Consider the following 120,975-nt stretch of genomic DNA (forward strand, 5'->3'; position numbering starts at 1 on the left):
CTCTGATGTCCTTTAATAACAATTTTTTTTTGTTCGGTTCAATTTTGAATAACCTTATATATTATCTATCATTGACACTTTTCTTTTAAGCGTACAACGCCCCTTACATTTTTAGAGTCCACAACAACTTTTGAGTTCTTTCCGCTCTAATTCTGAATATGTCGTTGACATATAATAAATCACATGCCTGGTCCGTCTGCATCATGCACTCCGTGATACTTCACGTGCTCAAACCATTTGCTTATGTTAGCCAACATGGCCCCGTTAAACTTTATTATCCCTCTGCAGGTGCAAGTACTTCTTGATTCTTTTTACTTTAAAATATTTAAGACGTTAATAAATTCTATTTAATATAACATACTAAGCTAAATATTAATCTATTTAAAGATTAGTTTCCAGTCGCTGTGGACCTTATGTTAATCTTGTGAATTTAAGATAATATGCGGTAGAGGAATAGATTGTCTTTTAGTTAATTAACTTTATAAACTGTATAAGTATTATAAAGAATTTTTACGAATGATTAAGAAAAAAAGTACAAAAGGCGAAATGATTGGTGTAAAAACTACTGTTTTTATATTTATATTTTTTTAAAGAACAAAACACAAATAATTCCGCTATATTTTACAATAAGAGCCAAGTGAGAGAGGTTAGATACTTAGTAATATTGTGCGTACCAACCCTTAATTCCATTATATGCTACATAAGTTTTGAAATATATTTATAAGTCAGTTGGATTAGTTATTCAAAAGAATCGTGCACACTAGTTAAATGTTTTTTGCAGCGGTTAAGTGAATCTGTTGGTTTGTTGCCTAAAACTTTATGAAATAGTTGAAAAAATTTAACCATAAATAATGGAAAATTTATTGTTTCATTGCGGAAAAGCCCAATAAAGTAAGTACCTCGTATTAGTTGTAACTGTTATCTGCCATTTATAGTAAACCAGAAATATTTAAATATATGTGTGTGATGGAAATTACTTTATAAATGCCCTTTATTTTGCTGCTAAGGAAAGACGTGGTCGCTTCATTTTATAAAGTAATTAATACGTAAAATGCTGATCACTAGGTTTTACATTTCCTTTAAGGTGGCGATGGAAAATGCAATTTTTGATAAATGTCCATGTTATGTTTCACGCGGAATTTGTTTGTATATCATATAATTATATTAATCTATTAGTTATAATAACTAAATTACGCTGATGACGTTCTCGATGAAGTGATAAAAAATTTTATAATTTTTTTTAAATCATAAACGTTAAAAGTAAAACTAACAAAATTTAGAATTACGCAATAAAGTTTTTTAACAATCTAAAAGGTTTTTTCGGTTTAATATTGTAAAAAAACGATTTTCATTTAAACATTATTAACTAAAATAACTATGTAGTCTTATTATCGCCGTTATGACTTCGTTTTAAAGCTTATAGGATAAAGTTAAACTTTTTATAAGAGAAGTTTAGTCGTTTTAAGGACAGTTGTAGCGAACTGTAAGAGGATCACCGCCATTCTGAAGTTAATAGCCAGAGTTACCTTCTGCTGGTTGCTTCTTTAGAAAGTAAAAGGCTTTTTGTAACTTTATTACAAAGTTCACACCTCTATTTTTATAGGTATAGTCTCGCTTTAAATAAATAAATCTCAAGGCACGTTTTTAAACTCCGAAACGTAAAAACATCAAAGTTACCTTGGTTTCAAAAAGATTTTTGAGAAGTTTTATCCATTCCCAAATCTTTTTTGCATTACAAAGCATATCTAACGCAATCCTTTGCTTCTAAATAAAGCTGGTAACAAGGTTGCAGAAAGAAAAAGGAAAAAAATGATACGCAAGTTACTAGAAATTTTAGGCTGCATAAATATTTATTGTGGAAGGAAAGTATGTTTGCGGTGGAATTTATGGTAGAAGACCAATATTCTTATAACTAAGCGTAGAGCATATAAAAGAGTTACTGTCGAGAAATTCATAAAATTTAAATTCATGAAAGCTTTCTCTAACAATAATTATATATTACTCAAAGGTATTGTCATAAAGTTTGTTGTACACAATGGATATAACTTTTATAAACGATACTTCCTAACGTTACAATTAAGTAAATTAAGAATAATTTTTTTTAATTAGAGTTGAGTATTGGCAAAGTTTTGGATTATTTCCTTCACTTTTGAGTAAAGGATTAAGAAAAATAACCTATGTATATCCATAACCTCATTGAGTGTATATTAAATGTAACTATCAAACTTACCTTAGTGAATTCCAAACGTTACTTTTCTGACTAAAGCAAACTTGTACTTACACAAGTTTATAAAATAATTATAATATTTGAGAAATATAAAAGTTAAAATATAAGCTTTTAAGATGAGACGAAGTTTAATAGTAACAAGTTAGTTTTAATAAGGCCACACCTCACCGCCTATATTGCTCATCACAACTTGAGAGCAGCTGTAGACTTTAACGCAATAGTAACTTAATAAAGTTGATTTTTACTTTTATATAAATATATTTATTTATATAAATTTTAGAGTTTCTCAAATGATAAATGTTGTAACAGAAACTTATCAAAGTTTTGGAAAAAGTTACTATACCAAACATTCTTTGGGGCCTAGTGATTGTTATAATGAGGTTGTAGAGTAATGGAACTTGAGATCAATACTTATAATATTATAAATAAAAAAGAATTTTTATTTGACGCAAGCGAGCGAGTTTTCTGGCGGAGATTTGGAAGAGGAAATATACATTAACGGGAAGACAATCATTTGGAGCTCAAATACTATTATTAAAAGTTACACTTTGGAATTTCCTATTAAACAAGTTTATTTTTTTTAAAAAAAAGTTCATAGAACTACAATTTTACCTTTCTTTATTCAGGCTGTGTGGTGTTTTTTTAATTCTCAGGATCGACCTTGCCAAGGAAGACAGAGCGAAGATGGTTATATTGAAGAAAATTCACAAAATATTGTTTTCAGAATGCTTTGTGTTGTGCAGCCGGTATTAAAATTGTTTATCATTCAAATTAATTTTCCTTTTTTATTAACATTTGTAACATATTAAAACTTTATAGAAATTTCTTCAGTTTTTTTCCACAGGCGGCGGTGAATACACCGTTCATCTTGATTTTGATGTTGAAATTGTTGCTAGCTTACCTTCTTCGGGAATTTTAATTATTCCTCATATACCCAAAGGAAGCTCTGAAGAATATAATATTGCTCAACTTGCTTACATTCCCATTCCGTAATTTTTTGATTTTAGTAGTAAACTTTTATAATTACTTAAAGTTTACTAGCGATTTTATAATTCAAAATTTTAGTTTTATGAAAGTAAGGAATTTTATTTTTTTAATTTATTTTAATTTTATAATATATTTAGAATAATTTTTTTACATCAGTATTAAATTATTCTTGCACAAGTATTAGGTAAGTATGAAAATCTAATTATATATTTACTTCTATATAGTTAAAAATAATCTAAATTTAATATTTAGACTAAAATTTTTTAATTAATAATTTTTTTTTTCAAATTTAATAACTTTATTTATTAAAGAATATTTTTTTTACTAATATTTTTTTACTTTATTGTGCCTATTTTTTACAATTATTTTTTTTATCATAATTTTTAATTTATTAATCACAATATCTACTTTCAAAGATTGTATTGTTTATTGCATCCGCAAAGCGTTCTTCAACAAATTTATGTCTCTCCTGAAGACATTTCTTTTCTTGCTTTGAAAAGTTTTCACAAAAACTTTTCTAAACTACACGAAAGTCATAACAATAATAAAAATTTTTCTATCGTCATCGATGACTTTTGCGTGGCTCTTTCAAATTCTCAGTCAGGTTTTTTATAATTTTGATTTTTTTTTAGAGATTAATTTTTAGCAAAACGTATTTTTTCTTTTTAAATTATTTTTTTAGTAGTTTTACCTTTTTTTGAATTTAGTAATTTTAAAAATTATATTAATTTTATATATAAATTGTTAAAATTGTTTCTTGGTAAATTGTAATTTTTTTTTGAAATACTTAAAAAACTGCTTATAACTTAAAAATAAATAACTTTTTTATTTAAATTTTTTATAATTTTCATTATGACTTCAGTATAATTGGTACTTTCTTTATTTTCTTTGAATTAGAAAAAAAATTTAAAATTATTATTATTTATATATTTTTTTACTTTACTGTTATATAAAAGCAATTATAAAAATTTTTTTTGTATAAGATTTTTAAAATAAATAAAATCCTGAATTAAAAAATGTCTACTTTTTAAAATTATTTTAATATTTTCTAAATCTTCAAATTTTATTTATTTTTTACATAAACTTTATAAGTTATTTTAAATTAATAATAATTTTAAATTTAATTATCTTTTTTATTAGTATTACTTCTACTATTAAAATAAATTTTTATTTATATAATTTTTTACTTTTTTTTTTACTTTTTTTAACAGTTTTAATTAATAATTAATAATTTAAAAAGTTTTTTAATACATCCAGTATTTATTACCTCATTAAGAATTAAACAATTTTTCAAATTTGTTCTGCTTAAACTATTCTAATAAAATATATTTATTATTTTTTTATTTTTTTTAAAAAAAGGAAATTTACTGCTTTCTTAAAGCTTTTGAAGTTTATAAAAAATCTAATTTTTTTATGATAATTTTTTTAAATTCTTTTTTTTAAGTTATTATTGCTTTTATCTTTCTAATGAAATTTAATTAAATCTAATATTTTTATAATTTCTATATAATAAAAGCTTTTATTAAAACTAATCGCATAATTTTATAATTTTTAAAATTTTTCAATTCGCAAAAAAAAATTTGCTTTATTAATTTATATTAAACTATCTTTATTATTTTTTTTCTTTTTAAAGTTTTTTAGTAAATATACTTTGGATTTTTTAAACGTTATTAGAAAGTTTCCTTTTTTCAATTTTTTTTTAATATGTAATTTATTTTTAAAAAGTTTATGTTATAAATTTATCTAAGCGTTCACAAATTAAAAAAAAATTATTTTTTTTACATCAAATTTTTTTTGATTTATATAAAAACTTTTGAAAAGATTTGTTGTTGTTTATAAATTTTCTAATTATTTTAAAGTTTTTATAATTAAACTCTTTTTACTTTATTATTTATTTTTTTTAATTAATAGCCTTAAAAATAATTTTTTTTTATCATTACAATAAATTTAATATTTGTTTTTTATATGTATGATTAATAACTTTTTTTATTGTTTAATTGTTTTTTATAGTAATTTTTTTTTAAAATTTATAAATTTCATAGTAAAAAACGAAATAATTAAATTTTAATATTGTAAATTTATTTTCTAGTTAATATTTTACTTAAAAGTTATTATTTTTTTTTAAAATTATATTAGAAAGAATATTAATTTTAAACTTGATTCTGAAATTTAATACGTAAAATAAATAAATATTTAATAAACTTTTTTTTTTTATCTAATTCCATTTTAAATTAAATTAGCTCTTTACCAAAATAAATTATTTTCTGACAATACAAATAAATTATTAAAATATTATTGTTAATTATAAACTAAAATTATAATATTTCTTTTAGATTTTATTGTTATTTATAGTGAAACTAAAAAAGTTTATTCGGTTTGGCAATTGCTCTTCACTAGACGTGATCCTCCCGATATTCCTGAAAATTTATGTCTAAAAAACCGTAATTTTAATTGTTTTTAAATTTATATATAAATTTTAGTGTTTTTTATAATATATATTTTTTTAATTTTTAAAGTTTGTTTATATTTTAATTTTTTTGGTCAACTTTCTTATTTTATTATTTTTTTAATTTTTTAATAATTTTTTTTATATTAATTATTACTGATTTGTATATTTTATATTAATTATTTCCTTTGTGTAAAAAAAAATTTGCAGTTACTTTTTTTAATTTTTTTCTTCTTTTTTAGTTTTTATTTTTTTTATAAAAACTTATTTTTATGATTAATTATTATTATTTATATATTTTCGTTATTTATATTATTCACTTCATCATTTTTTATTCAATTATTATTTTTTTCTTTTCTTATTACTAATAATTACTTTAATAAAACTGTTCTCGTATTTTTAAATTTTTTATTTAAAAACTTATTACATCTATAATATTTTTAGTATTAATAAATTATAGATAACCTATTTGTAATTTTACTCAGGTTTTTTTTTAATTTGTTTCACTATAAACTTTTCTTCTATTTATTTTAAATTATATATTTTTTATTTATTTAGTCGTTAGTAACTTTTTTTTAATCTTATAATTTTTTTGTTTGGATTTTTATTTTATAATATTCAATAATTCATTAAATTTTATTTACTTTTAAACTTGTTTTCCTTTTTTTAAAAGTATTTATTTTTTGCTATTTATTATTTAATTTTTTTTAATTTAATTTTTTTTGTTACAAACTAAACCCATTTATAATAATTTATAATTTCTAGAATTTTTCTTCAGATTTAGTTCATAAAGTCGCTTAAAATTTTTGGCTTTTGTATTTTTTATATTATTTTTTTTTTACAAAAGTAATTTACTAATAAAAATTGTTTTATAAAAATATAATTTTTTTAAATTATAAATTATTTTTCTTTGGATTTATAAAATTTTATAACTTTTTTTTATATTTTTTATTAATAGATTTAACTTCAATATTTTTATTTTATTTATTATAAAATGTTAAGTATTATTTTCTTTACTCAATTTGTTAAAAACTTTATTTTTTTTTAAATGTTTAATAAAATTTATACTTTCGATTATGTTTATGAATCTTTATTATAATAATTATTACTATATTTTCTTTTGATGATAAATTTTTTTTATTTTCATATTTTTAATTTTCTAAATTTTAATTATTCTTTCTTCCAAAGTAAATATTTTTTATTATTATTTATTATTATTATTTTTCTTTATAATAATTTAATAAAATTCATTGTTTAACATAAATTTATTAAATTATTTTTTTATATTTATGTTAAAAATTTATTACTGAAACAATAACAAAAAAAAGTTTTTTTATATTTATTTTTATTGTTATTTTAGTTTTTTTTTATTATAAAATATTACAACTAGTTTTATGATATTTTATTTATTTTTTGTATTAAATTATTTATTAAAATTTTATTATTATTGATTTTATTATTTTATTATTTTGGTATAAACTATATTGATTATGGATTTCTTTATTAAAAACATTATTTTTACTATTATTACCTTATTATAACTTTTTTTTACTTTGTATTTTTTTTTATTAATTTATTATTCATGAAATATTATATTTATTATTATTTACTTTATTATATTTTAATTTTTATTAACATTTTATTTTATATAACTTTTTTATTCTTTTTTTTTATATTGATTTATAATTTTTATTATTATATTCTAATATATTTTTTGAAATTATAAAAAATTTTTAACTATATAAATTTTTATATATTTCTTTACTAATTTTTTACTATTATACATATAAATTTGTTTTATAATAATTTTTACTTTTGATAATTTCATTTTTTTTCTCTTGATTTTATAATTCAACTAAAATATAATAATAATCTAAAATAATAATAATAATATAATAATAATTATTATTTTGGTAAAAGTATGCAAAATATTACTCATAAGGGATTTTAGTAATAAATTATAATTATAGTAATTAAATAAATAAAAACTTATATAAATATATAATAAAAATATACAGAAATAAAAATTTTACATATAAAGTTATCACAAGAAAGTAAAATTATAAAAATAATAAAATTATAATTAATTTAGAATAAGCCGGAAATAATAAAAATATTAGAATTCAAAAATGTGTTATATTTGAAAAGAATTCTCAACTTTTAAAATTTATAAATTTTATAAATTAGATATTTAAAGTTATTGTTTTTTTATTTACTTTTCTAAAAAAAGTGATATTAGTTATTTTGTCATTTTTTAATGATTTAGTAAAAGTCTTAATATTTTTTATATATAAAAGATTTAGTAATAATAATAATTAAAATAATAATATTATTAAAAGAGGAGTTTGAAGAGTTCGTTTCCTCCATTCTTGAAGCGAATGAATTTTTTCAAAGTAGCGAAATTGCGCATTTGAAAAATATTTGGGCTTTTGACCCTTGCCGCTACCAAAATCCAATTACTGATCCACTATTTACTACTAAACTAAAATATCTGTTGCCATCTTGTGAAAATTTGGAGAAATTTGCGTTAAACGGGCCAGTAGATGATGTTTGCCATAGAGAACAACCAATAGGGAAAGAGCCTCTGGCATTTATATGCAAACACAGCACGGAAGCGCGCGTTTTGTATTTGTTGGGAACAACCAACGCTATTTTATATGGCGCTTTTTTTAAGGTGGATAGAAGCGCGGAAGGGAAAGAAATTCCTTATTTTTTATTCGACGATAACCACGTGTTTTCTATTGAGCACGTGGAAGCGGCTGTTTCCCTTTCATGGGAGCAACACACGGGCTATTTATTTTATAAAAGTTCTCGTTATACTTCTGACGTTGTCCTTGTGCTTCACTCATCAGGTGTTATTTATTATTATGAGTACTATATCATTATTATTATTGGTTTTTATTAATTATAAAAAAGAAAACTCACTGGTGTTGTACGACTGCTTTGGAAATTTCATTACAAACTACAAACTTTATAATAAGCAGCACAAAAAGTTGAGCATTGCAACTTTGACGAACGCTGTCGAGTCGAAAGTTTCCTTTATAACAGAAGAGTATTCATTACTTTCATTGGATATAATTTTAAAAATTGATTGGTAAATTAATCACTTTTTTCCCCCTGTTCTTCTACTAAAGCGGGACGCTATACCGATTGGAACTGATATGCCACTTTAGCAATTGCTTTATACACGAGTGCCTCCAAGCGCTCTCAGCGGCTCTCCCTTTGGACACTTTGGCGTTATTCACAGGGCAGGCCCTTCAACAAATTCACCAAGCGGACCTTTTTAGTAAGTATTTTTAGTGAATGTTAGTGGCAAATCCTTTAAATTTTCTATTAAAAGGTAGTCAATCGCCATCGCAGAATGAATGGGATGTTTTTGAGCAATGTTTGCTGGAGTTTTGCGGCTGCTTTTCTAATTTTACTCAGCCCGTGAACGACTCCGATCCTCCAGATGATTGGTCCTTTCTTCTTAGTTCCGCCTATCATTTAACGGTTGCTTTTTAGTGGATATTTTATTTTTTAAAAAATTTAGTGATTATAAAGTAGAGCCCTCTATTTCCGCACGCCGGCCGCTGGGAAAAAGAACCAAAGAAAAATTTTGACAAGTTTTTTAACGAAAACGCGCCCTTCAGTGACTATCTTGATGCTATCTTGGACAACCTTCATTATTTTTATGAAGCTATGAAACTCCATGTGGCCTATCGCCTATGGCAAGAATCAATGGCGGCTTTTTTACTAAAACTGGTGCGCAGATTTTTATGGATATTTATTATTTTTTACTTTTTTATAATTATTAAGTACATCATTTGGTAACCAAGAACTTACTGAAAATTTTTTATATAAAGTATCTAGAAATAAACTTGAAATATGTAAATAAAAAATTTCTATAATTTTAGTGGTCAAAAAAAAACTTGTTACTGAATAACACTGTAAAACGTATTTTTCGGCACTTTTTTCTTTAGAAATGAGCCATATCTAAAACTTTTTTACTAGTCGTTGTATCTTTCCTCAATTAACCACGTGGAATATTATTTACGCGAATTTCCAAGCTTATCGGAACTTCTTCCCTTAAAAGGTTTTTTGTCGAACTGTTTTCCGCCAAAAAACTTTATAATTTTCCTTGCCCTTTTTTTGAACCAATACTCTGCAGTTTGCAAATCTCAACTTGTTTACAAAAACGTGCCGTCTATTCATGAGTGGATTCAGGGCTGCATGTTGAACAAAAAAAAAGTTGCATTTTCCTAAAATTGCTTTATTAATAAACTAACCACATTGTCAGGAACCGGTCTTCTACGCGACCATCGAGCATCTTTACACCACTACGCTAATAAAGACTTCCTCTTTGGTTCTACGCGTGGGCGTCCACTGTTTTCTCTTTGATTGGCTGCGGAAGATTTGTGTTTTTTACACGAAATTTAGTGAATTAGACGCTATCGGTCCAGATAGTTTTTTTTTTTTAATGAAACAAATTGACGCCTTGAATTTTTCGATCGGCGAATTGGAATCCATTCCTTTCGGAGTTGCTTTTTTATTTCACGCCGTTATTTATGCCTGCAGAGAGACGTATTTTCTTATGATTGGCTTTTGAGTACACTATTTATAATACATTTATAATAGTAAAAGTATAGAGTGGACTAAAACCGCGTGTGAGATGCTAAAGCGGGATGACTTGGTTAGCCTGTCACGTGTCTAATGCATGCTTATAATGCATTTTGTTTTAATAAATTACTAGTATTACCTTCTATACAACATATTTTTTTCATTATTTTTTGTTTTTATATATTCACTATTTTTTTCCGAACTATCACTAATCAAGTCACATTTTTATGTATTGTCTTCTAAGGTTGCTTATCACGAGAGCAAAGTAGCCCCTAAACCTTGTTGGGCCATCGAGGTCAACTCTCTACAATATTTATAACGAATATTTATTAATATTTCGTCCCTTTTTGATTATAAATAATTTATGATTATAATGAAAATTGTATATTTTTGATAATCGCGTGCGTCTACATAATATATATCATTAATTTTTATCACCCATATTGCACCTGCTAACACGTGCCAACTTATAAATTGGTTCTGGTTATAAAAGTCATTTTATCCGTGCAATTAAACATTTTATAGGACTTTTGTGGTACTCACTTGTCCTGTCATGCTGAACAAAAGTCGCAAGAAACTCTCAACGATGAATGTAATGATTTTTGACTTCAAAGCCATTCTTTATATATAAAAATACAAAAAAGGCACATCATTGGAAGGCGCAGTGTTTGACGAGCGCTTTCCTTTAGACACTCGCACGTCCAAAGTTAGAGAATTGCTTCTTTCTCATAAAATACTAAAGCCACGTGGAGAATCATATTTTTGGTTTTTCATTATTATTATTATCATAATAATAATTCACTGTTATAATAGCGATCCCCAACAAGAAGAAGAACAGAAATTAAAACTGAAGTCTCTTTTGAGCTGCTCTCTTTCTGCATTGATCGGGCGTGGAATGTTCCTATTAAGTTCTAAACGCCCATCTTTTATTGGTTCTTATACTTATTTAATTTTATTATTGATTCGTTCTATTATTTTATATTAAAAACAAGAAACGTTTCATTTCCCTACACTCAACTTTTCCGTCGTTTTTCCTAACCAATCAAACGTCGTTACTTTCGATTTTAAAAGGTACTTTATGTCCCGTTTATGGTTAATTTTGGTCAGCCTGTACCTATTTCGGCTATATAACAATAATTATAATAATAACCTTCTAACAACATGCTCTCATTGGTCCGAAAGTTCAGGAACTGATGAGGATCTCGCTTGGCTTGAGTTCCACAATGGCGTGGCGGCGGGCTTACAACTCTCCCCGACTATCGAACTCGTTGATTCCTCATGGGTCGCTTATAATAAACATATCACTTCTCTGAATTCTTTAAACACACACTCTGGGTTCCTATTGGCTGTTGGTCTACAAGGTCACATGGTATTGGCTTTTTTACGAACTAATAAGACAATAAGAAATTTTTATTATTTATTTTGTTGAGAAGGCTTAGTCACAAGTTATCAATGTTTAGTGGTCAAACTTTGTAAACTTTCTAGCTTCCGCGGGTTAATTTTAAGTGGTATAAAACATAATAAAAACCTTCACTATTTTTACTGAACTTTTATAGTTAACCACTAGCATTTGTATTAGTATCAGTTCCTTTTCTTATTACCATTACTATTAATATTACCACTATAAAAGCGTGCCTGCCTCATTTTTTCATATATTAAAATTTTTCCCCAAACAGAAGCACTTGGCTCTGTGGATGGTCTACAGCTACCTGTCCAAGCGCCATGAGGCAACCACGCTGGCTTTGCTGTTAGGCATGGCGGTTGCTCATCGAGGGTCCCAGGACGATTATGTTTATCGGCTTCTAAGGTTCTCTTTTATTCACCTATATAACCACGTGAAATTGACCAATCAATATTTATTTAGCATTCACATCCTGGCCCTTCTCCCACCCGATTCGACGAGTTTAAACATAACTGAAACTGTGCAGACGGCGGCCATTATGGGCCTGGGACTGCTTTTCCAAAACACGTGTCATCTGCGTATAATTAAACTTCTGCTCAATGAAATCAAGATAAATATCTCACGCGGTTCGTTCCGCCAACCAGAAAGCTATGCGCTTGCCGCCGGCTTTGCTCTTGGCTTTGTGGCTTTAGGTCATTTCGCGCGATTTTATAAGTTCAACCCTTTGTGTGATTAGTTGGTTGCACAATCATAGGGAAAGGCGATGACGAATGTATTTCGAGTTTGAGAGTAGCAGATGAACTTTGCGGCCTCTTAAATGGCCTCATTATTATTATTATTATGAAAATTGTTATTTTTATTTTTATTTTTATTATTATTATTATTACTGAAAATATAAAAATCTTATACAACCTTCTGATAAAAATTTGTCTTAAATTTATGAAGAGGTAAATAATAAAAGGTCCTTCACGGCTATTACCGAGAAAAACTTGCGTAGTTGGTAAACCACATGGTTGGAGAGCACGTGGTAGGACCATACGGCTTCGGGCTATTTTTAGCTTATTATAGAGTCAAATTGCACCTCCACACTGCTTTAATTCTACCCGTATATCACCGGGCATATTTTCGATAGACCTTGATTTTTGGTTGTCTAAGAGTTTTGTTTATGTTCTGTTATGTAAATAATATTTTTTATAATTATTACTACATAATAGTAATAATAAAAACATAAGAAACACTATAGAAGTTTACAATAATAATGAAATGAAGTCATGCTTTTTTCTAAAATAAAAGGAAAATTTTAATGCTTTAATATTTTTTTATAGATTTTACCAAAAAAAATATTATTTTTAACGAAAAAAGGACGTTTCCCGGTTTTCGGTTTTTGGAATGTTCCGGTTCTTTTTTTACTTATTATCACTATTGTCTGTCACTACGTTTTTTTAATAAAGATAATAAAATCAAGCAAGTCACTGCAGTTAATGCAGAAGTTACTACTCCAGCAGGTTTTAATATTATTATAATTACTATTATTATTATTATTACGTTAATACTACAGTAACGATGGCGCTTGCGTTGATCTATTTAAAAACAAATAATAAAAGTGTAGCGTCAAGGTTTTTTTCTACTTTCAATCTTTTCTTTTTACTTTAATAAAGTTTTTTATTAACAGACTCAGCCTCCCCACCACGTGGTTTGAATTGCAATACATTCGGGACTTTTTTTTGCTTTTAATGGTAGTTTCAAAAAGTCTAATAATGTGGTCGTCCATACAACCTACAACCTCGTGGGTCTTTGACCAGGTTGCTGTTTTACAAAGACTTTATAGGTTTGCTTATGGCATTTGTGTATCTAGGTCCCTCATTTGTTGCGGGCATCTGGCAAGGAAAATAATGAGACGATGCTTCAAAGCATACATAGAAATAAAAGCAAAGTTAGCTACTCAAAAACTCCGTTTTATAAAGTTATAAAACTACTATATAATAGTCACAAATTCATATATATGCCGGTGCCTGCCTGGCGATTGGCTTAAAGTTCGCTGGAACTGCCTTGAAGGAAGCTGTCGCGTGCTTAGAAGTATACTCGTGTTATTATACTGAGTGCTATACTTCGTATCAATGTATATTAAATTAAGCACTTTCTGGAATTAATCCATAAATGCTGCCAAACTAGCGAGCAGGTAACACGTGGGCTTCCTATTTTATTTTTGGAGAGTACGTTTTATATCAATAAATAAATAGAAAATACCTCAAAACGTGGAATATACATGCGCTGTTATTGTTTTGCAGAGCCTCGCAATTGTGATGGCCGGTACGTATTTTTATTCACCATAAGATTAGTAGGTTTGACTTCGCACGCTTCCTGGTACGTCGATTTTTTATAATGACATATAAATATTCCAGGCACTGGAGATGTTGGATTGCTTAAACTTTGCAGGAAGATGCGAAGGGTCAAAGGACTGACGTACGGGATTTACGCAGCCGTCCACATGGCTTTGGGCTCCTTGTTTTTAGGGGGAGGCAAGCCAAATAATGAATTTTCTCGGACGATAGAAAACTTTTCATATGTATATATTTTAAGGTCTTTTTAGTTTTGGTACTACCAACGAGTCCGTTGCTGCTTTGCTTTGTGCTTTCTATCCTTCCTTTCCTGCTTCATTTTCCGTATCAAAATATTACTTACCAGGTTTAACTTTTCTATCTTAAGTATTTGTTATTATAAAAGTATTATAGAAGTAAAAACTTTTTATTAATGTAAATATTATATTTATATTTGCTATATAACCAGCACTTCGTCACATGTATGTTATTGCTGCCAAAAGACGCGCGCTGATCACTTTTGACCTTGACGGTTCACTTTGTTCATTGCCCGTTCTGAGTAAGATTTTTATTATTATTTTTATTGTGACCACCAATGCTAATTTTCATTTTCCACAAATCAAAGTTTTTTCCAGTAAATCTGAAGAAGTTATGAAGTTAACTACGCCATGTTTACTTCCTTCGTTTGATTCCATTTCGGTTTTCTTTTTTTTTTACTCATCACTATTTCTATATCTTATTTTACGTTATATTAATAGCGAGTAGAGACAAGTTCTTCATTACATTATAATCTTTCGTTAGACAAAAAAGCTGTAGAAAAGGTCGTTGCTCTAGGTATATTCTATTTCTTTTATACGTATATACATAGTTATGTATTTTTTTTTAAATATATATACTTTCAGAGGCCCTTTACCTTAAAAAAAAAAACATCATTGAAAATTTTTCAAAAAGAATTTTTGGTAGATAATTAACTGATTTATATTCTTTATTTAGTTTTTATTTTTTTTTATTTAAGCTCCGGAGTTAATTTCTTCTGTACTTAAGAAAAGCAAAGGTTTATTATTATTATAATTTATTCATATATAATATTATTAACGATATTAATTATAGAAGTGAACTTTTCCAACTCGTTTGAAAATTTATTTTATAGCGAAAATCAAATTCTTCAGGATCTTTTTTTCAAAACACTCCAGCGAAACACAATATATAATGAACGTTCTGAATTTCTTGCTATTTTTCTGAACCTGGAAAAGTGCATCAACTTAATGCCGTCCTCTTTTGATCCGGAACTTTCGCTTCAGATTAAACTAATTACTCGCGTGCTCTCCTTAACGAGGGCAAGTAGTGCTGAACCCCCTCAAACTTATTATTCGTCTTATTTTAGTTATGAAGCTCAATTTTTAAAAACTTTTCTTCTAAAAATGGAAGATTTCCTCTCAAAAAATTGTTTATGCGCATTGACTTCCTTTCTTGGAAAACTGGAGCCCTTTTTGTCGGCAGAGGAACACCTGGACTTTGGTCTTTTAAAAGAGAGAAGCACGTGGTTGTGTGGTTATTTACGGTATCATGGCTTTCCCATAGTGACAGAACTTTTTGAAATTCTGGTTATTTTAAAGGTTCTATGATAATTTAGCAACTTTTTATATATTTTATTAATATTTTTCTCCAGAACAATCCAACAACTCGAGCGTTGAGCTTGATTATTCAAAGATTCCCAACTCTTGATAAAAAAAATTTACTTACTATTATATCTTGCGTTGGTCCACGTTTAAATTTATAATAATTACTGCGAATATTCCAAAAAAGAATTATATTTAATAAAAACTTTAGAAGTTTATAAATTATTAAAACTAGTCACTTTTTTCATGTAGAAGGAAAGTTTTATAAAAATATAATCGTTTTTATATGAAACTGATTTGCTCAAGTTTTAATATTGCTTGTAGCAAAAAAAAATTTAGCCAGCACCAACTACTAAAATGGACGATAAATAAAAGCTCATTTCTCAAAAAGACACAATCTTTTAAAAGTGTAATAAAGTTTATGAAGTAAATTCAGAAATATGGAAAAGTGTGGAATTTTATACTAACAAAAGGATGCCACCAAAAAAAAAATAGAAATAACGGCTCACAGCGTCTTGTATACATACAAATACTTGTCTATCTGTTTAAATATTGAATCACTGTCCAAAGTTAAGATGGTAATTATATCTATAACTGAATACCATATACAAAGTATTATTAGCATGGAAATATCAGATTAATTTCTTCTTTTGAGCAGAAAAACATATCAAAAAAAAAAAGTATCTGGTGAGTTTAAAGCTGTTAACACCAAAGTTTCCTATAAATGAAACTCAAAAATCTGGAGTTGACTTTTCAGTTGTATTCAGTTACTGTTAGAACGGCTCTTTTAATAGGAAAATGAAAGATAAAACGTATTATACATTAGAATGCATAGGAAAGCAGTATAGAAGCCCCGGACACCCAAATGAGACACTTATAGTCATAATATAAGAGCCACCAGCACGTTAAACGATTTTTATTTAATTTCGCAGTACTTGCCTGGTTTTGACTTATTATAATTGCAACTCCATACTCTTTACAATAGTAAAAACTTTTTTGTTAGGGCACGCTCGTACGCCTGTATTTTTTAAAAAATTTTACTAATATAAGTGGTAAGCCCATATCTTATACAGAAAAAGTAATTAATAGTTACCTTTTTATGATGTAGTAGTGAAATTGAATGATAAGCTGTTTCATGAAAGTTTATGATAACCTCAACATAAAAATTTCAATCACCCTAACTTGTATTCAGCACTGCTGACTTAAAAATCTTCTCCACTTCTTTTGAAGAAACCATGACTATAAGATTTTGGTGGTTTTATAGTTTAAATAAAATACGTTATGAAACATTAATCTCGGTCAGCTTTTTTATGAAAATTATAAAATGAAATAAGTATATTTACTCCTTTAAAAGGGGTGACAGAGCCTTTATGAGGTCACAGTTCTATGGTTTCACTACATATAAATTAGAAAATAATTATTTACCAATAAATATTTGTTAAACAAAAATTATTAGCCATACAGATGAAATAGTTAATAAAATATATTCCTCATTCCTTATTAGAGCAAAAGTACATCACATAAATTCTAATATTTCTTACGTCACTTACTTAGTATGTGGTCTTCATTTGACGCAATATTTGTCTGCTCTGTACGTGATAAAACAGTGAAAGTAAAGCGTATAACCATTAAATAAAACACGTTAATAAAAATAAGTGTTCTTTATGTAGAAAAGAGCCGGATTAATATACCATTTTTTTTAAGCGATGGGCTTAAATAACGAATTTAAACTTATTAAAAACAGTGCTCCATTAAAATAACAGCATATTAAAACAGATACTTATATACTAGTCTTCCTAGCCAAGTTGACCAACCCTAAATCTTCTTTTATTCCATTAGGAACAAAAATGTTTACTACTGTTCTTAAAAAAACCGAACTGTGCAATTAAAAAATTTCTAAAATCAATTTTTTTTTGCTATTTTTACCAAATTAAAAACAAGAAATTATAACTTTTTTAATTTGGTCTCTATCAACGTTAGATTGAAGACCGATATCAGAAAAGTTATTCAAATCTTTTTCCTGCCCATAAGTGGAAAAATATTTCAGGTAAGAAAAGTTTGTTTAGTGAGTGATACAAACAAATAATTTTATTTAATCCAACCTTCAGTGTGTATATCAGTGCTTTACTTTTAATAAATGAAATTTTTCCTGCACTTAATATTTCTAGTATTAGAGTTTTAAAACTATAATTAAGTTGAAAGGATAACTATAAACAGAACTTTGATAATCGTAAAAGTAAAAGGGCTTTTATAAAAGCTCTGTTGGGACCGTATATATTGACAAAATTTTTTTATTTTACGTTTGGCTCTATATTTTTTTAAAAACTGTAATTTTTTAAAATAGAAAAACTGAACTTTTTAAAAAAAATGATGGGGATATTACTGCTGGCAGAAATCTGCTTCTTTGCTATGTCAACAGTGGCACAAAAGACTAATTGTAAGCTGGTTAAGTTCCCACCTCGGCTAAGTTGGGTCAATCACGCTTGGGGTGTTTACGATAGTGCCAAAGGTATTAGAGCTTAACCTCCTTTTTTTACGTGTATACACTACAATATTAAAAAAAAATAGGTTTGCTATCACTGGAGCCTGTAAATGGGCATAAAGTCATCTTCGTCGATTTGTTTAAAAGTAATGCTAAGAGTAACAAAGATTTTATTAATACAGGCCATATTGTTGTTTGCTACATATCTGGCGGAACAGTTGAAGCATGGAGGTATAAGTGTCGTCTATGGATCCCTTTGAACCCTAAAATCAAATTTTTTTGGTACAGGCCTGACGTTAAAGAAAATCTAGAAACTTGGAAAGCTGTTTCAGCTAATAAGTTGCTAGAATTTAAACACGAGACATGGCTTGATATTACTAAGCTAGAGCTTATAAAACCTCTTATGATGAACGTAATATATAGATTTAAATTTTTCTTGCTAATAAACCGGTTATAGTTATGAATTCAAATTGCTTGCAACTTGAAAATAATTTTTTTTTACTAGCGTCTTCAATTAGCTGTTCAAAAAAACTGCCAAGCAGTTGAAATTGATAATGTTGATTGCTATCAAAATCAGTGTGTAAACGGGACTACCAAGCCAGCGTTAACTACTCACCAAATAGAGTATGACTTGTGGTTGGTTAAACAAGCTCATCTTCTGGGACTGGCAATCGGTGGGCTACCGTATTTCTAACTTTTTTTTACTAAAAGATGCTAATAAAAAAGGTCAACGCATGCTTAAGGTCTTAAAAATGCGATCTCTCTAGTCCCGTTGTTGGCTAAATATTTTGATTTTGGAGTCAATGAAGGTAAAATCGATAATAAAAAAGGTAAAAGAAAATAAAATGTTTTAAAGTATCATATATAAAGAATGTTTAGAATATAATGAGTGCAATGCTTACAGAGAATTTATACGGCAGAAAAAAAGGTGTTGTACCTTTTGTTAAACCGGTTTGCTATTATTATTAATAACTTATATTTATTAGCATTTTTGGTGCCGAATATTTTAAGTTAAAAAAAATGACATCTTTTAATGATTATATGAAACAGCGATGTATAAGAGCTTCTTACTACAGAATGATGACAAAAATAAATATAAACAATAATTGGATGGATTGTTCTATGCTTAGCCCAAGGAAGCGGCAGAACCCTCCTACGGTAAGGGCACCACGCATCGTAATAATAGAGTTAATAAAAATACAAATTTTAAATAAGGTATCTTGCTGAGGTATCCAAAAGCGATACTCTTTTTGATATAACAATAAAGCGTATTTAAAGAGCTAAACTTCGTATAATTAATCCTTAAAAAAAGGTGAAACTTTAGTATAACAAACAATATTTTGCTGTGGAAGAATTTTATTTAAGATAGAAGAGTACTTTAAATTGTAATATGTGTTGTTTTTAGCGATTCACAAACCTTTAACTATACTGCATGCTTATAAAAGTTTGGTTTTAGTTATTAACAAATCATATAAATGATAACAATAAAGTTTAAAGTTTACAATGTTAAGTTCAAGCAAAGATGTATTTTAAATAGTTGTTTAAAGGTCATTAACACTAATTGAAGGGCATATATAATAGGGCTCCGCTTGATATTTGAAATATATGTAGCCATTACTATATAAATATGTATTGCTCTTTAATATAAACTACTACTTAGAAATTGTTTTTAACAGACTTACAAATGCAAAAAATCCTGTAAAAGTGACTCCGATTGTTCTCAACTGTTAACAAAAAAGTGCTACAACGGTAAAATAACAAAAGAAAATATTAGTACTTATTTTTTTAATACTAAACAAATTAATTATAGGATTCTGCGAATACGGAACTCCAGCATGCGATTGCACCAAACCGCCCAACTTAGTATGCTACGATCTTTTTGGGGATTGCACAGGAATCAACGGGACTTGTGTGTATAATAAAAAAATGCATCTTCAAATATGCAGGAGCAAACCCACAGTAGATAAATGTAAAGTTTTGGGTTAGTTTTGATATTTTCTCGTTTACTTTAATAATTATGTTTTTTTCCTATCTACTTATTAAAATATATTAGGGGTTTGTAAGGCTCCACCAATCGTGAGTACTCCTAAAAAAAAAGATGACCCATGTTTTGGGCTAAAAAATAGCACGTGCGTACAGAATAAAGTAGCGAATAGTAAAAGAAGAACTCCCTTGGACCCTAATAAAACTTTAACTATAGTCAGTGATCCTTCAAGCTCTTCTAATATTAATTGGAATGAAGTCGGTAAGGCTCAACATGAAGTGGTTGTGGATATAAATCGCCCCAAAAACATTTTAAAAGGAAGTATAACAAACGGAGCTACTTCAAATAATTTAGAAGATAATAGTTTAACAACAGAGGAATCGTTTAATGGAATAATAGATCCGGACTTTGAATTTTCCAGCAAAAGCAATGAGTTGTCTTTAAATAGAAATAACCAAAGTTTAGACGATTATGAAACATCTTTGTACTTAGGAATCGATATAAAAAGTAAAGTAGACCTTAGTAAAGACCCGAAGGCCAATTTGACTGGTAGTCAAAACCATGATCTAGAAGTGGCAAATTCAACCCAGAGCTCAGAGGTTACTTCTGAGGCGAATTTAGGTCATAAGAATGATCCAAAGACTGGTGCTACTGGCACTCAGGGTCAATATAAAGACCCGGAAGTAACAAAAGTAACTACAGAGACTGATCCTAAACTAACTATTCAGGCTAACGTTGAGACCAATTTAGAGAACGACCATAAAAATGATCCAGAAGTTGGTGCTACTGGCACTCAGAGCCAATATAACGACCCGGAAGTAACAAAAATAACTACAGAGACTGATCCTAAACTAACTATTCAGGCCAACGTTGAGACCAATTTAGAGAACGACCATAAAAATGATCCAGAAGTTGGTGCTACTGGCACTCAGAGCCAATATAACGACCCGGAAGTAACAAAAATAACTACAGAGACTGATTCTAAACTAACTATTCAGGCCAACGTTGAGACCAATTTAGAGAACGACCATAAAAATGATCCAGAAGTTGGTGCTACTGGCACTCAGAGCCAATATAATGACCCGGAAGTAACAAAAGTAACTACAGAGACTGATCCTAAACTAACTATTCAGGCCAACGTAGAGGCTAATTTGGAGATTAACCATAAAAATGATCCAGAAGTTGGTGCTACTGGCACTCAGAGCCAATATAATGACCCGGAAGTAACAAAAGTAACTACAGAGACTGATCCTAAACTAACTATTCAGGCTAACGTTGAGACCAATTTAGAGAACGACCATAAAAATGATCCAGAAGTTGGTGCTACTGGCATTCAGAGTCAATATAATGACCCGGAAGTAACAAAAGTAACTACAGAGACTGATCCTAAACTAACTATTCAGGCCAACGTAGAGGCTAATTTGGAGATTAACCATAAAAATGATCCAGAAGTTGGTGCTACTGGCACTCAGAGCCAATATAATGACCCGGAAGTAACAAAAATAACTACAGAGACTGATCCTAAACTAACTATTCAGGCCAACGTTGAGACCAATTTAGAGAACGACCATAAAAATGATCCAGAAGTTGGTGCTACTGGCATTCAGAGTCAATATAATGACCCGGAAGTAACAAAAGTAACTACAGAGACTGATCCTAAACTAACTATTCAGGCTAACGTTGAGACCAATTTAGAGAACGACCATAAAAATGATCCAGAAGTTGGTGCTACTGGCATTCAGAGTCAATATAATGACCCGGAAGTAACAAAAGTAACTACAGAGACTGATCCTAAACTAACTATTCAGGCCAATGTTGAGACCAAAGGAAGTATAACAAACGGAGCTACTTCAAATAATTTAGAAGATAATAGTTTAACAACAGAAGAATCGTTTAATGGAATAATAGATCCGGACTTTGAATTTTCCAGCAAAAGCAATGAGTTGTCTTTAAATAGAAATAACCAAAGTTTAGATGATTATTATGAAACGTCTTTGTATTTAGGAATCGATATAAAAAGTAAAGTAGACCTTAGTAAAGACCCGAAGGCCAATTTGACTGGTAGTCAAAACCATGATCTAGAAGTGGCAAATTCAACCCAGAGCTCAGAGGTTACTTCTGAGGCGAATTTAGGTCATAAGAATGATCCAAAGACTGGTGCTACTGGCACTCAGGGTCAATATAAAGACCCGGAAGTAACAAAAGTAACTACAGAGACTGATCCTAAACTAACTATTCAGGCTAACGTTGAGACCAATTTAGAGAACGACCATAAAAATGATCCAGAAGTTGGTGCTACTGGCACTCAGAGCCAATATAACGACCCGGAAGTAACAAAAATAACTACAGAGACTGATTCTAAACTAACTATTCAGGCCAACGTTGAGACCAATTTAGAGAACGACCATAAAAATGATCCAGAAGTTGGTGCTACTGGCACTCAGAGCCAATATAACGACCCGGAAGTAACAAAAATAACTACAGAGACTGATTCTAAACTAACTATTCAGGCTAACGTTGAGACCAATTTAGAGAACGACCATAAAAATGATCCAGAAGTTGGTGCTACTGGCATTCAGAGTCAATATAATGACCCGGAAGTAACAAAAGTAACTACAGAGACTGATTCTAAACTAACTATTCAGGCCAACGTTGAGACCAATTTAGAGAACGACCATAAAAATGATCCAGAAGTTGGTGCTACTGGCACTCAGAGCCAATATAATGACCCGGAAGTAACAAAAGTAACTACAGAGACTGATCCTAAACTAACTATTCAGGCCAACGTAGAGGCTAATTTGGAGATTAACCATAAAAATGATCCAGAAGTTGGTGCTACTGGCACTCAGAGCCAATATAATGACCCGGAAGTAACAAAAATAACTACAGAGACTGATCCTAAACTAACTATTCAGGCCAACGTTGAGACCAATTTAGAGAACGACCATAAAAATGATCCAGAAGTTGGTGCTACTGGCATTCAGAGTCAATATAATGACCCGGAAGTAACAAAAGTAACTACAGAGACTGATCCTAAACTAACTATTCAGGCTAACGTAGAGGCTAATTTAGAGAACGACCATAAAAATGATCCAGAAGTTGGTGCTACTGGCACTCAGAGCCAATATAATGACCCGGAAGTAACAAAAGTAACTACAGAGACTGATCCTAAACTAACTATTCAGGCCAACGTAGAGGCTAATTTGGAGATTAACCATAAAAATGATCCAGAAGTTGGTGCTACTGGCATTCAGAGTCAATATAATGACCCGGAAGTAACAAAAGTAACTACAGAGACTGATCCTAAACTAACTATTCAGGCCAACGTAGAGGCTAATTTGGAGATTAACCATAAAAATGATCCAGAAGTTGGTGCTACTGGCATTCAGAGTCAATATAATGACCCGGAAGTAACAAAAGTAACTACAGAGACTGATCCTAAACTAACTATTCAGGCCAATGTTGAGACCAAAGGAAGTATAACAAACGGAGCTACTTCAAATAATTTAGAAGATAATAGTTTAACAACAGAAGAATCGTTTAATGGAATAATAGATCCGGACTTTGAATTTTCCAGCAAAAGCAATGAGTTGTCTTTAAATAGAAATAACCAAAGTTTAGATGATTATTATGAAACGTCTTTGTATTTAGGAATCGATATAAAAAGTAAAGTAGACCTTAGTAAAGACCCGAAGGCCAATTTGACTGGTAGTCAAAACCATGATCTAGAAGTGGCAAATTCAACCCAGAGCTCAGAGGTTACTTCTGAGGCGAATTTAGGTCATAAGAATGATCCAAAGACTGGTGCTACTGGCACTCAGGGTCAATATAAAGACCCGGAAGTAACAAAAGTAACTACAGAGACTGATCCTAAACTAACTATTCAGGCTAACGTTGAGACCAATTTAGAGAACGACCATAAAAATGATCCAGAAGTTGGTGCTACTGGCACTCAGAGCCAATATAACGACCCGGAAGTAACAAAAATAACTACAGAGACTGATTCTAAACTAACTATTCAGGCCAACGTTGAGACCAATTTAGAGAACGACCATAAAAATGATCCAGAAGTTGGTGCTACTGGCACTCAGAGCCAATATAACGACCCGGAAGTAACAAAAATAACTACAGAGACTGATTCTAAACTAACTATTCAGGCTAACGTTGAGACCAATTTAGAGAACGACCATAAAAATGATCCAGAAGTTGGTGCTACTGGCATTCAGAGTCAATATAATGACCCGGAAGTAACAAAAGTAACTACAGAGACTGATTCTAAACTAACTATTCAGGCCAACGTTGAGACCAATTTAGAGAACGACCATAAAAATGATCCAGAAGTTGGTGCTACTGGCACTCAGAGCCAATATAATGACCCGGAAGTAACAAAAGTAACTACAGAGACTGATCCTAAACTAACTATTCAGGCCAACGTAGAGGCTAATTTGGAGATTAACCATAAAAATGATCCAGAAGTTGGTGCTACTGGCACTCAGAGCCAATATAATGACCCGGAAGTAACAAAAGTAACTACAGAGACTGATCCTAAACTAACTATTCAGGCCAACGTTGAGACCAATTTAGAGAACGACCATAAAAATGATCCAGAAGTTGGTGCTACTGGCACTCAGAGCCAATATAATGACCCGGAAGTAACAAAAGTAACTACAGAGACTGATCCTAAACTAACTATTCAGGCCAACGTAGAGGCTAATTTGGAGATTAACCATAAAAATGATCCAGAAGTTGGTGCTACTGGCACTCAGAGCCAATATAATGACCCGGAAGTAACAAAAGTAACTACAGAGACTGATCCTAAACTAACTATTCAGGCTAACGTTGAGACCAATTTAGAGAACGACCATAAAAATGATCCAGAAGTTGGTGCTACTGGCATTCAGAGTCAATATAATGACCCGGAAGTAACAAAAGTAACTACAGAGACTGATCCTAAACTAACTATTCAGGCCAACGTAGAGGCTAATTTGGAGATTAACCATAAAAATGATCCAGAAGTTGGTGCTACTGGCACTCAGAGCCAATATAATGACCCGGAAGTAACAAAAATAACTACAGAGACTGATCCTAAACTAACTATTCAGGCCAACGTTGAGACCAATTTAGAGAACGACCATAAAAATGATCCAGAAGTTGGTGCTACTGGCATTCAGAGTCAATATAATGACCCGGAAGTAACAAAAGTAACTACAGAGACTGATCCTAAACTAACTATTCAGGCCAACGTAGAGGCTAATTTGGAGATTAACCATAAAAATGATCCAGAAGTTGGTGCTACTGGCATTCAGAGTCAATATAATGACCCGGAAGTAACAAAAGTAACTACAGAGACTGATCCTAAACTAACTATTCAGGCCAACGTAGAGGCTAATTTGGAGATTAACCATAAAAATGATCCAGAAGTTGGTGCTACTGGCATTCAGAGTCAATATAATGACCCGGAAGTAACAAAAGTAACTACAGAGACTGATTCTAAACTAACTATTCAGGCCAACGTAGAGGCTAATTTAGAGAACGACCATAAAAATGATCCAGAAGTTGGTGCTACTGGCATTCAGAGTCAATATAATGACCCGGAAGTAACAAAAGTAACTACAGAGACTGATCCTAAACTAACTATTCAGGCTAACGTTGAGACCAATTTAGAGAACGACCATAAAAATGATCCAGAAGTTGGTGCTACTGGCATTCAGAGTCAATATAATGACCCGGAAGTAACAAAAGTAACTACAGAGACTGATCCTAAACTAACTATTCAGGCCAACGTAGAGGCTAATTTGGAGATTAACCATAAAAATGATCCAGAAGTTGGTGCTACTGGCACTCAGAGCCAATATAATGACCCGGAAGTAACAAAAATAACTACAGAGACTGATCCTAAACTAACTATTCAGGCCAACGTTGAGACCAATTTAGAGAACGACCATAAAAATGATCCAGAAGTTGGTGCTACTGGCATTCAGAGTCAATATAATGACCCGGAAGTAACAAAAGTAACTACAGAGACTGATCCTAAACTAACTATTCAGGCTAACGTTGAGACCAATTTAGAGAACGACCATAAAAATGATCCAGAAGTTGGTGCTACTGGCATTCAGAGTCAATATAATGACCCGGAAGTAACAAAAGTAACTACAGAGACTGATCCTAAACTAACTATTCAGGCCAACGTAGAGGCTAATTTGGAGATTAACCATAAAAATGATCCAGAAGTTGGTGCTACTGGCACTCAGAGCCAATATAATGACCCGGAAGTAACAAAAGTAACTACAGAGACTGATTCTAAACTAACTATTCAGGCCAACGTTGAGACCAATTTAGAGAACGACCATAAAAATGATCCAGAAGTTGGTGCTACTGGCACTCAGAGCCAATATAATGACCCGGAAGTAACAAAAGTAACTACAGAGACTGATCCTAAACTAACTATTCAGGCCAACGTAGAGGCTAATTTGGAGATTAACCATAAAAATGATCCAGAAGTTGGTGCTACTGGCACTCAGAGCCAATATAATGACCCGGAAGTAACAAAAGTAACTACAGAGACTGATCCTAAACTAACTATTCAGGCTAACGTTGAGACCAATTTAGAGAACGACCATAAAAATGATCCAGAAGTTGGTGCTACTGGCATTCAGAGTCAATATAATGACCCGGAAGTAACAAAAGTAACTACAGAGACTGATCCTAAACTAACTATTCAGGCCAACGTAGAGGCTAATTTGGAGATTAACCATAAAAATGATCCAGAAGTTGGTGCTACTGGCACTCAGAGCCAATATAATGACCCGGAAGTAACAAAAATAACTACAGAGACTGATCCTAAACTAACTATTCAGGCCAACGTTGAGACCAATTTAGAGAACGACCATAAAAATGATCCAGAAGTTGGTGCTACTGGCATTCAGAGTCAATATAATGACCCGGAAGTAACAAAAGTAACTACAGAGACTGATCCTAAACTAACTATTCAGGCTAACGTTGAGACCAATTTAGAGAACGACCATAAAAATGATCCAGAAGTTGGTGCTACTGGCATTCAGAGTCAATATAATGACCCGGAAGTAACAAAAGTAACTACAGAGACTGATCCTAAACTAACTATTCAGGCCAATGTTGAGACCAAAGGAAGTATAACAAACGGAGCTACTTCAAATAATTTAGAAGATAATAGTTTAACAACAGAAGAATCGTTTAATGGAATAATAGATCCGGACTTTGAATTTTCCAGCAAAAGCAATGAGTTGTCTTTAAATAGAAATAACCAAAGTTTAGATGATTATTATGAAACGTCTTTGTATTTAGGAATCGATATAAAAAGTAAAGTAGACCTTAGTAAAGACCCGAAGGCCAATTTGACTGGTAGTCAAAACCATGATCTAGAAGTGGCAAATTCAACCCAGAGCTCAGAGGTTACTTCTGAGGCGAATTTAGGTCATAAGAATGATCCAAAGACTGGTGCTACTGGCACTCAGGGTCAATATAAAGACCCGGAAGTAACAAAAGTAACTACAGAGACTGATCCTAAACTAACTATTCAGGCTAACGTTGAGACCAATTTAGAGAACGACCATAAAAATGATCCAGAAGTTGGTGCTACTGGCACTCAGAGCCAATATAACGACCCGGAAGTAACAAAAATAACTACAGAGACTGATTCTAAACTAACTATTCAGGCCAACGTTGAGACCAATTTAGAGAACGACCATAAAAATGATCCAGAAGTTGGTGCTACTGGCACTCAGAGCCAATATAACGACCCGGAAGTAACAAAAATAACTACAGAGACTGATTCTAAACTAACTATTCAGGCTAACGTTGAGACCAATTTAGAGAACGACCATAAAAATGATCCAGAAGTTGGTGCTACTGGCATTCAGAGTCAATATAATGACCCGGAAGTAACAAAAGTAACTACAGAGACTGATTCTAAACTAACTATTCAGGCCAACGTTGAGACCAATTTAGAGAACGACCATAAAAATGATCCAGAAGTTGGTGCTACTGGCACTCAGAGCCAATATAATGACCCGGAAGTAACAAAAGTAACTACAGAGACTGATCCTAAACTAACTATTCAGGCCAACGTAGAGGCTAATTTGGAGATTAACCATAAAAATGATCCAGAAGTTGGTGCTACTGGCACTCAGAGCCAATATAATGACCCGGAAGTAACAAAAATAACTACAGAGACTGATCCTAAACTAACTATTCAGGCCAACGTTGAGACCAATTTAGAGAACGACCATAAAAATGATCCAGAAGTTGGTGCTACTGGCATTCAGAGTCAATATAATGACCCGGAAGTAACAAAAGTAACTACAGAGACTGATCCTAAACTAACTATTCAGGCCAACGTAGAGGCTAATTTGGAGATTAACCATAAAAATGATCCAGAAGTTGGTGCTACTGGCACTCAGAGCCAATATAATGACCCGGAAGTAACAAAAGTAACTACAGAGACTGATCCTAAACTAACTATTCAGGCTAACGTAGAGGCTAATTTAGAGAACGACCATAAAAATGATCCAGAAGTTGGTGCTACTGGCACTCAGAGCCAATATAATGACCCGGAAGTAACAAAAGTAACTACAGAGACTGATCCTAAACTAACTATTCAGGCCAACGTAGAGGCTAATTTGGAGATTAACCATAAAAATGATCCAGAAGTTGGTGCTACTGGCATTCAGAGTCAATATAATGACCCGGAAGTAACAAAAGTAACTACAGAGACTGATCCTAAACTAACTATTCAGGCCAACGTAGAGGCTAATTTGGAGATTAACCATAAAAATGATCCAGAAGTTGGTGCTACTGGCATTCAGAGTCAATATAATGACCCGGAAGTAACAAAAGTAACTACAGAGACTGATCCTAAACTAACTATTCAGGCCAATGTTGAGACCAAAGGAAGTATAACAAACGGAGCTACTTCAAATAATTTAGAAGATAATAGTTTAACAACAGAAGAATCGTTTAATGGAATAATAGATCCGGACTTTGAATTTTCCAGCAAAAGCAATGAGTTGTCTTTAAATAGAAATAACCAAAGTTTAGATGATTATTATGAAACGTCTTTGTATTTAGGAATCGATATAAAAAGTAAAGTAGACCTTAGTAAAGACCCGAAGGCCAATTTGACTGGTAGTCAAAACCATGATCTAGAAGTGGCAAATTCAACCCAGAGCTCAGAGGTTACTTCTGAGGCGAATTTAGGTCATAAGAATGATCCAAAGACTGGTGCTACTGGCACTCAGGGTCAATATAAAGACCCGGAAGTAACAAAAGTAACTACAGAGACTGATCCTAAACTAACTATTCAGGCCAATGTTGAGACCAAAGGAAGTATAACAAACGGAGCTACTTCAAATAATTTAGAAGATAATAGTTTAACAACAGAAGAATCGTTTAATGGAATAATAGATCCGGACTTTGAATTTTCCAGCAAAAGCAATGAGTTGTCTTTAAATAGAAATAACCAAAGTTTAGATGATTATTATGAAACGTCTTTGTATTTAGGAATCGATATAAAAAGTAAAGTAGACCTTAGTAAAGACCCGAAGGCCAATTTGACTGGTAGTCAAAACCATGATCTAGAAGTGGCAAATTCAACCCAGAGCTCAGAGGTTACTTCTGAGGCGAATTTAGGTCATAAGAATGATCCAAAGACTGGTGCTACTGGCACTCAGGGTCAATATAAAGACCCGGAAGTAACAAAAGTAACTACAGAGACTGATCCTAAACTAACTATTCAGGCTAACGTTGAGACCAATTTAGAGAACGACCATAAAAATGATCCAGAAGTTGGTGCTACTGGCACTCAGAGCCAATATAACGACCCGGAAGTAACAAAAATAACTACAGAGACTGATTCTAAACTAACTATTCAGGCCAACGTTGAGACCAATTTAGAGAACGACCATAAAAATGATCCAGAAGTTGGTGCTACTGGCACTCAGAGCCAATATAATGACCCGGAAGTAACAAAAGTAACTACAGAGACTGATCCTAAACTAACTATTCAGGCTAACGTTGAGACCAATTTAGAGAACGACCATAAAAATGATCCAGAAGTTGGTGCTACTGGCACTCAGAGCCAATATAACGACCCGGAAGTAACAAAAATAACTACAGAGACTGATTCTAAACTAACTATTCAGGCCAACGTTGAGACCAATTTAGAGAACGACCATAAAAATGATCCAGAAGTTGGTGCTACTGGCACTCAGAGCCAATATAATGACCCGGAAGTAACAAAAGTAACTACAGAGACTGATCCTAAACTAACTATTCAGGCCAACGTAGAGGCTAATTTGGAGATTAACCATAAAAATGATCCAGAAGTTGGTGCTACTGGCACTCAGAGCCAATATAATGACCCGGAAGTAACAAAAGTAACTACAGAGACTGATCCTAAACTAACTATTCAGGCTAACGTTGAGACCAATTTAGAGAACGACCATAAAAATGATCCAGAAGTTGGTGCTACTGGCATTCAGAGTCAATATAATGACCCGGAAGTAACAAAAGTAACTACAGAGACTGATCCTAAACTAACTATTCAGGCCAACGTAGAGGCTAATTTGGAGATTAACCATAAAAATGATCCAGAAGTTGGTGCTACTGGCACTCAGAGCCAATATAATGACCCGGAAGTAACAAAAATAACTACAGAGACTGATCCTAAACTAACTATTCAGGCCAACGTTGAGACCAATTTAGAGAACGACCATAAAAATGATCCAGAAGTTGGTGCTACTGGCATTCAGAGTCAATATAATGACCCGGAAGTAACAAAAGTAACTACAGAGACTGATCCTAAACTAACTATTCAGGCTAACGTTGAGACCAATTTAGAGAACGACCATAAAAATGATCCAGAAGTTGGTGCTACTGGCATTCAGAGTCAATATAATGACCCGGAAGTAACAAAAGTAACTACAGAGACTGATCCTAAACTAACTATTCAGGCCAATGTTGAGACCAAAGGAAGTATAACAAACGGAGCTACTTCAAATAATTTAGAAGATAATAGTTTAACAACAGAAGAATCGTTTAATGGAATAATAGATCCGGACTTTGAATTTTCCAGCAAAAGCAATGAGTTGTCTTTAAATAGAAATAACCAAAGTTTAGATGATTATTATGAAACGTCTTTGTATTTAGGAATCGATATAAAAAGTAAAGTAGACCTTAGTAAAGACCCGAAGGCCAATTTGACTGGTAGTCAAAACCATGATCTAGAAGTGGCAAATTCAACCCAGAGCTCAGAGGTTACTTCTGAGGCGAATTTAGGTCATAAGAATGATCCAAAGACTGGTGCTACTGGCACTCAGGGTCAATATAAAGACCCGGAAGTAACAAAAGTAACTACAGAGACTGATCCTAAACTAACTATTCAGGCTAACGTTGAGACCAATTTAGAGAACGACCATAAAAATGATCCAGAAGTTGGTGCTACTGGCACTCAGAGCCAATATAACGACCCGGAAGTAACAAAAATAACTACAGAGACTGATTCTAAACTAACTATTCAGGCCAACGTTGAGACCAATTTAGAGAACGACCATAAAAATGATCCAGAAGTTGGTGCTACTGGCACTCAGAGCCAATATAACGACCCGGAAGTAACAAAAATAACTACAGAGACTGATTCTAAACTAACTATTCAGGCTAACGTTGAGACCAATTTAGAGAACGACCATAAAAATGATCCAGAAGTTGGTGCTACTGGCATTCAGAGTCAATATAATGACCCGGAAGTAACAAAAGTAACTACAGAGACTGATTCTAAACTAACTATTCAGGCCAACGTTGAGACCAATTTAGAGAACGACCATAAAAATGATCCAGAAGTTGGTGCTACTGGCACTCAGAGCCAATATAATGACCCGGAAGTAACAAAAGTAACTACAGAGACTGATCCTAAACTAACTATTCAGGCCAACGTAGAGGCTAATTTGGAGATTAACCATAAAAATGATCCAGAAGTTGGTGCTACTGGCACTCAGAGCCAATATAATGACCCGGAAGTAACAAAAATAACTACAGAGACTGATCCTAAACTAACTATTCAGGCCAACGTTGAGACCAATTTAGAGAACGACCATAAAAATGATCCAGAAGTTGGTGCTACTGGCATTCAGAGTCAATATAATGACCCGGAAGTAACAAAAGTAACTACAGAGACTGATCCTAAACTAACTATTCAGGCTAACGTAGAGGCTAATTTAGAGAACGACCATAAAAATGATCCAGAAGTTGGTGCTACTGGCACTCAGAGCCAATATAATGACCCGGAAGTAACAAAAGTAACTACAGAGACTGATCCTAAACTAACTATTCAGGCCAACGTAGAGGCTAATTTGGAGATTAACCATAAAAATGATCCAGAAGTTGGTGCTACTGGCATTCAGAGTCAATATAATGACCCGGAAGTAACAAAAGTAACTACAGAGACTGATCCTAAACTAACTATTCAGGCCAACGTAGAGGCTAATTTGGAGATTAACCATAAAAATGATCCAGAAGTTGGTGCTACTGGCATTCAGAGTCAATATAATGACCCGGAAGTAACAAAAGTAACTACAGAGACTGATCCTAAACTAACTATTCAGGCCAATGTTGAGACCAAAGGAAGTATAACAAACGGAGCTACTTCAAATAATTTAGAAGATAATAGTTTAACAACAGAAGAATCGTTTAATGGAATAATAGATCCGGACTTTGAATTTTCCAGCAAAAGCAATGAGTTGTCTTTAAATAGAAATAACCAAAGTTTAGATGATTATTATGAAACGTCTTTGTATTTAGGAATCGATATAAAAAGTAAAGTAGACCTTAGTAAAGACCCGAAGGCCAATTTGACTGGTAGTCAAAACCATGATCTAGAAGTGGCAAATTCAACCCAGAGCTCAGAGGTTACTTCTGAGGCGAATTTAGGTCATAAGAATGATCCAAAGACTGGTGCTACTGGCACTCAGGGTCAATATAAAGACCCGGAAGTAACAAAAGTAACTACAGAGACTGATCCTAAACTAACTATTCAGGCTAACGTTGAGACCAATTTAGAGAACGACCATAAAAATGATCCAGAAGTTGGTGCTACTGGCACTCAGAGCCAATATAACGACCCGGAAGTAACAAAAATAACTACAGAGACTGATTCTAAACTAACTATTCAGGCCAACGTTGAGACCAATTTAGAGAACGACCATAAAAATGATCCAGAAGTTGGTGCTACTGGCACTCAGAGCCAATATAACGACCCGGAAGTAACAAAAATAACTACAGAGACTGATTCTAAACTAACTATTCAGGCTAACGTTGAGACCAATTTAGAGAACGACCATAAAAATGATCCAGAAGTTGGTGCTACTGGCATTCAGAGTCAATATAATGACCCGGAAGTAACAAAAGTAACTACAGAGACTGATTCTAAACTAACTATTCAGGCCAACGTTGAGACCAATTTAGAGAACGACCATAAAAATGATCCAGAAGTTGGTGCTACTGGCACTCAGAGCCAATATAATGACCCGGAAGTAACAAAAGTAACTACAGAGACTGATCCTAAACTAACTATTCAGGCCAACGTAGAGGCTAATTTGGAGATTAACCATAAAAATGATCCAGAAGTTGGTGCTACTGGCACTCAGAGCCAATATAATGACCCGGAAGTAACAAAAGTAACTACAGAGACTGATCCTAAACTAACTATTCAGGCCAACGTTGAGACCAATTTAGAGAACGACCATAAAAATGATCCAGAAGTTGGTGCTACTGGCACTCAGAGCCAATATAATGACCCGGAAGTAACAAAAGTAACTACAGAGACTGATCCTAAACTAACTATTCAGGCCAACGTAGAGGCTAATTTGGAGATTAACCATAAAAATGATCCAGAAGTTGGTGCTACTGGCACTCAGAGCCAATATAATGACCCGGAAGTAACAAAAGTAACTACAGAGACTGATCCTAAACTAACTATTCAGGCTAACGTTGAGACCAATTTAGAGAACGACCATAAAAATGATCCAGAAGTTGGTGCTACTGGCATTCAGAGTCAATATAATGACCCGGAAGTAACAAAAGTAACTACAGAGACTGATCCTAAACTAACTATTCAGGCCAACGTAGAGGCTAATTTGGAGATTAACCATAAAAATGATCCAGAAGTTGGTGCTACTGGCACTCAGAGCCAATATAATGACCCGGAAGTAACAAAAATAACTACAGAGACTGATCCTAAACTAACTATTCAGGCCAACGTTGAGACCAATTTAGAGAACGACCATAAAAATGATCCAGAAGTTGGTGCTACTGGCATTCAGAGTCAATATAATGACCCGGAAGTAACAAAAGTAACTACAGAGACTGATCCTAAACTAACTATTCAGGCCAACGTAGAGGCTAATTTGGAGATTAACCATAAAAATGATCCAGAAGTTGGTGCTACTGGCATTCAGAGTCAATATAATGACCCGGAAGTAACAAAAGTAACTACAGAGACTGATCCTAAACTAACTATTCAGGCCAACGTAGAGGCTAATTTGGAGATTAACCATAAAAATGATCCAGAAGTTGGTGCTACTGGCATTCAGAGTCAATATAATGACCCGGAAGTAACAAAAGTAACTACAGAGACTGATTCTAAACTAACTATTCAGGCCAACGTAGAGGCTAATTTAGAGAACGACCATAAAAATGATCCAGAAGTTGGTGCTACTGGCATTCAGAGTCAATATAATGACCCGGAAGTAACAAAAGTAACTACAGAGACTGATCCTAAACTAACTATTCAGGCCAATGTTGAGACCAAAGGAAGTATAACAAACGGAGCTACTTCAAATAATTTAGAAGATAATAGTTTAACAACAGAAGAATCGTTTAATGGAATAATAGATCCGGACTTTGAATTTTCCAGCAAAAGCAATGAGTTGTCTTTAAATAGAAATAACCAAAGTTTAGATGATTATTATGAAACGTCTTTGTATTTAGGAATCGATATAAAAAGTAAAGTAGACCTTAGTAAAGACCCGAAGGCCAATTTGACTGGTAGTCAAAACCATGATCTAGAAGTGGCAAATTCAACCCAGAGCTCAGAGGTTACTTCTGAGGCGAATTTAGGTCATAAGAATGATCCAAAGACTGGTGCTACTGGCACTCAGGGTCAATATAAAGACCCGGAAGTAACAAAAGTAACTACAGAGACTGATCCTAAACTAACTATTCAGGCTAACGTTGAGACCAATTTAGAGAACGACCATAAAAATGATCCAGAAGTTGGTGCTACTGGCACTCAGAGCCAATATAACGACCCGGAAGTAACAAAAATAACTACAGAGACTGATTCTAAACTAACTATTCAGGCCAACGTTGAGACCAATTTAGAGAACGACCATAAAAATGATCCAGAAGTTGGTGCTACTGGCACTCAGAGCCAATATAATGACCCGGAAGTAACAAAAGTAACTACAGAGACTGATCCTAAACTAACTATTCAGGCCAACGTAGAGGCTAATTTGGAGATTAACCATAAAAATGATCCAGAAGTTGGTGCTACTGGCATTCAGAGTCAATATAATGACCCGGAAGTAACAAAAGTAACTACAGAGACTGATCCTAAACTAACTATTCAGGCCAACGTAGAGGCTAATTTGGAGATTAACCATAAAAATGATCCAGAAGTTGGTGCTACTGGCATTCAGAGTCAATATAATGACCCGGAAGTAACAAAAGTAACTACAGAGACTGATCCTAAACTAACTATTCAGGCCAATGTTGAGACCAAAGGAAGTATAACAAACGGAGCTACTTCAAATAATTTAGAAGATAATAGTTTAACAACAGAAGAATCGTTTAATGGAATAATAGATCCGGACTTTGAATTTTCCAGCAAAAGCAATGAGTTGTCTTTAAATAGAAATAACCAAAGTTTAGATGATTATTATGAAACGTCTTTGTATTTAGGAATCGATATAAAAAGTAAAGTAGACCTTAGTAAAGACCCGAAGGCCAATTTGACTGGTAGTCAAAACCATGATCTAGAAGTGGCAAATTCAACCCAGAGCTCAGAGGTTACTTCTGAGGCGAATTTAGGTCATAAGAATGATCCAAAGACTGGTGCTACTGGCACTCAGGGTCAATATAAAGACCCGGAAGTAACAAAAGTAACTACAGAGACTGATCCTAAACTAACTATTCAGGCTAACGTTGAGACCAATTTAGAGAACGACCATAAAAATGATCCAGAAGTTGGTGCTACTGGCACTCAGAGCCAATATAACGACCCGGAAGTAACAAAAATAACTACAGAGACTGATTCTAAACTAACTATTCAGGCCAACGTTGAGACCAATTTAGAGAACGACCATAAAAATGATCCAGAAGTTGGTGCTACTGGCACTCAGAGCCAATATAACGACCCGGAAGTAACAAAAATAACTACAGAGACTGATTCTAAACTAACTATTCAGGCTAACGTTGAGACCAATTTAGAGAACGACCATAAAAATGATCCAGAAGTTGGTGCTACTGGCATTCAGAGTCAATATAATGACCCGGAAGTAACAAAAGTAACTACAGAGACTGATTCTAAACTAACTATTCAGGCCAACGTTGAGACCAATTTAGAGAACGACCATAAAAATGATCCAGAAGTTGGTGCTACTGGCACTCAGAGCCAATATAATGACCCGGAAGTAACAAAAGTAACTACAGAGACTGATCCTAAACTAACTATTCAGGCCAACGTAGAGGCTAATTTGGAGATTAACCATAAAAATGATCCAGAAGTTGGTGCTACTGGCACTCAGAGCCAATATAATGACCCGGAAGTAACAAAAGTAACTACAGAGACTGATCCTAAACTAACTATTCAGGCCAACGTTGAGACCAATTTAGAGAACGACCATAAAAATGATCCAGAAGTTGGTGCTACTGGCATTCAGAGTCAATATAATGACCCGGAAGTAACAAAAGTAACTACAGAGACTGATTCTAAACTAACTATTCAGGCCAACGTAGAGGCTAATTTAGAGAACGACCATAAAAATGATCCAGAAGTTGGTGCTACTGGCACTCAGAGCCAATATAATGACCCGGAAGTAACAAAAGTAACTACAGAGACTGATCCTAAACTAACTATTCAGGCCAACGTAGAGGCTAATTTGGAGATTAACCATAAAAATGATCCAGAAGTTGGTGCTACTGGCATTCAGAGTCAATATAATGACCCGGAAGTAACAAAAGTAACTACAGAGACTGATCCTAAACTAACTATTCAGGCCAATGTTGAGACCAAAGGAAGTATAACAAACGGAGCTACTTCAAATAATTTAGAAGATAATAGTTTAACAACAGAAGAATCGTTTAATGGAATAATAGATCCGGACTTTGAATTTTCCAGCAAAAGCAATGAGTTGTCTTTAAATAGAAATAACCAAAGTTTAGATGATTATTATGAAACGTCTTTGTATTTAGGAATCGATATAAAAAGTAAAGTAGACCTTAGTAAAGACCCGAAGGCCAATTTGACTGGTAGTCAATACCATGATCTAGAAGTGGCAAATTCAACCCAGAGCTCAGAGGTTACTTCTGAGGCGAATTTAGGTCATAAAAATGATCCAGAAGTTGGTGCTACTGGCACTCAGAGTCAATATAATGGCCCGGAAGTAACAAAAGTAACTACAGAGACTGATCCTAAACTAACTATTCAGGCCAACGTAGAGGCTAATTTGGAGATTAACCATAAAAATGATCCAGAAGTTGGTGCTACTGGCACTCAGAGCCAATATAATGACCCGGAAGTAACAAAAGTAACTACAGAGACTGATTCTAAACTAACTATTCAGGCCAACGTTGAGACCAATTTAGAGAACGACCATAAAAATGATCCAGAAGTTGGTGCTACTGGCATTCAGAGTCAATATAATGACCCGGAAGTAACAAAAGTAACTACAGAGACTGATCCTAAACTAACTATTCAGGCTAACGTTGAGACCAATTTAGAGAACGACCATAAAAATGATCCAGAAGTTGGTGCTACTGGCACTCAGGGTCAATATAAAGACCCGGAAGTAACAAAAGTAACTACAGAGACTGATCCTAAACTAACTATTCAGGCTAACGTTGAGACCAATTTAGAGAACGACCATAAAAATGATCCAGAAGTTGGTGCTACTGGCACTCAGAGCCAATATAACGACCCGGAAGTAACAAAAGTAACTACAGAGACTGATCCTAAACTAACTATTCAGGCCAACGTTGAGACCAATTTAGAGAACGACCATAAAAATGATCCAGAAGTTGGTGCTACTGGCATTCAGAGTCAATATAATGACCCGGAAGTAACAAAAGTAACTACAGAGACTGATTCTAAACTAACTATTCAGGCCAACGTAGAGGCTAATTTAGAGAACGACCATAAAAATGATCCAGAAGTTGGTGCTACTGGCACTCAGGGTCAATATAATGACCCGGAAGTAACAAAAGTAACTACAGAGACTGATCCTAAACTAACTATTCAGGCTAACGTTGAGACCAATTTAGAGAACGACCATAAAAATGATCCAGAAGTTGGTGCTACTGGCATTCAGAGTCAATATAATGACCCGGAAGTAACAAAAGTAACTACAGAGACTGATCCTAAACTAACTATTCAGGCTAACGTTGAGACCAATTTAGAGAACGACCATAAAAATGATCCAGAAGTTGGTGCTACTGGCATTCAGAGTAAATATAATGACCCGGAAGTAACAAAAGTAACTACAGAGACTGATCCTAAACTAACTATTCAGGCCAACGTTGAGACCAATTTTGAGAATCACGAAGTATCGAACCACAAAGATGATCCCGAAGCTACTGTGACAAGAACCACCGTCACCGAAGTGGTTCCAAAAGCTGATGTCGAGGTAAAGACGCAAGCCAGCTTTGAGACTAATTTGACGGCGACTTCTAAGCAGCTTGTGGAAGGGACCTCCGATTTTAGTTTAGGCCTCAAGAGTGATGCGGAAGTAGCAACTATGACCGGAGTTACAAATAATACAAGTGAGGGTAAAGGAACGGCGAGTGGGTTCATCTTAAATGGAATAAATATACAGCCCAGCACTAAAGCCGAGTTAGAAACCAGCTCTAACGCGGGTACAGTTAATAAAAGTTCCGAAAAAGTTATTACTAGTCCAGTGCTAGAAAACTTTTCTAACGTATCCAGGCTTGACTCTAAGCAGGATTCAGAGATTAGCATTGAAGTTATTTTGGACCACAAGAAGGACCCGGAAGCAAAGGGTTTAGATAATAATGATTTGAACCATAACCTGAGTGAAAGTGCACTTTTTGACAGTCCAGATATTCTAGTCATCCCAATCAATTTATTTATCGAAGACACTTCCCAAATAACGGAGCTGAATTCTAATCAAAGTTTAGAATTTAATCTGAAAGTTCACTTTGAGGGTGCAATGACCAACGTAACGGTCACGCAAAGCCCTGCAGGCATTCTTCCTCTACAATCAAATATAAATAACAACGTCACTGGAGCTAATGTTAATACAAATTTGTATGTTAATACTGAACTGAGTATTGATAGGGATGAACTTAAAAATTTATTAAAAGAGGCTTCGCATAAAAACAAGTCAAGTAATATAATAATTCCTATGAACTTGCTGCTCAAAAATATTGAGTCAGTTCCGAGTTCTGACGATTTAAGTTTAACTATCGATATAAAAGTTACGCTTAATAAGATTGACTCTGAAGGCTTGCAGAAGGAGACTACCGTAACCGAAAGTTCAGAAGATGTCGTTTACTTAAATATAAGTAACAAGAACTTAAACTTAGCGAATGTACCGAGTTGGGCCGCTAATAGCAGTCTTTTTAGGGATCGAATTGGTCTAGCGCTGTCTTCAGGCATAATCAATCAGAACCAGTACATGAATAAGACCAAAAACTATCCAAAAGCGAAAGTAATTTTCCCCGTTTACGTCAGAAGAAGTCATAAAATGTATTCACTGAAAAATGAGTCGAAAGCCAATGAGAAACCCGAAAATTTCCCTAAAATCGGCACAAAGTATAAAGCTAGCCAAATCAATGGGTCAGCCGAAGAAGCACCGCAGACAGCACAGGTTGAAGAGGAGCGCAGTAAGAAAACTTCGATGTGGGAAGAGTCGGAAGCTTGGAGAATACTAAAAAGGCGCAAGAGTCAGGTGAAATTAAAAGCAGCAAAATCTAAGAAAGCAAAAAATACTAAAGACGTTCATAATAAGGCAATAATAAAGATTCGGGCGCAAATAACTAAAAGAGAGTCAGCATTCCAGAAACCACGTTGGAATAAGCAGATATACACGCCTTCCAGCCCAGAAAATCAAGTTCGAAATACTGAAAACGCCAGTAAGACCAATGAAAAAAAATTTAAAGTACCGTTGGCCAGTGAGAAACAGGCCAAAAAACTTTTAACTAGAAGGTAGTGAGGGGAAAGAAGGAGTTGTTGATTTTATAAGAAATCTTAATAGAACGTCTTAACAGCTTGTTTTCTTTTGTTAAAAAATTATTTAAATATATAAGCACGGCCAGTTTATTAACTTTTATTATTATTATTATCATTACAATTATCATTATTATTTTCGTTATTATCATTATTACTATTGTTATTATTGATATTACTATTATTTTTATAGTTATTATTAGTATTATTATCATCATTATTATTAGATTCTTTGTCTTTCAAAGAAAAACTGTTCAGTTTCAACAAGCTTTCCATCGTCACGTTAAAGCTTGATCTTCTAAATATTGGCAGAACCGACTATAAAGATAATTATTTAGTCAAGTACAAACCGTAAATTTAAATAAGTATAAAAAACCTTTTCAAAAAATTGTGTGGCGGAAATATAACGATTTTTGGTTCTAGTATAGAATAAAGAGAATACAGCAAAGCTTTAAGAATAATAATAAAGAAAAGTTAAAAGTGGCCAATTCCATGCCATAAAAGTTACACCAAAAATTGTATAAGAAGAATATTTTTTTCATATAAATTTATATATAAAAGTTTGCCGCTTTTTACTTAACTTTTTATATTTAAAAAGTTCAATTTTCAGATTAACAATTTTGTTCAAATACTCCGTAACTTCCTCATTTGTTAATATTTCAGCTAAAACAATAAAAAAAGTATTAAAAGTTTCTTTTTTAAAGTGCGTAACATAAAAGTTTTAAAATAATAACAATATAAATAAACCTAAAGAAACTCCTTTAAACTCTTGAAGTCTACATTCAAACTCTTTTAATACTTCTAATAAAAGTTTCTCGTTTTTATAAAAAGCATTTTTCCTCTTATTAGTAAAATATATAAAAATCAAAATTATATATATATGAAATTAAAAATTTTCATAATGAGAAATTTAAGTAATAATTGATTATGGTAAAATAATAGAAAGAAAAGTGACAAAAAATTATTATAAATATTTAAATAATAGAACAATAGTTACAGAAAGTAAAAAATAGCATTATTTTTAATGTTAATAACAAAATATAGAAAAAACTATAAACAAGAAAAAGATATAAAATTAAAAAAAATAATATTTTTCGTACGCAATAATATAATAAACATCAGAAATTAATAGTAATAATACTAACCTAAGAAATTGAAAAATAATGTACGTAATAACTATGATGACAAATATTAATAATAAATAAGCAGTTTTTATAGAGAGCAAAAATTAATAATGACAAAATATAGTAAAAAACTATAATAAATAAAATATAATGCTAAAAAATAATTAATAGTAACAATAATAATAAGTAAGCAACTTTTATTGTGAGTCTAGTAACCCCAATAAGCTCTGCTAGTAAAGAAACGGCGGAGGAAACATATTGTTGGCCGAATTTTTCAGCCAACTGCAGAGAATTAAAAGTAAAAGGCACAAGACTCGAAGGAAAAACGTTTTTTTTGGCTTCAGGAAGAGCTAAAATAAAAAAAATAATAAAAAATTATTTTTAAGAGCATTTATAATAAAAAGAATAAGTTAACGACAATCAACTTATAATAATATATAATTACTGGAATACAAATATATTTTTAAAATTATATAGAAAAGAACACCACTATTATATATATTATTGATACTTATTAAAGAAACAATTTGTTATATAAGAATATATTTATATTAAAAAAGGTTAAAAAGTGGTATACATTAGTAATGAAAATAATAAAAACATACATAAGCACTTTTCCATTACTAATAATAAAGCATTTCTCAGCTCGAAAGGAAAGTTCTATAATAAAAATAAATATTTTTTTTCTTATAAAGCTATTTTATTAATATCATCGATAAATAAATTCTTTAAACAATAATAGCGAGTTAATAGAAATCATATTTGATGTAAATTAATATTTTCTTCTAAAAGTATTTAAATTATCATTTAGTTTTCATGTTAACAAAAATAATATTAAGAACTTAAATAAAAAATATACGTCGAGTTTGGCTAAACGCTCCGCTGTAGGCGCTGCTGCTTTTATATAATGTTTATAATAAGAACGAAAAAATAAAAAAAAAAAAAATTTTTATTATTATAAAAATATTACCTTCTTTATATTGTGCTTCATTTACATTAGCGTTATTATCATTGTCATCTTTATTATTATTACTATTATTATTGTTATTGTTGTTTTTTTCATTATTGTCGGTTGTATTAGTAGTAGTTTCGTTAATATATTTATTATCAATAAAACTACTACAAATTTTATTATTTTTCTTTTGAATATTATTCATTTTGCTATAATTATTATCATTATTATTACTATTATTATTATCAAGGATTTCAGTTTTATTTACGCGAATTAAAAGGTTGGAAACTGATATTTTTTCTTTTTCTGAATTTTCTAACGGAAATTTTTTAATAATTTTTAGTATTTTTTTCTGTTTATTGGTTGCTTGACCCCCAGAGAATGCAGAAATCCCACTATTTAGGTCCAAATTCCCAACTCGTAGCAAATCAACCAATGGAATGGCATCAATTTCATCCGTTTTTATTTTTCTTTTGATTCGTTGCTTTTTAGCCTTTAAAGATTCGCGCAATGTGCTTTCATGGTCCTGATTAGCAACTGTAAATTGTTTATTAGTTTGGTGATTTTATGAACTGCATAAAATAATAATAAATTTAAATATTATTAATAATTATACTTTTCTTCTTCTTCTTTATAATAGTTGTAAACTTTAAAGGAAGTGGCTTTTTACTTATTTTACTTGAATGTTTTCTTTTTGTACTAACTTTTTGAAAGTCTTCATCATCGCTACTCCGTTCTCTATTCATATTTCCCTCGGCACAAAATAAATTATCATCTATAAAAAAATAAGTAAAGTTATTTTTAAGTAAAAATTTTTTTATATATATATAAAAATATTAATAAGTATTAATAAATAAATTTTTTTGAGTAGTTTTAAAAAAAATTTATAGCTTCAAAAATTAAATTTTAAAAAGAGAAAAAAAAATTATTTCATTATTACAGCTGTAAAGCAAAAATAATAATTGTAAACGATAATAAATATTTAAAAATTTTGTATAAAAAGTTATAATTATAAAAAGTAAAAGTTTTGAACTTTTATATTGTTTACACGAGGGCTCAAACCTTTAGGACTAAATGTCCTATGTATTAAAAATGGCGGGAGCACGACGTTCGATCTTTATTTTATAGTGTTGATTTACTGGGTCTTGAGCCCCGAAACTATATATATTGTAAACTATACTTTATATAAAAGAGTATAAAGTATATTTTAGTCTTTAAGAAAAATATTATGAAATGAAGTCCCCGGAAAGCACTACCCCCAAAGCGAAAACAACACGAAAATTAAAAAAAATAACGTCGTCGCACGCCATTATATATATATATATAACATTCAGCCCTGAGGGCTGTGCCCTCCGTATTCAATTATGAAAAAAAAAAAAATTTGATACGTAATATAATAAGCATAATTGATAAAGTTAATAAATACTTTTAAAGAACTTTAAATGAGCAAGAAATAAAAATGTTAACAAAAAATATTAAAACATTATAAATACTATTAAAAATAAAAGAAAATAGTACAGGGATTATCTTCAGCTTTAAATAATATAAAAGTGAATAAAAAATATTAAAATTATAATAAGATGATAGAGTTTTATATATACACTCTTATAATAAAAACCTTCTGTTTCTCCGTATAATTTTACAAAAAAACCGCGATGCCTCACGCTTTTAGTATACTTTTCTTCAAACTATATATATTTACAAAAGTATAAAAAGTTGACTATAATATTATAAAAAAGTTTATAAATATATAACTATAAAACTAATTTATATAATATAAAAGTTGAAACAAAGTAAAAAGATATATAAATAAAAAAAGTGAAGGTCATTTATTTTATTAATACATTAAATAAATAACAATTGTTAATACTATAGAGCTTCAAGTACGCCTATAAGGGTCAGTACAAATGACGCAAGGTGGACCCACGTACATTAAAGACGAGCGAAATATTTCATTAAAGTGATTAAAGTTTCATAATAAAACATGAGATTGTCATGTACCAATCAAAACCGGTTTAAAAATGAGAAAAACACATTGACTAACATTCATGAATTACAAATGCCTATCAAAATAGTCATCTTTAATATTAATATTATTATTACAAGTATTCTTATTATATTAAAATAATAAGTCATATAGAAATAATAAGTTTAATTATTAGTATACTTTACTATATATAGTTATAAAAAAATATACTCCTCAAAATAAAATCCGAGTAACTCTAAATAAACTAATCAATATAATTAAGAAATGACAAAGTTAAGCGCAAACGAGGGAGAAAAAATTAATTCACAAAATTTTTTTACAAAAAGTAAAAATTAAGGGAAATCCTCATTCGCAGAAATTTTGTTTTATAATTTTTTATAAACCAATGAAAAGTAAAAAAGTTGTTCGCGTGATCTATGTAGGAGCGAATATTAGTGAGAATAAATTAACAGCGTGACACAAACTTAAATATTGAAAGTAAAGAGCGAAGCATGCAACTTTTAAATTGTGAAAAATTTTAGGTTACATTTTTTTTAAAAATTTTAATAGAATCAATAGCATTTAAAATTATAATTAATATAAAAAAGTAAAAATTAAATTTTAAAGACTATTATTTCTGTAGATGTTATAAAAACGTACTTCTAATTTTTATTTATAAAAATCATGGCAATAAAAGTTGTATATTTAATAAATAAAAGTTTTTTATAGTTATTAAGCTGTAGAAGTTACGAAAAAGTATAAAGTATATCATAAAAAAAAAGATTTTTATAAAATTATTAAATTTGTAGAAATTACATAAACATACTTCTAATAATTATTAAAAGAAGGCAAAAGCAAATTATAAAAAAAAAAATTATAAAATAAATAAATTATAAAAGTTATGAAAACAAATTCTACTTTTTATTTATTAAAGTCAGTAGCATTAAAAGTTTTAATAATAAAGAAGAAAATTATTTTTATAAAAACAATTAAACTGTAGAAGCTATAAAAATGTACTTCTAGACTATCATCAATCCACTCATCCTCGTAGTCGTAGTCATCTTTTAAATTCGTATTTTTGTCTTTATTCTTTTATTTTACGCAAAATTATAACTTTTATTTAAATATTATTTAGAATTATTCAACTAACTTGAAAATTTTTAAAAACTTCACAAAGCATTTCAGTTTCCCCACTTTCCAGATTTTCCTCGAGATGATCAATTAAGGAAAAGTTAGAAGCTTCTTTAAGAGGAATCTCGAGTCTTATGGTTTCACGTAATTCAAAATCTAGAACTTCGCTCTGTTTATAATTAAATTATAGCTTAAAATATATTTATAATATATAATTACTAAAGAAAATTAAAAAAAAATTGTACAAAATTTACTTAAAAGGAAGCATAAGTACACAGAATATACTAACTGCTAAAAAAAATTTAAAAGAGTTAGAAAAATAAATCTAGTGGACTCCTAAGTGGTAGCAGCAAAAAAACTTAAAAAATTTCGGAAGACCTCGCAAAATTAGTTAAAAAACTATAATCACCAAGATTAAAGAATTTATTTGTAGAGTACATTAAATTATTGGACTTGTAAAAATAAAATTGTACAGTTACCAACAACTTTTTGTCATGTCCATCTTCCTTGCTAGACTTTAAAATTCTTTTTTTTGTGCTTTTTTCGGTAACAAAGTCAACTTGTTTTTTAATATTAAGTTCAGGAACTTCATCTTTTGCCTGTAATAATCTATACATTTAGAAACTCAAAGTAATTAAGAAAAGTTTGGCTTTCATAGGTAACCAAGTTTTTAGGACAGGAAAGTTGGTGTTCAGTAATTTTTTGATTAGTGTTACTGTGTTCATGTATGGCCTCTCTTTTTTTACTAGCGTTCTTGCTTTTATCGTCAGCTATATAACTTAGAATTTCTGTAGCATCATTAGCCTTCGTGATCCCAACGTCCTTTGCAAGTGAGACAGTGTCATTAATAAAATTGTTTATGCTGTAATTGTTCAAGCTTGCCTTATCGTCATAAGTAATTTCTACTTGACTATACTTCACTTGCTGAACATTTTTAATATTTTTACAACTTGACTCATCTGTTTCATTTATGTAAGACAAGCCTAAATTTTAGTTTAAAGTTAGTTTACTTGAAGCGGTTTTTATAATGTAGTAAAACTACATAAGCCTTCCTCAGCAAGTTCTGGTGTTGAGACATATTTACCTTCAGTCTTGCAAGTTTCCTCATTAGAACAAACTAAGCTTTTGTTAAACTGATTGTTAATTTTAACAGTTTCATGGAGTAGCTCTGAAGTGTCGTTACTAACATCAAAGCAAATTAACTCAGTTGAAGGCTCTATATGGCTAGTATACTTTTCATTCGTTTCAGGTTCTAAGGATTGCTCACTATCAGTCATTACTTTTATAAGCGATATATATTGCTAAAACTTAAACACTAGATTGTTAACGCTTTCTTTTAGTAGAGTAATTTGAAAAAGAAACTGTTGTATAAAAAAATCCATCCGCGCAGAGATCAAAGTTGTTTCGTTAAACTCTATCCCGCAAGTAAAGTAAATTACATAAAAACTATACACTACGCACAGTAACACTAGTTAGGTACTTAAAAAAAAAAATTTACCCCATTTCCCAAGTATTTTATTTCGTAATAAACATTTGCAGTTCGTATATAATAGTATTACCAGTTTTTAAAACTTCATCTTAAACAACGTATAATTAGTGAACATTACTAAATTTACGGGTCAAGTAATTCTTCTTTAAAAACATGCAAGCAGTACCAATTATAAATCGTAAAATTGCTAAATCCTAAATAAAATTTAAAGTAGTTTTAAGTTTTTCTTGATGTTAATTGCTTCAAATTTTTCTCTTTAACTTCTCCAATTACTATGTAAATTTATAATACTGTTAGAGAAAAACCCTACTTTTTAAGTGTACCCTAATGAAGCACTACGGAAAAGTTGTGCACTCCTATTTTATTATTATAAACAAACCGCAATTGTTGAACAGATTTAAATTAAGTTCTTGATTACGAAAGTTAATTAAATCGATTATAGTAATAATTACAATAAAAAAAGTATCTTCAATAATTCTTACACTCTTTAGAGAGTAAAAGTTATTTTAAAGCTTCTTTCACAAAATATATATCTTCTCTCTATCAACGAAAATAAAAAGATTAAGTTGAGAAAAAAGGAGCAACTTATAGCTCTCATTTTATGTAAAAAATATTGTTTTATAAATAGTATGACAAAATATTTTCTATACTTATAGTTGGGATATTATATACTTTAATAGAAACAAGATAGTATTATGTATTACTTTAGACCTTCAGTGCAGTTTTATAATAACGATCGAAAAGCTGACCTGAAGGAAACCATACCGTCCGATATATACTTCTTCCAAGCTCCCAACCTTCCCAATGTGTATAGGTTTTCTGCCCCTCTTGTTGAGCTTGTTAGTGGATTAAGGCTCTGTTTAAAACTTCTCTAAGTCTCAGTCTTTCCCTATATAAAAGTTTTTATTCAAGTATTATATAAAATAGTTTTATATAAAATCTTTTATCTTTGAATCACACTATATAGATATTTACTTATCTTGTATAGAACCCGTTAGCTTACTTGTAGGCTAAGGTTATTTTATAAATCCACCTTTGAGTCTTGAATAAAATGTGTTTTCATTAATTCAAGTTAAGAACCTTTGGTTTTTTTTATCAATTTTAATTTTTTTATTTATTACTTAAGTAAGGCCCTTGATAAGAAAAATGGAACTCTGTCATAACTTATTTTTACAGGGAGCGATAGCTAAAAGGTAGGAACCATTTTGCTTGAAAAAAATTTACCGTCTTACACTAAATTGGTTTAATAATTTTTAACTTAAACTGCTAAACTTTTTATTTTTTAATTTTTTAATAAAAGATGTACGGCAGAAGAAAAATGGGTTGAACTCGCTAATGAATGTAATGCAATTTTCTCGGTGGAGTATAAACTTGAAGATTACATCAGAGTAGTAAATGCCCATCTTTCTTTTTTATCTTTGGAAATTCGTAAAAATGTTTCGGAGACGAATTTCCATACATATTTAGCTTTGGTGAATTTTTTTTAAGTTAACTTTCATTCCCATTATTTTAATTGTAATAAACAGGTAAACTTGAGGGGAGATGCTTTAACTAAAAAGGCCTCTTCCTATAATTCTAAAGAATTGGAATTGTTTGAAATAGCAGTGAGTCTTGGAATTTCCCAGCTTTTTTTTTTCTGTTTTTATTTATTATTATAGCTTCAATCCATTATTAATTCATCCACTGGTTCTGTTTCTTCTATAGAACTTTTAAATAAAGCTGGTATTTATAAAAAAATTGTATCTTTTTTAATTACTTTTAATTATTAAAGCCAGCGAAAAAAATTGGTTAAAAAAAGAAGCTTCCAAAAGCCTCGACAAATTCGTTGAGGACTTGTGGCTAGAAGATTTTGAGTTCAAACTTTATATGTTTTAATTTTATTATTACTTTTAAAAATGAAAACATATAATAAAGTTATTTTTAATATAAATTAAACTTTGTTTAGCTTATTTAATAAAATCATACACATATTAATAGGGGATCTTTTTCTATAGCTCCGAGAACTTTTATGGAACTACAATTGTACCTTCAAAATTCCTTTCATAATCTTGAATCATGCGCTCTTTGCAGAGATGTTTGCATTAAAGTGCAATATAAATTCTATGCTTATCTTTTTAAATAACCATTTATTTGTTTATTAGTTTATAATTTTAAAACTCTATTCTTTTCTTTTAACTTATTTATTATACCACATAAGATGTAAATTAATTATTTAAGATTTTTGTTTTTACTAAATTTATACTATATAAGTAAAATGGCTATAAGGAAAATTTAATACAAATATAAAGTTAATATAATTTTTTTATTAGGTTGTCATTATAGTTGTTTTGTTTTTGTTTAATTTTTAAAATCTTAACTTGATTTTTATACTTTTATTTTTTTTTTAGTCTAGAATATTTTGTAAAAAAATTAAGCTACTTAAGAAGTTGTGTGATTTCAGGGTAAATCACAAGATTGAATTTGCTACTGTTGAATAATAACAATTTTTTAACTACCTTAGTTATTATTTTAACATTCAGGTATAAATAAATTCTCTACATAAAGTTATCAGAATTTAAAAAGTTTAGTGTATTTATCAATTGGAAACTGACTTTTGCGGGAAAATATAATTTATAAGGCGATCACTTACTAGTAAAAATGATAGGAACGATATAATAGAAAGTTATAAAAATTTCTTTTTAAGCCAACGGCCTTTTTTTAATATGTAAGCCCGACTATTTGGTGCGTTTTTAACAACTACCACTCTACAAAGTTTTTTTAAAGAATTTTGTTTAGTTTGCGTCACTCAAATTTAGTTTATTTAATTAGTAAGAATAAAATAGTTATTCTGATTCCACTATTCTCCAAATGTGGCATATTATGTTGGAAAAATTAATTAAAAGTAAAATATTTTAAAAAATTTCTCCTAATATTTTTTACTTGCCTTATTTTTGAAGTTTATACTTTGTTAAACTTTTTTTCTACTATCATAATATTAAATAGAGGAAAATAACCTGGCAAGAACGAATTATAAAAAAAAAATTAAATTAATTAAGTTTTGCGTTAACGTGTATAGCAGTACACAACCGAAAGTATTAGTGTAGTATTTATCCAACTGTTTAGGCTTTTATAATTTTTAATATATCAGTTAAAGATTGACTTTGGACTACTTTGAAATTATTTTGGCGAAATTTGTAATTCAGATAAATAAAAGTTACTTAAAAAGTTAGTGTTAATATTTTTAATATACTATAACTGCGCTGATCTAACTTTTTATAGAAATCTATATATACAATTTTCAAGATAATGAGCTTACTATTAACTTCTAAGAAAACTTGTTAATTTTCTTTTCTAAGATATGTAATAAGTAGAAATATTGATTATGCAAGCTTACTTTTCTACTTCTATTATAGAGCTATTAAAATGCCTTAAAAGCATATTTAGTAATTAAAATGCTTCTTTTCCTTTTCTTTGTTATATAATAAGATAAAGACTTGTGCAACTTATCATGGTTAAAGCTGTATTTAGTAACATTAAAAGTATTATAGAGACTTCTGCTGCAAACTTATTTCTTTTATAGTGTACTTAAAAAAAAAAAAATTAATAAATCCAAATATTACATAAACATTCTACGTTAAATATATATTAAGTAAATACAACGTAATAAATATAAGATAATTATTGTTGCTACCAATTTTTGTTATGCTGTTTAAAAAAATTTCTCATCGCTTATTTTAAATAGTTTAAATATATTTAAATAAATCATTTATTAAAAAGTTTTAAAATTTTTATTCCGTTGAACTTTTTTTAATTATCTTAGGGAAATTTCTGCAGTTCTCCATCGTGCAAAGTTAAAGCTCATGACTTTTGTATTAAAAAATTTCAGAAATTTTCCAAAAGTGTTATTGTTATTGTTATTATTATTAAATCTTTTATTATTACCAACTTATATTAGGTTCACATCCACGCTGTGTTTCATGCGGCGCTACTTGGCCATGGCCAGTTGTGGGGGAGCCCTTGCTATATAAGAAAGGTGCTTATTTGTATATTATCACCACTTACTGGCTTTTACTCCTTAACCCTAACCCAACCTTATCCTAGAAGCCAATCGGTATGAACTATTGTATATTTATAAAATTGTTTTACACTAAATATTATTAATTAAACCCGTTTTAAAGTAATCAAGTTATAATAATATTGAAACAAAAAAGAAATAGAGGTAACGAATTTTCTAGATTTCTTATTAAAACAAATGTTATAGTAATAATAATCTTTATTTATAAATAAAGTTTATTAAATAATTTATCAATATTGTTATAAATTTTAAGTAACATTAAACGTGGAGAGAATCAAGAAAAGTTAATAATTACATTTGTTGTATTTAGTGTTTAATATTATATATACATATATATTTATATAAAAGTTATAAATTAGTACAAATAAATAAACACAAAGGAAGTTTTGCTGAGGTTTTTCCGGAGGACAGAGTTAGAAGAGTTCGTGTTAAGGAAGAGTAAAGAAAAGAGGACTGCAATCAAATTTTTTAATAAAAAGCAATTTTTTTTAACTTTATATATGCGTCTTAAATTTTTTTAATTTACTATAAAATAATCTTTCATATATATTCCAATAAACCCTTTAGAAAAAACAAAGTATTATTGCTCTAACTTTTGTATATCAGTTATAAATATTTTTTTGTATTAATTTGTTACATACCAATGTTTTTCATTTGGCTTCCGGTTATAATATATAAATATAATTATTGTTGATTGACTTAATACTTTAAGATTTATTATTTATTTTCTATCTAGTACTATTCTTATAAGAAAAAACCAAGAAAGTTAATATTTGTAATTATTTTTTATAACGTAGCAAACGTTTTTTATAATGAAATTTACTAATATAATTTTTTTTTATCTTATTCAAAAAGTATTTTTGAAATTTAGTGTTGATTTAAAAAAACATACAAACGTTGTGCATATGTTTATTAGATTATTATAGTGAGTTTCTTTACAATATTTATAAGTATTTATAAAACCTTAGGTCTTTTATTTTCCTAAGTAACGATTTCTTAAGATTGTTTAAAATGTTATCTATGAAGATAAGCCGATTTTTTCCGATAAATAACATTAAAATAATGAGATTAGCTGGAAATTTATGAAGAGTCGGGGTTACTAAATAAATTTTTTACAATATATTAAACGTAAATCGCTAAATATTTACTTTTTATTTACTTTTTATTACAATTTTATAATACTATTAAAGTATACTTATAGAAAAAATAAAAGTACGTTAAAAATATTATATATGAAAAGGCTATTAATAACTTTTACTTACCTGTACATTGCTCTCGCTAACCTGCAGCTTTTTATTTTCCCACTTATACATGGATGAGAGCGCCGCCGCCTCATATAGTACTTGTTTACATAATTTTTAAGAACCAAACTAAGAAATTAGCACGTGTCTAACAAGCAATAAAAATATCATCGGTTTCCATATATATTTGGTTGGCTTATTAACGAACCACGTGATTCTTATCGCGTATTTAAAAAGTTAAATTTTTCACGTTTTAATTATTATTGGACTTTTAGTATACATTTTTCCTAGAAAAGCTTGTATAAAAACTTTTTTACAATAATTTTTAAAAATCATTTAATATGCATAAAATTATTAAATTTACATATAAAATACGCCCCTATACGAATATTTTGAGAAAAGTTGGATATAGTATTATGAAGGAATTCAAGCTTAAAAATATCTATTAGAAAATTTAGTATAAAATAATGAAGTGTAGCAGTAACATAATCGTCATCGCCTTTGCTCTTATTGTTTTTTTTAAAATGGGCTAAAGCAGCATTGTTGTTGGCTCTTCGATATATTTCTTGAAGGACTGGAGCCACGTGGCGCCTACAGCTCCATCCACCACGCGGTGGTCACAACTTAAAGACACCTTCATGATGTCGGCAACATAAAAAGTTCCTAAACATTAAAATATTGTCACTTTTTATATGAATTAAAAAAAAATAGTAAATTTTTGAATCAACTACTTTTAAGTTTATTTTTACGTTTAGTTAAATTTTAAAAATAATTAGAAACTAAACTTTTACTTATTTTATTAAATAAAATAATAACTTAATCAACTTTATATATTTACGTTAAAATTTGCTTTTTTATTAAATCTTTTAGTACAATTAAAGAAAACAAGAGTTAACAAAAAGCAGCGTTAGCTATAAATAAAACCTATATTTCTTTTTTTCTTTAATATAAACTTTTTAGAACAATATTCATAAAAGTTTGGTTAATAATAAAAACTACGAAAAAATAGAAATATTAATTCGGATATTAATAACTTTATTATATTAAATATATACAAAAGCTTCATTATAAAATATATTTATTTGTACTAATATTATTAAACATTTTCATATTTTTTAAGTACTTCATGCGTTGAATGATTTTGTAATTATGAAATTGTCTATATAATTGTGCACTTCTTTTCATAAAATTTATGAAAAACTAATTTAGTTTCATAGCTTTTCTTAATTATTATTAGTCAAAATTTAAATGATAATATTAAAAAGTATCACATTTCTATTATCTACTAAAAAAAAAAAAAAAATATAAAATATTTAAAAACTTATAATGTTATATAATATCTATTTATATTATTTTCTAATGTATAACCGTCTTCATTGGCCAAAACTTTTTTCTCACGTGCGCCCACCGCCAAAATGGCAGACTGCGGCGGGTTAATAATGGCGGAAAAACACGTGGTCCCGTACATTCCCAAATTGGAAACGGTAAAAGTGCCTCCCTTAAAACAAATAGAAATTCGTTAAAAATATACAATATTTTTCTAATACTAAAACAGTAAACCAATATATATAAAAGTTTATAAAGTAATAATTAAAAAAGCACAAGAAAACTTTAATATTATATTAAAATTAAGTAGTAAACTATTAATATTAAAATTATAATAATATAAAAAAGTTTTATTTAAAGTAAAAATTAATAATATAACAACTAAATGTTTTATAAAAGTTATTAGTATTTTGGAATAAGCTACGCATTATAAAGATATTATATGAAAATATTATGATTACTATTTCGTATACTTGTATAAATGATTATTATTGTTATACCAAATATATGTTTATATATATATATCAAAAGTAATCTATTTTTAAGTATATTTTTAAAGATTATAAATAATATTTAATTTATACGATTTTTAAATTTTTTGTTTTAAAAATATGTATAGAGTTGTTATAAAAAAAAACAATTAATATAAATTATAGCAACTATAACAATATGAAATAAGAATAAAATGAAGATGAGACTTGATATTCGTGAGGAGAAAGTTTGCATGCTCTCGCGCGCGCGGCGAGGTCTTTACTCGCTAAGGAAATTTCTCGTAAGCCCTATAATGCAGTAATAAATATACTAAAGTAAATTAATATATTAAAAAATAAAAAGTAATATTTTTATTATGAAATTACAAGAAAATACGAATAAACAATAATATATTATTAGTTATAATTGTACTAGAGTGTATCAATACTATTTAATATTATTATGGAGTTATAAATAAAACTTTTAGTTATGAATATATTAAAGTAAGTGAATGCTATTTAAAAATATCATTATTATTATAAAGATATTAAAATACTAATAAAAAGATAAACAATACTGAATATTAGTTAAATATACAAAAATGTATTACCACTATTTAACAGAATTATTATTACGGAGTTATTAAAAATATACTAGTAAAAAGATAAACAATACTACTTATTAGTTATAATTAAAGTTAATAAATGCTATTAAATATAAAATATTATACTTTCTATCTAAGTAAATACAATAATAAGAAAAGTTTTCTTGTATTATTTAAGTTTTAGTAATAAAAATAAAAAGATATATAGGAAAAGTTTTTGCAAGTTATATAATTATAACAATATGACATTATAAAAAAAATACTTAAAAAAAAGTAAAAATATATATTTTAAACCTATTCTCTATTATATTTGATTGTTTCCTATTTTACTATTACAATTTTTATATGATTTTAAATATTTTATTGATATAACAAAATGATACACATAAATAAATTATTGAGTAAAAATATTGTATCTATTATTAATGGAAAACTATCTAATATAAATATTCTTTATTTCAAGAAAAAAATGAATTATATTAATTTTATTATAACTATTCTTTGTTGTTTTTCATTTCAAAATAAAAACTGTTTCTTTCAATATTTTATATAAATTAATAAAAAATTATTTATTACTAATTACCTTTATTATACGTATTACAAACATTTCAATGATATACAAAATAATCCTCAAAAATTTCAATTTTTTTAATTTTCATTATTTATTTTTTTTTATAAATAAAAAAATTAAAAAAATTGCTCTTTTAAAATAAATGAAGCTAATATATATAATTAAATTACATAAAAAAAACGATATCCTAATAATTATTGGAGAAAACTCATTATAAAACTTTAATTAACTGAAATCAAACGAAGCAAATATATAAAATGTAAATAATAATATAAATTTTACTTTTTATAAAAAATATTTGATAAAAAACTTTAACTTATTTTACAGATACAATAATATATTTTAAAAAAAGAAAAATTATAAAAAGTTAATACTTGAAGTTTTTTAATTTATGATTAAATACTTATGATTTATATAAATCATAAAAGTAAAAAGGTAACAGAAACACTATAAAAATATATATAGTAAAAAAAAAATAATACAAGAAAAAATAATAACTAAAACCAAAAATACAGGTACAATAATAATAATAAGTAAAAAAAACAATTTATATAATAAAATAAATAATAATATTATTTTAATCATGAGTTATTATTATTTAATATATTTATATTTATATATATGTTAAGGGTTAGGATCATATATATGTGTATATATAAGATTAACTACAAGGAGAGCTAAAACAAATATTGTAAAAAAAAAAACTTTTTGATCAGCTGAAGTAATAAAAGGAGTGATCAGCCCCTTTTCAGTGCTGACTGCAATGCAAACATCCACATGTTGATATTCTCGGATGTAATCTCCTAATAAAGTTAAAGAAAAATAAAAATAATTATAAAAATATTAAAAAAAAGTTAATAAAAAATATTTATATAATATTTAAAATAGTTAATAAAAAAATTAAAAATATATAAAAGTTAAAAAAAAATTTTATATAACAAAAGGAATTTAAATAAGAAAACCTTATATAATACATTTCACAAGTTATTTATTAGTTCATTATAAAAATAATGTAAGTATATTTAAATAAATATTTTCTTAATATTATTTTATTATTTTATGACAATAATAAAGGACTTGAAAAAAATATATTAAAAAAGTTAAAAAAGAATATCTATAAAACTATATAAAAGTTAAAAAAAATTAAAAAAAAATGATTATATAAATAAAGATATAAAATTTTTTAAAAAATATATCTCATAAATATTTTAATTAGCCCTCAAGATATTATAAAAATAATATTTTTAATTAATATTATATTAGTTTAAATATTCTACTAAAGCAAAAAAAAAAGTAAAAAAAGCGTTAAATAGAAAAATATATTAAAGTTATAAGAATATCTATTAAATAGCAAAAAGGTATTTAAAATAAAACTTGTAAAAATTTTTATAATACAGTTCAAAAGTGAGTTATTAGCCCATTTAAAAAAAACCGAAATATATCAATGTAATAATAATTTATTTATAATTATTTTATAAAAGTAAAAAAGTATACTTAATAGAAATATTAATGGAAAAGTGTTATAGAAAAGAACTAAAGAAATACATAATGTTAAAAAAATAATTATAGAAAAAAATTAGTTCATATCAAAATAAATAATTAATATTATATTTATACAAATATTAAAAATTATTATTTTATTAATCTATTAAAGTAAAAATAAACAAAAAAATAAATATTAAAAAAAAAAAGTTAAAAAATATAAACGTCAAAGAAATATTTTTTATATAGCAGAAGATATATTAATAAAAAACTTAGAAAATTTTATATATAAGAAAAAAATTTACCAAAAATTATAATAGCAATTATTATATTTCTTTATTAATATTATCTTATTTTTGTTTTAAAAAAATCAAAAAAAAATTTAAAATAAAAAAGATATTTATTTTATAGCAATAAATTTTTAAATAAAAAAAACTTCTTCATAAAGTTTTTCATTAGTTCATATTAAATAACGAAAATATATTATTTATAATTTATTAATTATAATTTTTTTCTTAGCCTTAATATTTTAATAAAGTAAAAAAAAATTAAAAAAAACACATTATTATTAAATAAAATGAATAAATATATTAATAACTATAAAATATATAAAAGATCCCTTTCACAACCAGCAGAATTAAACGCAGATAAGTAATTTTTTTTATTAATAAATGAATTTGAAAACTTCTTTTAGAATTTCATTATAATTGTCGTGCTTAAAACTTAATGAAATAAAATATAATTTTTTAATTGTTTTTTTAGTTAATAAAAGTAAAAAATAAAAGAAAATTAAAAATATTCAAAAGTTGGTATAGAAAAAAGAAATACTATTGAAATACATAAAAGTATAAAAAAAGTTTACAGGAAAAGTTATAAAAAATTTATTATACTTTTAAAAACAATTTATTTGTATATTAAAAATAATTAAAAATAAGTTTTTTATTAATATTCTATAATAATTTTCATTAGTATTTTTATATTAGTTCATATTAATTATAATAAAAGCTTTATAAACTCCTTTTTTTATAATAAATAAAAATAAAAATATAAAATATAAAATATAAAATATAAAATATAAAATAATATTTTTATAACAAAAAAAAAGTAAAACTAAAAAGTTGTATTAAAAAGTACATCAAACTTTATCACATAAAATATATAAATTATGCTTATTATTAACACTATTAGCAATACTTAATAATTACCAGTGTCATTGTATTGGTAAGTAATATAAATAATTTATAGTTATTTAAACTATTTCTTAATTTTCCTTAAATATAATTACATATATAAATGTATTATTATTATTATTATTATTATTATTATTATTATTATTATTATTATTATTATTATTATTATTATTATTATTATTATATAAAAGTTACCCATCCACGAAGAATTACAAGCCGGAACTTCCTTGCATGCTAGAGCAGAAGCCTGTAAAATACAAGTAAATATAAAAAAAATAATACTATGATATAAAAAAAGTAAAAGTATAATATAAATAACAATAAATATTAATAATAATAAATGCAAATATGAATAAATAACAATATACAAAGATATATAAGAAAAAGGAAAAATCAACACCTACTGATAAGAATGTAATATTATAATAAAATATGAAACAATTTAAATATTATATATAAAAAATAAAATAAAAATAAAAAATATAATATATAGAATTAGAGTATTATTAGTGAGTAATAAATAAATATAGTATAATTAATGAAAATTATACAATTAATTTTTTAAAAAAAATTGAATCAATATATGAAAGTAAAATAATTATAAAAGAAATTTAATAAAAAAAGTATATAATAAAATAAAAATACTACATTAGCCAAATTATAAAAAATGATTACTTAAAAAAATGTTATTCAATTAAAAATACATTTCAAGTTTCAATATAAAAAAATATTGTATAAAAATATAAAAAAATGAAAATATTTAAACAAATAAAGAAAACTAAAAACAGTTGAAAACAGAAAAAAGTTTCTGAAAAAGTGTAAAGGGTATAATAAAACTACAAGAAAATGTATAGTGAAACAATACTCTTTTTTAATAATAGTTTATAGTTGACTTTTTTTTTAAGTATTTATTATTAAATTAGTGTAATTTATTTAAAAAAAATTAATTTCAATATCTATAATATTTAATAACAAAATAAAATTGTTAATAAACTTAAAAAAGAAATAAATATAAAATATATATTAATAAGTAATGTATGGTGGATATTATAAATATTAGGGTAACAAAAAATTATTGATAAAAGTTAATAATAATGAAATATATATTATTATTAAAAAATTAAATAATAACAATGAAACAGTAATTATTATAGTAGAAAACTGGTACTTTAGATAATCAATAGTTACTGATATATTAAAACTATAATATAAAAGTTTTCTTATTTGCAAGAAAAAATTCATTAAAAAGTTATTAATAAAAAATCAATAATTATAAAACTATAAAGATTATAACAAATAAAAAAACCATTGAATAATTATTTTTTACAGTTTAAAAAGAAATTTATTAGAAAAATTAGAAATTTTATTAATACTAATAATGAATTAAATTAAAAAAAAAGTTTTACTATAAATAATACGTTTGCATTAAAAAAACTTCTAGTGATAAAAAATTTTTATAAAATCCATAAAAGTTTTATTATAAAAGTTAAAGAATAATAAAAAAAAGTTTATATATATAATTTTGTAATATTTTAATATATAAAAAGGTTTAATATTTTCTTATTTGCAAGAAAAAAAATTCCTTAAAAAGTTAATTACTAATGAAATAAATAAAATAAAATTTAAACTATAAATACTATTATATAAAACTTTTACAAATAACAATCAAAATCAATAAAACTATCTAAAAACAAGTTTTCTCATTAGCAATAAAACAAATTCAATAAAACTTAAGTTTTTAATAATAGTAAGTAAATAAAACATAGTATAAAACTTTTTAATAATAATCAAAATCAATAAAACTATTGAAAAAAATTTAAAAAAAAATAAAATTACCATAATTAACGCAATGAATAAGAGTATTCAAAAATAAAAAATTATTATTGTGAAAATAAACTATTAAACAATTTTTACTTTAACAATGAAGTCATTAATAGAAAGTTTTGTTTCATAAGCATCCATAAAAGAACTCCGAAGCCTCAAAATGATAGTAATAAGTAAATAAAAATATAATAAAAAACCTTTTCGCTATAAAGTTTTATAATATAAATAATAAAAAGTTATAAATTAATACTTTATTATAAGCAAAAAAAAATTTGTATTATAGTAAAATGTATGATTAAGAATAAATTAAAAAAAGAATACTTTTTATATTATAAAAATAAGCTAAAAAAGTTTGTATAAAAACAAACAGAATAAAACTTTTTTATAATGAAATAAGTAAAAAAATATTATATATAAAATAACGAAAAAAATAAAATATAATATACTTTTTATAATAAAAAAATAATATAAAATAAAATACTTTAAAAGTTTATCTAAACTGACTTCGCACGTCAAATAATAATGAGGAATTGCCGTTTTCGACTCAACAAGCCGAGCAGAAATAGTTTTGCGCATGCTCGTTAACTCAAATAATAAAAAAATTCATAAAAATTAAATATATATAAAAAGAAAATTAAAATAACAAATATTGTAAAAGGAAGGATTTAAAAAAAAATAGAAATATACAAAACTAATGATTAGAATAATTAAAAACTATAATACATGTTATAAAAATAATATAAACTTTAACGGAAAAAAAGTTTTTTGTAATAGAACTGCAAGAACTTTATTTAAATTAACAATAATAACAAAAGTTTATTAGTACTTTTACTAAATAAATAAATAAATAGAACTAAAATAGAAAAGTTAATTGTTATTATGAAATGCTCAAGTTTATTTTTTTAATGCGAAAAACTTTTTTATAAAATATTTCATAAAAGTAAGAAAATAAAAATTTTTTATTGTTTTATTATAAATTTTATATAAAAAATTATTTCATTTTTTTAATAATACTTTTCCCTATTTTAGCTTTCATCAATAGAGAAAGGAAAAGTTAACAAACTATAAACTTCTTACTTTTTATAACTTTATCAGGTACATTCAAATTTGTCAATTTGGTAGGTTCTAATGTAATAAATTATTTATTGCCGCTTGTTATTAATTTTTTTATATTATTGGTTCCTTTTAATTAAAGTGTGTCAATTAAAGGTATCAATCTGGTAAGTTTTATTAAAAATGATCAGTTATTCGATTTAAGCTCGTTACCGAATCGTCCTTATCGGTAACTTTTTAGGTATTTTTTAAACTCTATTAGGTATTTTAAAGGTAATTTGGTCACCCGTTTATAAGAATTTTGCTATTATTAAACGTAGAAACTTTCACATATTTAGTATTTTTATTTACTATTATTATTTACTTTTATTATCATGTATTTTTTAGTATTTTTGTTAATTTTTTTTAATGTTTGCAGTTTCAACTATTTTCAAATATATTATAATTTTATTTTTCTATCTTTCTAAAACATTTGTAAAATGTAGGAAAAACGTTTTTTTTACCAAATTATATTTTATTGATATTTATAATTACGCTATAATAATATTAAAAAATTGACTTAAAAACTTCTCTACCATTATGAAAGTAAAGTATTATGCATAGAAATTCGTACAAAAAAAATAAGTTAAATAAAAAATAAAATAATAAAAAATAACAAGTAATAAAATATAATGAATACTAAAAGATAAAAAAAAAAGGGTGAAGCTTATAATAATATTTCATTCCAATATTTACTTCAAGATCAGAATAAAAAGAAGCAGAGGAAACTTTCGAAGAAGTTTTTGAAGTATTTATACTTTTCAAAACATCGTCTGCTATAATCGCGCCGTTAGGGCCGCTGCCTGAAAAATTAATGAAAAAAAAATTTTTTTTGAAAGTTTCTTGGTTCTAGTAAAAGTTTAATATTACTTTTATTAGCATTAATAAAATTTATTTATATATAAAAGTTTTACTTTATATAAAATTAGATAAAGAAGGGCTTCCTTTTTAAAAAAAATTTTTATAATAATTATTAAAGATTATTAAAGATTTTATTGGTGCATATTATTATTATAAAAGTTTTACTTTATATGAATTTTAAACAAAAAAGTTTATTACTATTATTTAAATATAAATTAAAACTAAATTTAAACTTTTTTAAAGAAAAATCTAAAATAAGAGTTTATAATTAAAAAGTTTTAATATTTTATAAATTATACTTCGCCCGACTACTAATAACTGCGGCCACTGATAATAATTTAGCAAATTTTAGAGTAAATTTAATTATTAAAACTAAAATTAAAAAAACACAATTATAAAAAAATTAAAAACAAATCAACACCAGATATGGAAGAAAGTAGAAGCCGAAGGTTTTCTGCCAATTTTTTAGCGAAAGGCGAGGCGCCTACGTGGCCATCCTTCGTCTTCTCAGAATCTTCGGGAGAAATTTCTTTAACAGGTTTAAAAAAGTTTTGAGTAAAATCAAATTAATAATATAATTAGTTTATAAGTAAAATTGAAACTAAAATAAAACTTATAAGTAAAATTAAATATTTTTAAAATAAAATCAAACTTTCCTTTTACTTAAAGACTTAAGTAAATTTAAAAATACCATAAATTTTAATTAATCATACAAGAAGTATATGCGTTTCTATAGATTCGCTAAATAATTTATTATAAAAAAGTTAATAATTAAAGTGTAAACCATAAAAAAGACTAGATTCAAATTTTTCGACGATATTTTTAGAATTTTACCAAAAAATTAATTTCTAAAAGGAATTAAAAAAGTTAAACTTATATTAATAAATAACTAACTTACAAATCTCCCATTAAAAAATACTAGCGAAAACTAAATTAAGTTTCAATTATTAAAATCTTTAATATTAAATTTATAAAGTATGAAAAATATATCGTAAAATCATATAATTATTTTATAAATTTATTAAGGAAAATTTTCAAGTATAATATACTAATTAAAAAATTCATAAAAAGTAATTAATGTTATTGTAAACTTCTACGTATTATAATTCAATTATAATTTTAAGGAATTTCATATAAATAACTGTATTTAAAAAAAAATTAAAAATTTTAATTAAACCTATTTAAAGAGAAACAATTTAAAACTGATTAAAATTTATAAACTGCAGTCATTTTAGCTAAACAAATCTTAGAAAATTTAATAATAAATCTAAAGTACTAAAAAAAAATTGACAAATTGGTGTAAAAATTTCTTTAACTCAAAGTTATTAATGTTACACAAATTTTATAAAAAATTTTTCAGAACTAAAATAATAAAACTAAAAAAATTAAAAACAATCCAAATTTTTTTAACTTATAATATTAATGGCAAACAAACTTGAAAAAAAATACTAAAATAAAAAAAATAAAACAATCAATGCAAATAAAATTTTACAGCTCAACTTTATATATAAATACAAAAATTAATGTAAATATTTTTAAAATTAAAATACCCAATTAAATAAAATTAAAAACTAATCAAGGCAAAATTTTACTTTTTTCTTGCTGCTCTTTAAATTCTTTCTTTTCTTTGGGCTTCTCAGAAGAATCTTCAGACGACTTTTCTGCTTCAGATTTCGAATCTTTTGAAGATTTCCGATCTTCAGGCTCTTTCTCGGTTTCCTTGTACTGAGAAAAGGCTGCAACGTCATCTTCCTTTTCTACCATAATGCATAAGGGAGTCTGAATAGGGAGATCTTTTTCTCCTTGTAGTTTCTAATAGAAATAAAATAGGACCAAAAGATTATTATCTAAAAAAAATTATATAAAAACTGTATAAAAAATTGTAATTTCATGGTAATAAGGTAATTATATTATTAATAAAGAGTTAAAAATTTTAATAAGTAACTAGTTATATTAGCTACTAACCAAAATCTTAGCAAGATAGCCATCCTCGCTAGCCTCAAAACTCATTGTAGCCTTGGGAAAATTAAATTAAATTTAAATAATCTCACTAAATAAGAATTTTCTAATAAATTTTATATTATACTTTTACCATTTATAAAATTATAAAAAACCTTATCTGTTTCAATTTCAGCCAAGACATCGCCGGCGTTTACCCTATCTCCTTCTTTAGCAACCCACTCTGCAATATTTCCTATATTTTAAGCAGTAAAAGTAATTTAAAAGCTTACTGATAATAATATAAACTTCACCTTGCTTCATCGTGGGAGTTAAGGCTGGCATCTTTATTTTTTTATGCTCAGGGTAGCTTGCATAGCTTCGAAGAAAGTATCTTATGAGATGTTAGAATAATGAAGGCAAATTTATATACTAAAACTAAAAAACTCCTTTATTTAACCTTATATAACTTCTGGTAGAGTTAAACGGTAGGCAAAGTGCTGATTTTAGCCTCGTGAAGTTTTTCAGTGAAAAGGTCATAGCAAAAAAAACTTTTTTTTTGTTCACTATCAAAATATTCAATCTTTATATGGACGAGGGCTGTTGGACAGATCATTTTTTAGGCTACGTTACACAGCTAAAATTTTCTTGAGTTTTCATAATTCTCACTTTCCTGACTGAATTGGAAAGTAAATAAAGTGATTCCTCATAATCCTTTGGCATTTTTTTAGGATTTCAAGCTTAAATTATCGACATGGTATCTAAATATTAAAATTTGAACGTTTTGATTTCAGTGGTTCTATTTTCACAAACCTTCAGATCTATTAATCCATTACTGTTTTCATCGTAACCCTTTTTTATAAAATTACATTCAAGAAAATAAAAGTCAAAGACTTAAGGTTAGTCGCGGGTGTCCGTCCTTTATTCTGATCCCATTGTAAGGAGTTGACAAAGATCTTACCAGTTAAATACTTATAGTAAATCATTACTGTTCGTTCCATCTACAGAATCATTTATTTTAAAAAAACTTTAAATAATGTGTGTCGAGAAAAGTTGACGACTTTAGTAAAGTAATGTGTATTGATTCGTTCAAACCGCTAAAACTAGTAAAAAAAAGTTAAACTCAAAACTGTGGACTTCTAACGTCTAAGTTCCAGTTTTAAGACTGAGACATTATAAATGACGTAACAGCGCATAAGACTTTTAGTCCACAAAGGATAGTAGTGAAATTAACAAATTTAACAATGGCTTTGAAAAATTTATATAGTTCGTAATTAGTAAGGTCTACATTTTCTATATATATATATATAACCTATAGTACTCAAATAGTAAACCCAGTGGTTGTGACAATCAGTCTTTAAAGTTTTGTATACAGTAGTAGCCTTAGTTTAATCTTTTGCTCTTTTTTTCTACTTTTTCAGTAGACAGCTTACTTATAAAAAAGGAAATATTTAAAGAAGTGATAAAGGAGGGAGCTAAAATCAATAGATTGCTCTGCGCTTACACCTCAACGACGATAATGGAGATGAACGAGTTATATGCAACCAAAAAATGCATAACGTGCTCCTTATCTCCTTAATATTGTTCGTCAGACCTTTATATAAAATTGTAACTTTTAATAAAATTAATAAAATCCCTCCCGGATGACTAACTCACAGCTTTTTCACTCCTAAATACCAATAAAACGCATATTCTTTTTTTTTTAAGCATGGAATACTCCGGTCAGCGCTAAGCTTTAAACCCGCTTAATCTGAATTCCTCTCCTCCGAGAAGGGATAGGACGCCCTCCAGTGCATTCTCCCGAAGGAGCTTCATGACTGAACCTAAGGACTTGGGAACCGTATATCTGCTCCGGACTATTAGAATTTTGTTTAGGGGAGTTGTACACGTAAACCACCATAACAGAAAAATGCGGTTAACACCGAAGGGATCGAATTCGCGACCTTGAGATTACGCGAGAAGGCTCTAACCGAGCTATGATGACAACTCACATTTTCGCTCGCTAAATTACGTATACAAATTTTTTACGGGCTTCCGTCAGGAGAGTAACCCTCAAGTACTAGACCAGCCAGCCAAGCGCCAGCCAAGTCTTCCCAGTAAATATACATGATTTCCATTTGCTTGACTTCTCAAGGGAAAGCACGTGGATGTGGAAGCATAGACAACACCGAAACTTAGTATCCGTTCCTTATCTTACAGAACTGTGGAGCCTTCTTAGTGTGGATATCTTATCGGTCACTGTAATGTTTTTTATCACATTTTATCGCTTTTTTTTTGGAAGTTATTTCCGAACACATGTTTAAAGTGATACATGTTTTGAAGCGAGACTTCCTATATTAAACTATAAAAAAATTCTACTATAAACAACTTTTGCAAAGTTAGTTAACTTGTAAAAGCTACATAGTAGTGTATATATTTCTTAAGAAAACTTTATATAAATAAAGTTTTTTAATCCTTTATATTTTTTATAAAAAAAAGAATGGGTAAAATAGAAGAAATTTCCGAGGAAGAAGCTAGAAAAATTAGTGAAGAACAACTTGAAACAGTAAGTAGTGATGAAGATTGGGAAGATGTAGAGACTTTTGAAGAAAAATTTGAGGCTTTAAAGGTCTCTTTTGTGATACTAAAAATTCTAAGTCGGCCTTAATTTTCTTTTATAGGAACTTATCCCTTTTACTATCAGGAAAACCTTTTGTAATGCTTTCTATTCAGTAAAGCAACATTTTTTTAAATCACTGCGCGTAGCGGGAACAGCGGCTTGGTTTCTTTCTTCTACTGCGATATTTGTAGTTTTACCGGTTCCTATATATTTATACTTTTTATTTATTTCATTTATTTATTGTTTAGAAGGTTGATACTATAAAGTGTTATAAAACTATTATAATAGAAATTTATAAAACTTTTATAATTAAAAATAAAGTAGTTATTTTAATTTCGTTTATAAACTTTTTTGGTGAATTACGTTTAGTTAGATTACTTTTTATTTAATCTGGTAGGTTCTTTTTTTTGCTGAAGAGGAAAATCATTTTGAGGAACAATTGCAGGAACATAAAGAAAGACTTAAACGGCAACGATCGGTTTACTTTCTTGTTTTATTATAATTATTATAAATTAGTTTTAATTTTAAAATATTATAAATTTATCATTCCATTATAAAAATATTTTGTGTATATAATTATTTTGAATTTTTTGCTATCTTTTTTTTTCTTGGGAACTTTTAATTATTACTTGTTTATTTTACGTATGCACTTTTTTATAGAATATCAAGAGATTAAGTTTCTTTTTCAGTTTTCATTCTATTTCCTATACAAAATACCTTTTTGAGGGTATTATAATTATTAAAAAAGTTATGTCTATTATATAAAATGAATAGTGAAAATTTACTTTTTTTATATATATTTTTGATAAAACGCTTAGAAATTATGTTAAAGAAGTTTATTTAATATTATGAAAAAAAATTACTTTTTATTTTCTAAAAATTTTTTTTTCCTATTTTCTTATTTTGATTTAGGGACTACTTAAATTATTTAATAAAATGGAGTGCGTATCTTAAAATTTTATTCCTTATTATTAACTTTATATTAACTGATTTTTTTGAGTGTTTACTTTTTTATTTCTTTATGATTTTTTATATTGAGTCCTGGAATATTTTTGGATTGTACAACTATTTCATTTTTTAAAACTTCGTTTTATTTTATTCTTGTTTTAGTAGTGCAAAATTCGTCTTAATAATGTTAATTTAAACTTTATTTTTATACTTATAATATATACATAATTATTATATACTGCGCAAATTAGTAGACAATATTAGTTTATTATAAATACTTTTTAGAATTTTTATCTAATTTTTTAATTAAAATTGTAAAACTATAATTTGAGATGCATATTTCATATTTAAATAAACGTTTTTTAATTAGATTGGTTATTTTTTAAAAGTTGAGTTAAGAATAATAATAATAAAAGTTAAAACATTGTTATTAATATAAGTCATAAAAACTTAAAGTTGGAAATTTTTTTAAATTTAATTTTTAATTTAAATTTTATATAATGTAAAATTTTTTTACGAATTATCTTTTTATATACTAAATAATAGTTATTGCATCCGGATCTCTATGATCTTCCTAAGGTTGATATCCCGGCTCCTCATTTTTAAAGCTATAGATTTTCTATTTATAATTTTTATCAAACAGTCAAGTAATAAAATCTTGAATTTATTTATATTTATAATTTTTAATTCTTTAAATTTATTTAGATTTACAAAAAAACTTAAGTTTTTGTAGGTTTCTTATGTTATGGCACGATATTCTGAAAAATAAAACTATGAGAAATGAGTTATGAATTAGGCTACCTGAGTTTTTGCAACTTTTTTTTTTTAGGTTTTAGCTTTATTCAACTTTTTTGAATTTGGTAAATTTATTGTTAAAAATTCTCCTTAAAAATTTCTTAAGTTAAACGTTCAAGCTCAATATTTATGTCAAACGAAATATTCTCAGGCAAATCGCAAGATATACTGAAGGTTTATATAGAAAAATGGGGCAGTACAAAATTAAAATGATTTAAAGTAAAGTGAACACAAATTTTATTACTGTTTTACAATGACAGAACGGTAAATCTTAAAAAAAAAGTGTAAATAATGCGTTCATTGTAAATACTTTTTACCTCATGAATAAATTACTTGACTTTTTATTGGTTAAAAAATCTGGTAGTAAAGTTATGCAGGTAACTAACGCATGGTAAAAGCACGTGTTATTTCTCCTATTTACCACGTGCTTGTTTTTTGTACGTAAATTAGTCTTTCGGAGGTATACACACTTTTTCTCAGGGACCGCCAATTTTGTGTAATCACGCAAAAGACCATCAAATTTTTAGTTTATGACTTTTGCAGAAAAAGTGTTTTATCTTAGTTTTGCAACGAGTCTTAGCTTTGCTTACTTTATTATTCCAATAGTAACACTACGCTGAACAGCTGACTTGTAAAAGTTCTGATCAGGCGGTGTTAATTTTAACTGCTCTTTTTTTTTTGTACAATAATATTTGTTATTAATATGCTTCAAAAAAAATTAGGTATTTTAAAATATATTAACAAATTGCGAAGTTACTTTTATACTATAAGAAGCTTTAACTTGTCTTAAAAAAAATAATAATAGATAAGTGTAATATAATTACCTAGAAAACTGAATCTAAACGTTAAGTTGTGCGCAATTCACTTTGAAGGCTCCTGGGCTCCTCGTAGGTCATTGCTTGATCGAACTAGTCCAGAGGGCTTAAAAAAACTTTACTTAAAGTACGTTATTTCCTAGAAAATGGTCATGTTCTACTCGCACCTTAAACCGACTTAGTAGGATGAGATGTAAGAATTAAACAAGGCTTACTATATATAAACGTGTAAAAAGTGTGTTTATGTCCTCCGCGGTAGTTGAGAAACCAGGGAAATAGAGTCGTAGTGTCTAATTAAATACAGGTGAGTTGAAAACCGGAGAAAAAATATAAAAGTTTTACGAAAAAGCCAAACTCTCTGTCTGTTGCTTGGAATTGTTATAATAGACGGTAAACCGATTATAAAAATCAATATATAAAATAACTAAAGCGGTAAGAATTGCAATACTCGGCTATTGTCAATATTATATTACAACCATTAAGTTCACAAATATAACACTGTCTTATGAAAAGACGGCGACTTTATCAATTTAAGTAAGAAAATCACAGCAGCAAAGTAACGAAACAAAAGTTTTTTTTAGTTTTATTTTGCTTTATTCAATTCCAAAAGATTAAACAAGAAATCAATATCTGTTCGTTTCTATCATGCGTCTTCCTGCCATTATCGTTCTTATGCATTCGCGACACCGAGATCTTTATAAAGTGTTTTTTGTAATTAAAAAATTTACTTTATTTATTTACTTGCTGAAAGAATACCTGTTTTTAGGGTAAAAACCTTTTGTTACTTCTTTAAATTCTTTACAAGCTAAGCATTGATAAAACTCTTCATTTCCTTGTTTGATCCTTTCCTGTTGATCGTGAGCAAGAGTACCCGAATAAAATTTAGTAAGATTATTTTTATACTTGACTTGCTCGCTCTTTAACTGTATGACGCCGGCGTCGTAAATTCAACGCTGCCACTTTATTATTTTTTAAGAGAACATCCTCAGCTGGTCCGACCTCACTTTCTTTTAAATTCCTAGCAGATGCAGCTACCTTGTGCACGTTAACTTTTCCGAAATTTATTTCTTTTACATTTGAACTTGTTATGTTAGATTTATAACTAGAACTAACTTCTTTTTCTGTAGTCCTCGAAAGAGAGGAAGTAGTTTTATTATTAGTATATAGCGAGGGGGAAGAAGTAACTCGTTGCAAAAGCGAGGGTGAGCCAGAGCTACATCGCTTATTTTTTATTTGAAGGGAATCTATATTAGGCGAAGCTTTTTTGCTCTGCAAGCCTTTCATATTGGTTGTGGGAGTCGCTGTAGAAAAAAGATAAGCAGAATTTCGAGTTTTGAATTTTTTTTGCTGAAGGAAGAAATTGGCTCGAGCTCTATTACTTTGTAAGTGTTGTAAAACTTGTTGATGCTCTGCACGCCGTCGTCTTTGAGGCTCAAAAATGGGCTTTCCTTGTCGAACTTTAAGTTTGATCCCATACGTTTCATCCTGTATGGAACGTCCAAACATGGGATCTACGACATCTGCACTGTCCATTCTAGCAATTTTCTGGATATTTCTACTTAAAATAACGTTAAAATAAACAAAAATGTGAGTCTGAGCTATAAAGCAAGGTGGAGAGAAAAAAAATTAAGATCAGTAATTATATTTATTTTTTTAAAAATGGCGAAGAGATATTCAATAAGTTTTAGCAAAAAGATAAATTTTGACGATAACTTTTTTAAAACAGCTTACAAGTTCAATATCTCTCCTAACACTGACGAAGGAGGTTGGGGTTGGTAGCCGGGAATGTAAAAAGCAGATTCTAATATTGCATTCAAACTTATTCCTTGTAAGCTAGCCATGATATAAAGGTAAAGGCCTTCTTTAAGGTAACCCACCGCAAGTAGCCCAGTAAAATTCGTAAAAATTTTAGATAGGAAAAGTAAATTTTTTGAACATATCTTACTACTACGTTGATGAGGGTTTTCAAGGAGCGCCCCCCTTTTTTTACCCCTTAGGTACTGGTTACTATGTATATCACTTACCGCCTAGGTTCAACTTGCAAGAGTAGGTCTACGGAAACCGACCCCAATGACAGGCTCGATCTCTAAAACAATCTCCGGTAAGTTTGAGTACCATGTCCTAACGGATTAGGCAGCAATAACAAAACGTAAAAAAAAGCGCTGAATTTAATTACCAGTGAACGCAAAATCCATTTTAAGTCCCAGAGTTTTGCCCGTTAAAGGGTTAAAATTACTTATCCTACAAGGATTCTACTTGTATTGTTTTCCACACCAGATATTGCTAATATATAAATGTTTAATTCAAAGCAGAGAAAAAATTAATTTAACTAAGCAAGTGTTAAGAACAGACACAGAAAAGCTAATCCCTTATAAATTTTTTGTTCAATTACAAGGTTTACGCTTTGTAAAATTATATAAATTATTTGTCAACTCAAACATACGCAATTTCTTTAACTATTGTTTTTTCTGCGGTGGCAAAGATATAATAATATAATATTAAAAATACTTTAATCTTTGCAAATGGTTATTCAGCACTATTGGTAATATCGTTGTCCGGTTAAACAAACACTAAAATCAATTAGTTGGTTTAGATGCTTTGTAGCCCCTTGACAACTCTAGAAGTTTGAGCCAGGAGTATATATGGAACTCTAACATTTCGACGAATCAGGACTAAACGACGTCTTTCACAAGTATTTTTAAAAATAAAAATGAAAATGTCCAGAAAGTTTTGAACTGTAAATAAGGTAATATTACTCTTCCAAAGTCTTCAGTTTATAAATTAGATCAATCTCGTTCTTCAAAAGATCTGCTTGTGGTGCGAGTTAACATAATTCTCAGCATCTGTTTGATCACTTTAATAATAGCGTTCTTCAGCAACTATCCGATTCTTATTATTCCTAGCTCTGACTTTAATAAACTTTTTTTTTTTTTCATTAATACATTTCCAAAATTTTCCTACGGATTTTATAAGCCCTCACAGGACTAAACGTATATGCCAGTGAAAAAAAAAGTATGGTTAACATCTTTTTATCTTTACTCCACGTCATCTTGCTTAATATTGTCCTGTCCTTTGCGGATTGTTAATATTGACTGACGTCGGCAGAGAGGTTCTTTGATATTACTTAGGCACTAGATTAAGTCTGGACTAAAACGATAAATGTCTTGGAATTTAAGTTAAAGTTAGTTATATATATTAATAACAGTTCAAAGCAATACTAGACTTTAAATTGATTCGAGTACTTCAAAAAATTTTCATCACGAGTTTATAAAATATTCATTTAACCACACTGATAAAAACATTTTTTTTGTTTGCTTTGTTCGCTTTCTTCAAAAGATATATGACTTCTAAAAACTCAAATGCCAATTTTATTATAAGGTTTACTACTAAACTTTTACGTTCCACACCTCAAAAGCGATTTTCCAACAATTATGTCCCTTCACCCTAATTTAACGTCTAAAACCACCTGAAGCAAAAGAAAGCCATCTAGAAACTGTTAGCATGTCATAAAATACGCGTAAATTTTGAGTATCAAATAAGAATCATATAAGGCAAAGTCAATATTTTGGGTTTTTCACTGCCGACTTTTATGTAAGTGTTCGCTGCCTAGGGAAATTTCTCCTTTTACCTTTCCCCCTATTACCATGGTGCTTTGCAAAACGTAGTTGCTCTTAAGAATTCTCTTTAAAATTAAAAACAACTAAAAAATATAAAAGGCTCTGATCCCTACAACACGAAAATCTGTAAATTATTTTAACTGTGGGCAAGCTAAAAAAAAATACCATGATTACTATATTTTAATAAATCGAAGCTTTCCTTCAACCAACAAGAAAACTATAAAATATGAGGCGTTTTCCAAAGTAGAGCCGAAGCTTCACCTTCACTTTTGTTATCCGTGTGGCTATCACCTAAATTAGTGTAACCAAAAGAGTTTGTTTAACTTGAAAACAATATATATGGCCAAATACTTATAACTGGTGAAATTGTTCTCTGTGCTTGTTAAAGTTATAGTTTCTTTGACGTAACTCTTTTTAGGGCTTCATTCTTAATTTCAGTAGGTACATTGACTTATTCGAAACCAGTTATGTCGATTCCTGGATTTTGATTTAAAACATTGAAATTGGTTAGGATCCACCTCAAACGGGGGGGCGGTGCCATCTTAAGACAGTCCCTCGATCTTTAAAGGATTCCTCATCGACAAGTGTTACTTCGCCCGCACTATGCGAGTGCGCACTACTTACTACTACAAATGTTCATAAATTTTTTGGAAAACTGACAGCTTGAGCATTCATTGCTTGAAGGATAGCTAAGAAGCTTAAAATGATGGGCAATCTATTAAAAATATTAAATTTTTATGAAAGAACGACTTGCAAGCGTGAAGAAAAGTTACAAAATTTAAACCTCACAAATTGTTGATAGAAAATTTTAGTTGCCCAACATCGTCAAAAATCATTTAGTGTTAAATTTGCTGCTGTTGCATAAAAAAATTAAGTAAATATTATCGGCAAGTAACACAGTTATTTATACAGCCTATTATAAAGGGCAACAATAGAGTGGACGTACACCCAACTACCATGGATAACTCCCTAAATAAAAAGGCAAGTGATGAAGCAGTGAAGTACTACGCACATATTAGCATCAAAGAATGCGGTCAAATTCAAAGCAAAGAGAACCAAAAACTGAACCTCAACCAAGCTCGCTGACTCGAAAAGTGTTCAAAACTGTTAATTATACTTTTTAATTATAAACCAAAGAAGTATTTTAATTATTATTTGTAGCCATTGTCATCTACCTAATAAAACATCGGTTCTACGCAGAATAGCAACGACTGGAAACCAGCTACTAATTCTCATTATAAATTAATGCTAATTATGGTTAAGATCTACTTTTGTGGTTACAAGTTTGTAATATATTTTTTGTAATATACCAAACACATTTTATTTTATCAGCTACGTATCCTTTATTATCAAAATTTCGTATACTAAAAGACATGGATCTACAGAGGCTACCAAAATTTATAAAGCACCAAATTTTTTTTAGAATCTTAGTTTGTTTAGTAACAAATGCTTACCAAATAACCGCCACAACTGACGTCTATTACAAGGATAAAGATAAATATGTGTCAATGAATCTAAATAACATGCAATGTGAACGCTACTGTATACTATCTTAACTAGTATATACTTGTAGCTTTTCAATATTCGTGATATAACCAGTCTGTTATAATGTCTTACGAAAAAAAAAAAGTGATGGCGGGGGGGGAGGAATTTACAACTGTCATAACAAAATGATAGAAAAATAAAATTGGTGGTAAAGGACGCGACCGTTAATTCAGGTTACAACGGAACGTAGCACCAGATCATAAGGAGAAACTGAAATGAAATTATTACAGCTGTGGAAATACAGCTGAAATGGGTATCGCCGAAAAGGAGAGGAAATAAGCTTGAGAAACAGCAGTTGAGAACAACGAACCTAAAACACAAAAATAGAGCTTTATTATAATGAATACAAAGAAATAACTTCCTTTAAAAGGGAGTCGTTTAACTTATACACTTGTAGAAGAAAGAAGAGAAAACAATTATTTGCGTACTTTAACAACAAATTTAGTTAATATTTACATGATACTTGAGGCGCTGACGGGATCTAAACCTACGAACTATAATATTGCAGTTTAATTCAGGCTGGCAAAGTGTAGCAATGACAGCATTAAAATAAATAATTAGCTACCATATCAAGTTGCATATTAAAATGTAATATAAAAGAACTTCAACATTTAGTATTTTTTTGTCTTTAGTACATTAGAAAACTGAGCCACGTAATGATTTAAATTAGGCGCTACTATTTATTAGGTTTTTTTAAAAAACCTCGAAGTCTTTAAAAATAAACGTTCTGTTTATCATACGCCTTGCAGAGAATATACTGGCGAACATAAGTTCTAAAAACTTTCTAAAAAGGGAGTGTAGTATACTTGTGAACAAAGAAATTAGGTTAAAGCTGCTGAAAGTTTCGCCCCCTGGAATTAATTTAGTGGAACACGTAACGTTCATTTGCGAAGATGGATGTCGGCAGTCAAAAATAATTATAACTCTTTCAGGTTCTTTGAGGTGTTTGCACTAGCTCGACAAATTAATGCCACTCACTAAAAGAAATTTTGTGTTCATGATCTCACCAAAAAAAATGAAGTTTTTCCCACAGTAGAGTTGATGGTCAAAGAGATCGGCAGGACTAACAAAATTTTTACTAATCATTATTTAAAATTTGTATAGATTCAGTAAGATAGAGGCTACATAAAGTAATTAAATCTCTTGAGCACTTGAAAAAGACCTTTTTTTAATCTGATTTTAATCAAACATAACGCTTTTTCCAGCTAATGGAAATTACTATATGGATATTTTGGTTTCTTTTCTATTTGGGTGATAAATATTACGGATTATTAGATCTCGACTAAGAAATCTATGGGGTAAAAATTAAGAGTTAAAGCAATGGATTATGAAAAGACAGGCTTTTAGTATAAAGCATTAAACAACCGCTTTCTTTAGTAGCCAGAATCCATATTAATATAGTAACATAGATTGCTTAGAGTACTGAACTTTATCTTAAGCAACATAAACGCACGGCTGATAATTGTTAGCACCACAATTCGGTTGCAGGGTTTCTACGAAGAGAGATTTCCGTAACATTGAGTAAAAGATTAAAATATAATAAACACACGAGTCTAAGTTACTAGGACAAGTTACTATGAAGATAAATAACCAAGAAAAATTTTTTAAAATTGTAAGCTAATTTTCGAAAACTAAGATTATTGAACTTAGAAACTGAAGTGATATTGAGGTTTTTTTATTATATAAAAATTTACGGTAACGAGTTAAGAGTATTGTAGAAATTAACTCTTAGATACACCATTTATTGTTCCGGTAGACACCGCAGCCAAATATATATGGTATGAAAGCAGCACGTTTGGTTATAATTTACGACACTAAGTTATTGCTTTGGGACCTAACAATGTAAATGTTACATATTAAAACCATTATACTGGTATGATAGTTGTTTTCCTTAGCTCAACGGTTAGAGATATAGAAGCGCATACTTAAGGCTGTAAGTTCGATTCCCGCCAATGCGACTCTCTTTTTCGGTCTTTGCTGTTGCGTATTTAACCTCGCTTTAAATAGAATTACGATAGGATTACGCTTAAGAGTGCCAAACATTCCGTTGAAATACCCCTTCGACATTGTTTTTTGATCAGGTGTCAGTAAACACGGTACGCATAGCTATTTTTTTCTTTCATGGCCAGATGTTCGTGTAAAATATTACGTACTCGTTTCATTAAAATGCTTACAGTATCCGCTACCTCTCCTAATTTTAACTTTGTGAATGTCAAACCGATTTTGTTTAAGTTTTCTATCATCTCTGGCGTAGTCACTTCAGTGGTCAGTAAACTAGTGATTCGCTACTGGTGCTTGTCCGACCCATTTAAATTCAGCAGCGGAACATTTAACCGTCGTATTCGATGGAGAAGAGTCCCCTAACTTTGAGTCTAATTCATTAATTTTGGTTGTTAGACCTTTAAAAAAGTATAATCAATGATCACACAACATTTTAAATTTTTCATTGTGCTGAACCTACTTGATGCGTTTATTTTGACGGATTGCTGTCAAGGCATTAATCGACATTGACTTTAATTTTCTAAGGTAACCCAATAAAGGATAAAATCAAGCAATGTCTTCATAATATGCGGTAAAATGGCAGTACATTCATATGAGGCCCAGAATAGATCACTCCACTCACGTATGTATTTCATAGGCTTGGCAAAACAATCTTCGTAGCTACCGCGCTTTATTAACATTTAACTCCTTTGCTAAAAGCCTATTGCGTCATAACTATAATTAATTTATCAGTAATTAACAAGAGGGGACCTAGTAACTTAAAAAATGATCTAGAACAATAAAATTAAATAGTTATCTTTTATTTATATTCGTTTTTTTCCATTAATTTAGTTACAACGAGCTGATTGTCAATAATTATAGTTCCCATTTTTACCTTTTACGATAGTAATGAAAATATTCGTAATAGTCTTTGCAAAAAAACATTCTACTATTTAATTTTGCTTAACATTTAAAACTGAAATCTATCTACCACACCATAAATCAATAATTTTGGTATTCATACTACCCCGAAAAATATAATAGTGTAAAAAATGATCTATGTCTCGACAATAATTAGTTGTATCTTAGTTGCTGTAAAAAGCCTTAATAACTGTTTGCATATTGTAAAATTTTCTTAAGCAGACTTATGCGCTTGATTGTTTAAAAAAAGGAACAGGACCAGTGATACCATCCCCTTCCCTAATAGACAACACCAAACCCATTTTGTGAATAACACACCGCTAGATATCGGTTTCTGTTTATAAACTGGGACTAACTTCTATAAGGCAATGGTAAAGTAAACCCTGAAACTTCTGTTTCTTTATTAGGGAATTACAAACGTTAAATTAAACTTTAAGCTGTTAATTTAGTAACCCGGCAATAGAATTTTAACTTGCCAATATTAGAAAATGGAAGGGATCCCTTTAATAGGAACTATGCCATTAACCATTGTCAATTGCTTTAAAACTATCCAATTGTGGGCCTATATAAAAATATTCTATCAACCAATCTGTTTTTCGTGTTTTTCTTAGGCATCTAGGAACACAAACAAACTATTTATACTGTTTTGCTGCGGTTTATAGGTATTTTAAGAAAACTATGGAGTTTTCAACAACATATTCTTCCTCGATACCTGCCAAAGATGCTATGAAAAATTGGAAAAGCCCTTTGTATATAACTTTATAAGTTTATCTATACGCTTTCTCTCTTATCTTTAAAACAACGCGTGTAACTTTAATTGCAAACATTATCTGCAAACAATTTGTGTATTAGGGATAAGCCCACAAGAGAGTACATGGCTTCTGTTTACTGGAATTTACTTATTACCTCTCTTCTAGCTTTTTTAACCGCTACCTCAAATGTAAGCTTTTATGTGGTAAGTTTTACGAAGAAAGCACTGCTGTATTAACCACCTCAAAGTGTATTTATAAAACAATACTTTTTCTATAGCACCCCATTATAAGCGGCGCTTGCTTAATTGCTTGCTTAGTAGCTGTGAAGAATATCACACCGACAAAAAGCCACAAAATTGCAAGATTTTTGTGTATGTGCGGATATAGTGTCTTCTCAGGTTCAGACTTTTTTTTTGCAGAAAAAGATTATTTTGTCACACTTTACTGACTACTACCTTAAAATTTATTTAGGTAAACATCAATATTAGAGAGTTTAAAGTAAACAATTTTTTTTATAATTTTTTTGAAAATTTATCAGCTAAACAATTACTTCTTTAACTCTGTTCCTATGTATATCGTAGTTTACAAAGCAGCTTACTCGTGTGCTACTAAGTGTATTCAATTTTTACAACTTTTTAAATTTACTTTAAATTTTTTGCGAAAGAATTAATATTTTTAACTCATAGGATTACTAATAAATCCACTTCTCCAAATGACACTAGCCATGGATCCTTCGTAATTCCCGTTAAAGTTATTTCCACGAAATATCATACATAGTTACTATCCTTTTAAAACAATGACTTACTTTTTATTTATGTTAATAGAATTGTAGTAGCTGCACTTCTAGCCACTTGCGCCATTTTTGCCTGTTTTAGTCTTTCCGCTATTTTCGCAGTAAACTCAAAGAATTTGTTCATGTTCGGCGGTAAAATTGACCTACATATATAAAGAGAAAATGACCGTTGCTATAGTTTCTTCTTCTAAAGGTTTCTTGTCTTCTGCGCTAACCTCTTTAGCCGTTCTCTCTTTGACAAATTGGTTTTTCCAGAGCGAACTAATTATTCTTATTAACTTATATGCCGGCTTATTGGTATTTTTTTAACCTTAAATTAAAATAATCATATTGTAATTTCATATAGATCTTCAGTCTTTTCATAATCTACGACACTCAGGCAATCATTTTAAGTTTTAAGAAAGGCACTAACGATGCTATCGGCCACGCGCTCGACTTATACTTGGATTTGTTTTCCGTTTTCTTTCGATTAGTTATAGCGTTAACGCGGAATAGAAAGAAAAGCGAGAGCAACACGCGCAAAAAGAAATCGAGGATTTAGGAGTTCTTAATAAAATAAACAAGTAATAGGAGAAGTTTCACTTTTTCAATAGAAACACAACACAATAAAAGCCAATTTGCATAAAATAAAATTTTTATGAATTTTACTTTTTTAAAAGTTAATGTTATAAATTTAAAGTTGTCAAATGCTGCAGTAGCAAAGCTTTAATCCTCAATCTTGTAGCTTCGTTGCCATCCTCCACGTGGATGATCGTCTTATGTGGGCTCACGTGGACAACTGACCTTAAACTTTCAAAATGGAGTTCCAACGTGAGCGAGTCCTTTTTGATAATTTGGACTCCCCCATGCTGCAAGTTGATATTATTATCATTATTACTGCGAATGGTTTTATTATTCACGTACCAAATTATTAATAAGTGTCTGAACTAATTTGTCTGTCTCGATTGTACCAAAAAGGTGTCCAGTTTGATAAGAGGACTGTAACAATTTACATAATAATAGTAATAATAATAATGATGGTAGTAGAAGTAAATACCATAAAAGGTACAAGTTCGCAAGTATTGTTATATAAAGACAACTGTCCATTAATTGAAGATGCCAATGTTTGCGAACTGACACGACAAAACCTGATACTATTTGCTAACTGTAAAAATGATTTTATTGAAACAATAACAATAATAATAATAATAATAATAATAAACGTCTTTCGTCATTGATGCAGTAATAAAGCGGTTGTTTAATGGTATATGAACTTCGTCTCCTGTAAAAAAGTAGAATAAAAAGTATTTAACTTTTTTCAAGGTTAGCAAAAAGAAGCAAACCACTTTCATAAGTTAATAATTCAATCTTTTTCGGAGGAGAAATAGCTTTTTTTTCCTACCGTGGCTAGATAATAATAATAATTATAATAATAGTTATACTACTTTAAAAAAGAAGCCACTCAAGTAATTTTTTGGCATCAGCACTGAGTGAAACGCGAAGTCGGAGAGCAATGCATTAACTTCCTATAGAAGAAAAAACTTAGTGAACCTTGGCCGAGGTAAAGAAACCGGGAGAAAACCGGAGCTGTGAATCGGGTATCTGTAGGATGTATACGAACTTTCATTTTTATTGGTAAAAAGGGAGCCAGACTAGCAGGAACAGAGACATCAGGATCTACTTAGGGTATTGTAGAGATAATAATGATAGAGTCATAATAATAATAAAAGACCTGTAAACACCACAAGATGGTGAGGGTTGCTTTTCCATAATCGAAGAAAATAACATGAATCTCCTACAATAGTATTATTTAATTGAATTCGAAGACTAAAAAAAAAATTTCGATAAGAAACCCCAACGAAGAGTTGGATCGCCCGTGAACACCACGCACGGCTGACGCATTTTACGAATCTCATCGCTAATAAGGGTAATACAAAACTCTCCACAAAAAGGACGAGCATTTTAAATAGTTCTTTACGTGTTCGCCACCGAATCGAGTACTATCAACCGCTGCGCACGTGTCATTTCCTCATGCGCGAATGGCGCTTCGGGAAGAAACACGCGTTCTGCTTTTTCAGTATTTAGCCTTTTTTTATATTTTAAGTTATTACAATAAAATAAAATAAAAATAATTTGAAACCATTCTGAAAATATATTAGAGTAAGCGAGTGAAGCAGAGGCTGACATGGAAATTAAATAAAACGGGACGCCTTGCTTGTTCAAGTTGTTCAAGTGCACATGGAGAATTTCAAGTAGGTCGTACACCAATCCGCACGCACGTACAGGGAAGAGTACGTTGCCTCCTGAAGAGACCGCAAGCGCTGACATGGCATTACCCTCTTCAGCCTACAATAAACACGTAAGAGCACGCAATTTACCGACATCCCGGCAGATCTCGCCAAGAACATCCGCTACGGGAGTCGGCGAGAATGGCGATAACCCGTTCATTATAAGTAAATCTCTATTACGAAAAATAAAGTTTATTGGTTAATATTTCTTATTTATTATTAGGTGTACCCATTTTTAAGGGCCTCCACATCGATGGAAACTGGATGCCCCGTAGAAAAAGTGGAGGAGGCCGTCATGACACATATCTATTATGCATGTCGAATAGAACGTGTAAACACTATAAAAAACGGATAATCAAACTTTAGCAAACGACGACTGTATACTCCAGTTGCAGCTACCAATAGAAAATCCAGAACTAGAATCATACTATAGAATAAACGCAGTACTATGAAACCATGTGATTGCTTAAACCTGGACGGCGTGATATCGAGTAAACCGTAAACATTCACTTTCTCTCTAAAAGATACACAAGTGATCGTAGAAACGCACTTCTTCAGGCTGGAAAGACTACGGTATAAATAAAAATAATAAACTTTAAAAGAATTTTTGTAAAAAGCAATGGTCATAGTACTCATAAAGGGGTTTGTAATTCAGATGTTCGACTCCTTCAGGAAGGTAATCGAGAAAACCTGTTTTTAAAATAAATATTGTGAACATTATAAGATATTCTTACGACGTACAAGAAAGTTTGCGATGGGCATTGTCCGCTTTGCAAATGGAAGAGCTTATATTTCGAAGCAGTTCCTCAAGGTAGTGATACCCAAGTCTAACTATAATTAATAAAAGATTATAAACATTTAGATAGAGCTGCTTTAAAGCAACAGCCACTTATGCAGACTAAATTATCCAATAAAAACTTTCAACAACGCTATTTATAGCCGTCAAGCAAGTCGTGGGGAAACGTTAATATTAAGTTTATTATACTGAAAAGTGATTATAGAAGAAAAAGGTAGAGTTTCTCGAGAAACTTATTGCAGTCACCCTTTATGCCGTAAGGAAAAGTGTTTGCGACCATTCCTGCAGGGTTAACACAAAATATAACGCAGAAGGCGATGATGGCTCTCGGAAACTGAGTTCGTTTACTGATTGTTAGCCGCCTGTCTACTGGTAAACCCACGTGTTAGCTCCCCGAGATGCTCCGGTTTGCACGAACTACGCTCTGCTATAAATTAGGGCAGCTAAAGGAAATGGACTTTGTTTCGTTAGTAAAGAAAATTCTCATACGAAAAAGAATAATAAAAAATAATTTGTAGTAATATAAAAATATGCGTAAGTAAATAAGCAAGACAGTGATAAAGAAGCTCCATATAAAGGTCGTTTTCAGCAATTTACTTAATTAGTTATAATATGAACATTATTCTATGAGCAATGATAACATAATGTAAGTATTAAAAACTACTGGTTATACCCCAAAACAACTTATAGCATACAAATAAAAGTATATTTTATTAATTAAATATTACTATAGATAAATATATAATATGAAAGTATTACATATTAAAAAAAATATTATAACTATTTAAAATAGACTTTTTATTAACAAAAGAATCATAAATATATTTTAGTATTAATATGAAAAATAAAATGTTTAAAAGGATGTATATAACTACTTTTAATTATCTGATTAAATAAAAAGTAACCTGTATATAAAAATATTTATAACTTCATTATATAAATAAATAATATCTTAATTATAGTTATATTTTTTTGTAAAACTTTATAAATTTTTTTTTTAAAAAGTATTATAACTTGCGTAAATATATAAAAAAATTAGTTATTTTAAATAAACATTTAGTTTTCTTAATACTCAGTTTGTAATTATCATAGCAGTATTTAGAAATTATTTTTTTTAAGTTGTACCATAGAAATAAATAAATAAAATTTAATAATAATTTTTATTTTATAATAAATATATAGATTTTTTTTATATATTATTTTAAATAATATATATAATTCAAAGCATAACACAGTAAATGAATAAATTATAATAATAGTAAATTTTATATATTAAGTATAAACAAGAATATTGTATAGAAATAAAAAATAGTTATAATAAAAATAAAACAGTTTGAAGTTTAACAGAATTATATCTAAAGAGTTGTTATACTTTTAAAGCTATTATCTTAGATATATAAAGCTTACTTGTTGGTTCTGTAGCGTAAATGACCCCATTAAACTCGGGATGATCAGTAATATAAGGAAGTCCAGATAAAGTCGAGGAATTGGATAGTAGAACAACGTCAATCTGCTCAATTAAAGTGAGTGGGCGCGTACGTAGAACTGCTACCGGTTATTATAGTAAATTTTAAAAGTTAAGAGTGTATGGCAGATTAAATAGTCGATTAATTGTAAATGGTTTACATGGGACCCAAAAAATAATAATATATAATTAGGTAGAATAAAATTTTATTTGGTAAGGAGACTACTATCGCACAGCATTTTGTGTTAAGCAAGAAAGGTCTAGCGAGGCACATAATCGGCCTCTAAAATATTATAACGGCAATTAGAATACTATACGGGTAGGCGACTTTTCGTACTACCAAATTCATTTGCTTAAGTTAAACCAAAATAAGTTCTTTAAAAAATATAAAATAAAAGTTCTTAGGAACTTTGTAGAAAAAAATATAACATATAGTTGTACTAAAACTTGCCAAATTACCATTAAAAAAAATTCAGTCGCAATATAAAGACATAAGTTGTCGTATTTTATGTCACCAGGTAGTTTATTGTCAATGTGAACCAAATAAAACCATTTTAGGATTAGTACTCATAAGAAGTAATTTTACAAAATCTTTAACCAAAAGCTTTAAGAATATTTTTATTATAATTGTTTCAAGATAGTAAATTTTATTATGATTATGTCGTAAATATTTATCAATCTAATAAAATTTCTTTTAATTTAAACTCAGAAATAACTTTGTGTCTGATTACTTTCTTACCATAACTTAAAAAAAAATAAGTATATTTTTATTTTGTTTAGTATTAGAGATAAAAAACAAAAAAATACTAAATGGTTTAAAGGTAATTACCAATAAACAAATAATAAGTAAGAAAAAATGTAAACCTCACTAAACTCGATCAGCTCAAACAAAGGAGATCTATACTTAATCTAAATAAAGAAATTATAAATAATTTGTAACATTATCTATAATAAAAAACTATAGAATATTGTCAGTACCACAAAACTTTTATTCTTAGTTTTTTATAGTACTATTTCTTTGACTCTTAGATTAAAAAGAACTTTAAGTAAAAAGTATTAAACTACTTACTATAATATTAATAATAATAAGTTTCTCAAATTATTTGTAATAAGTAAACTTTTTACTTTTTTATATTATATTTTTTATTTTATTTTAAATATTATTATTAATTAATTTACTTCTTGCTTCCTATATATAGTTTTTTTAACACAAATAAATAATTAGCTTAACAATTAAAGAAATTGCCTATAAAAGTAAAATAAAATATTGACCGATTTCAAAAAGTTAAGGTCTTAAGAAAAGCTTAGAGTAAAATTAACTATGATAATACAAATAGTCTTATAAAAAATAATAGTTCAAAACTAAATAAAAATCTATGTATCAAACGTTAAAAATATATATTAGTATTATAATAAAATTAAGTGAAGTCATTAATAAAAATTAAAATAACTCAAAATTTTTAGTGTATAAGACCGTTATTAGCATGAATAATAAGGATTATTATATTGAGTAAACCACTAAGACATTGAATAAATAATTAAATGGATACATAGATCCTTTTAAATTTTAAATAAATTTATAGTATTAGTGTTAGTAAATATTTAAGTTTAAAAAGCCTCTAAAAACTTTTTACTGCATTAAAAAAAAATTCACTCAATAAGGATTCAGTTTAATATAGTAGTATGTGAAACAAATATAAATAATAACAATTTTACTGCTACAAAGTTTGTATGAGTTATATAGAGTATATTTATTATATTATAAGTAGTAAACACATTTTTTATTACAATTATTAGAGAAATCAAACACAAGTGTATACATTATAAAATAAATATATATGTTAACGATAAAGAAAGCTTATAATGCAAGCATCTTAAGTTAAATATTTTTAGATATGCGACACGATATATAGAGCACCCGACCCAAGAAACAAAATTACTTTAGTATTTATAAGACTAAAATCCCCAAAAGTTTTAAGAACATCGTCAGCTTTGAAAAAAGTAGGGTCATCTTGCCGTAAATAAGCCGCTAAAAAGTTATACTCCTCGTCTAACAATTAAAAAATCTACTTTACTTAAAAGTAACATATTTAAAAAACTTAAAGTAAACAAGCAAACACAAAAGGAGCAAGTTAATTAAAAGTGATTATAAGAGCAAAGGAATAATAAAAAAGAGAGTAACGAATGATAAGAAAAAGGCATATTTAATAGATTTTAAATAAATAAATAGTGACTAGACTCGAAGTCTTGTAACTTAAAAAAAGACATTCTTAAAAAGATAAAATACAGATGGGAAATAAGAAAACACTTTAATAAATTTAGATGGATAACTTGATTTTACTGGTAAACTATAAGACAATTGGAAATTGTTTTACACCTTTCTTAAGACTAAATTTTCTTTGTTCTTGTGAATGCTTAGTTTCCTGTGGTACATATAAAAGTGACGACTGCAAGTCAAGGACAGGATCAATAAGAATGTTTACTCTTAAGTAAGCAATATATATAAAAATGTTAGTAAGGTTTTTTCCCTAATAAAAATAGTACAAACCCATTATGACTAATTAATAAGCAGTCTCCACTTATTGTCTCCCCTAAACAAGTCTAAATAAGTAAGTTAACCCACGAATTTCGTAAAAAAAACTTAAAAAGCTTACTACTGTGACCATCAAAGCTTCTGTGGCTCGGTCTAACAGGAGTATGGGTTTAGCTAAGATACCACACCATAGAGAAAAAGTGTTTGCAGAAGCCTTTCTAGCCAACTGAAAGTACCACTCCTGTTACCCATCCGCGACTCCCTAACCCTTTCAATTTATCTTTTAGGGACGTAGTAAGAATGATGTGTAAAGATAGAAAAAAAACTTGTACTAAAAGGCGCCTACCCAGAGTGGGGTTTGGGGCGCAGCTCTTATGGAGTTAGCTCTATTACTAATAGTTAGATAAACTAAAGTAAATAGAGTGGTTTTGAACTCCCGTAGTGCGAAAATTATGTAAGAGAAAATTTTAGCAAGCTTTTGAGACCTTAACTAGTTGTTGTAATAAATGTACAACAAATGCTTTATCAAGAAACCGCGAATAGTAGAAAAATTATGGTTTTTTTAACTTATTTATTACTATGTAAAATTCTTTATATAGAATTCTACATTTGATGTAAAAGTAGTTAGTTAAGAAAGGCATTCCGAAAAGTAAAGAATTATTATTGACAACTATTTGCACAATTCATATAAATAACCCAGCGCACACAATCGTTATAAACATAAAAAATAGTAAATCTTAGAAGCCTCCTTGCTCCTACTAATTTTTTAGGATAGAAAGAATTAGGAGTTTGTGAGGGCTCCGAAATCTATAATTAAAATATTCTGCCCCTTTGGATAGACATCCACTTTTTAGCGTGTAATGAAAGCTGGCAACCGAACATTGTTTTCTTCATGCAACTTAGATGTACCTAAGAGAGCCTAGTTACCTTACAAAGTTTAATTAATTACTCCAGAGAAGTAGTTACTCCTTTAATTAGTCTGTTTAATATCTATGAGATTAAGTAATGTTTAAATTAAATATAAACTATAACTTTTCTGTTAAAGCATAGCTTATGGAACTGGTATAATAGGAGATCTTAACAAAATTATAAAGTTGAATTATTTTGTATGAGTATAAAAGTAATTCTCGCTCTATAAAGAAAGTGTAAAATGCTGGACAAAAGCTGCAACATATAGCCAACAGTCGAATACAATCCTAGCTGCAAAGTACTACTACTCATAGCCCAACCTGCGCAATGGCCAATACGATTGCACGTAAAGGACTAACTTGCTGCGGTCAAAGCCCAGCAAAGAAGACTGAGCATACCGCACAAGGAATGTTAAATCTATAAAAGTACAAGACATGCTCCAGATAAAGAGCTCGAGAAGAGGAGGTTTCCAGCTCTCTTATAGAGAGTTTTTTAAGCCCTTAATTATTCAAATAATAGTGCTGTTAACTGGAAAGGTGAATGAAAATTTTTTTACTTTACTTTAGTTATGTTCCCTTAGGCAACACTATTCAAAATTAGATTCTATAAATAAGGTTGTCGTACTCCGGATGGAACTAAAGTAGAAGTAAGGTTGCTCTAACCTCAGTAAGCTAAGAAACCTAAAATCCGAGTCACATAGATTGCAGAATACGGCCCAACTCTTTTTCAACGAGTTATGCAAGTGACCTTAGCTCACTACGACATTAATTAACCCCTCTTAGATTACTGGTTACTAGGTTTACCATTTACTGCCTAGTTTCAGTTGGCAAGAAAAGGTCTATGGAATTGGCCTTAAACGACAAACTCGGTCTCTGAAACAATCGCTGGTAAGTTTGGGAGCAATGTTTTAACGGACTAGGCAGCAACCCAACATAGCATAAAAAGTGGTAAATTTAGTTACCAGTGATCGTAAAACAAATCTATTTTAAGCTCCAGAGGGTTAAAGGCCGTTAAAAGTAAAGTTATTTTTACGAAGTTTATAGTGTAAGAGTCAATCTTTTTGCTGTACAAGAATATGAGACAACAAGTTTACATCTTGTTTAAATGATGCCTAGTACGAGTATGCTTTAACATAATATTAGAGAATATGTTTTACCTATTTTGGATCCTCTTTTATATTTCCTTTATAGTGCTAGACAGTTACTACTTCTCTTGTGAATTAGCTCATTAAATGTATAAGGATAGAGGACTTAATTTTTTATTGCCTCATTGCTAAGGTACTGTTCTCTAGTCCATACTAAGTCCTTTTTTATATGATTTATTTAACATCTCTTACTAGGTTCTTCAAAGATAGATAAGCTTATTAATAAGTTATAATAAAGATAAGTACTAAGTTAATTAACCTAATGTGCGATAAGATCGAATATTACTTCCTAGTTGGAGGTTCACTAGTTTCTACCTATTCGATTCTATTTTGAAAATAGGTTGTTTTACCTTGATTGTTACTTTGAGTATCGGTGGCATTATAAAAAGCTAACGATTGTATCGACTTAAGCCGATTATTGTATTAATTAAAGCTAAACGTTGCTCACGTCTTAGAACCTTAGCTACAAAGTAAATTAACCACCCAAGGGAACAGCAAAGGTTAGAATTATTTAGTACTTAGATACAGCATTTATTTTCCTGAGTAGAAATAGAGAAAAGTTGCCATGACAGCTTGCCAGCCAATGTGGAGCCAAGTCCTTATACCCTAGGCAGCTATGCTTAAGAAGGGGATCGGACCCCTCAAGTTACTGTGAAGCTCAAGCAGTTTGGTAAAGAAAAGTTCTACTTTAGTAGAACAAAACTAAATAACACTCTAGAAGTGCCAATTAAATGGTTCTACCGAAGTAGAACGAGAAAAAAAGTAAATGAACAAAGTTAAACCCTGTATTCGACTTGTGCCTCGGCTTCGTTCGGGGTGAGTGCGCCATCCGATTCATGCGAACCTATAGCGTAGATTTCAAGATCCAGCGTAGTCTGGACGACAGCGTCGCCAGTTGGAGCCGGTAAAACACCAAGGATTTAACTTTGTTCTTTTAATTTATTTTTGGTTTTTACTTTGGTAGAACTTTCTAAATATCATTTCTAGTGTTGGTTAATTTTGTTTTACCAAAGTAGCACCTTTTTGTTTTTTCACTCTATTTTAGTAGAACATATTCATGAGCTACCATTTCTAGACTGTTAGGTCGTTATCTTGTTCTACTAAAGTAGAACCTTTTTAAGTAGCGAGCTAACTATTTAAAACACTAGTAATACCTTGCTCATTAGAGTACAATGAAAAAGAGTCTTATACTCTTCCAAAGTGAAACAACCTACTTTAAAACTTTAACTTAAACTTAAAATAGAAGAGGTAGAAACTAGTCATCTTCTTCCCTACTAGGAACTAAACTTGGTTTTTTAACTTTTACATAATTCAATCAAGACTCTGCAACCCCTTTATAAAGCTCCATGTTATGTGATAACCTCGTGCTTCTTCCCGAGCATGAACTTTAGCCAGAGACCTGGACAGCGAATTATACTTTCTAACTTCTTTGGGGCGATAGTAACACGTCTCTAAAAGGTTTTTTTGACTTTATTCTTAAAACTTAGCTATGCTTGGGGTTATCTTATTGAACTCAGAGAATACAGTCAAATTGTAAATATAATTATAAATAGACAAATAAATTAGTAAGAATAAAAATAGATGAAAATAATGGGATATAACACAATAGAAAAAATAAATAAATAAGAATAAAAAGAATTAGGTTTGAAGCATTAGTACTTAATTAACAGGGTACTAGAATATAACTTCTGTATCCTTGCAAATAAAAAGATCCTTTTAAGCATGTTTGGGCTGGTTTTAGTAAGTAGCAAAGTCTAGGTTAATTCTTTTTAGTTCTTGAGTATAAGCTGGGATCGGGGCGCGATATCCTAGCATTAGGCATGAGTGAAACTTGCCGAGTTAATCGAATAAGCAATAGGCAAGTGTCATGAGTAAGGACTCTAACAAGAGAACATCCTTCCGGTGCCATTAATATCTACTAAACTCTAACTCATTGATCTAACTTTGGTAAGTCTTAACGCTTGGTACCGAAGTTGTACGTCACCATTTAAAGTTACAAGCTGTTTTACATACCGTTCGAAGGTAGCCCTATGACGAGTGTTAGCTCTCTAGTTCTTCGGGTATACGTTATCGTTAATATAATACTTTTTACTAGCTTTTGTAGCAGAAAATTACAAAAGTGACAAATAAAACACGAAAGGTTAACAAATTTTACCCTTAATTATTTTTAGTTGTACGCTTACTTATAGTAAAAGCTCTATACAAGTGACTGTTAGAGCACGACAACCATAATCACGAAACATAACTTTTTACCCGTCCTCGCCTGAAGAATGAACAGAGCTGTAAAGTTTTACTATAAGTAACGCAAGAAAGGCGAACCACTTTTACACTTTGATCAATGCTTTATCTTTCTAAAATAATGACGAGTTGAAACCTAGCAAACACCTTAATAGGCTCTCTTTTTTAGTGCCTTATCCTGCAAAAATTGAAAAAGTCTTCAATCATTTAAGATATAATAATTTTATTATCTTCCAAGCACTCTCTTGCATTTTTATAACCCACTTTGCTATTTTTATTTGGGTAGAAGCGGTATATGAAATAATTATAGTCCTTCAAAATTACGTACAAAATCTTGGCAATTTAGCTCGAGGTCCTTATTTTTTCGTGTACGTCCTGTATCTTTAACTGTTATTTACTTTACCTTAAATTTCCTTTGTGCGGGACCGCAGCAAATAAGTCCATTACGTGGAAGCGTATTGGCCATTGTGCAGGTTGATCTATTAGTGCTAGCACTTTGCAGCTTGGGTTGCATATGACCGTCAGGCGTTAGCTATATATCGAAGCATTCGTCCAGTACTGTACCAACTTTAGCGAAGTTAAGATTGATAATTGTAGCCTAGTGATTATCGTAAAGCGTCCAAAAGATATCGGGCCTGTCTAAAAAATTAGGTTGTTATGCAGTCCAGTAGCTCGAGGGAACGTCAGGGGCTATGTTGCTATCTTGGAGTCTAGTGCTGAGCCGTCACATTTGATGTCCATCCTTGGGTTGATGGCAAGATAAATAATGCAGTAACCTAAAGATTTTGTAGTAGTTAACAACCCTCTAAGGTCTATGGCTTTGGTGACTTAAGCTGAAATCATTCAGTAAGCTTAAGGTATCCGGCTCTGGGCTTACAATCTATTCACTTAAAGATTACACCTAACATTATGAATTTGGTTGCCTTGCTTAGTTATGACCTTATCACCATTGTCTTGCACCACAGAGAACTCCAGAGTTGTGCGACGCATGGTTCGAACTAACTGCTCTTAATAATGGTAAAATTTGCTGCATACCATAGACTTTTGAGACGTGCTATACCCCTTCTGACCTTTAAAGGTTTTGCATAAAGCTACTGAGTTCACAAGAATCGAGCTGTGGAACGTATGTACGATGCTGGAGATTCGTCTATTTAGTACACTATTTGGCTAACTAACGAGTGGTGCACTGTGACTCATGTTATACTATTGTATTACCTGTGCTTTGCTCCTCGCGTGTATTTACTTGGGGCCCACAGAACCTGGGTTTTGGTTGAAGCATTGGCTAACCCACTTGATAACGGTAGCTTCAGTGAATAGTTGCGAACGAAGGCTTCTGTTATCCTGTGTCACTGTAATGAGTGATACGTAATTGGCACTGTTTGCTTCGAGTCTAGTGCCGATTGTAACAGTGTGAGCAGTGATTATATAGTACTTACATAGCTACTTGTGAGTAACTATAGAGTGCTATCTGCTATAGAATAATAGGATATGATACGTGATGTGTACTATATAAATATTGCACGCCGCCTTATGATCTGATGCCCCAATTCAGTAAGAGTTTATCAAGCAATACTTCAGTATATCTTTAACAGCAACTAGATAACTCAAACAGAAGTCATCATCCACTCAATGCGACAGACAACCACCCAGCGTCTCAACTATGTTCTAAAGCTCGATTCTTGCGAAACCTGTAACTGTAAAGATAGGTTAATATTAAACCTATCTTAGGCCTGTCATCTGCTGAAAGGTTTGCCATTTTTAAAAGCAAATCTTTCGATCCGTGCGTATCTAATTTACTTGGGCTATTACTTGCAGAAGGCTAAATTGATTAATCACGAAGTTTACTCAAGTTCTAATTGGCTTAATTAGTTATAAAGTTTAATTAAAAAGGTAAGCTAACTCCTGGGTTACAGTCATCAGGTTAACGACAAGAAGGTGAACTAGGTGTGATTAAATTAACTATTAGATAATTTAGTTAATATTTCAGTAGTACTTGATTAAAGTATGGAGAAGATATGGAAACATCGTCGAGCAAATTCTAGAGCTCTCCTCAACCTTCTCTCGCTCTCAAACTAAGATGGTAACGCACGATAGCCGTATTCACGCTACTTATGGTTCGATGATACCTTCAAATTAAATAGCCTGCTTGATTGTTTCAAATAGATTCTAAGGGCCACAAGCTGTAGGGTTATTAGCCAGTGCACTACTAAACTGTTGCCTTCTTGCTAAGGAAGGTTCAATCCAAGGATGGACATTGAAAGTGACAAATCAGCAACATTTGTTTCACCTTGGAAAAAGTTCTACTTTAGTAAAACAAAACTAACTCACTAGCAGTCTAAAAATGCTAGCAAATTAAAATGTTCTACTAAAGTAAACCAAAAAAAGTAAAGTAAATAATGTTAAATCCTTTGGAATTCACCTGACTCGAAGGGGGCTTTGCCTTCCAGGTGATTACCTCCTGGTTCAGAAATTTACTCCCATGACCCCGACATCGGAGGAAAAAGTCACCTCGGCTTTACCGAGAGACAGGGCGAATACTGTATTTTACTTTATTTACATTACTTTTTCTTCATTCTGCTTTAGTAGAACATTTTAATTAGATAGCATTTCTAGACTGCTTGTAAGTTGGTTTTGTTCTACTAAAGTAGATTTTTTTCCAAGGTGGAACAACCGACTTCCAACCAGTCGAGACTAGTTATCAATACAGTTAGAAGTAACCTTGGTTTTAATCTAGGTATCTCCTCGAGTTGGTGCATAGGCTTTTATGGTGAAATACTTTTTATTGATAGCAAGGAAAATGTAGTTCTAATCTACAAGAGCTAAGTATTGTAGCTTATGTGATCAAACTTCCAATTTTAGGAAACTAGTTCAAACCTGTTCAATATAATAGTAAGCAAGGTGCAAATAATCTTGGACTTTTGCAACTGAAATTCAGCTAAACCTTTAGGTCATGCATGCTAATTTTTTTACATATTATTAGGAAGATAAACAAACGGGTAATGGCTTCCTAGGAGGCTCTGCTCAGTTAATGGATCAGATGATCGAGCCTATAGCTAGCAATTCTGCCTCAAGGTGAAAGAATCGTGATGGCACCGATACGAAGGCCATAAATGTAACAGCAGCAGTCAGAAAATTGACAATTGAAGGAAGTCAGATCATGTTAAAAGAAATTTTGACACAAGTAGCTCTATTTTAATTGATTATCAGGGCTGGCTCACACCAATACCAGCAGTTCGAGGTTATATCGAGAGCTTGAGTTTAATTCTCAAAAAAGTGTTAAACGGACTAAAACGGTGGAACAATTGAGCTATCTTGCCCGAAAAGAAGGGCTAAAAATATTTAGCTAGAATTGGTTTAACGGTATGTGGGAATTTTTTGTTGAGAGATGAAATTCAATCAAACTATTGGGAACTCCGTAAGCTAAAATATCAACCATGTTTCAACTGACGTTGTTGTCTTATTAAAGTTAGGGGGCTAAGAAGATGACCCGAGACCGTTTTAGGCCTAGTTTATAAATCTGATAGCTGGATACTAGCTTAACTCAACGCTTAAGCTATCTACTATCGTACTATGGCAACGTATGTGAAAAAAACAGGTGTGAGAGGAGGTTCTTGACTCATGTCTTCTAATTCGACCGCACGCGTGTCACCTTATTCAATTTAGTTTCAGGAAAGTGATGCATGACTGTCAAAAATTAGTGCTTTTTTGTAAGTAACAAACTTTAAAAAAACTAATTACAAAAGTAGCCTAAAAAAAAAGGTTAGCATGGCCTTAGTGAATTGAGCTAGAGAACTGAAACTCGAACACAAATAATACCTTTGTATCGGATAAAACTTTGCAAAATTTTTTGATGTAGGAATAAAAGTAATGAAGAATTAAAACGTCTTGATGGATGTCAACCTCTATGATAGCTCATTATATATTACTTTGGGCTTAAAATTCAAGAAAAAGGATCAAACTCAATCTTAGCTAATAGGTCTGTAGAAGTTGTAACAGGTTACCTTAAAAGAATCTGAGGTTGGAAGATAACGAAACTCAGTTTAAGAAAAAAATTAACTTACACAAGGTTAAGATGGTTTGATACCATTAGTTTCCAAAAGTTTACCCAACTTTACATACAAAACTAGCAAATAGTAATTTTTTTTTAATAATTAAGCTCCTATTGACCATCGCGTAGCTTGAGCTACTAGTGGGAGCATTTGACCGTAAGCTATAACTAGTAGCTATCGTCAAGATTGTAAGCTCCTTGTTAGATCGAGGATTGCTTTATGTCCGTAGGCTAACAAAGTAAAGCGTACGAAAAAGATCGGACCAACCTATAAAATTGAGCATTTTTGTTTCGAGATAATCTTCGCAGAACTGCTTGGAGGTGGTATAAAACAATCTGTCTTTATGATCATTGATCCAGCAGATTACAATCTTTGGAAGTGACTCAACGTCCAATGTAATTACAAATTGCTTGGTAATGTTTAGCAATCCTCTATTTTCCTTGTGTCCCTTTGACTCTAGTTAAAACATTCAAATAGGCTATCCAGCTCGAAAGGATCATCAGACAACAAGTGGTGTGAATATGGTTGCCTTGTCAACTGACATAGTAATCAGGGTGGGCAGTGAGCGGGGAGAGTTCTAAAATAGCTTGACGCTCGGATCGAAAGATTTCCTCTTGAAAATGGGAAAAACTCGAGCAGATGACAGATTAAAGGAAGGTTTTATATTATAATTGAACTTTACAGATTTTCCACATAGGCTAAGATTTCGTACAAACGAATCGAGCTGTAAAACTCATGTACGTTGCTGGGGGATCGTCAGTAAGATTGTGTACCGTTTGGCTCAATGACTAGTGGTGCATTGTTGCTCACGATACACTACTGTATTGCTTGTTTAGCTACTTGCTGCGATTTTAGCATTAGTCAACAGAGCGTGAGACAGTGTGCTGTACTTAGGCTAGTGAATGCAATTATATTGGCTTTAGTAAAAATAGTTTCGGCGAAAGCTCCGGTTAACCTCTTTTTGCTTCATGAGTAATACGAAATAATATTAATTGCACTCGTCGGGGTGCCTACAAAACACTTATGAGAGACGTTATCTATAATAGTATAGATTTAAGACATGTGTTTTGACATATTGAACAGTACTTGTTTCTTATATAATAGTATAGCAGTACGTTAATATATAGTTATGTGTACTAATTGAAATAGTATTAGTTACTAGTATATATAGGTATAAGGGGTTAGTAAACTATATTATTATTTTAGTATACTTCCCATGTACTACACTACTATGCTATTATATGAGAAACAAGTACTTTTCAATATGTCACAACATATATCATAATACTCTATGACGTATCTCATAATTGTATAATAGGCATCTAGAGAAGATGCTTAACCGTTATCATGCATCAAGTTTGTTTAGTATAATAATAAAAAAATTACTTTAATAATTAAACGTATGAAATCTTACTAATTAAATGGTAAAAGATATGTTATTATTGCTGTAAAAAGTTAGTAGAGTTAGTTATCATTGAGCTGATGATAAAATTTGAATAAAAGTTAGAAAAAATAGAATTTATATTTATGTATTATAATTTTTAGTAAGGTTAAGTATTTGCTTTTAAGGTCCTAAGATAAATGGGTTCTTTAATTTTTAAATAATTTGAGGCCTTTCTAAGGTCTATAAATACAAATTTATTTAGTATCACTAACAATACATAATACAATAAAATTTTCTTAAACTACGTTTGAACTATGTTAATATAATGAATATTAAATTGTAACTAATGTAAAACCACCGTACTGATAGCCTTATTCATATTCCTAGAGTGTGGTTTAATAAATTTGCTTATTTTGCTTTTGTGACCAGCTGTTTTATTACTTTTTTGTTTATTTGCTATCAGTTAACGAATATATATATATACATTTAATCGAGTGGTAATTCTTAAAAAAACATTTGGATCAATTGGGGTAAAAAAAGAAATAGGCAGTTTTATTAGATTTTATAATCAGTTCTATATTGTCAATTGCTGCTCATAATAACCTGGTTAAAGCTATATGTGCTCCATTAGAGTTTTACTTAAAAAAGTTATTAATACTTCCGATAGCTTTATTTTAAAGGTTATATTGTCAATCCTTTTGGCCTTTCAACATTTACAATAGCCTAAGAGGCCTACGGATCATGAAAGAATTTAATAATCAACTATATACTACAGACACTCAGCTCGTTGCATTTAAGTATACTTGTTACTTTAAAAAAAAAAGTATTTTGAAACATTTTTTTGTTAATTTTATATGTAAACCCTAACTTACACTGTTGAACTCAAGTTGGATGTTAATACTACTAAGAACCTGGAGCAGCGTAAATTTATACTTTTTTTTAATAAGAAAAATTATTCGGGGGATACTTATAACTGTTAGCTTACAGAGGTCAAAAGATGAGTTATTCGAAATTCTTTTCCACTTGTACACTTAAGTTCTCCCTAGTTTTCTAATTTTCTTGGAAAATATTATATAGGGTTTACCATAAAAAAATAGCAATTTTATATATGAGAGCATAAAAAATATGTATAAATTGTAATAATGGTCAGGTAAATTTAATCCCCTTAAAATCTTAACCGGCAAACAAAGGAAAATAAAGGATGCACGTGGTAGCACATGTTAGAAAACATGCGGTAGCGTATGGCACATGGCATGATTTACCACGCGGTAAAAGCACGTAATATATCATAGTTAACTAACAGCGTATTAATACGAATGAAGGGCTTACAGCCTCATATGGGGATCGGAGTCTCAGAAGACAGCGGGCCTAGTACTCGGGGCCATCTCATCTGGTGATGGCCTTAAGCGGTTTGCCATCAACCTTCGCCAAATGGTGAAGGTTCATGCCAGATACGCCTCCGATACCCTTTAGTGCTTGTCGAAACGAGCATCTGCAAAAGTTGTAATAAAAATTTTGAGTGGAATAATTCAAGGATGAAACACTTAATCCCGTAGAATCCCCAAAATTATATACTTGGGAGTGTATTTAGTACTATGGTGGGCGAGCACGCATGTACAGTGTTTTTCTTTTTTGAATCTGGATTAAAGTGCGTGTTGTGCAGAGCTCGAGGTATTTGGCGTTTGTTTACTCGATCATGCACCAAGAGAAATCATTATACAAATACAAAATAAAATCATTGCAAACTCTGCGACTTTTCAAATACTTGTGAGTTAGAGTTAATTTAAAGTAAATCAATATTATTGTTATTTTTGTCATTAGTCCGTGCATCCGTAGAATAAAAAAGTTATCATAAGCACAACTAGTTTGGACGTCCCTCTAAAACGGGATTATCGAATAGAAAGCATCTAATGAGAACTACAATTCTAATACTTAAGTTTTAATTTTTACAATTTTTATTTTAAAGTTCCCTCAATATGCTTTTGTCTTTTTGGAATTTAATAATTCAGCATTTAAAAATGAAAAAAAATAAAAATAGTAGGCTATTTGTTCATTTCCTTATTCTAAAAATTATTAAGCAAAAATTTGGGGATATTATGTTTGAGATATTAAGGTATTAATTATAAATTAAGTTGTGTATAGTCTACCAGTAGAACTGAGCTTTCAAGTATAAATAATTATCTATACCTTCCTTTATTTTTGACAAAAATCAATAATATAATTTTAGGGTTTTTAATGAAACAGCAGAATAAAAGTCGTAAAGTCTGTTTCTTATCTGAAGAAACCAACAAAAACTCACTGTGGCCCACCGGGTCTTTTTCTATGAGATTGATTTAACTGAGGCTTCAGTGTCTAGTGAAGTATTTTTTAAAAATAATTCTGATCCCTATGACACTAACAAATTACCCGTTTAAGGCGTAACTGAGGAGTTTCCATTTGTTAATTTGAAGCATCTTATAGTGGAATGCGATAATGAATTAGAGAAACATACTTAAAAACTGCTACGCAGCGAGATCTTGATTAAGATGGTAATTTTAAAAACGCTAAAAGCGACATCCCACGCACTAGACTTGCAGTCACCAATAGGAGTGAACGGAGTCTCTTAGGCTTTGTGAACGACTCAATAATATATACATGGAGTTTAAGTAAAATAACGTCAAACCAAATAATCACTTTTTTCATGTTTTAAATAAAAACCGGAAATAATAGATTTACGCAACCAATATTGACATTTTCTTGGATAAAAAAGAGGAAGAATATTTTACTTGTAGGTTTCAAGGAAAAACAATTTTTCTAGTTCTTCTTGACCGAATTTCAAGAAAATGGGCCCAAGCATACGTCGCAATTCACCATTCAAGAAATGATCTTATTTATTGACCTCAGAGACTTACACGAGGAACAACTTATAGGATATAAAAAAAAAGTTTAACTCTAGGGCTCCTTACAACAGTATTTAGGAGGAAAACTTCTGTTTTATCAAGTATGTCATATAAAATTAACTTTCTAATTTTTTTATCGCAAAATTCTGTTTATTTATAGAGCCAAAGTGGAGACTTTATAGAAGCATTTTGTTAAAAATGTATCTCTCGTAGAGAAAAGAATGGATAAAAAATTATTTACAATTATAAAAAAAAATAAGGAAACGAACAAAAAGCAGTAGCCAGTTCGACCAGTCAAATAGTCATTTCCCGGAAATAAAAGTGTTTTCGAGAATGCGCATCTCAACCAACAGGATTTGAACTATGCGCGCATGTTTAAAATTCAGTTCCATAATGTAAATAGCGTTACTTAACACCTTGCGAATGGGTAGTGATTGCGTTGCTACCTTCACACATTTTGTTCAACATTTACTAAATTTAGGATTCTATATATCTTCCAAACTTAAAGTATATACAAAAAAAGTGTTCATTGCAGTTTATAAGTCATAAAAGCTTTTAAATTTAGGAAAAAACTACTAAGGAAATAACGAGACAACATTTTTCAAGCTATTTGTTTAAAAACTAAGCTTAAATTAAACGATTTTACTCCTAACAAAAATTAATTATACTACTAAGAAGTCTCTTTTTTTTTCACTATCACGTGTTTTATAGGCTAAAGATAACTCTAGTTGTCGTTATTCGTGTTATTACTGCCTTTAAGACTTTGACCGCCCTCAATTAACCCAATAAAAAATTAATAAAGGTTAGTGATTATAATAATCCATGTGCTAATAAAATTGTATTATTGTTGAGTACTAAACATGTAGGCACCATTTTAGCTTAGATATAATATGAACAAAACTGTTTCAATGTCTTTCAGTATAAATATAAAAAGTAATGAATAGTTTGAAAGCTGTTGTCACTTTATAAAGTTTTAGAACAAAGATAAGCCATTTCTTGCGACCTATATAGCAGATGTATTGATGAATCAAAAACTTTATGAAGCCATTCTAACGTGTTTATAAGCAAATTCATTATACCGGGATATAAAGATGTTCTCTTAGCACAGCAATTTAGGAGTCTAGAAGCACAGGTGATGGGTTTGATTCCCGCCGACGGGACTCTCTTTTTCGACCTTTGCTGATTGCGTATTTAACCTCGCCCTTATTAATTCTAATGTAACACCCAACGCGCGGTAACATTTTATATTTCTTGTTTAACTTATAGGTACGGGAATTTTATAACCTGATATGTCTCCACCCGTTTTCGGAGTTCAAAAGCTGTACTTAAACTAAATAAAAATTATAAAAAAAAAAGATTGTTAGGTTAGCTTAGCCAAGGGTATTTTCCAAAGTTATTAGCTTGTTGATAAAGGATGATACGGAGGGGTATACTAGTTTGTCGCCTAATGTTTCTTCGTTCAGCCTGACTGTTAGAACATTGAGATTAATTTATCTGTTGAAAAAGTAAAAAAATTAATATAAAGAATTTTACCATACCCAATTTGGTAGTACAGTACTACAATGTTCTAATCTCTGTTGCATCTGGAATCTACGTTCACTGTTCTTGTTAGGTAGCCATTACCAGATTTATAACCCTAATATAATTTTGAGGTTATAAAACCTAGCTGCTAAATTTAGAAGACCACCCATATCCTCTCATATTATCCTCCCGTCCGGTTATAAAACAATTTTGTACGTTAGCTTTACAATAAAATCTAAAAAAATCACAGAAATTGTCCTTTAAACTAAAAAAAAGAACCGGGTTCTTATTGTTATCTAATTCTAACTCATTTTAGATCTTGTCATCGTTTACTTTTTTCAAAAACTCCTTAATTTCTTCATCAAACTAACCCTAAAAGGATTTTCAATGTCAAACTTCTTTGTTAGACTTAAACAGCCGAGAAAATCTAGCCATAGATGTACCCATCTTTAGTGTCAAAAAGGTACTAACGAAATTGCTAATAATGCTGAACCAATTAGCTTCGGCATAATATAATCATTCTAAATTTCGAGAGTAGTTATTAGTTGACTGTTTCTTCACAGTTAAGATCCTTAAACCAAAAGTTATTTACTCTATCAATAACCTATGGATGCTAAATTCGTAGTTTAGTTATTTACTCAAACGTTCTTTGATATTAATGAAGGTTGTACTAAATAAACTAAAATATTGAAGGCTGTTAATGAGTAAAAGATAATTGACGGTGGTAGGCGAAAATTTTATAAAGTTATAATGCAAGTATAATATAATTAACAAGCAGTCTTGTGAGAAGCACCCCCAGCTAGCAGCTTTAGCTTTTACTTATGTACTGTGGGCATATCATTAGGGGATGATCTTTGGAATATATTAAGTTTACAAGTTCTCTCTCCAGTCTTAAAACTCGTTTTTAGCCAGTTCATTCCATTATAAAGTTTTTATTGTATAATTTGGGCAGAGTAAAACAATATGAATAGTTTTACAAATTATGGAGAAACTCTAAGCTGTTTTACTGTTATATTCCAATTTTTTTTGAACTATTGTTCAAAAAATTAAAGTTCCAATTCTAATTAAGTGTGCAGATACTACTTTTGGTTCTTTTGAAAGTGGGCTCCTTGGAGAGACTTGTATATAATAAAACCTTAAAATTTTATTTAGTAGGAGTCTACCTTATTAAGAACTTCTTAAGAGACATTAATTTGCTTAATAGCAACGGTAAAAAATTTTTTTAGGCACTGGCATACTACGGCCGCTCTTTGTAGGAGACCTTAAGCCGCTAAATCTGAATTACCTTCTGCAGGGGTTGGACTGCGAGGGCATACCATTAATGCTCTTTAGAGCTTTAATGACTATCCTGAAGGACTGGAAAAAGGGAAGAAACCGGCAGGACTACCACCATTTGGCCTAGGGTGCTGGAAAACCTCTGGAAAACCGCTGGAAACACCGGTCAGCACCACTGCCAGTCAGGCTCCTTCGGGCTTGCCCAGAAAGGAGGAGGGCCATTGGTAATACTTTAAACATGAACAACCAAGCTTTTGCTGAGTTTATGTCGCATACAAGGTACTTATTACGAAAGCACTTTGACCTTTAAACGTGCAATTTTTTTTTTAAAAGACTCTATGGTTGAAATATTAGAATTTTTTCAACCAAAGGGGCTTCCCTTTCTAGAGAAAAAACCAGTATCAAATTCTTGTAAGAATAATATTGACTTAAAGTTCCACTCGCCCCGTAAAAAAGGATCTTTGGTAATGACCGTATTAATGGGGCCCAGGTGGAGGTTTTAAATACATAAATACACAACATAAATATAATTTTATTTATAAGGTAAACAATTTTTTTAAATTTAATAAATTCTTTAAGAATTCTATCTTTTTACCAATTTAATATTAAGTTAATTAATATTTACTGGAGATAGTGGGAAAACTTCTTTACTTTTTTCTTATGCTCTATCAAAAGCTTGTGAAGGCGAAGATATATATTTTATATGTTTTAAGAATAAAGAGAAGTTGATAGAGTCACCTCCTTTTTTACCAGAGTGGTTAATTATTATTTGTTCTTTTTATATTTTTTAATTTTTTAGTACGTCTAATAACAAATTTTTAATTTCCTTGTTAACTTTTTCAGTAGCTATTACATACTTTAGTTTGTGCATTTGCCTTAAGTTATTTTTTCAAAAAAAAAAATTTAAAATCCATTTGTTTGTTATTTATAAACAAATGGTTGTACTAACTATTTCTTAAAGCCCATTTTTTTCTTTTTATAATATGTATTTAAGTTAAATTTTTTCAAAGCTCTAAAAAGCATACTGACTTCACGTAACATTTTTTTAATCTTAAGTTATTACTATTTTTACAAAGATGGTTATTTCTTATATACCGAATTTAAGTAAATTTAACTCAGTAAAGTTACTCTATAAGAATTTTAATAAATTGTCATTCTTTTTCCTTCAAACCTTATGTTTATTAATAATTTTTTGTCCAGGTTTGTAGTCCTCCCAGATCTTAATTTAAAAAAAGAGCTTCTGAAACTTATTCATTTCAGGTATTTTAAAAAACTTTTAACTTTCTTATTTGATAACTTATAAATTAAAGATTTTTTAAAAATTGTTACGAGTTACAAAAATTTTGTGCTACTCTTCACAATAACGAAGAAGACATCGGCCACCTACCTTGTCATTTTATAGTAGATGACTTTCACTTTTATATTGATGCTTCGCTGAGTACCTCGAAAGAGCCCGAATCACAGAGAGAATTACGCTTAATTTTTTCGAAAACTATTTCTTTGCTCGTTGAAGCAGTTTTTTTTACCGGTAAACAAAGGTTAGTTTATAATAAATTTATATAGGTAATACAAAAATAATAAACCCTAGAGTAATTTATTTTTATTAAAAAATAATTATAATTTTAAACATAATACTATGAAAATATATAAATATTAAACTTGAGCATAATTAACAAAACATATAACTTTCTCGTAAGAGAATCGCCTATAAGTTTACTTCTCGCCGAAGATCTTGATGGGTTATTAGCTAAAGATAATCCTTCCAAGTTTTTATCCAAAAAGTATTTATATGAATTTTGGAATCCGGAATTTTACCGGCTGGATGGTTAAAATCTTTTTTTAATTTTAACAGTAATTATCATATTTTTTTAAGTGGTGAATAACTCTACCGATTTTGGACTGAACATCCAGTTATCGTTAATTATAAAAGATGAGAACGAGAGTACAACGTTTCTTAACTTCAATCTCATCTTCAACAGAGGACGTAGCCTCATTTATAGCAAAATTGCACGTCGTAAACATAATTATTATTACGATTCCAACCACTTTTTATCCTATAAACACAATTATAACTTCTATAAAGTAATTTTAATGGCTGCAGATTAATTTTTTTGGTTAGAATAAATTATATTAAAAAATCTATATATATATATTTTATAAATGTTTTAAAAGCTTTAATAGATCGCAAATATTAACGGTAATAATATTTGGTTTTCATAGGTTTTTGTCAATTAATTTGGAGGCTGTACTTAATAATTAAGAATTTAACTTTATACCGCTATAAAGTTGTTGTGCATATAATAATATATTATTATTAAAAGTTATTTATATTGTAATTGGTAGGGGCTTATATTATAGACTCCCTAATTGTTCTATTTATTGCTATAAAAATGGTGTACTTACATCAGTAATTCTTTTTACTTATAAATTAGCTTTAAGATTTACGTCATCTTTTTAAATATTATTAGTTTAGATAAACATTTAAAGCTTAAATAGTATTGTCCACTAAATATAAGAAGAAACAATTCAATGAAGATTTATATATGAGGATGCTTGCTTGAAAGGGATTCCTTCAAAGGCTTAAAGGTCAGGAAAAGACCAACTTTGTTGATGATTTATTAAATAAAATTAAAGCTGTTTAATCAAAAAGAACGTAAAATAGCGTTACACTGCTAAGTTAACTCAGATATTTTTGCATGTATTCAAAAAAGGCAAAAGAAGATGACAATAAACCGTTGTAGTATATGAAACGGGAAGCTAAGGAAGCGCTAAATACTGCCTTCAAGTAGTTTTCAGGAACATTACGAAATATTTCTTCGAGGTCTAATAAGTCGATCAGGGAAGGCGGACAATACTCGGAAATAACAAGTTTTCTTAATCTTTCGTTTTGCCAAAGTTGAGACTCATGTTCAATCTGTCGTGACATCTCGTTGATCAGTTGTGAAAGGTTATCAGCAATGGTAATGCGTGATAGGCCCGTTCGTTTGTGTTCTTTCCAGATACATTCAAACTCAAGCGTGGCGTTTCTCTCGATGATCTCCTGCACTTCACGCACATAGCGCTTGTAAAACTCAGGAGCAGTATCATTCTGCACGCACATGTGTTTATCGTACTGCTCATCGGTCATCGCTAAACCTGAAAGCACCTCCAACGAGGATGATGTGACACCGCCCTTATTAGCACTGGAATCCTTGAAAATAATAACCCCAGCCTTCTCAATTTTGTGCCTGGCGTGCTGACTTATAAACAAATTGGCGCCTTCCACAATATAAGGGAACATGGGCTTGCCGTCCGGATCAAATAATTGTTTAACGTTAGATATGTTAATAGCCTCTGGACGACCACCGCAGGGGACAAAAATGGTGGCTGACGCGCGCCTGTTTAAGTGAAAACTGTTCCTAAACTGAAGCCCGCTTTCCACTATCGTCCCGTCGGGAAGGGTTTTACTGTTTTCGGATATGAGAACTCTGAAACCACGTGTCCCCAGTTTTTTTTTGTCAAACTCCGAAATCATCTTCCTTTGAGAAGCCAGGCGGAGGAGCTCATCGCGGCAGAGCCCGTCTGGATCGCACAGAACTCCGCTGCCATCTACAATTGCAATAGTCTTGTCTTTAGATAGCTTAATCTCGTTCGAGCCTAAGTCCCCGTCGGGGCCGCCAGTCTGGAACTTAGTGACCTCTTCTTCTAATAGGCCCTCCTTTTTGTAGATGCCCTGGATATACTGGCGGATGGAGCGAGTGGTCATGCCATACACATCATGGGGGATCCCTCCGAGGGATGGTGACTTACCGGTCGTAAAAGCTCTCCAAAACGAAGCGTTTCTCTTTTTGGCGTGAATACTAGCCCAATCCATCAAACCAGCAGTCCCCTCGTCCGGCCCTAAAAATAGTAACTCTTCCCTCCCGTACTTGTCCACAAGCTTGTCTTTAATTCCCGGGCTCTGCTCGACCACCAGTAAATCAAGAATAGCATCAACGTATTTTTTAAAGGCCACTTCCGGCATATGATTGTGTTCCGGCATCAATAGAATAGTTCCTATCATTATTGTATATAAATTATAATGAGCAATAACTAAAAGTAAGAGGCTTTTGGAATACCTTTACTACCGCCTTCCGGTATATCTTTATTTTTCAACTGCTGTGTTAAGGCCAAGTTGTAGTTCTCATCGAAAAGAGAAATGACGTTTCTACGATAAACTTCTTGGGTGGGGGACCTAATCACTCTAATGCCTCCTCGCGCAACGTCCGCAAAGCGGACGTGGAAGCCACGGAACTCACGCCCAACCATGAAAAAAAGACCAAAGGGCTTCTGCGGATACTCGTAGCTCGATAAAAAAGTGGGATCAAGTCTAAAAGAAAGTGCCACTTTGGTAGTCATGAAGAAGTTGGTTTTCAGTATGTGCTGATTAAATGTGAGAAGACACTCAAACACAATCTTCTCGTTTTTCGTGGCGACCGTTTTCTTTATTAGCGAGTGGATCTCGTCGATATTCATATCTTTACTGCTCTCCAGCAACGCGAGGGAGTTTGATCGCTCCATTCCGTCCTCCCCAGCAGCCCCGCTGTTGCAAAGTGGATAAAACTCATAATGGAAATTTCGGTATAAAACGTGGATAAGCAGAGGGTATTTCAATATAATTTCTTTGATGTATTTTTCAGAAAATGTGTCCAGGCGCAAGCGCGACTTTAACTATGAATAAAAATAAGTTAACTGCTAAAAAAAAATTAAAAGCATATATTGCTTTCGATAAGATATCCAGATGATCGTCACGCGTTAAGTCCAGCATGTTCGCCAGTGACTCGTACTCGTGGCCTAAACGGTTCAGAAAGTGTCCGGAGAATAGCCAGGCCGCATACGCATATGTCGTTTCCATGACACTGAGTTCTTTACGCAAAAACAACTCGTGGAGAGAAAAGACAGGAAGCAAAAACAGCAGGCTGATCTCCTTGACCAGCTGCGGCATCACTTTCCTCAGATCCTTATGTCTAGAGTGGGGCAGCTGTCTCAGATCCAGAGAAACAATGACCATCCCGTTTGCAAAATACTCCACATATTTCTTCGAGGTGTACATGTCATAAAAGTGGTAGAGATCGGACAAACTGGAGAAAAAGTTGCGCGTTCCCTCACCTAAGAAGGAATATATACACCTTAAACTCGAATAATACTAAAGATCTACCTCTCTTGTAACAGATAAATAGTCTGCAACTTATATCTTTACCGCTCTTTTCGCGGTACCTATAAGAAGACACTGGGCCTTTCCGGAGCACCGCAGTTTTGAGTAGTGCTTCGTAGTCACTAAGAAGGCGCTCATTAGCCATTTCTAAAAGGCGAGTTGAACTTAATAGCTTTATATTGAGTTCTTTGCTTTTTAAAGGACTGACGCCGCTGTTAAGAAATATGCATTTTTCGACAAAGTAGCAGCGAAGCTGCGATTCCATATTTTCTCCAACCGAACCTTTCGAGCGATATGTTTCTACGCGGTATACATCACCTAAAGATGAAAAAATATATATATATTTATCACTGTTATTATATGTATTTATACCAACTAACTCGTCGTTGTGTAAGTATTCTGCGTCTATTTTTTTTTCAAACTGGGGGCCAGAAGCCACTGAAATTCCTATAGAGCAAAAATAATTTGAGATAAATAACATTCCTTTATAGTAACTACAGTTTAATATTTTCTCACCTGGCTGGCTATTACATAACATTATGGCTCCACCGTCAAAAATGTGCTCAACTTTAAACAAAAAAGAGTTGTTATAACTTCCTTTACCTTTATCAGCATCCGTAAATTTGGTAAGAGCTTTAATTTTTGAAGCATATATTGAATGAATATATTCTACAATCCTTTCAAAATTTTGCTTGTAAAAAAATCTCTCGACAATTCCTAGCTTATTAAAAAACCAGTCAACCTCATCTTCGCATTTTTCTTTGGGAATAAAACCTAAAGTGCCAAATATAAATAGACGTAGTAACTTTGCAATAACCCAGATTCTCACCATAATCATTAATCTTTTTACAAACATCCTCTTGAAGCTGATTCTTCTCAGACAATCTCTGGGTAGTAGTAACTACCATGACGCGACCCTAAAACTAAGAATGTATAGAAAAAAGCAGTTGCATTTTAATATTTATATTTCCATATCTGACCAGTAAAATAAATCTTAATTATTTAATTTCTTTACTTGCGATTGGCCGCCAAGAGGGTTTTCATTTAAATAACGACCTTTTGAATAGCCATGAGAGTATGTTACTTATGCGAGGTTTACCTTACTCTGTAACTCTATTAATAATAACTTCTTCTATTATATTTATCGATTGTTAATTTGTTTGCTATTTGTAATTTATAGCAATTCTTATACTTGTTCAAGCAATTGCAACTTTAATTTAATATTTTTTTATATTTCTTATTTATAAAACTCCGCTTCGCGTAATTCTTACGATTTAAGTATAGCGCCTAAATTAAATTAATATGGTGAAGGTAGAACTAGAAACTTTTTACTTAAAATACTACGCGCCACACCCAACAGATTATAATCTCTCGAGAGTACGTCAAGTCAAGGTTTTATACGCTTCACGCTTCTCGATGTGCACATATTTTTATCATGTTTATAACTAGCGAATTGACTTTTATACGTTCAAACTTTTAAAAGGATGCACATTAATCCGTAGTTCTCATTAGTGCTCATTTAACTGAATATACACAGTCCATAGTTAACAACTCTTGAATAAACACTATAATTTTTTTTTAATTTTTGTTGCTGAGGAAGGATTAAAGTTTTCTAAAAAAAAATTTATAAGTTTAGATACAGAGTTACAAGTTGCTAGATCTTTTTTTTGCAACACCACTATTTCAAAAAAGTTGCACACCCACTAACTGCTGCAAAGATAATTTTATAAAAAAGAAAAATAATGTTATTATTTTACCTGAACTTGGTTAAAGTTAGCGTGGAAGTAATTAACAAATCTTTTGTTTCCATTCAGATTTTGCCAGGTTATAACAGCTTCTATTTATAAAAAAACACAGAGTCTTCTGTACAGCCTAAGTGACTTAATAGCATGTCGCAGGCAAGCCCTTCTTTTTCCAAATTAAAAGAAACCCGAAGCACATCCTTTCTGCCTATCATTTTATCATAAATTTAAGCTTCCAGTGTCTCAAGTCTCTCGGATATCTAACCTTTAAAATTTTGACTACTCAATCCTAGATAATCCTCTATCTGGCTCCCTGAAATCTCCACTAACTTGTCTGCCTTAAGGAATAGAACCCGTGTGTCCCCACAGAGCGTTGTACACTTAATCTGTTAAGAATCTATACGAGGTTTTTCTTTAAAACCGTTATTTATGCGTTTATTATAGAAGTTGATTATGACACAAAATAGCACTGCCTAAAAATTTAGTATTTATAAAAGTAAAGCTGGAAACTAGACTAGAATAATGTTTCATGAGCCTTTTTTTAATAATAGTTAGTAGAAATTTTATATTGATTATTTAGTTGTTGGGAAAAAAAGTAGCTGTACTTGAGCTAGATAACTATAAGGAATAATACCATAAAATTAATTGATTTACAAAAATTTAAAATGCGGGAGCCTAAACAAAGTTTTAGGTACTCCATATCCAGCATGGCAATCCGTTGAAAAATGAGGTTTTTTGCATTTATTTCGTCCTGACTGTTACGAAGTTGTCTGTAATATTTTGGTCCACAATCATAACAAAGGTCGTAGTTATTTATAAGAGGAGGGAGTTGCGCATATGCCAGTGAGGCGTTACAAGTACCACAAAGGCTAACGGAAGAGTATGTTTTAAAATTATTTTTACAGTTTTCTTCGAATTTTGCGTCATTAAATTTTTTTTTTCCAAATTTATAATATTCATTAAGTTCTAAAACTAACTTTTTAGAGCAACAGGTGGAAGTAATTCCCGGACAAAATTTTTTAACTTCATCTAGATTGGGATCGGTCTGGTCATCTGGAAAGAGTTGTTCAAAAAGCGCCCCACATCTACGTTTAAATGCACACACATAGTAAAGGTGCGCAAGTACTACTACTAGAAAAGGTGTCATAGTCAAGTAAATTAATTACTTGTACACGCAATAAGCATAAATTACAGTAATTTATCAAATGTATTAATTGAATAAGGTAAAGATGCTTTTTTTAGAAAGCAAATTTAATTTTTAGCTTTATAAGGTTTTTATGTCATTACACCTTTTTAAAATAGTTACTTGATAGTTGACGCAAAAATAGTAGGATTATTCATATGTTTAAAAGAGAGCTGACAATCAAGTAGTATACGTACTAGGAATTGTTTCATGATTTGCCACTAATGCCACACAATTGATATAATAAAATTTTGTTCCTACCTACTTTCGCATACACCTATCCTTAACGCTATAGCTTAATAAAAACATATTGTATTAAGCACCATGTAAACTATTAAATTTAACTCTACACCCGCGGCATGATTCGTGTGCAATAGAGTCAACGCACATGAATTAAGTCTAGACAGAGAAGAAAGCTACATTTCACTTTTTGAAATATAATGGGGTAGGCTATATAAAATAGGGAGGTAAGAAACCTAAACCGGAAAATTTATAATTGAAAGGGATAAAAGTACTTTATTAACCACGCACTTTTCAATAGTCGTTTGCATTCCAAGTCATATGCCATATTAGATGTAATAAATGCTACAAGTTGTAGGTTCATACTTCTTGATTGTCATTTTTTGTTAGAGTTCTAAGTAATGACCTTATATTATGGTCTAGTCTGTTTTTATCACTCGAGGAATATTTTTTTACGATGTTCGCTTACGATAAAATATGATTATTCATTTCAGCACTTTAGTTATTATCAGAATTATTGGTACATACAGTGTAAGCATTGTTCACCTTTATTCTATTAATTTTAAAGCCGAAAAAGCAGTATAATTTATATAAATCAGCGGATAATTCTCACTGATATTAGCTTAGATACTTGGTTTGTTTTTAAAGTAAAAATACTTAAATGTAAGATTCTCTTCTCACATCTAACACATTGGCTTGGCATGACAGCTATTCTGGATGTGGGCGTAAAGCTGACAGCAATAGCATTACTTGCAAGATTCTTTTGATGCAGTGACTCAACCGGACTTTAATTCTGCAAACAGGTGCCATATTTTAAAGGTTTTTTCTAGAACAAGAGGGTAAATTAGTGGGCGGGGATTCTTTTTTTTCATTTCCTGTATAGGATTAAAATCATGTTTTTTCAAGTCTGTAACCATACTCTAGTCTAATCCGCTCATTAGACTCCTTATTACTACTTTTAGTCATTATCTTCTGGAATTTCGTAGGTATAATACTAGCATTTAATGATCAAACAGTTTCTAATTTTGCAATAGTCATCTAAAGTCTTTAAATATATTTTAAAGCCGTGCGAAACGATGATAGCGTCTAGTATATTTAGTTTACATTTAGTAGTTTCCATTATAGTCTTGGGTCAATTCTTCTCTTCGCCAACTATTAGTATCACTTTTTTTCATCTCACTGTTTCGATTTAGCCAACTCAAACATAAAAAAGGTTTTTCGTCAGAAGTTTTTTTTGGTGGGGAAAGCATATTACTTTTAAAAGCATTATTACCATCATTTAGTTTTATCTTAGTGAATAACCTCAATAACACTATGCAGATTTATTTTGTAATCCTTATGGTATTTATTAATAATATTTTATTCAGTCAGAAGTTTCGCAACTAACATTTTTAGTTTTATCTATACATCTTTGTTTACTAGTATTGGTAGGGTTAATATAATTATTGCTTACCAAAAACAAAAATGTTATTTCTGTTTTGAATACTCTTCAGTAACTCATTATTTTCAAGCAGAATTTTTTCGGTGGCTCAAGATTTGTATAACATTTGTAGGGAGGAGTATGGATTAGTTGTAATTATTAAAACAAAATTAAGTTCTTTCCTCCATTTAGTAAACATTTTTTTGAAATTTTTTTTTAACTATATTTAGCTCGGCTTTAGTAAAGAGTTACTCTTTTCTAAGTTCTTCAATAATAGCTAGTATATTAGCAATAAGTGCTCGCTAATCACCTTCCTCAGAAAAGAATTAATGGGATCATACAAGTAAAGAATTAAAAGTAAACATTAATAATACATAAGTTAATTACAAATAGGTTATATGTATGTAGATAAGTAAAATATTTATAAGATTGAGAAATAGGTTTACTTTTTAAAAAAAAAAAACATCCGCAAACTATGTTTACTCTTCGAGACAAAATGCTTAGTTTTTTTTTAGCATATATACTTTGCTTATGATTATTGAATTTTTTATTATTATTATATCTAAACTTATTAGAAAGACATTAATTAACTAATTTATTTACTTCGAGTCATAGCGTTGCTAGCTTAAATTTAGTCGATATAAGCTATTATAACTGCTAAAGAGCTGACTTGTTAGAACAACCTTAAATAATTGCATTTACAACTTAATGTTGAGAAACTACAAGGTGAAATTTAGCTGGAAAACTTAGGTAACGGCTTTTTTTCCTGTTATAAAATGGTTACAAAATGTTTAAGAAGATTTAACTGTTCTTCTCCTTGTTTGCTGGTAAATATAAAAATATACTTAGTAAACTTAATAAAAAAATAATATAGCAAAGGTAATAGTGTTTTTTAAATCTTTTTCTAGTTTTTTTGACGTTACTAAAGTTGGCTAACTACAATGAAAATGATTTGTGACAAAATCGGCTCACGTGGTGCAATCATATGCGATGTGTAGTAAAGCAAATTTTTGTTATGTGACTTAAGGGAGTTATTTCCATCTTTCCTAACTGATGAAGCATGTGTCTGCATACAATGGTTTTTCTAATAAAAAAAAATATAAATAGTCGAATAGGTTTCAATTCATTTTTGTGCTCCTAATTTTGCGACAGCTGCACACACTCGGATGCAATTTTCGAAGAACAGCGCTTTCTTTATATTGCTTTTCCTATTGCTGTCAACTCCGCTTTTAAAGTCGACAAAGAGCCTTCTCTTTGATTGACTAATATTTCAAAGGAGTATTGCACGTCATATAAAGATTTATCCTATCTTGCTTGGGTTTGTATAAGATAAAATGGCGTAATCTCTATCATTATTAACTCCTTCAGAGGGGATACCGCACTTCTTCAGTATATGGTAAACTTCTTAGTTAGAAGCAAAGGAATTTAATAGTTTCATGCAATTTTATATAGTGAAAAGCTACGTGTGAGAGATAGAGCAAGAAACTCCCTCGCTAATGCTGGAGAGCAGATTAAGCTCTTTACCACAGTCGAAATCAAGGACGGGAATACTCGGGTTGCCTCTTCAGCTTGAGATAGCTTTCGACTCCTTTCTCGTTGCTTTTGGAAGGCGGCTACTTTTTGGTGACTGCCGAAGACCAGCCTTTATGCCAAACAAATATAGGTGTATTTGCCTCTTGTCTGCAGTTGGCCAAGTAGGCATACCGACGCCTGAAAGCTCGAGTTGACGGGAGTCATGCCTTGTCGGCAAGAGTTTTCAATGATTGAACAACTCTTTCGTCTACAGGATGAACGAGCCGTGCCTTCTACTTTAAGAAGGCAACAGGCGCTGTTTTCCTCTTGATGTCAAAAAAGTGTATAGCACAAGAACTTTATTAACAAATAACCTGCTCCGTAGTTCTTTTTAACCTACCGTAATTTTACTAGAAGGATGACATCTTTTTATATGTGCGGAACTGAGCATACGCATCCGCTGCCTGTGTCTACGACTTGCCGGGAGTAATATCCTCATTTCAGAGGATACAACACAAGCCGCTAAGCCTCATGGTGAGCGCGGCATGGTTTGTTCGAAATGAGGCTTTCTATCAAGAGTTCCTACCGGAGACCCAAGCTACCCTTTTTCAACGCGATGCTGATACCACCTACAAACGAATTTTTAGTCAAAACAACTGATTACAGGTCGAAGCTTAATGGGGAGTAAGGGGGCGTCGAACGATATATTGCCATCCGCAATGCTCTTTAAATTTTTGAGTATTCTAATAGAGGTTAGGACTAGTACAAGTCTAAATATAAATTGTACAGTATCACTCTTTTTAAGAGATCGTTAATTCGGTGTTTTTTTGATCCCTCGAGCACCATGAAAAACCATTAACATAAAATAAAAAATACTCTACAAAAGCCTTTCAGCCTTAAATAGAGAACTGACAGCAACCCTGGTCAATGTCCTTAACAAACCTTGGGGCTACTTTTTAAAGCCGTTAGAATTCATGAGGGCGAGGTTAAATAAGCCACCATCAAAGACCGAAAAAGAAAGTCACGTCGGTGGGAAACGAACCCACGGCATTGAGTATGCGCGTCAATGCTCTTAATCGCTGAGCTACGACGAAAACTCTCGATCCAGGATGATGGTTTTACGTATTCAACCTGCTAAACACTCTTGGTAGTTTTCAGCGGGTTTTTATCTCTCAAGGCCTAGTGGTAAAAGACGAAACAGGTAGGTCTCCGGGGCAGTCATGATACTCTTTCTAAAGTAATAACAATGTAAGCATTTGTGTATCTTCCAACGCACGGAATTGTAAAGCCGCTAGAGAATATTTTTGCCTTTCAGGAAACGTATTTTTCCCATTTAAATGACCCTGTAGAGGTGTTAAGCTTCGTGGTTTTTTAACCGATAGGCCCTCATATGTTTTTCTTTCAAAACAAAAACTCATTTTTTTTTTGAACCATTTCTAACCTTTTCTGTCCTAAGGCATTATTTAAGAGGACACATTAACATTTTGATCCACAGTCGCGATAAGAGGCAGCAGTTCATGGTTACGCACATCGTTGACGAGAGGAGTTTATAACTTTTTCTTTTAACTTCTGTAATTTAAACTACTGTCTAATTGTGGGTGTCGCTAAAAATAGTTTCGGCTTATAGTATAACCGTTACCTTTGTCATCGTTTTTTCCTTCGGGGGCGTTCGCCTTGTATTCGAACTCATGCGGTAAAAAGTTTTTGTTAGAGAAAACTTCTCAAAAATAACCTTTGTGGGTTATTATTTAGTTAAGGGTCACAGTCATTGTCACTTTTTCAGCGGTAGCCTCTTGAAAACTTTAAAGTATTGGCCTCGGTTAATCCTAGGATGAATGGGTGTCTAATGTGTGATTTTGAGTGCTCACTTTTTAGTCTTTCTTAAAAATCAAGAAACTTCTGCTTTTATCTAATCTCCTGGTGTCAAGTTAAAAAATATTTACGCAACTTTGTAAGCAACTACTCCTAATAAAGTTTTAAAATATTCTGGTGAGTGTTGACTTGATAGAGCGCCAAATAAAAATTAAATTAGGGACGGATTTTATTCTTTTTTTATTCTATCTAGTTTTTGCATCAAAAGTTCCGTTTCTGTGCTTTCTCTAGTTATAAATTAGTTTTTTTTTTAATAGTCTTACTTTAAAACCAAAATTGTTCCGTTAAAAAGTCTGTTTTTTTCAAATCTATATTTTTTTAATAATAATTCCTATATTGAAGTTAAGCAAACTTATTTTTTTTTATAGTGTCAAGCCCTTATTCGTCTTAAACTTTGCGGTGCTTAAATTGTAACAAATTTCAAGTTAAGAAGTAATAATTACTTACTAAAAAGCACTCTATCATTTATTTAAAATTTTATTAATTTTATTTCTTATTTCTTATAAAATAATTGTTTAACAGGAGATTTAAAACATAAACAGCAGCTCTTCTCTTCTTATTTTCCACCGTATTTAGTAGGAAAATTAGCCGTAATGCTAAACGGAGTTCATCCTACACGAATTATCTTTAGCAAGTTAACTTGTTTTCAAATGCGTTTTTCTCAATGGGGAAACAGTCTAAAAATACTGTTTTTTACTTTTACGGGCTGTATAAATATTAAATAAGTGCGTATAGCGGAATTTATTTCATTTTAACCCACAACCATCGTTCACTAGCCTTTATAGAATAAGTTGTAACGTACGTCCTTATAAGGTAAGGATTAGAGTAAAAATATTCATATATAAACATATTGGCTAACATTAAAAAAATTTTAATTTCTGCTTCAATAAAATAAACGGAATTCAAATACTTTACTACAAAAAGAGAGTAGAAGATATGTAATTAAGTCAATGACAATGCAGGTAGTTGTAACCCTAATTACTAAAGAGGCCCCCACCAAAAATAAGTTAAAAATACTGTACTTTAGAAGAGGAAAGGTATGTGCCATTATAACAACTTTAGCCCAGTTGTTATCTAAACGTTACGGGGGCGGAATAAAAATTATTGGTTATAGTCTTAACTATTGGTTCATTTTTAATGCTTTTTATAAAAAAAGTTGGCATTTAGAACTACTTTTAACTTTTTTCTCCTTCACAATTCTTCCTATGTGCGGACGTTTTAGTTGTGCTAGGGTTAGTAATTTAAATAAGATTCTATAATTGACTCGACATATAATTAAAGTATATTATCTTTAGTACAATTAAATAATTTAACTTAATAATTTAGTTATAGAAAACCTAAAAGTTTGGTATAAAATAAGAAGTGGCGTGCTGGAAACTACTTTAGAAGTTAAAAAATTTGTAAATTATAGATTTTTTAAAATTATAGACATACAAAGAACTTCAAAGTTTGTGCAAAGCTAAAGGAGATGACCTTGAGAATGCTTTAAAATTTAAGCCTTCCTATAACATATGTCCTGGTTGCACTTTCATTTATAAAAATTTAAAGCGTGCCTCTTACAATTGTTAGGTTTACCTGAATATTTATTTATCCAGGGCGTTTCTGCACCATTCTTAAAATAAACGAAGTTCGCAGTCGGTATCTGTCTGTAATGGTTATTATATGCTTGGCTATGCATATTTTCTTTATTATTGTATTATTACCAGCGTTGGGGGTTAGAACCTCATTGGAATAACTCAAAATCTTCAGATGCACAAAAACTTATTAATGCTAGAAGTGAAACAATCTTGGAAAAACCAACGTATTATTAATAATATTGGTTCTTAAAATGCATAGTTATTAATTTTTTCTAAGGTTTAAGCCTTACGCCCAGTGTAACAGATGCGTGTTGCCCGCGGAAGGGTTTGCTAATAAAATATTTTTCTTCTTATACGTATGTTCAAGTGTAGAAAATTTATGGCAACCTTTTTTTCTGTGTAACTGCTATTTTAATATATCTATTTGAAAATTTTTTTAAACAATTTTAATTGTATAAATTAGCGAACTAAAAAGCACTTCTTTAATCGGCTTCTGGGCGATTTCCTAGAAATAAAGTTAAAATAAGTGTCCTTTCAATGACAGCGTTTTTGGCAAACTGTTTTATAGTGTACTAGAAGTTTCTTTCTAATATAATACTTTCTATTCTTACATTTATCGTGGATAGCACTCACGGCAGAGTAGAGGCTTGTGGCATGTTTATATTTATTTACTAAACAATATTATATATCTAACTGAGGTTAATACATTTAATGTTATAATTAAATTTATATCGTAAAGGTAAGATCTTTCAACCTTAGAGAATATTTTTCTCCATAAAGATGTTGTGTAACTGCTGAAAGCGCAACCGAATAAACAACTATATACTCGTCCATTACATATATCTACTAATTACTATTTGCCTTTTTGTAATTTTAAAAAAAATTAATATTTTAATAATAAGAAAATACTTTAGATTTTTTGAGTGGCAAAAACAAGGCGTCAAAAAGCAACCTTTTTACATTCGTAGAGCAGATGCAAAGTTGCTATTGATGGCTTGTATATATTCACGAAGTAAGAAACACCAGTCGAAAGGTCTTCATAGTTAAATAAGTTTATTTTTTGTATTTTTTATTTACTTTATTAAAACTTATGATTTTCTTTCTATAATATACTTATTGTTTTATGTTTTTTAAATTTTTTTAACGCTTATAAAAATATTATAGCCTTATTTTATTATTAAAATTCTTTATTATATTTTTACACTTTACAGCTATCAATTTCCATTATAACACTGATTAACAAACTTTTTTACCTTACAAAGTTCTAATTGTATATATAGCTCTGTATGGCTCATTTATTTATTTATTTATAATCACTGAAAACTAATAAATTTAGAGATTGTTATAATACTAAAATGTTTAAGCAACTGTACAACTTAAAGTAGTATAAAAATGTGCCTGATTTCTCGATATACATAAAAGAGCCAATAGAAACCTTTTGTATTCTCACGTGCAAGAGCACTAAAGCGCTTCATTGGTTGCACGACCGCATGCCAGTTGTTCTTGAAGATACGGTTGTTGAGGTTCTCTAGACATTTTTACAAAATTTATATCATTGTCTGAGCACGAGAACTGTACTCGAGACGAATTTGCTGTTCGACTATGTTGCTCATTCTTCTGCTTTACTTTAGTGCTAGCCGAATAACAACCGCATTCAAATTACTTGACAGTTCACAGTGACTTCCTTTCTTATTTAGTGATTTTCATACTTCGCACGTTCCTATATTAGTTGGCAGGAGTCGCTCTGTGGGGCCGCTTTTCCCCATTTATTAGATAGAAATAAGTATAAGCACCGAAGTTGGGTGTGTTCATTAAATGTTTTTATTTATTAAAAAACTTTACTTGTTGTATGTTTTACGCGACTTTGTTTCTGTATGTTGTCTGCTTACTATATACTTTCTTTTCATATAAACAAATAGAAGTGGCTTGATTATTCACTTGAATACTCTGAAGTTCAGAAATACTGTGTTCCTTATGAAGGAGATATGGAGTGGTATACTTAATTTCATCTACACTTATTTTTATAGAGCTTTGATGTTTTTTAGTTTATTTAAGTAAGCATTGAAAAACTATGAAGATTATAGTACAGCATATAGCGCCTTTAATATTTTCTATAGTGCTCACTGACCATAAATAGAAATGTTTAGTACACTAGCAAACATACATATATATAATTTTAAGGAGGGCCCCCACGCATCGAGGGGTTATTCCTTAAACCCCTTAACCAGGTCGCCTGAGAAATATCAAAATGTAGAGTATCAATAGCTCCGCAAGAGTTAATGGGTGGAAAGTACATTTTAGTATTTAAGCGTTAACTCGAGCAATTTATTCGGTTAAACGCATTTACTAGCAGCCATCGCTTAAAACTGCGTTCTAAGTTAATAAGTACTATCTTCAAATATCTTTATGGTATTATATGTAAAATATTCGCTCTATAAAAAAATTAAAATTTCGTAACGTTAAGCCTACATTAGCAAATTATCCTTCGCAAAGATAATTATTAATAACTTTTCTGGCTAATAATATAAGCTACCCCGTCGATCCTGCAATGTCCAACCCGACTTTTGACAATGTTGACGTTATAAAACGTTGGAGTTGCAAATCGATCCGTGATTATTTTTTGCACACAGGTTACCTTTCTCTAAATTTTAAGTTTTTAAGTTAAATTATAGATAGAACAACAGAATTCCCCGGAAAAATTAAACAGTAAACGGAAGACGTGGACGCATAAAGATGAGTTCCAAGTAATATTACTGGTCCTAAGTTTTTTTTAATTACCCTGAGACTGGACTTAAAATTGAAGATCTGCTGCTTTAAATACATTTAAATTACCGTTCTGGTTCTATAGACGTTCAACTTTTATTTATTAAACTTGAATGGCATAACTTAGTCCCACAGAGTGTAAGAAAGCTTAAGACTATGTGAACCTTCAACTGCGCTTTTCATTTAGAAACAGCTGGGCTCTAATGATAGATTACGGGTAAATGCGCACCAATTAAAAGTTAGATTTATAACTTGCGCTTATATAAAGCCCATAACATTATATACTGTGTTATTAATATACGCGCGCAAGCAGCGTACAAAAACCTTTAACCCTACACTAGTCGCAGTAGGCCTCTCAGACCCCTTGAATTTTTTTTAAATTTTTTACTTTTGTATTTAATAAAAAATACCGTTAATTTTAGAACATTTGTTGTTTATTGAGATATTAGGATACAGGTCATACTAAATTTTAACTTCTACCTGAATTGAGAATTAAGAAAAAATAATTTCCAAATCTGGGAGACCCCCTGCGACTAGTGTAGGGTTAACAACGTGTTTCCCTAAGAGTTTAATGCTTATCAGGTGTAGTGCGAAGTAATTCGGTAAAAGTTCTATTTCTGCCCTTCCTTTTATCTCTTATAAGACAGTTGCTTTAGTTAAATCGCAAGAACTTCGCGGAGCAGAGTTTATAATTTTTTTTACCTAAAAATACATTTTACTGTTTTCTATTCCTTTCACGCTCTCTAGACCTCTTTCTTGGTTATTAATAAAAAAATTTCAAGCGTATTTTTAACATTATTTTGACCAGTCAATTTATACCTTTTTTTTATATAAAAAGTTGTAAAACAGGTATTGAAGTGCAATATTCATTAGACAATAAATTACATCATGTCTTTGGTATTGGATTTTTTAAAAGTAAAGACCCTATTTTTCTCCAAACTTGACTAAATGGTTTCAAAAGCGCTCCATGCACCCTGACATATTTAATTTGAGCGCCTCGTATTTCGTAATGAGAGTATCCTTAACGCAGTCTTTCATTATTTCTTTGGTTAATATTTTTCGAGAAGTAAAAGCTCAAATTTACAAATACGCTACAGGGCGCTAAGATAGTCTATTCAACCTCAAATAGATACTAAAACTTATTTAATTTAGTTAAAGGACATTCGTGCAGAAAAGGGCTAGGTTAATATATTGATCACGCCTACCGACAACTTTTTGATTGATCTTGAATAGGCTGGATAATATTTCAAAGGAAAAAACTAAGGAAGGGCTAAGAAAAAAGTAAATACTTAACAAAAATTCCGAAGAAATGAGATAAATTTGATATTTTACTTTACGGTAGGGCATAGAGGCTGTTGATGAACTGATGAGAGGCACGTAACCAACTAATAAAAATAAATAAAGAATTACTTAAGAGGCCGACTGGCTAGCTAGTTATATCTCTTTAATACTAAAATTGCGTATTGTCGACCAATGAGCTTCCTTATTTTTGTAATTTAAAAAAAAAATTTTTAAAAAAATTTGATTTTTTCATCCAATAACCTGGCCATTCTATATTTGGCAAATTTTTAATTTTTATTTTTGTTTTTGTGTTGGGTGTCGGCTTAAGTTTTCATTTTATCACATACGGATTAACAGTAACATCGGTGTTTGGTAGTCTTTGCTTCCTTTCTGGATAGAATGACTAAAATCCAAAATAATAATAAGAAATTTAGAAAAAAGGCTGTTTCTTCCGCAAGACAAAAATTAAATTAGCAAGGTAAAGATCGTAATTGAAACTATTTACCTTCATGGGCCTAATTATGAGGGAGAAACACATCTCTTGAGTTACTCGTGCTCTATAATTTTTGAATTGAACAAGTTGTCCGTGTACGTTATAAGACCAAAGTTTTCGTGCCTTTACAAAAGAAAAGGAATTTTAAATAAAGTAACGCTATATCAAATATATCTTAAAATATTCAAAGGAAAACAGAGGGTAGCCCGGGGCTCCTCCCTTTTGGGTGACGAGCTCACAATCGGGGAGGTCTGGCTTGCAGCTGTGCTGTTCGGCGGGAGTGCGAACTGAATATTTCCCGCTTTTTCAGTCCTTCGGGACAGCCATTATAGCTCTCTAATTGCGTACACTGTGATCCTCGTGCCCCAAGCCCTGCATAAGAGGGGGGTTTAGATTAAGCGGCTTAAGGTCTTAGTAGGAAGACCAGTCGTATAATGCCAGTGCAAAAAAAAAAATTCATTGTGCTACGAAAACCTAACCTGTAAAAACAGTTGACGGTGGTAGAGGTAAACTATTTGTCGCAAGGAGTAAGGAACAATACTAATTGTGAGTCCTACTGCTGTGCGCCCGCTTCTTTGAGTAGTTTTCTTGCCCATGGTCTTAAAAAATAGATAACTGGG

General features: G+C 30.2%; 9 protein-coding genes and 4 long non-coding RNA genes across 13 annotated transcripts; 6 read left to right on the top strand and 7 right to left on the bottom strand.

The window, feature by feature from the left end:
• The first annotated feature begins 11,127 nt into the window (after nucleotides 1-11,127).
• On the top strand, nucleotides 11,128-12,397 carry LOC135142730 (anaphase-promoting complex subunit 1-like). Its single transcript, XM_064074477.1, has 5 exons — nucleotides 11,128-11,191; nucleotides 11,252-11,330; nucleotides 11,442-11,628; nucleotides 11,936-12,066; nucleotides 12,124-12,397. The coding sequence occupies exons 1-5, from the start codon at nucleotides 11,155-11,157 to the stop codon at nucleotides 12,395-12,397; spliced, it is 708 nt and encodes a 235-aa protein (XP_063930547.1). The 5' UTR covers nucleotides 11,128-11,154.
• A 714-nt stretch (nucleotides 12,398-13,111) lies between these two features.
• On the top strand, nucleotides 13,112-13,357 carry LOC135142752 (uncharacterized). The gene is made up of 3 exons (XR_010282622.1): nucleotides 13,112-13,166; nucleotides 13,220-13,277; nucleotides 13,334-13,357. It is a non-coding gene; the product is annotated as an uncharacterized LOC135142752 (long non-coding RNA).
• Nucleotides 13,352-15,369, top strand: LOC135142731 (anaphase-promoting complex subunit 1-like). The gene is made up of 14 exons (XM_064074478.1): nucleotides 13,352-13,463; nucleotides 13,517-13,594; nucleotides 13,648-13,737; nucleotides 13,796-13,840; nucleotides 13,902-13,971; nucleotides 14,064-14,180; nucleotides 14,242-14,346; nucleotides 14,449-14,538; nucleotides 14,605-14,678; nucleotides 14,738-14,813; nucleotides 14,882-14,938; nucleotides 14,995-15,033; nucleotides 15,090-15,316; nucleotides 15,364-15,369. The coding sequence occupies exons 1-14, from the start codon at nucleotides 13,395-13,397 to the stop codon at nucleotides 15,367-15,369; spliced, it is 1,143 nt and encodes a 380-aa protein (XP_063930548.1). The 5' UTR covers nucleotides 13,352-13,394.
• Nucleotides 15,370-41,334: 25,965 nt separating this feature from the next.
• Nucleotides 41,335-42,799, bottom strand: LOC135142716 (uncharacterized). The gene is made up of 5 exons (XR_010282599.1): nucleotides 42,653-42,799; nucleotides 42,542-42,576; nucleotides 42,288-42,342; nucleotides 41,878-42,032; nucleotides 41,335-41,399 (listed from the first exon to the last, which is right to left on the bottom strand). It is a non-coding gene; the product is annotated as an uncharacterized LOC135142716 (long non-coding RNA).
• A 32-nt stretch (nucleotides 42,800-42,831) lies between these two features.
• LOC135142732 (uncharacterized) lies at nucleotides 42,832-47,008 on the bottom strand. Its single transcript, XM_064074479.1, has 9 exons — nucleotides 46,816-47,008; nucleotides 46,395-46,714; nucleotides 46,211-46,330; nucleotides 45,751-45,900; nucleotides 45,618-45,689; nucleotides 44,253-44,322; nucleotides 43,305-43,409; nucleotides 42,903-43,171; nucleotides 42,832-42,843 (listed from the first exon to the last, which is right to left on the bottom strand). The coding sequence occupies exons 1-9, from the start codon at nucleotides 47,006-47,008 to the stop codon at nucleotides 42,832-42,834; spliced, it is 1,311 nt and encodes a 436-aa protein (XP_063930549.1).
• A 1,191-nt stretch (nucleotides 47,009-48,199) lies between these two features.
• LOC135142715 (non-structural maintenance of chromosomes element 1 homolog) lies at nucleotides 48,200-51,725 on the top strand. The gene is made up of 10 exons (XM_064074465.1): nucleotides 48,200-48,235; nucleotides 48,347-48,413; nucleotides 48,521-48,692; nucleotides 48,747-48,824; nucleotides 48,879-48,942; nucleotides 48,992-49,088; nucleotides 49,198-49,306; nucleotides 51,020-51,068; nucleotides 51,155-51,232; nucleotides 51,655-51,725. Exons 2-10 carry the CDS (start codon nucleotides 48,367-48,369, stop codon nucleotides 51,714-51,716), a joined length of 756 nt encoding a protein of 251 aa, XP_063930535.1. The 5' UTR covers nucleotides 48,200-48,235; nucleotides 48,347-48,366; the 3' UTR covers nucleotides 51,717-51,725.
• Nucleotides 51,726-52,993: 1,268 nt separating this feature from the next.
• Nucleotides 52,994-64,400, bottom strand: LOC135142744 (dihydrolipoyllysine-residue acetyltransferase component of pyruvate dehydrogenase complex, mitochondrial-like). Its single transcript, XM_064074490.1, has 14 exons — nucleotides 64,335-64,400; nucleotides 64,189-64,268; nucleotides 64,051-64,130; nucleotides 63,902-63,952; nucleotides 63,529-63,748; nucleotides 62,358-62,465; nucleotides 61,772-61,878; nucleotides 60,465-60,568; nucleotides 60,074-60,137; nucleotides 58,355-58,406; nucleotides 56,193-56,290; nucleotides 54,540-54,620; nucleotides 53,884-54,013; nucleotides 52,994-53,178 (listed from the first exon to the last, which is right to left on the bottom strand). Exons 2-14 carry the CDS (start codon nucleotides 64,217-64,219, stop codon nucleotides 53,045-53,047), a joined length of 1,260 nt encoding a protein of 419 aa, XP_063930560.1. The 5' UTR covers nucleotides 64,220-64,268; nucleotides 64,335-64,400; the 3' UTR covers nucleotides 52,994-53,044.
• A 1,683-nt stretch (nucleotides 64,401-66,083) lies between these two features.
• Nucleotides 66,084-68,198, top strand: LOC135142751 (uncharacterized). The gene is made up of 7 exons (XM_064074496.1): nucleotides 66,084-66,114; nucleotides 66,353-66,482; nucleotides 66,535-66,568; nucleotides 66,620-66,672; nucleotides 66,871-66,951; nucleotides 67,968-68,068; nucleotides 68,146-68,198. Exons 2-6 carry the CDS (start codon nucleotides 66,354-66,356, stop codon nucleotides 68,025-68,027), a joined length of 357 nt encoding a protein of 118 aa, XP_063930566.1. The 5' UTR covers nucleotides 66,084-66,114; nucleotide 66,353; the 3' UTR covers nucleotides 68,028-68,068; nucleotides 68,146-68,198.
• Nucleotides 68,199-69,666: 1,468 nt separating this feature from the next.
• On the bottom strand, nucleotides 69,667-70,189 carry LOC135142753 (uncharacterized). The gene is made up of 3 exons (XR_010282623.1): nucleotides 69,935-70,189; nucleotides 69,788-69,879; nucleotides 69,667-69,724 (listed from the first exon to the last, which is right to left on the bottom strand). It is a non-coding gene; the product is annotated as an uncharacterized LOC135142753 (long non-coding RNA).
• Nucleotides 70,190-72,836: 2,647 nt separating this feature from the next.
• LOC135142750 (uncharacterized) lies at nucleotides 72,837-73,774 on the bottom strand. The gene is made up of 3 exons (XR_010282621.1): nucleotides 73,433-73,774; nucleotides 73,000-73,363; nucleotides 72,837-72,939 (listed from the first exon to the last, which is right to left on the bottom strand). It is a non-coding gene; the product is annotated as an uncharacterized LOC135142750 (long non-coding RNA).
• A 5,530-nt stretch (nucleotides 73,775-79,304) lies between these two features.
• LOC135142733 (integrator complex subunit 9-like) lies at nucleotides 79,305-90,457 on the bottom strand. Its single transcript, XM_064074482.1, has 24 exons — nucleotides 90,395-90,457; nucleotides 85,822-85,926; nucleotides 85,716-85,768; nucleotides 85,545-85,651; nucleotides 85,108-85,217; nucleotides 84,032-84,076; nucleotides 83,110-83,212; nucleotides 81,648-81,737; nucleotides 81,539-81,596; nucleotides 81,379-81,474; nucleotides 81,268-81,322; nucleotides 81,136-81,212; nucleotides 80,997-81,079; nucleotides 80,759-80,939; nucleotides 80,597-80,704; nucleotides 80,472-80,536; nucleotides 80,351-80,413; nucleotides 80,201-80,295; nucleotides 80,064-80,144; nucleotides 79,962-80,016; nucleotides 79,842-79,900; nucleotides 79,676-79,783; nucleotides 79,543-79,617; nucleotides 79,305-79,487 (listed from the first exon to the last, which is right to left on the bottom strand). Exons 1-24 carry the CDS (start codon nucleotides 90,455-90,457, stop codon nucleotides 79,305-79,307), a joined length of 2,118 nt encoding a protein of 705 aa, XP_063930552.1.
• Nucleotides 90,458-103,765: 13,308 nt separating this feature from the next.
• On the bottom strand, nucleotides 103,766-107,183 carry LOC135142726 (uncharacterized). The gene is made up of 7 exons (XM_064074473.1): nucleotides 107,102-107,183; nucleotides 106,789-107,046; nucleotides 106,645-106,719; nucleotides 106,276-106,590; nucleotides 105,841-106,226; nucleotides 105,197-105,788; nucleotides 103,766-105,134 (listed from the first exon to the last, which is right to left on the bottom strand). The coding sequence occupies exons 1-7, from the start codon at nucleotides 107,178-107,180 to the stop codon at nucleotides 103,777-103,779; spliced, it is 3,063 nt and encodes a 1,020-aa protein (XP_063930543.1). The 5' UTR covers nucleotides 107,181-107,183; the 3' UTR covers nucleotides 103,766-103,776.
• Nucleotides 107,184-115,859: 8,676 nt separating this feature from the next.
• On the top strand, nucleotides 115,860-118,607 carry LOC135142745 (abasic site processing protein HMCES-like). Its single transcript, XM_064074491.1, has 8 exons — nucleotides 115,860-115,879; nucleotides 115,948-116,042; nucleotides 116,096-116,143; nucleotides 116,733-116,851; nucleotides 117,241-117,341; nucleotides 117,738-117,811; nucleotides 118,348-118,448; nucleotides 118,495-118,607. Exons 4-8 carry the CDS (start codon nucleotides 116,809-116,811, stop codon nucleotides 118,590-118,592), a joined length of 417 nt encoding a protein of 138 aa, XP_063930561.1. The 5' UTR covers nucleotides 115,860-115,879; nucleotides 115,948-116,042; nucleotides 116,096-116,143; nucleotides 116,733-116,808; the 3' UTR covers nucleotides 118,593-118,607.
• The last annotated feature ends 2,368 nt before the right edge of the window (nucleotides 118,608-120,975 follow it).

This window comes from Zophobas morio, unplaced genomic scaffold (genome assembly GCF_036711695.1).
Source record: "Zophobas morio isolate AGI-343-1 ecotype UQ-CSIRO unplaced genomic scaffold, CSIRO_AGI_Zmor_V1 ptg000052l, whole genome shotgun sequence".
Lineage (NCBI taxonomy): Eukaryota > Metazoa > Arthropoda > Insecta > Coleoptera > Tenebrionidae > Zophobas > Zophobas morio.

Excerpts from the sequence above, each read along its gene's own strand:
- LOC135142715 (XM_064074465.1), top strand. The coding sequence starts at position 48,367 with ATGGAACTCTGTCATAACTTATTTTTACAGGGAGCGATAGCTAAAAG. Across the intron at positions 48,414-48,520 it reads CAGGGAGCGATAGCTAAAAG|ATGTACGGCAGAAGAAAAAT; the intron begins GTAGGAACCATT and ends TTTTAATAAAAG. Across the intron at positions 48,943-48,991 it reads AGAACTTTTAAATAAAGCTG|CCAGCGAAAAAAATTGGTTA; the intron begins GTATTTATAAAA and ends TAATTATTAAAG.
- LOC135142726 (XM_064074473.1), bottom strand. The coding sequence starts at position 107,180 with ATGGTAGTTACTACTACCCAGAGATTGTCTGAGAAGAATCAGCTTCAA. Across the intron at positions 107,047-107,101 it reads TAAAAAGATTAATGATTATG|GTTTTATTCCCAAAGAAAAA; the intron begins GTGAGAATCTGG and ends TTGGCACTTTAG. Across the intron at positions 106,591-106,644 it reads ACACAACGACGAGTTAGTTG|GTGATGTATACCGCGTAGAA; the intron begins GTATAAATACAT and ends TTTCATCTTTAG.
- LOC135142744 (XM_064074490.1), bottom strand. The coding sequence starts at position 64,219 with ATGCCAGCCTTAACTCCCACGATGAAGCAAG. Across the intron at positions 64,131-64,188 it reads AACTCCCACGATGAAGCAAG|GAAATATTGCAGAGTGGGTT; the intron begins GTGAAGTTTATA and ends CTTAAAATATAG. Across the intron at positions 60,569-61,771 it reads CTTTTTATTCTGATCTTGAA|TTAACGAGCATGCGCAAAAC; the intron begins GTAAATATTGGA and ends TTATTATTTGAG.
- LOC135142745 (XM_064074491.1), top strand. The coding sequence starts at position 116,809 with ATGGCTTGTATATATTCACGAAGTAAGAAACACCAGTCGAAAG. Across the intron at positions 117,342-117,737 it reads TTGAAGATACGGTTGTTGAG|AAGTGGCTTGATTATTCACT; the intron begins GTTCTCTAGACA and ends ATAAACAAATAG. Across the intron at positions 118,449-118,494 it reads TGATTATTTTTTGCACACAG|AACAACAGAATTCCCCGGAA; the intron begins GTTACCTTTCTC and ends AATTATAGATAG.
- LOC135142731 (XM_064074478.1), top strand. The coding sequence starts at position 13,395 with ATGGTAGTTTCAAAAAGTCTAATAATGTGGTCGTCCATACAACCTACA. Across the intron at positions 13,841-13,901 it reads GCTGCCAAACTAGCGAGCAG|AAAATACCTCAAAACGTGGA; the intron begins GTAACACGTGGG and ends ATAAATAAATAG. Across the intron at positions 14,539-14,604 it reads TTGTTCATTGCCCGTTCTGA|TTTTTTCCAGTAAATCTGAA; the intron begins GTAAGATTTTTA and ends CACAAATCAAAG.
- LOC135142730 (XM_064074477.1), top strand. The coding sequence starts at position 11,155 with ATGTTCCTATTAAGTTCTAAACGCCCATCTTTTATTG. Across the intron at positions 11,192-11,251 it reads TAAACGCCCATCTTTTATTG|AAACGTTTCATTTCCCTACA; the intron begins GTTCTTATACTT and ends ATTAAAAACAAG. Across the intron at positions 11,629-11,935 it reads TTGGTCTACAAGGTCACATG|AAGCACTTGGCTCTGTGGAT; the intron begins GTATTGGCTTTT and ends TTCCCCAAACAG.
- LOC135142751 (XM_064074496.1), top strand. The coding sequence starts at position 66,354 with ATGGGTAAAATAGAAGAAATTTCCGAGGAAGAAGCTAGAAAAATTAGT. Across the intron at positions 66,483-66,534 it reads AAAAATTTGAGGCTTTAAAG|GAACTTATCCCTTTTACTAT; the intron begins GTCTCTTTTGTG and ends TTTCTTTTATAG. Across the intron at positions 66,673-66,870 it reads CGATATTTGTAGTTTTACCG|GTTCTTTTTTTTGCTGAAGA; the intron begins GTTCCTATATAT and ends TTAATCTGGTAG.
- LOC135142732 (XM_064074479.1), bottom strand. The coding sequence starts at position 47,008 with ATGACTGATAGTGAGCAATCCTTAGAACCTGAAACGAATGAAAAGTAT. Across the intron at positions 46,331-46,394 it reads TTTCCTGTCCTAAAAACTTG|GCAAAAGATGAAGTTCCTGA; the intron begins GTTACCTATGAA and ends AGATTATTACAG. Across the intron at positions 44,323-45,617 it reads GGATTGATGATAGTCTAGAA|TTTGAAGAAAAGTATACTAA; the intron begins GTACATTTTTAT and ends AAATATATATAG.
- LOC135142733 (XM_064074482.1), bottom strand. The coding sequence starts at position 90,457 with ATGGCCAATACGCTTCCACGTAATGGACTTATTTGCTGCGGTCCCGCA. Across the intron at positions 80,940-80,996 it reads CGAGATCTGCCGGGATGTCG|CGCTTGCGGTCTCTTCAGGA; the intron begins GTAAATTGCGTG and ends ATGCCATGTCAG. Across the intron at positions 79,901-79,961 it reads ATTATTAACTTATGAAAGTG|GAGACGAAGTTCATATACCA; the intron begins GTTTGCTTCTTT and ends ACTTTTTTACAG.